At 39.1% G+C, this 126,671-nt stretch overlaps 1 protein-coding gene across 2 annotated transcripts; it reads right to left on the reverse strand.

The window, feature by feature from the left end:
• Positions 1–4,778: 4,778 nt before the first annotated feature.
• Positions 4,779–105,212, reverse strand: RSPO2 (R-spondin 2). 2 transcript variants are annotated; one of them, XM_014879368.2, is made up of 5 exons: positions 104,925–105,212; positions 50,055–50,243; positions 43,995–44,138; positions 43,092–43,280; positions 4,779–6,939 (listed from the first exon to the last, which is right to left on the reverse strand). In XM_014879368.2, exons 1-5 carry the CDS (start codon positions 105,016–105,018, stop codon positions 6,830–6,832), a joined length of 726 nt encoding a protein of 241 aa, XP_014734854.1. In that variant the 5' UTR covers positions 105,019–105,212; the 3' UTR covers positions 4,779–6,829. The 2 variants fall into 2 exon arrangements, with proteins under 2 accessions (XP_014734854.1, XP_088034403.1); XM_088178277.1 differs by having other exon boundaries at positions 6,687–6,939; positions 43,092–43,277.
• Between the last annotated feature and the right edge of the window lie 21,459 nt (positions 105,213–126,671).

A 126,671-nucleotide genomic window follows, 5' to 3' on the forward strand; every position in this document is an offset into this window, starting at 1 on the left:
GTGTGTATGTTAGGTGGAGCTATCCCCGTGCACCCGCAATGCTGAATAAAATAACACTGACTTTGTACTCTATCAAACTAGCTGGAGAGTTTATTTCTAAGGATCTAGATATCTTTAAGGTTCCTTCCAACCCAAACCATTTTATGATTCCATGATATTGCACTAAGGAAATGAAAATGGGTCTGCTCTGTGTTTCAAGTCCTATTCCAGATCTCAAAAAATCGATCCTAGGATTCAAGAGTTGAATAATGCCTTGGTGGTATAATAGTCCAGACTGAAATGCACAGATTTTCTTCATTGGTAGCAAAGAGTCCATGAGCCTTAAATTATCTTTATTTGCTCAAGAAACTTTCATCTATATTTTTATCTGTTATTTGCCATTTTAATAGGGCAAAGGTAATTTTATGATAAGGTTATTTGTGGCACAAAGTTCTGTTGCAGAGTTCAGTTCTCCATCTCCTCTGTCTACTCAGCACAACAATAGCAGCATTCTGCTTAAAATCACATTAATTTTTTTCAATTCTAGTATGGTAAAAAACCTCTACTTTTCTAAGAAGTGGATTTGGAGGCTTCCCAGAGAATATATCTGTTCTTTCTTCTTTCATCACACCTAAAAGAAAGAAGCTGACCAGGGAAATAAAAAGAATTAATATACTTATCTAGAATGAATGTGCTACCTACTTTCTCTCTCAAAATAACATCTGGATTTTCTTCAGAGTGCCTGGCTGTGTAACTTGGAAATACATACCAAAGCATATCCAATTCAGCTGCATATTGCAAAGCATCTGCAGCTTAGGGCCTGTGGGAATCTCTTGAATTATGGCAGACAGAGCATCAGGGAGCAGGAGGGGAGGGGAAGAAAGAGTAGGGTAAACCCTCAAATCCTTGTGCTGCACTGTTAGCATGAAAGAAAAAAATAAAACCAAAATTAGAGTAAAAATGAGGATATATTGCCTCATTAATTAATCAGCATAGCAGAACTGTAGTCACTTACATACAGAAGAAACACAATTTTGTTCATCTCATAGATCTTTAAAATGCTATCATTCAGCATTTACACATATTTATTACTAAGACTGAAAAATATTTATTCCACATCTTTCTTCATGTTGCCAAGTTTCCACAAGCTATCACCTTGTTTAAAATCAAATATACCTTTAGGGGATAAAGACCTTTTACCTTCCCTGCTAAGATCACTGACTGCCTTTATCAACAGTCCCAAGAGAATTGATTGAAAATTGTGATCTTAAAAAATCTCATTGAACTGGGATTAAACTGATTTGAATTTATAAATTCATTATGAACCAAAAGAAAGGGGCAGAAAACCCAATATCTAAACTATCTTAGTAGAGCAACAAACACAACATATTTTTCCATAAAAGCCTAAAAGAGAAGCTCTAACAAGTCAAACCAATAGTTTAATATTCTGTCTCCAACAGTGGCAATGGGCAATAGTGTAAGACCTGAACCATTATCTGCTGTCCATTCATCTCATAGTCCCTCAGCATCTGCAATCACTGGATCAGGGATGGTCATTACATTTACCTGTACACTTACTTATTCCTGTATTAGATTATAGCTGTGAGAGGTTACATACTTGCCTATTCCTCTCATCATCTGTTTATAGACCTTTAGTCCTTGAATTTCTCTCTAAGTCTCTCTAGAGAAAAAATATCTGACCACAAAATAAATTACTATGATCAGCCTTAGAGTTAGAAATCACATACCCTAGCCAAGACAATATGCAGACTAGAAGACATTTATGGTAGAAAAACTGTTCACTGCTGAAGCCAGGCTACAGCATAACAAGGAACGTGAGGCCAAAAGGAGAGCACCAAACTGTGTCAGAGAAATCCTGTGGCTGCACTCCATGTCCCTGAGACTTTTCATGTACCTACCAAAGACAATTAAATAAAAAATTGAAAAAATTCTGGAGCAAATATCAGGAACCCCGTTGCAGTTGTGGCCCTTAGCTTCTGTAGATGGCAACCAAGTCCACCCAGAAACAGAAATCAAACATAAAGTCTCACTGCAGCTTCTGACCAAAAAAATAAAAAAAAATTTAAAAAGAGGATTTCAGGGGAAAAAATTAAAACCAAGCAACTCCAACTAAATCCCCAAAACTTATTCTCATAAAGCCCCTTAAATTCTGAAGGGAAGCTAAGAAATAGTTGCAAGCCAAGACATATCTTCTAACTGCTATTGTTTGCTTTCATCAGCTGAATTTCCATTTTGAAAAGTCACAGGGACAGAACAAACCAGCCTCATTTTCAGTGTTTATTCATTTGTGGTCTATGAGCTGTTAGTTAGCTTCATCAGTATTGCCAATTAAAATCAAGTGTTACACGAATGTCACTGAAGACACAATTTGAAAACAAGGAGGCTGGGAACATTTTTGCAGCTGGCACAGCCACAGATAAAATACTGGCCCTTTAAGTATACAGCTTCACTGGGGTTTAAGACATATGTTTATTAAACATAAACAGAAGTAGTTTGCATTAAAAAAAAATCAGTTGAAGTCTGGAAGATTTTGGCAATGGACTAAAGGCTGGGCTCACTTCGGACACTCTCTCTAGTCATACTTTTCTTAAAGTTTTTCATTTCTGAGGGGAACTGCACTTCAAATACTGGGCTGCTCTTCTCCCAGATGTCCTGCAGATCAGGCTGCTCTAATACTTCCTAAAGTTAATGTCCTTTCCTCAGTCCTGGACAGAGGCTTCTCATAAAAGAAATGATGCCAGGTTCAGCACAGAGCTTTCGGTAAAGAACTAAACAAAAAGCTGACAGTGGTTTCTGGGTTACACTTTCAGAAGGGTACATTTTGTTCTTCTTGGTGTCAGTCCAAAATAACTTCAGTCTAGAGCTTACTGGAATTCATGCTGGCTTACACCATGGATGAGAAAGTGAACTGGTGTCAAAAGACAAATACATTTTGTTGGTGAAGAGAGAGAGTTTGAATTGAAAAAAACTCTCATACTCTCTGATAAGTGATAGCATCAGCCTTCAGTAACATCACCCATTTAAAAAAGGTATGGCACTAATGCCAGAAATATCTGGTTATCTTTATTCTATATTCTATTTCATCTGCATAACAAAGTTGAAACACTGAATTTGATTTAAATCTGTCTGGAAGTGATCTGTCTTCTCATTTTATAAGGTTTCAATCAGGATTTTAGCAATAATTTTGTTTTAAAAAGTTGATATGGCATTTAATTGATTTTTGGTTTGTTTTTAGCTAATATGGGTGAAAATCCACGTTTTTCTGCTTTGCAGTTTTCAGTAACTCATAATGATAAATGGAGACATGTCATGTGAGTTCTATAACTGTTTGCTATTCTTTTGCTGATATCTTTATATTGAGCATACAGGTGTAAAAGAACAATTTCCTTATACTGACATTTGTATTACCATAATGTGAAATGCAACATTGTTTTTTTCCCCCTGGAATAAACAAAGAGATATTTAACAATTATTTCTCACTAACAAAAGTAGCTGAGATGCAATAAAGACCACTCAGCCACAAAATAATTTCTCTAAAGATGCACCTGGGGTAGTTTTTTACTTTTTTTTCTTTTTCTGTTTGGTTTTCTTTGGTTTGGCTTGGTTTTGTTTTAATTAAGAGACAGATATTAGGAGGCCAGGATAAGCCAAGGCAAACTGAGAATAGAGAGATCTTAAATACACAGAGCAGTATGCAATTGTCTTTTCTGGGACGTGTGAATAAGATATAAAATAGTGTATGCTTGTTAAAAAGCACTTTCTACTCCTCATAGCAATGTAACAGCTTTTTAAAGCTAATGACTACAGCATATAAAGTTATTTGTCCTCCTAATTTTAAACTTTTGTAGTTTGAAATAAATTTCCAATAGTGAGTCATTAAACTAGGGCATAAAAGCCTTTTGAACACAAAAGTTCCACTGCTCTGAAATCTGCTGTTTGAAAGAAACAGATTCAAAAAGCAGTAACAGCTATGAAAGGAGGAAAAAGGCGGCAACTTGGTCAGTTGCTTACCAGGAAAGAACTAAGATCTTTGTAAATCCACTTCTGATGAAATTTAAAGGAAATAAGAGTCACAGTGGGCACAGGTTTTTTTACACTATCCAGCTTCGAAAACCTGATCTTCACTTTATCAAAAAATAGTATCCGAAAATAACTCTGAGGTAGCCCTGCTTCAAGCAAATATTTGGACTAGCTGATCTTTCAAGGTCATCAAATCATAGAATATCTCAAGATGGAAAAGACACATAAGGATCACTGAGTCCAGTTCCTGCTCCTCACAGGAGTACCTAAAAGTAAATCATATTACTAAGAGCATTGTCCAGACACTCCTCGAAGTCCTGACAGGCTTGGTGCCATGACCACTTCCCTGAAGATCCTGTGACCAAACACCCTCTCAGTGCAGAGCCTTTTCCCGATGTCCAAGGAACTCTCCTTTCCAACCTCCAGAGTGTGATCCTACAAAACCCCAGTGCTATGAACGTGCTTACAGGGTCCACCATGCCAAGGCAGGGTAGCTAGGACAAAGGAGGAACTACTCAGGGATAATTTTTTTTCATTTTATGCTCCCATGAAAACTCTAAATGAGAAGGTGACTGGAACAGGAGAAAACAATGTACATCTAATGCTCAGGGTCTTTTCAAACAAAACAGTTGTATGGAAAATCCTCACATTTTTTGCTCCAGTGGAAGAAAATCTGCATCCCCCACCTTCTGCAATTTTTTCTATGTGAATGAAATTCCAAAAGAATATGCTATTTGAATTAAAAAGGACCAAAAATATTTTACTCAGGAGCTTGTGACACCATTTTATTGTATTTTGTAGCATTCTTTCCATGACATGCCTAATACAATATTTGTAACCACTACTGAAAGGCTTGTATGAGGGCATTAACTGCACTTACAGCCAAATTTGATAACCAATAAGCAAACAGACAGCTACAGTTCTTATTGTCTTTTTCTTTTTTTTAAGTGAGCATTTTATGTCCAAAATAGCATCCCAGGATTAGAACAATCTTACTGTCTGTAACATTATTATGTTCTAGGTAAATATGAATATACAGTGAAAACCTCACAGTTGAGTGGAAGTCCACAAGCAGTTTGATGGAACATTCATACGTGTCTAACTACTGTACATTTTGGTAGTAACACTTGTCATAGCTAAATACAGATATATTTGTGCTTACAGATGCTTTATTTCCCTAGTTTATTTGAAAAGCCATATAACCCATAAAACTAAAACTGGTATTTGTGGGATTTTTCTCAAGTATACGTCAAAAAGAGGTTTGTGGAGGTCTGGGGTCTGTTTTGCTGTTTCATTTTTTTGTGTAGGTCGTATGCAAGTTTTAGGCTTAAAAGTGAAATAATTTCTCTTAAGTGACAGCTTAAACAACAGGCATTTTAGTGTAGGCTTTCCCTGTCAGGTATCCAAAAATCACCTTGAATGCTAGCCCAATAATTCTAGATTGCCAAATTATATATTCGGTGCCATTTTAATGTTCTACACAGAAAATTGTCTCCACCTCTCCCCTACAAAAAATATCCCAAAGCAAACAACAGCTGCAGAATGAATTTGTTAAGTTTCTACAGATAATTGGAAATACTGGGGAATACTTTTGAACGGTTGACCTCACATGACTTTTTTTTTTGTTTCTCCCTTATTCAGGGAGAAAAATTACTTGCTTTCTTGTCTGACTGCATCAGGACTAACTGAAATAAAACACTGCATTACATTGGAAAAAAACAAAACAAAACAAAACAAAAAACAAAACAAAAACAAACAAACAAAAAACCCAAACAAATTACACATACAGTCTTAGATACCAAGAACTTTACAGGTAATTTCTCTCCTGACACTCAAAACTTTTATCATCATCGTGCCCCATCTTAATAGACATTAAACTTCTTTTTCTGAGACAAAATACGTGGGAGCTGAGACAGAAGTACTGAATAGAAGAAAGAATTAGTGGATTACTAGTCTGGGAAGTTCACTTCATAGCTGACACTCCATTGTGAGGGTCAGTGCAAGGTAGTTCTGCAAATGAGTGTGCTTTGCAAATGAGAAAAAAATCCAGTTTGTAACTATTGAGGAACATGAGAAGATAGTTAAAACATAGCAAAAAGTAAACATTTAATGGATTATTTAAAGTATATTACTAGAACCAACAGGACATACCTTTAAACGTGTATAAAGTATTATACATAAAAATGCATAGATGTACAGTAAATATGTTCATTTAGATGCAGACAGAGTGGTATGTACACATGGAGTCTGTTGTGCTTCTTTGAGTCTAAGCAGTGAATCCTGCAGCACGTTGTCTTAAAGCAGTTTTATTACACAACTGTGTCCATGTAGCAGGTGTGAGAACAATGTACATTAACACTAAGTAGGTAAGTCATATCCATTTACTCTTGAAATGTACAAATATAGGAAACAAAGGCCATAAATGCAATTGTACCTACACCTCCAAGACTTCCTTTTTTTTTCTTATTTATTTAAATATGCACAAGTCCACCTACTGGTGCTGTGTAGGTTTCTTTCCTTGTCAATATGTTGACCAGGCACTCAGAACAATATCTCTGATGCACTTCAGGACCACTTCCACTGATCCAACAGAGTGCACTCCTGACCTTGAAGTCTTCAGGTCAAAAATGAGAGGAGAAAATAAAATAAAAAATATATAAATAAAACAAACAAGCTTGTGGGCTTTATTTTCACAAGTTATTTGCCACCAATACTGTCAAAGCAGCTGAACTGTAGTGCATCCATGGGCAGGAGCATATAGCAGCTTTTGTGCACTTTGCAAAAAAATACATTAAGGAAAATCAAGTCTTTATTGGCTTGTTTTATCTGTTGCTAAAAAGATGCTGTGCTGCTTCTGAGCCCTTTCCATCAAATTCTTTTTCTTCTTTTTTTTGTCCTTCGTTTTTGCTGGCCTTCTCCCTAAAAAAAAAAAAAGAAGGAAAAACAAATAATAGCAATGATTCAAGTAAAGAATCTAGAAGTGATAAAAAACTCCAACAGAAACAGCTCAGTGGTACAGAAATTATCAATAGGATCTGCAATGGGTCAATCATCAGTAAAAACAGAAGTTTTCAGTGTGTTACAAAAGGAAGCAGGATCCTCGACTTCCATCACTTGTCCACAGGCACAATTTTTCTGTTATGAGTAACCATGTTGATGCAGGTTTCATTTTTGGCAGGGTAAGTTACACGAGCCACATTATGCAAGTGCCCAAGGCCCAGAGCCAAATGAGTATGCAGACTCCTTACCCACTGGAAGCTGGATATACGCCTTAGACCCTTGTGTAAATTTGCTTGAGTGAGTAATCCTATTTAAGTCACGTCAAATACATCTGTGATTTCAATGAGAAATTTGACATTACAGCCCAAGAACTTGGTTGGATGCCATCCTACATGCTTTGGCAGAAACAGTGCCACCTCTGCGAAGAACTGTTGACATTTCTTACTGATACATTATGCCTAATTCTCCAAATATAAAACTGTGCAGAAACAAAAATTTAATGACATGTTTCTACTATTGGAAGTTTACTGAAAAATAAACAAAATTGGGAACTCAGGATCAATTCAGAAAAAAGTTTACATGCGTTTTGAATGAGAATTTTTTTCCCGTTTAGCTCTAATAATAAATCACTGCCCTTTGGTTATCTCATCTAAGATAGCATGGGCAGAAAAAATGTCAGATACAAAGGTCCTCATTGAGCAGTGCATTACCTTTTAAGTATATGCTTAAATCCTATCAAGTCTAGTAGGATTTAAGGAGACGACCAAATGTTGTCTGATGTGAGAATGGTCTGGATTTTCTTGGAAGTATCATAGACTAAATATGTGATCAATGGTAAAAAAAATAAGGTTATTAAACTCTAGAAGTACCAACTTAATAAACTTTCAGGAGTACTTAATGAACTTAAGAAGACAGTAAAAAGAAATTTGATTAGCAGATTACATAAAAATGTGAAAAAGCATTTCATCTACATTGTCAGTACATTATTAATTGGAAAAAAATATTTGCCAGTCTGGTTTTGTCTTTCTTCTGGATCGTTTCCTACTTTAAAAGGCCCAAACCAGTGCAAAGAGGTTTTCTCTATTTGATAATAATACTGAATAAATCTGATTATAAAATTATTAAAATTTATGATTCATTAAATATATGCATACTTCAGATTACACATTTGTAATACACTTTCTAGGCTACTATTCTCCAGGAATTATTGGAGTACTTGTATATAAAATAGGACATGAAGGTAATAAGCACATGAGTTTAGTCCATATTAAAAATCATAAGGGTCCTTGGAGTTTACTTCTGCTTCTCATTAAAGTCTGGCATTAAAGTTACTATGGCATTTTGCCATTTTTAAATCTAGTTAATCCTACACAATAAATCCTCAGTCCAACCAAGCATTAATCAAAGCAGCTTTTAAGTTAAAACTCTTTAGTAACATTGTGTCTAATGATGAGGCACTCCTAATGAGGTCACAGGGAAGGAACATTTGACACAAAGTGGCATTACAATAAGGTGGTTTGAATTATAGAAAATTCAATATAAATTTTTTTATTGAATTCTACTGGTTGGTATATTTTAAGGCATCAGAACTTGCATAAATGTATTGTTCAACACTGTATTCTAACTTATACTTTCAATATTCTAAATTTTTTTAACCCAAATCTTTGAAGGGCTTATTAAGGAGGAGTAGATGAGGGGAAATAATATAAGAAAAGCGACCAATTCTGCTGGTCAATTGATTCTCACAAGACCAGCAGAATCAACAGGAGTTTTACAGGAAATCTGCTACCCAGATTGCTCAGTGATCTTATCTTCTGGGGGTTTTGACTTAATAGGCCAAGCAGTGAAAGAAATATAAACTTCAGTCAGTGCCTCATGCTTCTCTATTACCTCCTCCAGAGAGCTAGATTAATTGCTTACTACAACTTTAAGGTAGAGAAAGTTGCTATGATTTTTCCTCTAAAAACTGTGAGTTGCACTGATGAATTGACACACAACACAGTTGGTATCTCTAAGCCTTAGAAAGTAGCTCCTGCAACACAAACATCAAATCATATTGCCAGCACACTCCCCACTTGATATCCTTAAGATAGAAATGAATGGAACTAGAGTTCATCACTTGATGTCACTGTGCAATAAGCACATTACAATGCTTCTGCTGCTCTGCAGCAATTGTCTCCATGCTTGCTTTTTTATTCCAAGGGACACCAAGGGCAAATTACCTTCTGCTATATGTGCTGTGGACTAACAACCCATGCAGAGGCAGCATCCCTGAGCCACTGATCAATGATAGTTTGCTTTTCTGTTAAGAGCACTTTGGCTGCTCACCATATCTCAAATTGCCCTGTTGTACAGATTACATTTCATTTTCAGGACAGTATTAAACCGTACAGAGAAAATCCAGATGATTTGGTGATGCTGAGTCCCAAATTCAAATTGTGTCATTTTAACCAGATAACTGAATATAAAAGGTATTTCTTGGGTAACCATCAGTTCCCATATTGTTAGTAGAATCCTAACAGAGATTAGAGATTAGCAAGAAAAAACTGATTATGAAGACCAGAGTTCAAACAAAGTATACTGCTGAAGTCCCCATGCATAAGAACTTTTATTAAATGCAGATTTAAATTACAGTGCTTATTTTATCAGCAGAAGCACAGTGAACAGAAATATCTTCTGAATATCTTGCTACAGACGTCTTTTGAAGAACATGATTTTTGTGATATGCAAAGTAGGTCCTCTGAGAGGATCTGTGAGCCAAGCTATCCCATTTCCCCCACTGGAGGGCAGTGGGACAAGGACAGCAAATGGAGCACACTGTCCCCTGGGGTTCGGATGGCAGCAGCTCCCTCTGCTTTGTGTCAGGTGTGGACAAGCCCCTTGCAGGTGTGCAAAACCCCCTCACCTTGCCACACTCACTTTCTGCTCCTTAGAGCTAGAGCCCTGATGCCAAGTTTGTCTCTCCATAGGAAGCAGCAGGGCTCTGCTATGCTTCACTCTGTTGTGCAGTTGGAAAGGAACGAATTTTTTTAGTAGCACTGTATTACAGTCCAGAATCTGCTGTGGCAGAAAAAGGGTAATTCCTGACTGAAGCAAATGAAGGGGGTGAGCAAAAGGACTCTGTCTCTTTAAATGGGTTTATCACCATCAAAACCAGGATATAACATTATTGTACAGAACAGAAAGTGACAACACAAGAGAACTGGAGAGGGATTTCTTAGAAGGAGAGGCATGATAGGGCAGGAAGAAATAGCTTTAAACTAAAGGAGGGTTAAGATTAGATATCTAGAAGAAATTCTTTACTGTGAGGGTGGTGAGGCACTGGAACATGCTGCCCAGAGAAGTTGTGCCTGCCCCACCCCTGGATGTGTTCAAGGCCAAGGATGGATGAGGCTTTGAGCAACCCAGTCTAGTGGAAGGTGTCCCTGCCCATGGCAGGGGGTTTGGAAGTAGATGATCTTTAAGGTCCCTTCCAACCCAAACAATTCTGTGGTTATATGAATATCTGAGATATTAAGTCTGATCCAATTACCTTATAGACCCCTTATAAACCAGGAGCAGTATCCAACCAAGCAAACAATCCATTGCAACTGCCTAGGATCCATAGTCAGCACTGACCTTTTAAAGTGACATTGCATCCTTCCTAGTGGAAGGATGCTCATCTGCTTCTCATCTGGCAGATAGCAATGCACCTTGTTTCTGCTTTCCAGGTTATAAGTCTCTAGATCAGGCCTCATCTTCAATCTTTGTTTTATGACTGCTGTCTTTATTTTTTTTTAAGACTTTGATACTAGCAGCAAGGGGAGCAAATACAAAATTCATGCAAAGAGTAGGATATCTAAGCACTGTTCAGGTTATTGTATTCTTATCTTTATTTTGACTATGTTTTCTCTTGCATACTAACTAGCTAATTAGCTTTTCCTAGGAAAGTATTTTTTATCTCTGACTGTCTAAAAACAGGCTCCTCAATTTCTGTTATCAAAATCAGCTCTGAACATGATTTACATAAATTGCTTAATTCTCTATAAAGTCTCCATATGTATACAGTGAAATGTCTAGGGCCTAAGAAAGATGTGAAATGTAGCTGAATTCTGTGTTCAACTACCTACCAAAAAAAGCCTTGAAAGCCCAATCTATCATTCTATATCTCACATTTCTGCACAGGTTATTTTTGTAGAAGCAATATTGGTAAAGCCATTAATTTAAACTTTTTATTCCAATTTTTAAAAATTCAGTTTTGCAGTTTGCTTTATAAATTACCAATGAGTAAGTCTTTATTTTCTAAGTAACTTATCCCAATGGGTGGTGTCTTTACAGTGTTATTCATTAAACTTTTGTTTTGACCACTTAAATCTGGTAGGTAGCTGGGCAACTAATATGCTATGCAATGAAATATTACCATTAGCTAACCATGTACCACATCTTTTAATGGCAACATATAGGTAATGGTCCAATAACATACAGGTTATAAAGCAATTATAACATGAATTCCTGAAAAAAACATTATTTATGTTCATATACCCAGCAGCTGTTTGTACAGGAAAAAGAACAGCTACGAAAACAAACAAACAAACAAACAAACAAAAAACAAAACAAAACCAAAAAAAAACTTAAGTTGGATCTTGCTGGGTTGTTTTTCTTCATTTTATGTGGCTTTTGTACCATTTTATCAGTATTCCTCCTGCAACTTATGCACTTGTTCTCAGTTTTCTAGTTTGTCTCATACACCAGGCTGAAAGACGCTTGAAAATATTGCATATTCCTTCTGGATGAACCCACCTGGTCAGTTGGGGATACACACTACCTGGCTCAGAAGGAACCTTTATCAGCTTCTGAGAGCTGCAAAGGCAGCTTTCTCCAGACAGAATTTGGGCAGCAGATTCCTAACACCCAGGGCAGTCCTCTCCAGAGTTAAAAGGCAGCTAATGTATTCACAGGGGCTCCCAGCCACATTTCTCGAGATCCTTGACTCAGCCAGACAGCACCAGTTCTGTGTCTGCACTGTCCTTCATTTGGGGTATAAACACTGCTGCAGTTCCTGCTGTCCTGACAAATCCTGCCCATTGGGAGTTTCAGCAGAGAAGGTACAGGACTACAGCCACATGAGGGCAGCAAATTTAAAACATTTAGTCAAAGAGAAAAACAAAACAGCCATCCACAGTTTTATTTCACAGTGTAATTTCAGTAGTCTTACGTGCAAATCATCATATTAGAGCTATCAGAATGCTTAATACTCCCTTATGTAAACATTTTTCTCTTCTTCCGATAATTACTGAGTGATGGGATTTACACGTGTGTGCCTGTTTCCTTTCTCTAGATTTTCATACACAGAACTTTCACTGCTAGCAGCGAAGGCACAACAGAGTCCTAAGATAACAGCAGACCCTGCTAAATACACTTTTTAATCTTTTCTTCCCTTTCACCTATCCTTTTAGGAGCTAAATGCTTCATGTTTGTACATCATGCTCCCACAGACCTCATGTGTGGCAGCATTTCATCCATGTGGGAAACTAGAAAAGTTATTATCAAGTCATATCACTGAAGGATGGCAACATCAGGGAACTAATGACAGCAGTGGAAAGATGATAGACACTCGATGATTAACCAGTCAATGAGATGAACTCAAGAGAAAGATGGCAGGTCACAGAATCATAGAATAGAAGCATTAAGGTTGGAAAGATCATCTAAGATCACCAAGTCCTACCATCAATAAAGCACCACATGGTGATGTTTGCCACTAAACCCTGCCACAATCATAGAATCACAGAATCATTTAGGTTAGAAAAGACCTTTAAGATTGAGTCCAATCCATCACCAGCTTGTCAACTAGACCATGGAATTAAGTGCCATGTCCAGTCTTTTCTTAAACACTTCCAGGAACAGTGACTCCACCACCTCCCTGGTTTAACAACCCCTTCTGTGAATAAATTCTTTCTGATGTCCAGCCTGAACCTTCCCTGGCACAGCTTGAGGCGATGTCTTCTAATCCCATCATTTGCTGTCTGGGAGAAGAGCTCAACCCCTACCTGGCTACAGCCTCCTTTCTGAGAGTTGCAGAGAGCAATAACATCTCCCTTGATCCTCCCCTTCTCCAGGGGAGACGCCCCCAGCTGCCTCAGCCATTCCTCAGGTCAGGTTCTGGAGGAGCCCCCTCTGCCAGGACACTGGCCATGCACAGACCCACAAATGCCTCATCACTTACTTTGCATTAGCACCACACATCAAGCTACAGATAAACATGGACTGCAAAAAATCCAAAAACCAAGCAAACAAAGAATTCAGTCCAGAAATTATTCCCCAGAAATAATTTATTTCCCAGGGCTCTCAGTTAAAAATTCTGGATACTGAAACTGCCAGAGAAATGCACAAATTGTTAAGAAATCTTATAAACACACACTCAGTGGAAAAAAAATATTCCTCACTGCTACAGACTCATCCTCCTCCTAAAACATGATTTACAAACCAACACTGACAAGTGGCCCACAAGAAGGGGACATACAAAGCTTTAATAACTTTGCAAACTAAAGCCCATGGGCATCTCTACCAGTCACCCACTACTGAATTCGTGACAGTTTTCCTAAACTGTTTGCAGTTGTGGATTTTTTTTAATGCCACAACATTTAGGCTGAAATTGGCTGTGATCAATATGTGCTTTAGGAGGAATATGATTTGGACCAAACCAACCAACGTAAAATACCTTTTTGGACAAGGAGTGAAAGACTTTTGGTCTTGGATGGTGACACTGGAAAATAAATAAGGCTGAGGAGATGCAACAGAAAGGGTCAAGTGTCAGAAACCACTTCCTCATTTTCCTGGGTCAATGTTGTCATTTGATAAAGTCTTGTGAACACATATTTGCCTCTGAAGACACCAGAAGGGATGGAATAATCACACAGAGTGCATCAGCTGCCCACAATACCTTTTCAAATCCCTGAAGACCAGAATGTGTAAAAGTGGGTTAATAAACATTAGCAAAGCACTGAAACATGGTAACAATGGATATCACAAAAAGTAAGGAATTCTTTAATCATTCTTTCTTCATATGCAAGTATTAAATCATTTTTAAAAATAAACTTATTATTACTGAATAAGAATAGAAAAAACCCATACCATAATTTTATCCATCATCACAACAGATAAAAATAAGAAGCAAATATATTCCCAGCCTAATAAAATTAATAATAGGCTAAGAAGTGGAATTCACTTATGCAAACACAGATTTTGATGTTTTGCGTGCATTCTTGTCTATTTGATGTCAGCTTTCCTGATGAAATAAGAAAAAATTGTCTTGAGTAAAATAAATCTTGCAATTTCCACACAAACCATTACAAAAGCACTCAGTGCAAAGCTGATATGAGTAATATCTTACTCAGTTTCTGACATCCAGAATCCTGAAAGTTTATTTTCAACTTAATAATGTCACAACTTTAGGTAAATTATTACATCTATCCCAACCACCACTTAGTGTTGTGTATACTTGATGTTTGCATCAGCTACTGAGATGAAAGCTAATTTGAAAGATTCAAAGACTAATTCTTCAACTAAAAGAAATATCAAAATATCTCAAGTTCCTCCATATAAATCCTGATAGGTTTTTGTTTTGACATATCTATTAAGAAATTAAAGGTATTCCTACTTAGGACAAGAATAAGCTAAGTAAGGTATTCTTTTCCCCAAAAAATATCCATCTATTTTTCATCTGGATACAAATCAACTAAGCAATACTATAATCTGATGTTCTTTCCTTCTAGACAATGTAGTGTCATTAGACATTGTGATCTGTTTAAGAAATACTGATTCCTGCACAAAGAATGGAATTGTCATGTCACATGTCATTTAGTATTTTTTTCCCTCAACTTTAGGGCAAATTAACTGGAAAAAGAGTCATCTTACACAGCTGAAATGCAATGCATTTCCCACAGTGCCGTTTTCCAGCATATACAGTAGGTGGCAGTGAGATATGAACTAAAAACTGGCTTGCACTTCCAACATTTCCAGGAATATTATTTTTTATTTGTAGAAGTACATGTTCATGAAAGAATATGGAAAGCGAAAGACTAAAAATTCACAAACATTCTCAGAGAAGAATGCAAGAGTAAGCACTGGGGAAGGGGAAAACCAGCAAAATCAAGGGGACATGGAAACTCAATAAAACTCTCATAGGAGTCCCATGTTTAACTGAATACACAGATACTCAAATGTTGGGTCCCACTGTCCTCTCAGTCACAGTTGTGGCAAAACAGGTGAGTCTCTAGTGCAACCCAAATGCTTGTCTAATGTAAATTTAGCTCAGAATTAAAACAATATGAATATCAATTGCATGCAGGGTACTCACTATTCTTATCTTAATCAACAGCATGTCAGATCAGATACTTTGCAAGCAGAGCCAAGCACAATATTTACAGTGAAAGGTTTGGGCTTGTTTGTTTTCCTTCCTTTTACAGAGAAATATAAAGCAAATTTCAAAATAATAATAAAAAATTATACACTGTCAAGAGTATGCATACACATGTAAATGTATTTTAACTCTACGGGCAAGAGTTATAGCTAAAATCTAACTGGCTTGACCTTCTCTAGGTTTGACTGGATACGAATCTGACTTTAAACTCCCCCTGCTCATTATTTATTTTTCTTCCTGTTTCCAAGTGAATTTAATTAATTTTATTTTTATCACATCATATTGGGAATAAAAAATGAATTCTATTGAAAAAACATTTATTTGTGGCACCCCCAAGGTTTAATTTTATACTGGAAATTGCATTTTATTCAATTAAGGGTTTTTTACAGAGAGGAAGATTATATTAAGAAGCTAATATTTTTAGGGATATATTTTCTTCTGTGAAATACTATTTAATCATGAAGAGTTAGTCCTTTTTTAATTCCCTTCAAGGATTCAGGTCAAAAATTGAGGAATAAATTTGTTCCAGGATCTTTTTATTTTATTTTCTTCCTTTTTTATAACTGAAACAGCTCAAAATATCCCTCATGTCTCTCTTTAAGCACTGCATAGTAAATCCTATAGGTGTTCAGGAAGAAAAGAGGCTAAATTAAACACCTAACAACAAACCAAAGTACAGCCCAGCAGGAAGACTCCTTCTAAATAACTGAAAGTGAACACGAATGTATCATTTCTTACATGATGTAAAATTATTGTCTCGTTCTTCTCCTGTAGTGAAGAGTGTACCAGGTGAACTGCTGCCCCTGCACTGCTCACTGACACTCACTGGATTTTGGGGTCAAGAGAACCTTTAGTGAGATCTCTTACATAAACATGAGAAATTAAACATTAGTTTCATATGCTGTTGAGACTACTAACTTGTTGAAGAAATTTGTCCAATCTAAATGTGAAGATAAGAGGAGGTGGAAGGCCCAATACTTTGGTAATTGGTCCACCAGTTAATCATTCCACCACTAGAACTTTCCAATTCCTAACTTGAATTTTATTATGCAGGTATTTTTTCTCATTATTCCTTTCTGGCCTAGATCAGACTGTAAATAAATACTTGTTCATCATCTGAGAAGTTAAACATATGTCAGATTTTGTGCATCTTTCTTTAAAGTTTATTTTGTGGTCCTTGTATAATTATTTTTTACTTGTACCTGCAGTTTCCAACTGAACTGTTTAGTTTTCCAAAATCTTCTGTAAAATACAAGTCTTGAAATTGATTTCTTTTGCTTCTTCCTTATTACTAAAGTTATACAGAAAGGAGTTGCATTTGAAAATTTTCTGTATATATTGTAGTGGACTCAAATTATTCCTTTTGAGGAAAATTCTTTTTTGGATGCCATTCTGAATCCTGCAGGTATGTTTTCCTAGTTCTGTAACTCTGATTCTCCAGAATAACTTCACATTTAACTACATGAAAAGTAATTGTGACTGCTTTACAAAGTAACCTACATTTTTCTTTGGATCTACTCTACAGCATATTATAGGGTGTACTCTATAGTATAGTTTACCACTATCCTCAGATTATTTCTTTTTCTAAAAGATGTTTATATAATCTGACTAAATCAATAAATAATGCTTACAGATACATCTAGAAGCCATCACCACTTTTTTCTAGACATCCAGACAGCAAATGCTTTGATTTTATTTTGTGATAAAGATAAAGAAAATTCAATAGGTCTGTTAATGTCCTGAGTCTGAACACATTCAAGTATGGTAGGCAGACCTGGACATGACTCCTGTGATGCTTCTGTTAGCTTGATTTCTACGGCTGCAAATATTAATCCAAAAGGAACAAACTTTGCAGAAGCTTTCCATATATGACTGTACAGGCTTAGTCTCACAAAAAGAAATTCTACTTTTAAAGTAATCATGTTTGGTTAAACTCTTCTGATGGTATGACAAAGCCAAACAAAGAAAACCAAAACAACCTGGGCTGGACTTAACCATATGCCTGTATACCTTTCACATCAGAAGCTGCAATAAGAAAAATGCCATCTCCCAGGGTGGTGCCACAGAGCCCGAGTCTGTTATTTATCTTCACTATTGATATGTATGTCTAGGAAAATCCATTAGAAACTTTACTTGAGTGTATTTTCAGAATGAAACCGTATTACTACAATTACAGGGAATGTCCCTTTTCTGAATTCAGCTGCAGCTGCTGGAGACACTTTTGTTTGAGCTGTTCCTCAGTGCCCACCAACCTAGCAACTACTACTCACAGCTTTGCAGGCAGAAGAAGCCGTAATAAAGTTGTCAGCCCATGGAAGCAAAGTGCAGTGCCTGCAGAAAGGCTCAGCTCCACCTGTGCTGCTGGAGGCTGGATGGACAGCTGTGCACGTGTGTGTCCCTTCTCTGGACAGCTGTGTACACCCATGTCCCTTCTCCTGACAGCTGTGCACATGTGTGTCCTTTCTCTGGACAGCTGTGCACTCCCACGTCCCTTCCTCTGGCACAGCTGCAGAAACGTCGGCAGCAGGGCAGAGCTGGCCTCGTGTGCAGCAATCAGCCAGAATTGAACAGAGGCTTATCTGAACATTTTATCACAAAACTGAAATAAGCCCATGACAATAAATTTATCCACAGGAGCTATTCACATTCTTTAATATGCTAAATAGCGAATATGTATTTCAACCCTAAGTGCACCAGTGTTTAAACACATTATACTTAAAAACATGTATTTTTTTACATTCAGCACTGACCTGAAGAACACAAGTAAAAAGATGTTTTGTTTTTTTTCCCCTTCCAGAGGTAAGAGACTGATTTTCTTGTGGAATCAATGAATGGTCTGCAGCATCTCTGTTACAGCACCTTAGTGCTGTAGATGCTCTCAACACCACAGCAGGCTGCCTTTCCCCTGGGATTCCCCTCATGTACACAGCAGCTGGAGACACACTTGACATTACGTGGTATAAGAAACACTATAACACAGTGCCCAATAATACATGTGGAGTGCACAAATAGGTTCTCTTAATCTGAGATATATCTGCAAGAAAGACAGTACTATAACCTCTACCATCAGTTTAAACAACACGTCAAAACTGAATTGAAAAACTCAAGTTTTTCTTGCATAAAACATTTTAAAATATATAGTCACTGAAAATTCAAGTGAAAGTTGAAGGAAAATGTGTAGATACTTTCTTAAGAAAAAAGGAAAAAGAATACATGAAATAAACACAGCATCCAGCTTAAAGGCTACTTGCCATAAAAGGCTTTTCCTGACTGGAAGTTACAGTACAGATGTGCTTAAAAAACAGATGTACATCAAAGACTGTTGATTAGAAGCACAGAGAGAAGTAATTATCAGTTTCAGTTTTTTTAAAAAAGAAATTCTTTATTCTAATACCAATAAAACCCCAGTATGTACAGAATGATTCTATGGGTTTAATTAAGCATATGAAAAATATAAATGCATTTGCTCTTACAGCTCCACATCATCAGATTCTTATGGCTGCTTTGGGTGAGCTTCTATTTTATGTGAGATCTTGCCTTTATTATTTTGTGACAGTATTAGCTTAAAGACTGAAACTGTTCAAGATTTTTTTTTTTTCTTAGAAATGCCTGATGCTAATAATTTTTTGTGCACTGGAGGTACTTCCACCAGTATATATTGAGGCTGGCAGTCAGAGACTGGAATACAGTAGAGCAGCACAAACTACAACGCTTGCTAAACTGGTGGCCAGCTGCAAGTGCTACACCTTTAAAAAAATTAGTAATCTGGTGTGGTGGGTGGCATCCCTGCCCATTGCATGAGGGTTGGAACTGGAGGGTCATTAAGGTACCTCCCAATCCAAACCACTTATGAAAATAAACAGAGCCAGAGCATAGATTTGAACACTGTCCTGAAACACTAGCAGGTTTCCTGGCATGTTTCTTGTGCCGATTGTCTTCCAAGAATGCTACTTTCCTGTTTGTCTGTTCTTTGCAAAAGATTAAGAGATGATGAAACATTTACCTGCACCCTTGAGACTTCACTAACTTCAAATTTACAGCTGTTTTTCAAGCTGAACAATTTTTACAGATTAGATGCATGAGTGATGGAATGCCTGGACTGGAATACATGGTCATAAAAACCAGACATGCAAGTTGTGGTTTAACCCAACAGGCAGCTAAACACTGCACAGCCATTTGCTCATTCCTCTTCAATGGGCTGGGGGAGGAGAACTGGAAAAGAGATAACATTCATGGGTTGTGATAAAAACAATTTCATAGGACAGAAAAGGAAGGGAAAATAACAGTAGCAACACCACCACCCATGATGATGATAGAACAGAGAAAACAAGTGATGCACAGTGCAATTGCCCAGCCAGTCCCTGAGAAGTAGCTGCTAGCCTCCAGCCAATTCCTCCCGGTTTTGTTGTTCAGCATGATGCCATATGGTCTGGAATATCCCTTTGTTCAGATGGGATCAGCTGTCCTGGCTGTGTCCCTTCCCAGCTTTTTGTATCCCCTCCAACTCCTTGCTGGCAGGGGCATGAGAAGCTGAGGAGTCCTTGCCTTAGTGTAAGCGCTATTCAGCAACAACCAACACCTAAGTGTGCTATCAACATCATTCTTATCCTAAATCTGAGCACTCTACCAGCTACTAGGAAGAAAATTAACACAAATGTATGACTTTGGCTACATACTTGGACTGGCTGATATTGTTTTAAATGCTGGAAGGAACTATTAATTTGGACTAAACTCAGCTAAGTGATTATCAGCTTCTCACATTGAGGTATGACTGATCTCTACCAAATGCTAATTGTTTCATCATGTCAGCAAATACTCATTTCTTGGCCAGCACATTCATCACAATCTATTCCATATGTTGATTTAAATTGTCCTGTGAGATGAATAGTGGATGACAACTGGATCATTTAGGGTGTAACATACTTATCAAATCTCAATTGTTTATTTTCTCTACTGGGGCAATTAAACCACTATTACAGCCAGCTTCCTTCTCTCTAACTCAGACTGGAAGCATTTTCATCTTCTCATTTACCAACTTCACAAAAATCCTTTCAAAATCCTGTCTGAATTTATTCTCCTTCCAGTTATGCATAATATCTCCTAGTTTCCTTCTGTGTAGCCAAATAATTACTTACTCCCCAATTTTTCCACATATACAGGCTTTGAACATGTGATTTGTGTTGTTGCTCATTTCTGTGTAAGTAAACTTTGGGTAATAGCTCTTTCCTCAAACCTGATTTCAACAGGAAATGTAAAGTACTAAAACACAGTTGAAAAGAAATGTTTGTACTACATTTTTCACTGGTTTGTCTGTCAATTACAGGCAATTTAAATCTGCACAATTATTTGCATTATTAGTTAGATATTGCCAGTGTTGAAGCTTGTCTCTTAGAACTATGGAAACATTCTAGGTAAGAGTGACAGTGCAGATTAACTCTCATACCTCCATGATGAACATTCACAAATTGCATTAATCATTATTCATATGTAATTAACTAAACCAAAAAATCCTGCCACCTGCAATAAAAGCATGACATCTAGAAAAAAAAGTTTTAAAATGTACATTAGAAAGTAATATAAACATCATACCTCAAGTTACAGAGTTATTTGTATATTTAGATTTTCATTGATATACAGTTAGCTTTTCAAAGGAAAATATCTTAGATATTTGAATATTTCTAGAATATTGAAAATATTTGACCATTTTAAACTATAGAGCTGCCCAACTGACAAAACACACGGTAACATTTAAGAGCGATTAGTAAGGTAAGAGCAACAAATAAGTTATTCATTGTCAGGAAATGTGTCTATTTAGATTAAGTGATCATAATATCATTTCTTTCCAACAAATACAATTCTCTTATCTGTAAACAATACATTATTTTGAAATACCTCTGATTTTATAAATTAGTTCTGATTTTATAAATTAGATGACTGATTTAAATTTGAATATCTGGATAAATATACAACTGACATTTTTGTGAATCAAGACTTCCCAAGCCAAGTCTCAACTGTGAGGGATTTTTTATGATTAAGTACGAATTCCTGGAAAACATGGTTTATCATAGAAAAATTGGCAAAACTTTCATAGTATTTGCCCTAACAGGCGCCACTGTAATGGGCTGCAGATCTATGAATAGGCCAAGTACAGAAGCTAAAACTAACACTGAACAATACAATATGCTACTAAGTGGGAAGACAGAGTTTTCTTTTTTTAAATTATAATAGATGGGATAGATTTCATCCATAATTTACATAATGAACAACTTAACTAGCCTGATCTCATCATTTCTCAAAAACATTGTTTTGATAAATGATTCTCTTCTGAAATTTCATCTGGCAATGAAATTTTGGTCATCTTTGAAGAACTGATTTATTCTCTTCTTATGTGAAAGAATTACTACTTGGAAACATAATTGAGCTTTCAAACAGCAGACCAGATATAAGTTACTATGGATAGCAGAATTTTGCTCATTCCATCCTGGCCATGTCTTGAACAATCACTGAAACTCAAATTTCACAAATCCTTAAAAGCCTATGTGCATAATGTTATGGGCTGCAAGAGTCAGCTGGTGGCATCAGAATACAAAAACATGAAAGTGGCTGCTCTGGGTCAACCAAGGAGCCACCAAAACCACTACTGCAGCAGTAGCCTAAAACTAACATGTCTATAATAGTATAAAAGCAGGACAAAAAAATGTACTCCCTTTCACAAGAAGCTTCTCCAAGGCCCATGAGGCCTGGCATGTCCATGGCCATATGGAGGCACTCACTGCAGAAGGGCTTGGAAACAGATTTCTGCTGGAGAACATTTGTCCTGGTCAAACCCTTGTAATTGAAAGCCTCAGCCTGTCCTTCTGCCATTCTGGAACTTTTTGCCAATTCATGATGCTAATCCTGCAGATCAGGCTAGGACCATGTAACTATGAGATTCTGACTTAAAATTTTTCAGCTGAAAATAGATCAGGACAAGCTTTTTTGCACAAAAGGGACAGCTGACTTTACGTGAAACTGGAAAGTATGAAATCTAGGCTTATTTAAAAAGCACAAGACATGGATTGAACCTGCAAGTCTCTCATGTATTGCCTGAGACACTAGAGCTCCAAAACAAAAAGGGAAAATGTGAACTGCTGCATGAGATTACACTATAGGGAGTAAAAGGAAGAGTGTAGGTACAGCTCACCATAACAGAGTTTTCACTCTAAAATCAGGATATTTATTGTCTTATGCCCTGTACACCAGGTCCATTCCTGACATGAGAGGTCATGAATCTACTACTTTTGCAATACCAACCTATAGCATCATGTAGCCATCAAGATGATGCCACTTAAAACTAGTAGCTCCATATTGCCTCATACAAAAATGTGTGCATCACTCCATCTCTAATTTAAATGCCTTACAAATCAGGCACATAGTGCCTGCATTTTGGTTATCTGAAGTTTACTACTATAAAAAAGAATTGTATTTTTTGCATATGGCTTTCAAGTACCACAGTTTGGAAAGGCTGGCCCAGGATGGTAGTTATGAAACATGAAAGCATGTGGAGACATTAACTTCTGATAAAATGAATGTTTGACTCCTGTTATAAGATGACTACATCAGACAACACACTGAAGTAAGACTTCTATCACCTTTGGGAAAGAAAACAGAAAATTATTTTCACTGTGATTAAATGGGGTCAGAAAAGAGAAAGGCATCTGGTAATATTCTGTTCTGAGGCAAGCTTATTCAGGCAACTATTGTGCTAATTCAAATGGTAACAGTTTGTTGCAGATGTGCAGTGGAATATAAAGCAGCCAAATCCTCTGGGCTTTTTGAAGTAAGAAGATATTAGTATGTTTAATAACCATTATAAAAGAGAATTTTAAGAAGAGCACCCCTTGCTTCAATCACCAACACTGAAAATGTTCAGGTATAAATGTTATTTTGAGGAGATTAAGACATAGGTCAACTCAGAAATCAAAGTCCAAGTGGCTATGGGATTTCAGGCTTCTGCATTGACATTTCAAGGCAGACAGAATCTTTTTAGGTTCTAGTCACTTATTATATTGATTTTAATTATTAGGGTAGCAGAGAGACAGAGTGACTATAAAATAGGGGAATTATTTTAGGATAGTAAGGAAGAGACACAAATGGTGCTAATGTCTCAGTTGTAAGAAAAGAGCATCCACAGTATAGCAAAGAACTACATTCTACTTTCAGCTACATCAATAAACTGCAGATATTTTCCAGACATTGTATATCTCACATAAGTTCTCACTAATTTTTTTCCACGGTGCTCCACAAGTTTCAGAAATTTTCTCTACAATCGCCTTCAATGTTCCAGTGAGGTATACAGCTTCCCATCAGTCATATAGTCATACAAATTGCCTTTTCCCAGTAAAGCAACAGACTAAAAATCTCAGGTGGACCAAAATGTCAGGTTCTCTAAATTACATAGCACAAAAGCGCATGTTACATCACTTTTTTAAACTAATAATGGAAAACCATGTAATTAACAAAAAAGCCATGAACTTTTTACCTCTGGCAATATGCTTGCTTCTTAAGGTAGCTAATATAACAATTTTGATTAATTTACCATCACTTCAAATTTGAAGTCAAACTATGCATAGGAGAGAATGGTTGAAGTTGGAAAGGACTTCAAGCTTAAAAAGAGAGGTCATCTGGTCCAACATCTCCTGCTCAAGCAGGACCTTGCAGAGCTATTTGCCCCAGATTATTTTTAAATGGCTTTGGACCATCTCCAAGATGGAAGACTCCACAACTTCTTTGAGCAACTTGTGCCAGCAGTTGGTTGCCTCACAGTGAAAAAGTGAAAAAGTTTTCTGATATTCAGAAGGAACCTCCTGTGTTTCAGTTCATGCCCATTGCCTTGTTTCCACTCTCCAGGTATTTAAACACATTAGTAAAATCCTCCTGAGTCCTCTCTCTAGGCTGAACAGCTTTGCCTCTCTAGACTCAGCTCTTCCTCACTTACAGCAGAGACACTCCAGTCCCTTCAACCATCTTCACTTAACCCTTCACTGAACTGTCTCCAGTATGTCTCTCCTGCACTGGGGAGCCCAGGGGTGGACACACTACTCCAGCTGTGGCCTCACCACATCTCATGTTTGTGACCTCTCCCTCATCCCATTGGCAACTCTTCTAATACAGCAAAGGACACTATTAACCTTCTAGGCTGTAAAGGCTGTAATGGCACATTGCTGGCTCGAACATATAAATATATTGAGATTTCTTATTCAAAGGTTAGATAAATATATTCCATTCACTTAGATTACCTATTAAATACAAAGTGGTATCACCACCAAACATCAAAATTATTGGGCAGACAGATAATAATTATCACTCTAGATTAATTACATCAATTAATTTCTTTTAAACAGGTTTAAAAAGCTTGCAAAATTGAAAGAGTGAATTATAACATTAATGAGTAAAAAGAAAAGACATACATAGTAGAACCCTCTGTTTATTGGAGAAAAGTAAAGTACAAGCATAGGAAGAAGAATAAACCAGGGAAGTGAGGAGGAATATGGCTATACAGAGAAAAATGTGTCAAAAACTGAAGGAAGAAGAAAGCATGCAGGGATTCAGAAATAGTTTTGGAAAGTCATAAAAGCCTGGTAGTCACTAGACACAACCAATGCCATGACAGAAGAAATGTTGACATGTTGACATTTTGGTGAATTTATCTTAAGTGATGCTTTTTGTAATTATTCACCAAATAAAAAAATTAATAATTTAATATAATGTTTTTAAAATTAAATATTGTAATTATTTTATGGAGGGCAGAAACTCACATCATTATGCATGCCTGCTAAGCTCAGCAATTTCAAAAATGAAGGTTTTGGTGAAGCTCAACAATTTCATGAATACTTGAAATTATGACTTTCAATATGCACTGTGGTGGCACCTGTGTAAGAGTGGATCAATGTTTCTACAAGTAACCTGAGTGGAGAGACACTCCATCAAACAAAAATATCAAATCTCGTCTCAGTACAGAACTGAAAAAATACACATGATTTGAATGGAATATTATGAAATACTATGAATTTTCTTTTTCCTCAAGGGACTTAAGAAAACATATCAAGTTTTTTTGTGGTTATGTTAGAGAGCTAAATTTTAAACAAAATACTCAGAAGTAGAAATGTCCCAACAAAAATGCACAGTATGAGCAACAGCTATGTCTCCTCTCCAAATTGCATTATTCCATTGAAAATCATTTATTTTAGTAACCAAGAACTGGAGTTCTAGGGTTATTAAGTAGCCACATCTTGACATTTAGAAAAATAGCTCTATATCAAGTATCACAATTATACACAGTACAATAGCAGCATATTCACACAAAACAAAACACAATCCATTAACCACAATTTTAATATTTTCATATACTTCTGCAATTTCTACTTTTAGCCAGTACTGGAAGCTCCAAAATCCTGGAAGAAAGTTTGTTCTTATGGCATGATTTGAGTGATTTTACATTCCTTTTTAATGGTAAGATAAATTAATTCATGACCAAGACTTTTTTGCAATGATATAGAAAGCTAAATATTCTTGAGGTCATGGCTAGGATTCTAGGGCTATGGGTTAATATCCAGGCTGTATTCAAAGACATACTGAGCTACCATTTTACCAAACTAGTATGTAACTCACAGGTAGCTACAACACAAAAATCTCTACCCTTCTATTCCATCCCTTGATTTAAGCCTTGCAAAAATAGGGTATTAAATACTTGAAAATAAATTGTGTATATTTTCACTGATATCAAGCAATTCCAAGAATAGTGCAACAACATTTTTAGTGCCAAACTCTTTCAAGCTCCCATTTCTAAACCAGTCAGGGAGGGCTCTCTGTGGAGTGTTCAGCACATCTGACCACTAAGTTATTTGTCTCGTTTGGGCTGATATGTGTAACTGTAAGATAATCAGAAGTATTTCATAAATTAGGACACTGCTTCTGAGGAAAACAAGAGAAATGATTTTATGGGACTATTTTATAATCTAGCATTTTATAATCCTGAAGTTTAGTGTGGAGACTACAAGAATATCCCAGCACACCCTGCAATACCATTTCTCTGGGCAGAAAAGGGTAACTTTATGATGAACATTTTCCCAAGCCCCTTAGGGATTTAGAACAGTGAGTCCATCTAGAAGTCAGTGAGGCATTTTAATAAAAGCTGAAGGAAACTTTGAACACACTCATCCCTCTGAAATAATACTCTTCAGTAGCAAATGTTCAAAAGTGCTCAGCACTCCGTAGGGCATGATAATAACAAAACTGTTATGGAACAAATATTTGAAAGCCTGAACAACAGCAGCTGTGTATTAAAAGAAACACCAATAGTGAAAGATTAAAATTATTCTAGCTGCAAGCATCTTCTGGAGTTAGGAAATACCGGCAAGCCTGGAAGCACACAAACACTTTTGGTTCTGTGCATGTACACATACATTGTAGTATTAATATTATATCTAAACAGATGACTATTGTCCCAGTCTTTCTAATATGGGGGTGTTAGCTTTTTGGGATAACACAGTAAACCTGAGGTATAAATTAAAAACATTATATATCTCAAACTTAATCAGAAAAAATCTAAGTACACACAAAATCTAAGTTCCTGTATCTTAGCTAAATGAGTTGAGTGGCAGAAAAATAAAAACAGAATAATAAATGTGGGTTCTGGTGGTACAGTCACTCAGACAAAAATTTTTCTACATTTCTACATTTTAACATTATGTACACAATTAGGTACTAGTATTTTTCCATCAAAATAAAGCTAGACTGTAATAAACATCTGATTTTTATCGTTATTTTTATAAATTTGGCAGAAAAACACTCCAAAACTTCCAAACTCGGCAAAGTACCTCTTGCATTTATCTTCAGAAGTGTAATACCACCATAAAGTACAATTTAGCTCCTTTTTAATGGGAAAATATGTTTGCTAGCAAAGATGAGATTATGGAGCTGGTCTAATATTAACTTTTGTCAGGCATAAACAAGTTTCTCTGAGTTACTACTGACTTATATGGCTAATGGCAGTAACTGTTATCACTTCATTTTCTGTAAAATGGCTTAGGCTGGAAACTCCCACACTTCACCCTTGTGACAACCCATGACTGTTAAACAATCAGCAAATGCTTGCTTTGTGAATCTCATACCTGAGGTAGCATGGTGCCAACACTACCCTTCAACAGCCCTTTAAAATGAGCTTTTTTGATTTTAACTTATGCTTAGCTGAACACCATATTCATGTGAACACTGCTGTAATAGGACAACTTCAATCAATTCAGCTTTGAAGACCACAAGTAGCACATTTTAAAATAAAGCTATGTTTTACTAGCAAATATAAATATAACTGAAGACTGAAGTATTTTTATCTGAAGCAGGAAATTGCTGTGCTTAATACAGGATTTGGAAAGTCTGACTGTATCACAACTGGGTTTAATGCAATCTCTTTTTGGACACACAATTATACCTATTCAAGACAAATGAAACTGCTGACAGGAACCAAGGAAGTAAATTAACAGCTATTATTTTGTTCAGTCACAATGCATTGCATTAGCTCATTTTTTAGAGCTTAATAGAGAATATGAATTTCTAATCTTCTCAAATTAGCATGCCAGATAGTGCACTGAAGTGTTCCTTCACTAATAACACTTGATTTTTTGCTGCTGACTAGGTTTTACATAAATACCATGTAAACCAAATGTTTTCACACAGAAATACATCAGAGTTTTCTCATGAATACCTAAGTGAGAAAGTGTTTTAGCAAAAAACTCTAAACCAGCACGTCTAAACATGTTTCCTTTAGGGTTGGATGTCAGGTAAATGTTTGACAACCACATGGAGTCAAAAATCATAAGCCAGTTGCAAATAAAATTTAAAACCACTGGATTTTAATGGAATAATTAATTTCCTTTTCATTTAATTTCTGGTGTTGAAACATTCAAAGTGTCCATTTTGTCTAACTTTTGCCTTCAGCTATAAAGACTGGAAAAAGCTAAAACATTAAAAGTGTTATTATGTGGTGGTTCCAGCAGCTGAGCTTTAAGAAATCAGGAAATTGGTGACAAAAATTACACAAGAAAGCAATACAGGGAACTACCCTTAATGTCCTCATTACTCTTTTATTCTCTAAGTAGTTTTAGGAAGCAATAAGGTAAAACCTTTTTATAACAATTCCTGCAAGTGATACATGGTAACTTTCACAGTTCAAAGAGTTCTGCTGAAGGAAGTTCCTTCATCTTCCTCATGGATTTCAGGGCATTTGTACCTTTCCTTTGGCAGCTGAAGCATTGCCACACTGACAGCACTGGAGTCTCTTTGGAGTCTCCCAAAGAAAAGGGCTTTTCCAAAATCAGTCATTTTTGGTTGAGGCAGAAGAAAAAAGTTTGCACATGACACTGTTCTCAGAAGACCTCGTCTAATCTTTTGCCTGTTATTCTCTTAGAACAAGACAATTTTAAAAATTGCTATAAGTGGTACAAAAGGTAAGCACACCAATTCAATTGCTATTGAGCTGACATGAAGCCTCTAACAATTCGAGAGAATTTACACAGTAACTGTCCAAATCGATGAAATTTTGGTTCACATAGAAAAATAAAACTCCTATCAATAGATTCGTGCCCTTTTTTAATAGCCCTGAAAGATGATACAGAGATGCTGACTTGACCAACTGTCTAAAAAAGAATAATAATTTTTAAGTGGTTGTTTTGAAGCATGTTGCTCCCAGCTTTGAAGTGCACACACTGATGCAGAAAGTTATAACTCCAAGTCCAGAAACACTATTTAAACTCTTATTCTATACTCCGTTGAGGAAAATGTATCACTTTTTTGTGGGTTTTTTATTATTTCTTCTAGGACAACCTTCGCTGAATTAGAGAGAGGTTCTAAAATTTCTCAATGAAGTGAGAGGAGTTTAGTTATATTTTGGCTTCTATTTTACATTCACTTTTAAGTTCTGAGATCCCATTACTTCATGGAACAGGTAATAATTACAAAACAGATAGATTTGTTTCTCATTTAAACCAACCAAGCAATTAAACTTTGCTGGCTTTGATGGTACTTTTGATTTTTGGCAATAACCACCAAGAAGTTCAAGCTCATCAATGCTATGAGAGATTAATAGCAACTCATCTATAAAACACGACCAACCTATTCCACATAAGCATCTCACCCAAAGAACTAGAAGGTGAATGCTTTATAAGCTTGAGTCATAGTTTGAGATATTGTAAACCTATGGCACTGTAATAAAGGGGAGAAAGAAGGGAGAAAGTTCCCCTCCAAAAAAAAAGAATTTATTTTATCTCTCTAAAAAAAAATTCAGATGTTTGGAAGAAAACTAAGAGAAAAGTAAAATATTTTTATTTCACAACATACTCCACCCAAAAAAACATTATTCTGGAAGAGCATATGAATAAACTTTTTTTTAGAACTTGAAATTTGAAGAACAATTACTTATTTAATTAAAAAAACTCCAGTTGAAAGAACTGTTCAGCATGTTATAAGACTTCTCTCAAAACACTATGCTGTTTTTTGGGTCATCGTTATTTCTGAGTCCTGCAGAAATAATAAATCCTCTTCTCTTTTCCCTTGCCACAGCTGCAAGAAAAAAAACTGGACCTTATCTCCCAGGATTTTTCCATTTATATGTCATGGGCTCATGATCCACTGGCGTCCCCTGTTCTTAAAAGAGGAATTATTGCAGCCTACGTTCAAGCTGGCACTGGATTGCAGACACGATTAACAAAGTCTGGTGGCAGAGTAATCATGTGCTGAGTGCTGGGAATTACAGCTGATAGCATCTATTCATCCCACAGAGAACATATATAGAGTCATTTTCAGTGACTATGAAAAACTGATTCTGACCTTACATCAAATGTCAGTAGTTTGTATTATCACACTGACACAATCTGTAATGATCTTGAAACAACTTCCTTTTTCTTCACACTCACCTCCCTTCATTTTGCCACAGTACTTTCTTTTAGCTAGAAGCCTCCCACCAGTTATTCCAGTTGCCTGACCAGAGCAATGACCTGAGGCTTGACACACTCGCTCAGATATTTTTCATCTGTCAAGTTTTTATGGCCCAGAAATTTTTTTCAGCCATCAGTTATCAAATATAAAGTCTTTTTTCCTGTTGTAAATACAGTCAAAGAGTTCTACTCATATATCACTCTTAATGCAATATGGCAGAGTTGTAAACTGATTTTTAGTGCCTATCCCCTGCACAATGTTTTGCAATGCTTAAAATTATCTTCCATATTTGATCAAATTGTGGTTTTTCTTTTCAAACCCTAACAGAAGTTTTTCTTCTTCTTCAGATGTTATAAGGAACAGATGGTAAATGAGGAGGTAACAAAATAATCTGATCCATAAATTCAGAGAAAAATAAAAAGCCAGAATTTAACCATCTTTTTGGTAGTTTATAACTAACTTTGTTTTAGAAACCCTTTAAATATTTGTCATGTCAAGTAGCAGATAAATTCAGCAACTTTGTCAGTATTGAAGAAACTATAGTATTATAGATGCAATCTAGCTTCAGGGCAGCTATGCTAGATGTGATCAAAGCTGCTTGGCACTTGCCTCTAGTCAACAGCTAAGGTTTCATTGTGCAACTTTAAAAGCAATGAATTAAAAGAGTTTGACAGTTTTTATAGTATTCTTTCTACAGTGCTGAACTTTTTGTATAAGTACAGTTGGCAAGCCATTCAAAATGTCCACATTTGTATCTGACAGAGAAGCAGAATAATTTAAGAGCTGGCTGACATTTCCATCAGGAGTTACTCTAACAAGTGCCATGGTGTTAACATGGGATATTGATGTCATTGGAAATCCCTGTGGTCTTTATGTTCTATGATAGCTCAAGCAGCTATGTTGGAGTTGCAAGGTCATGCCCCTTGTTTAAACTTAAAGTTTTTAATAAATCTGACATGAGGTAAAGCATCTGCATTGGTGTCCTACTGCTGCTGCTCTGCAACTAAACACCTCTGACTTGGTACCAGGTTTGCAGAAGTCATCACACTTATATATATGATCAGCTAAGAATGCCAAGGAATGCTCACAGGAAACAAATAAAAGGCTTAAAATGAACAAATATATGAACAGCCAAGCAAATATAGTTGTGTAAGTAGAATACTCTTAAAACATGATCTAAAAACTTGCTATTGTGTCTGCAATATTTCTGCAGAGTAAATAGATGTGCACAACATACTATTGAAGTGTCAAACTTGAAGGTACTCTGTAAGGCTGTGTAACCTCAGCCTCATTTGAACCCAAATAACCTTCTACCTGGTTCACACTTTATAAAGAAACACAAACTGATAGACTCTCACATTAAATGGCAAAGATGATGTAAGATACTCACTCAGTGGAGGACACTTTAAAATAGACTTTTGGGGCCCCTTCAAAATCTAAACAGTGGTAGTTTAGACACACAAAGTAAATATGTTTAAGATAGAGGATTTATTGCACAAAAGGGCCCTGCATTGTGTCCATCATAATTAATACTGCTTCTGTGTTTTGTTGTGAGTCTCTCTGTAATAATTAGAGAGGAATAAATCCCACAAGAGAATGAATCTCCCAAGTTAGCGTTCTTAATCTATGCACCCCTAGGGCAAATCACAGTTCTCCATCCCCAACACAGTACCTCATGACCTGAAAACATTATATCTGCACAGCACCATGCCAGATCTAATAAATCGTGTATCTCAGCAGGGACCATTAACTCCTGCACAGCATTATGCTGACACTTTTAAACTCTCTGTTTCTTGAGCTACTTCGTGCAACATTGGCTTAGGAGTCTCTGAACTACACATCACTGTAGAACTGCACACTCTTTGTCTGATTTTAAAAGGCATGGGAAACCATTCAGTAAATCAGCATGTGTGAGTAGGCTTTACCTTCTCCCATTGGCTAACAAAGCATTAATTAGGAACCATATGTCTGTACCTCCACGATTTTTTTCTGCCTAAAGAACCAAAGAGGGAGAAGCATTCACTCTATTTCTCAGATTCTTTCCTCTCTCCTTCTCTTTCCTGGATTCTTTGCCCTCCATATCTGTGTTCTCTGGCTGTAGGATAAGAAGTGAACAACTTCTGCTGAATTTAGCCTGGAGCTGGGAGGCTCCTATCTTAGACTACCCTAGATATCAAGCAAGCAGGCCACAGAGCATTCAAAATGATTCTCCAGAATAACAAAGCGACTATCAAGGGTAGAGACGAGACATCACAATCACAATTACAACAGTGTAATGAATTTCTATCTTGACAGTCAAGCAGCTGCCATTAGCTTGTGCACACTGCTGGCCTACTGAGGTGGTAGGGTGGTCTATACTTAGATCATTTGCATTGGCACTGGACAAGGAGTACTGCACCTGAAGGTCACAAGTGATCAGTGACACGATCAGTGACACCAAGACTGGAGGAAACCTGGGATGCTGTGATCATGCACTGGTGGAGTTTGTAGTCCTGAGAACTATGGGCCAGGCAAAGAGCAAAGTTGGGACCCTGAATTTTAGGAAAGCAGAATTCCAGCTGGTCAAGGAATTGGTCAATAAGACCCCCTGGTACTATTTCTATTAGTCAATAGAAACCCCTGGTTTCCCCCCAGGAAACTGCCCTCAGGAATAAGGGGGTAGAAAAGAACTGGTAGAACTTTAAGGATGCTTTCCATAGACCACAGGAGCTTACAATTCCCAGGTGTAAGAAATCAGGAAAGGAAGGCAAGAGAGTGACATGGCTGAGTTAAGACCTACTGGTCAAACTAAAGGCCAAGAAGGAAATGCACAGGCAATGGAAGCAGGGCCAGGTATTCTGGGAAGAATATAGGCATTCTGCCTGGTTATGTGGAGATGCAGTCAGGATGGCCAAGGCACAGCTGGACTTAAACTTGGCAAGGCACACGAAGAATAACAGGAAGGGTTTCTACAGGTGCATCAGCCAGTAAAAGAAGGTGTAACCCCTGATGAGCAAAACTGACAAAACTGGTAACAACAGATGAGGATAACATTGAGGTGCTCAACAACTTTCTTGCTTCAGTCTTCATCAGCAACCTCTCTTCCCACACCACTTGAGTAAATGGACTGGAAGACAGGAGGAGCAAAATCCATCCTGCTGTAAGAAATCAGGTTCATGATTGCCCAAAGATGTAGCTGATGTAGTTGCCAAGTCCCTCTCCATGACGTTTGTAAAATCATGGCAGTCAGGTGAAATACCAGGTGATTGAAAAACGGGAAACACTATACCCACTTTGTAAAAGTGCAGGAGACAGAACCCTGGGAAATACAGACCTGTCAGTTTTGTGCCTGAGGATACCATGGAACAGCCAGGATGTGGCCCTTGTACCAATGCTATGAATACAAATATTATCTCTATAGGCTAATAGGTTTATTACTTAAAAAGAGACTTCTGTGCAAAGAAAGCCTTATTGAACCTTTAAAAACAGAGAAAGGCTGATTGCTCTCTAGTCATGCCACACCTGAAGCAGATGGCTCTCCAGATCTGCAATACCCAGGCTTGTGGTTTGGCAGAGGATATGCACAGATCTGTGGCTAACTGATTGATCCTAAGGGAGGAACATATAATCTCAGGCAGGTGAACGTTTTCTGGTTTCTCTGCTGTGGCTGAAATAGCTGACACTATAATGTATAAAAATAGCTCTTTGGTCAAGAATTAGAAATGAGTATGTATATGGCTTTTCCTCCTACAAGAGGATTGTGGTTTCAGAATGAGCAAGAGACAAAAACCAACAGGAGTTACTTCACAAGGGTATGCACAATAAAATCCATCAAGTACCTTTTATGGACAAATTCAATCTGTGCACTTGGATCAGCCACAGCTCTTTTCAGTATTTGTATTTCCATGTGGATTAGCAGCTGGCTCTCCTTCAGTATTTTTAAACAACTCTGAATTGTATAATTGCCATGGGACCTTTCTAACTCATACTCTGGTAATTTACGAGGATTTACACTCTGGTACACTCAGTTATTCATTAAAAACAGATAACTCCCATAGGAGACACTGCATCACTCAATACTCATGCTACTTCTGAAATATGGTGTACTTAAAGAAACACATATGTTAAAAGCACTTACCTGGTATAAGATATATTAATTGCAATAAATAAATAAATAAATTGTGCATATTACCTTTTAATGATTGGGAAAACTATGTTAATGTCTTCCCAAGAAAATCGTTCCTATTACTTTAATTTAAAAAAAGGATTGAAGGATAATTTCTATTCAGAAGGAAGGGAAAAATGCACTTGAATTGGCTTTTCTGCGCTGCTATTAATTCCCTCAAAAGACTTAAAAAATAAGTTGAAAATATATCCTGCCAATATGATAAAATAATATATAAATTTCCATAGGCTGAATCATCCTGATAAAGTATATAGAGTTAAAACCTTGTGCTCAGTATATATAGTACATTACAAGATACACTTTGGGCAGCGGTACTGAAGAGGAAAACTAAAGCAGAAATCAAATTACAACAATGCTTTCTACAGAAGTGTTTTGCTAATGTCATGATAGGTACCCTCTACAGATCACTTTAGACAGATTTAATTTCTAGTTTATGCATTTTTAAATTCTGCTTCATTTAAAGAGGCTGAAGTCCCTTAAAAGCTTTAAAATGTAATCCATCAGTTAAAAAAGCAAACCAAAGCCACACTTCACTACAACAGCACTCCAAGGAAGTTTAGGGTAGTTATGTCCATCTAAGCTAAGTTACAGGTTTCACCATAAGTAATGCATTATTGCAGCACATTCACACAAACCCACAAATTTTAATAATTGTAATTGTAACCCATAAGAATATTTATCCAGACAAAAACAGCAAAAAAGTTTTATAGGAGCACAGTGACATAGTAACAAGCTGCCTCAACTCCCATGCAAGAATCACCATCCCATTTTCAAGGAAAATACAAACCCAAACACTGAACAGTTACCTAAATTACCTAAATCTCAGAAGGGCTCTTTTCAATAGTGTTGATATCTTTTCAGAGCACTTAATTTTTTAACTGCTTACTTTAACTGACCTGATTCCAAACATGTAGAAAAAGGAGAAGGATCAGTCAGCAGCTATATCTTGTTCACAGAGCTTTAAGAGCCACCTCAACTTTCAAGCAATGTGATGTAATCTAGTAGCAGCAAAGAGGAGGCATTCCTTCAAAATCTGCCAGTTGGTCCTTGATGGATAGCACTTGGTTCAGAATTGAACATGACTGCTATTCAAACTGACGTTCAAGTTTATGTGGCTTATAAAAAATATTTCTAACTACTTTTCAAATATGTGTCCAATTGGATTGCATTTTCTCTTTGGAAAATAACTAAGGAATGGATTGCGCCCAACAATATAAAGGAAAAATAACAGCAGTAGTTTAAAAGTCAAAGTAAGTTTATACTTGAACTAATTTGAATGAATGTGAATCAAATGCATGCATAATACAGTTATTTGTTCTCTTAGCCCCCCCCAAAAGCATATAAAGTAACAATGTAATTTTTTGTTTCTAAGAAATATTATAGAAAACATGATGCTTTAATACAGAAAAGAAAAATCAGAGTATCTTGCTTCATTTGAGTTACTTTATAGTATCCTATCACCTGAGAGGTGCATTGCCTAACTTTTACTGGTAAATCTAAGAAGCATCAGGTACAGAAGTGCCCCAATACAGGCACATGCATGCATGTATATCTAACAGTCAAGGAATTCAAATGTCATGAAAACATAACTACAAATTTGCTGTGCATTTCTATATTTTCCACTTTGAAACAAATACAAACGATAATTTGTCAATCATCATCTCAGAAATAAGCATATAAAGAAAAACAGGACTAAGACCAAAAAAGGAGACTATCTAATGTCTGAGGACTGTGAGAATAACAGCTAATCCTAGTTTTCTCACAATTGACCTGATTTAAGCAGGAGGCTAGATTAAATGACATTCTGTGTTCCTTTCCAACCTGAAAATACTTCTGATTTGATTTTCACTTTTTTTTTATTGTTACCAAACAGATGAAAACACTTCTGCTCGTCTTAGAAGCTGGCACAAATTTAATTGATTATTGATGATATAACTATAGCTCCTGCCTATGTGCCTTAATTAAAATACATAGTCTAGTTGCAGGCACCCCCACTGAAATGAGCAATATTATGTGTTTCATTTTCTTCAGGGTCTAGATTTCCTTTACAATTAGTTTTCACTGGCCGCAGTCCCTTCTGAATATGATCAGCTAAAGGGTAGAAAAAGACCCATATTTTACTACTTGCAGCACAACATTCTCAGTACAAAGTAGATATTGACAATCCAGACAAGCAGAATCTGCAGCTGACAGAGGTCTGTTTCCTGAACAAATGTACTAACAAGCATGCCAGGCTCTGATGGTTCAGCCACACTGTAAACCAGTTCTTGTTTCCTGGAAAGCCTCCAAAATACATCAGACTATTTTGTCCTTTCTTGCTCCCACTTACTAGGTCCTTCACAAAATGTGCCGAATGGCCATCAACTAAAACACTCACAAAAATATTTCTCATTACTATTGCTTTCCCACCCTGCACTGTGCAATTAAGTGTTTTGGTGGAGTTTACTTCTTGTAAACTGATGCTGAAACAGGTTTTCCTTCTCTGCTTTAAAAGCTTGAGTCACGATTTGTAAACAAAAAATGATGGGTTATATTTTCAGACAAGCTAAGGACAACTGTTCTTGGCCAGAGTGGCATGAAAAAACACATCAAGGAGGAAAACCTGTTTGGTGACACCAGGATTCTAGCAGAGCCAGTACTCAGTCGAGCTACACTTAATGCAGCTTCTACCTGTCTGGTGAGTGCAAACGCGGGCAGATTTGGTCCATTGCAACTGCAAAATTCACAGAGAGCTGCAGTAGGGAATGACAATATAATTGTTGTATATTCTATGTACTACAGTCTTGTTTAAAATACTAATAAGTCTTGTAAATCCTAGTTTTAGTTTTACAGTGATAAATAATATTCCAATGTCTTAAAGAACCATGCAATACTAACAAAGTACAATCTGCTTGTAAATCTTGTCATCTTTCTCTAAACCACTATCGTTTCTGATTGCTACCATCTCCGGTCAGATCATGCCTCAATCTGTAAGATAATATTTTCTAAGTGGGATCATTTTCTTTTAAGTCTAACTTGACCCATATATTTATATCATGACTTAAACAGTGACAGAATGAAATCTTCAATTTACTAAAAATGTCAAAAAAATCAGACTTTTATTTAAGATGTGAAAAGTCACAGCAACTCCAAAACACAGTATTATGGCTGCATTTCTATAGTTCTGCTGGTCTTTCATTGTTTTTCTAGACTGCCATAGTGTATTAACTATAATAGAGGTACATTGTACTATGGATCTTTTAGATTTTTTAGATTTTTTAGATCCTATGCATGATTTTGAAGTGTGCAGCATTCAGCCAAATACAACTAAGTGAACAGGTCAAATAATAACAAATAAATCAAGAAATCAGCACTTTGAACTAAGCTTTTATCCTGGTTAAGGCTAAACTTGGAAATGCATGAAACAACGGTTAGCAGTATATTCAAAACATGACACATACTTTGCATACAATTTAAACTAGAATAAAATTGGCCAAATGGAGATATTTGAGCACTATAGCAACCACAGTAAAGATTTGGCTTGCTCCTATTCCCTACAAAAACTCATTCCAGCTTTTCTCTAATTCAGAGTAGAAGTCATCAGAAATTTTGCAAAACTCTAACAGGAAGTACACTGTTCTTTCAGCATATACACACAGCAGGTTCTCCATTTAGACAGAATTATTCAGACTGGTCTCCAGTCCAAACATTCTTAGTAGGATTGAGACCATTCAGACTAGATTGTTCAAGAGTTTGTCAAGTCAGGTCTTAGAAACTTCCAAGGATGGTGCCTACACAGTCTACTGGACCAGTCCAGCCAAATGCTTGACAGTCCTCATGGAGGAGGCAACAATTCTTGCTGTTCCTGTTCAGCTATCTGTTCTTGTGGCAACATAGGAGATAGAAAATATGGTGGTTATGTTTTCTGAGACACACCAAGAGAATGCCCTAGCCTTAACTCAAAGGGCAGATGGTGTTTGTAGGTATTTGGCAATGAGACAGAGTACAAGTGCAATGTATAAATTAAGGTCTCAGAAAAGTTGCAACTCTGTCAACATTGGTACTACAATGTAGATGTATCAAAGAGCTCAAAAGAATGTGATCAACTGCCTGATCACAAAGATCATTCGCTGAGTTCTGGTGTTATATTTATTTTAACTGTTTTTTATTTCACACTTCAGAGGAAAAGATTCATTGTAGCTGAAAAGAACCTCATGAAATTCAACAATGTGCAAAGTCCTGCATCTGGAAAGGAAGTACTCCCTGAAAAAGTATGGGCTGGATATCGACTGTCTGGGGAACAGCTCTTCTGGGAAGGTCCTGGTGAAACTTGAGCTAAATGTGTGCCAACTTTGTGCCACAGCAGCAGCGATTACTTCCTTCAATCTGCCGACCTGTTTAAGCAGTGTGACAGCAGATTATAGGAAGTGATCATCCCCCTTTGTGTGACATTCATCAAACCATATCTAGAATCCATATGCAGCTTTGGATCCTGCAGTTCAAGAAAAGAAAAATACTGATAGAGTTTGGCACAGCATCACCAACATGGTCAGAAGCTGAAGTGTTTATCCTGTGAAGAGAGACTGGTTTTGTTGAGCCTGGAAAACAGAAGGCTTTGGTGACCTAGAAGGACTTGGGGATGCTGGTGGATGACAGGCTGGACATGGGCCAGCAATGTGCACTTGCAGAAGTATTAGTTCAGCATAGAGTGATATTCAAGTTTCAGACAGCTCAAAGAACTGCAGTCTGATGAGCACTGAAATAGCAGAGGGCTGCTTTGCTTGCTTCTGTAACACTTACTATGAAAAATTAAATCAACTTGCAGGTTCCTGGAGAGCACAAACAAAAGAGGACAAATTCCTGAGGTAAACATGAGAAACATACAAATAAGATGTACAAATAAATATTTATAGTAAATATATGGGAAAATGCGAGGAGAGTAAGATTTATCAGTCTATTGTACATTTCTAATTGCTGATTTCCCCATCGGTTTTTTAAATTTAGTTTTCTGTCTTTTTGAACTAAAGAGGAGAAAACTCCTTATCAGGAAGACAGCAGCATGGGTAGAAGGTAGCCTGAACAATCCAAGTCCCCTTTGTCTCCTCTCCAAGCCTCCTAAGTCTAACCTCTCAAAGTAGAATTCACATTACTGTCAAGCCACAGGGTAACTTACGTAACATCAACAGATACAGAAATGTGACATTTCCATACAGTAATAACAGTTAAATCAATAACCACTGAAACTAAGAAAATATCTATAAGTAATAAATATGAAATCAATGTTATTCTTATATTGCTGGCTTCAGTAGGAAAGAAGTTAAAAAAATCTCTCACTTGTATTCCAGATTGTATCTCTACAACTGTTCAGATAGTGAGTAAGTTATAAATAATTAATCAAAAACTGGAGCTGGTTATCATCTAAAAATATGAAACTGAAATAGTTAGTAGGAAAACAGAAAATAACTCTCCTTCTACTGCAAATGCATAAAAATCTGTTTTGGAAATTTCCCTGTAGTGTGGACCATAAATAGTAACTTTAATATATACAGAAGTAGAAAGCACATGACAAAAGCACTTTATTTGACCCTATTTTACCAAAAATATCCTGACTTCCTGTGCTCAGCTTAATCCATCACAATCTTCAATCATCTTAGCTGTATAATCCAATACTTATTCTCCACATTTGTTTGAGTTTATGCACTGAGAATATTAGGATGAAAGGATTTTTTAATAGCCTCTCAACTGACATTTACAGGGGATTATGGTTCTTCAGTCTCCCAGAAGCACTAACCTTACAATATTTTGCTCTTATTTCCTCAGTTTAAAAGTTCAGTTACAAAATTCCTAACATTAGGAAACCATCATAATTTTAAAAACACATAATCTCTTCCGTAGCAGCCAGAACCTGTAACCTGTGTCTGTGCCTCCCACTATGTCACTGTGATCAAACAGGCAATAAAACATTTTGGGTGTCTAATGGGGCAACCTGCTAACTGAAAGATGATAAAGGAACAGGGTCTTAGACCAACCCTGTGTGTAGCATAAATTAAAACATACTACAAAGCAGGAGTTGTATACAGAGAAGCCTCTGTGGTTTCCTCACCTGCAGAGATAACCAGGTCTGGGGAAGACTTACCCATGGCACTTAAAATGTCACTAGCACTCTCTCAGGAGCTTCTTAGGTGAGAGAAAGGAGTTTTTACCCTGGGAGATGTTTTCTATAATGGCACAGAAGTAGTTTTAAACACTGTACTCAGTGTGGAGAATTCAAACCTGCAATTTATTTTTATCTCTGAAAAGAGATGCAGGGAATTCCACACCATGGGAGGACAGGACTGTAATCTCTAGGATTTACTAGAGCCCATGAAAGAGTACTATAAGTACTACACTAAATTTGTATTTGCAGCAACAATTTTCCTGATATGTGGTGGAAAAAAAGCAAAGATTTGATCAGAGATCTTAATATAGAGACAATATGGACACAAGGCAATAAATCTCCTCACTCTTAGGAAAGCCACTGCCTTTGAAAACAAAAAACTGAGATATAAATCTTTAAGTAGTGATCTGAATTGCTGGACAAGAGAATTTGAGACAACTTAAGAGAATATGACATAAAAAGATATGAATGTTTGACAGCTCCAAACTAATATAGTAACATGAGCATGATACAGCATCCTTGAATAATATGGCTCACTTAAGAACACTTCTCTAACTATTTACAACAATTTGAATAATTTGTATCCTAACTAAATTATCAAGACTAAACCCACATTTCTCCTTGCTAAGAGATTAAATAGAAGCTAGAGGCTGTATCCATAAAATACCTCTGTTTATACACACTGAGTACATAAATGACTAAATCTGTACCACATGAACTTGAATTGAAAAAATTCTGCAATTTTCTCAAATTTTCTACTGCAAGCTAAACTACCTGCATTAGAAGGCAAATGAAAAGAAAGAAAGAAAAGAAACACTGATTGGAGACTTAGTAGAACTTGACATGGGCCCCTTTTATTTCCTTTCATTTTAGCAGTAAAACATATCCTCAGCTGATCTGATTACTAACCCCATTTGGGCTTCAGAGACTGTTAGGAGTAACTGGATCACTCAGCAGGCTGCAAACACTAGTAAGTGTTGCTACCTTGATGTAGTGGCAGCTAATTAACATTCAAAGATATCATGATACATCTACCATGGCAGTCCAAATCAGTCTTCATTTTTACCTATTCTTCTTTCCTATAGAGATGCTCATTTTGTAGGTTCCATCCTCCAGTGCCTTTGAGAAGTTTATTTAGGTTTATTTAGATTAACTGTGCTGTATGATGCACCCCCATGTGACTATGCCCTAGGTGTGCATCCATGTGTGTATGAATACAGGGAGTGGGACAGGGAAGCAAAGTACATCATAGACTGTCAACCTGGATAACGGAGAATCAACTTTATATACCCTTCCAGACTGTCTTGCAGTCCTAGAGACAAAAATGATGCTTACAGAGATTTAACCCATATCCATAAGATAAAACTCTATGTATAACATACATAGAAGAATGATCAAGCCAAGACAGACATCTTCAACAATCCCAGAATACAAAGCAACTTATTTAAGTACCTTTTCTAAAGCTGTTTCAGGTTTATCTTATTCATTATTTTAAGGCTTTCCTCAGGATTCTTCAACCCTTTATTTCTTTTTTTATTTGTCTGATTTCACAGTTGACCCAGTTGGACTAAAGGTCTCTCGAGGTCCATTCTTTATTTAATCCTGTGATTCCAAAAGGAATGGCATCTTTATCACCTGCTGATCACCCACCTCTCCTACAAATTTTGAAACCTGTTTAAGTGGTCAGGATACATACCTGATAAGTTAAACTTTTCAACTTAAAAGATAAAAACTCTCTACCAGTGAAGTGTCAGTTCGGAGCCTAAAAACCAAGCCCAAATTTGAAACCCTATTTCCTTTTTCACATCAGCATTGCTACTTAAGTCTTGCAACACTATGATAAAGAAATTTGATTTTATTTATTAGGGCAATTGCCATAGGCATTTTCATGCTGAAAATCTTGATATCTATCACTGTTCTGCTTGTATGATATCTATCATAGTTTGGCCTCACTCTACAATATTCAAAAGAAAGAATATGTTTCAGAAAATAGTTCCAGCTAACAATGTCATGTGTCATTAACTTCTTTTAATTTAAATACCCATTACATCAACACTTTGTGTGTCACCTGCAGAGAGGTTTAGAATCATAATCTTTCTTGCCATGTACAGAACAAGTTGTTCTTCCACCATCATTATCATTTCTGTGCTGAAGCTCAAACTGCAACCTGTTATGGTTCTTCCATGAGGCTCCTCTTTGAAACACCCTCAGTACCAGCAGGAAAAACACACTTTCACAGTCTGCTGAAGGACTGATTACTCCCATGCTGAGTGCTTCCCTGGAGTCTCACTATACAGACTAGGACTGATGCAGTATTGCTGCTTTTCAGCCTTGGCTGACAGAACAGAGATAGAATTTGGCCTTCAGCTCATAAAGATTTTTCTGGCATGGGCTACACTTACCTCCTGGACAATGCCTCATGGCCATTTTACACCGTCTGGATTCTGCAATGGTTGGACATGGTATTGTGTCTTTTGCTGGCTTCTTCACAATTTGTCTTGTTCTTGTTTCCAGGCCCCACTTAAATCCACATGTTTTGTTATTTCTGCTGCAAGTTCCCCACTCACTCCATTGACCCACTTCACAGCCTTCTGATAAAGTAGAAGAAAACACAAGTGAGTAATTCTTCTGGTTTTGGGGTTTTTTTTATTTTTATTTTTTTATTGGAATAGACTGTACACTGTTAGAAAGCAGCACTTGACAGTTTTACTATTAGCAGGTAAAAGCTAGAAACAAAATTAAAATCTCTTACCGAACCTGAATCTTTTAGCCAGCATCAATCCAAACAAAAAAAATCAGACCATCGAACAGTATATTTGATATGTTATGACGGTCCCAAATATTGGAAAAACCTTCCTAAAATAATGAGATTTACTTCTTTTCTCTATCTAATATATAGATCCTATTTGATTGTCATCTGGGTTTAAAAACTTCAGAAGTTCACATTTCCATCATGAAAATCAAACAATACTCCTGAAAGAAAGAGTTTTTTCTGATTCAAGTCCTGAAATCTTACAAATTTTGAGTTGTAAATCTTCAAACAATTCTGAGTTGCAAATCTTCATACAAGGTGATTTTACAGTTAAGAACGTTCTGATGCAAAACAGAGTTGCATTCCCAATGAAGCAGTATTTTAAAGTTTCAAAAAATTTAGTAGAATTATCAGTAAAGAAATCAATAATAATTCATTGCGGAATATTTCCTGATAAGAAATACTAAGCATCATCATAAAGTAGTGCCATATTTGAATATGTCCACCTGGCAAAAGAGCTACTTCAGCAGCACTGCTGTGCTAGAAGACTCACCCACACATTCCATAAGCTCTTCCAAGGCTGCAAATCCAGCGGGACATCCTCGGAAGCAGCGGCCTCTGTGCGAGTAAAAGCCAGTTTTGCATTTGGTACAAAAGTCTCTGCTAAAGCAGGAGTCGCAGTTTTCTATTCTGCATCCTAAATCAAAAGCATCATAAGGAACAATGAGACAGCAAAGTTAGGGTAAGACTAGAATGAAGTGACATAGAAAGCAATAAAATAACAAAGCCAGAAATGCTATAATACTGTCATCCTGAAATTCATAGATGAAATTAGAGGTAACTGTGTTTACCACATTTTCCTCTGTGTCCTTTTAATCCTATTTTTTTAAACCAAACTGTAGATAAAACCCCTAGTTTAATTATGTTTGAGTTAATGACATATTTTTTGGAGGAAAAATGTTTAGTATAAATTATTTTCATGTGTAAGTAATTTCGATGAAACTGAGATGCAATAAATTATTTTGGGAAGTATGCATGTGTTGTACGTATTGTCTTCAGTTTATAATTTATTACTGAAAGCAGGATACTTTTTTTTCCTGTGAGTTTACCCAATAAATAGCTGAGTAGATGCTTTCATGTAGTTTATCTGATGCCCATGTCTACACGTATGCATGTGCAAAAAGCCTCAATTTTTCTGAATTTAACTCCTCTCTATTATTGAGGCACTTAATCCACAAAAAGTAACCATTCTTAAATGACTAGGAGACATCCACCATAACCAATAGATTAAAAAAAAAACAACCAAAACCCCCAAAAAAACCAAACCAAAAAACTATTTCCTTTCTGAAATACTGTATTTCTCTGAAAATTTATTAGGAATATGACCTGCAATAGATGACAGACTCAGGTGTAGGCTTTTCAGAAATATCCTATTCTATATTAAAACATGTCAACTTGGAAATGAACTAGCTATCAATGATCATATGTCTACCATACATACCTACAAAAAATACAAGGGCAAAATAGATCAAAGATTAAAAAGGATAAGCTGTTATATTTGGAACAGTAATGATCTTTTTATAATTAATTTTTAAAAATTCTAATCCTTCAGCTAACAAAATTAAATAAACTACACTAACTGTATCCACTGTTCAAACATCTGAAGCCACAGCAAGAAGCATTTTTTATTCATGTCATGCAACAATATAATAATAATTTTGGTCATTCTCTCACTCAATTATTCTTCATTCTTTTATAATGGAAAAGAAAAAGCACAAACCATAAGGTCACTATTCTGAAATAGCAATTAGTTAATATCTCAAATCAACACTTCAAATTTAGCCAATCTTTATGCAACAGATTTTAATATTTATTCTTGATCTTCAGCAGGCCGAAACAGGGCATCCCACAATACTGAAACAGTGTGTGAGTGTGAGTGTGTAACATTCTTTGTTAGCAATTAGGGAAATATGTGTTTTTTTAGATCAGATTTCTCGCCACGTTGGACAACAAATAAGGCATATTGAATGAAATAAAAAATGTATATTTCAAGTGGTGGTGACCTTTGCTTGGTTAAAAGGAATGTGAGCATCAGTTTGAAGCCTTGCCCTGACAAAGATAACCTCTGCTGCCTCTATTTAGACACAATCACGCACAACCTGAATGCTACCAACTCCTGCATCCAGCATTTTTCAAAGGGGTTTTTAAAACTCGAGTTCATATAAGCAGCACAAGTTAGCTTCTTGTTCGCACTTCAATTTACAGGAAATTCCTTAGAATAATAATTTCTTTTCCACAAGGGTTGAACTAGTCCCTAAAGAACAGGATCCTGGTCAACATCTACATAATGACCCTGCAAAATCACTTTCCGAGATTAATGAATTGCAAGGCAAAACCAACTACGTGAACTGCTCTGGAGATACTTAATTGCTAATCTGGTTTTTTTACACTCAAGGAGTACTGCAAGTATTTTTTTATATGCAATGATTGAGTCAAACATCCTATCTGTTTAAATATTCAGAAAAAACATTTGCCTCTTGCCCACCCACCTGAGACACTTGAAAAGACATCAAGGTTTTTACAAATCATGTAGTCCCAATGATAAGATGGAGAACAGAACATTAAAAGAAAAATCAGCATCTTGCAACCATCCCTCACATCCAAGTGACACAACATTTTTTAAACAACATTTTACCTATTGTTTTCAAAAAACATGTTGAGAGTAACACAATAAAAGCTTTGCTCTGTGTGTGGAAGAGGGACTGAAGGAAAAACTTTCAACAGAAGTTACCCTTTGATATGATACAGTCACGTTTGGCAGGTGGAAGCCAGCCTCACTTTACACTGAGGATTCCCTCCATAAAACTATTATTATTTAATGTAAGTGCTTATGTGAATAACCCATATTTAAACATTAAATGAACTAATAAATCCTGTTTCAGTTTTGATTGTACTTCAAAACTCTCATTTAGTTAATATTTTCTGCTTTACCTGCAATGCCAGTTTCCTTTTGTACCATAGCAGAGTCCTTGAGATAATTATCTTTTAGAAGCTTTAGTAGGTGAAGTTTGGGTGGAGTGAAGGTTGGATGAAGGTTGGGTGGAGATTTCCACCAAGACAGTTTGTTTTCATTTTTTCCTATGAAAATAAACTACTCCAAACATGAAAGACCTATTATTTAATCTGTATCAGATGCAATTTAGGGGAAAATACTGGAATTTTACAATATTAGGTATTTTAGTATTAGTATTTTACAATATTAGGAATACTGTAAGAATTCTGAAATTAAAATCTTAATTCATCAGAGTAATATTCATCATAATGCTTAGGGTTATGGAGTGCTAATCATAATAATAATTTAACTGCAGCTGAAGATAAACTAGGAGTGACAACAATCTGACTCTTCTACAATTTCTCCAGTCCCCAGACTGTCCCCATGGCCACGAGATTCACTCCTTCCAACTCCTGCTCCCATCCCTCTGCTGCTCACCAGAACTGCATTGGTGCTACAGGTCTAACTTCACACTGCCAGCCCAAAGTGTCCACTGGCTCTGCCCTGATCTATCATTGACCAGCAACACCTTCTGTGCTAATTCTCTCCAGAATTTTTTGGTAATTGAACCTACTGAGTGCTACAATTGCAATTGCAACAGTCTCAAAGGGTCATACACTCTACTGTACTGCATCAGTATAGTTCAAGCAACACCATATTAATGAAATCTTGCTATTTTGTAACACTGTTAAAAAATTCATTACATTCATTAATGCATTGAATTAATTACACGTTTAATAAATGCTCAATTTGTTTAAATGTTTCTCTTTATCTTGTTTTTACTGAAGGTGAATGGAAGGGGAAATTACAATGTTGGGCCCACCTAACAAATAAGTAGTCCACCAACACTGAAGTGAGCTGTACTTTCTAATCTCAGAGTGGTTTCTCTTCCTAAAATTAGAAAGGTTACTGTGGCCATGGACTAAGTTGAAAGGTTCAAGATAGGCTTGATCCATTAATCAGTCCAACCACCAAACTGACAGGTTTCATCTTACTCTTTAAATTCAGTTCTGTTTTTTCCTCATGAGATTCTCTCTTGTTGGAGAAGTTCAGTTAAAAGTCATTAATTATTAAAAATGTATTGGAAAATTAACAAAGTGTAGCTTGTCTCTTGGGCATTCTTCTACAGAAGAGATTCAACACTTTCCAAGTACATGTCCAAAAGGACTGCATTCTCATACTGCAGTGTTCAAGGTGGAATCATATCCAGCAGGAAACTCTACATTGATTTCTAGAGACAAGCAGTCTCAGATTTCATGATTCACTGTTACTAGAAAAATAGTCTAGAACCACTTGGCAAATTCTAGGCACACATACTGCTTACATGTAGAAAAGAAAATTTGTCTTGAAATCAAAAATTTCCATTATTTTAGAGCTGCTGCACTTGGCTGTGGTATTTATTGTGTTACATTTGGCCCTGACCATGTTTAGATTTTAAAACCAAAACAAAATTTTTCATAAAAATATGTTATATAGCTTCTCTAACAAAAATGGGAAAGTGTTCCAGTAAAAAAATGTTTAAAATCTTTTGTGCCTATGAAGACATTATTAGAGCAGAAATTATTTCAGTTTATGTAATTCAAGTCCTATAACTCCCATACGGATTTTAATATTGCCAAAATTTTTATTATTTTTAGCTGAGATAATACTATCTGAGCAATGGAATCTGTAAGCATACCTAAGAAGGGCAAGTATGAAGAAACCTATTCAATTTTTTGGATGTCTGTTTCAACTCAACTTCAATCAACAAAATATCTGTGTATCCACAATGCTTCATATGTGCAAACCAAGATCATCAAGAAAAAAAAAAGAGAAGTGATGTGTAAATACACCAGTTAGCAGTTACACTAACATAAAAATATACAATACAAAAATCATCACAGGGGAACCAGGACTGGTCCATAAATGCAAGTGTATCATTATTCTCACAGGAGGAGACTGTCAAAGGATGAGGCTGAGATAAACATAAAGTGCTCAACATACATGCTGCTATGGGTTAGATACAACTTGCATTTTGTATTTTCAAAATCAATCCTGTAATTCAGGGGAAAAGGCCACTTTCCATAAGTGGTAAATCAAACAAACAAACAAAAAACCATTAAATTCACTCTCTACCTTCTGCAATTAACTTTTCTATTTTTTTTTCTTTTCAAGAAAGTAAAGAATACAGTGAATACAGCCTCCTTTGCCTTTCTTACAAGCACAGTATATGCTAATACAAATAAATTAATCTATTTCCTAAACCTACAAATATATTCAAAAACCTTTTTACATGGGGAAGTATTTACAGCCCAGTTTTGGAAGGTTTCAAATAGAGAAGTTGTTGAATTCACAAATGTGTTATAGAAATTAAGGCCAAGATTGTAAATTACTTTACAGAATGGATGCAGAAACCATATACTGTCTCATTTAATTTTTTATCAAAACTTAACCACCTGGTACAGATTAGGCAGCACTCTGCAATATTACACAGCAGTTGGGAATATTATATCCATGGAGCCCACGCAGGGAATGGGGAGAAAGAGGTGGGATAGCTTGGGACAGGTCCAAGCATGGCCATAAGTGCTCCTCATCCAGGCCAGACTGCCACTGAGTGACCTCATGTGAGTCCCAAGATTATGTGTGATGTGAAAACCAGCACAGCTTTCTCACAGCTCCGTGCTCCCAATGACAGGGCACAGCATTAGGGGAAAGGTGCCACACATTTAACAGACACTTGATTATTGCAGGAAACAAAGAAAAGCTATTTCTCACTTCAGGTTCTTATGTCAGGTGACCTGATTCTGGTTACACTATGACAAAAACATTCTCCCCCGAAATAGGAATTAGAGGTAACAGCAATGATTAATAATCCATATGAGTAATACTCCACGTATGAGCATATGGAAAAATCGATACGAATCAGCACAACTGCCAAGCAGAGGTGAAATAATGTGAGATACCAGAGCACTCGTAGATTTTAACAGTTAGGCACAAACATGCAAACAGGGAATCTTGTTGCACATTAGCAGGTTGTAAATTTCCAAATAAAATGTTTCACTAAAAGTGAAAGGTTGTTTGTTTGTTTTTAATAGTACATCTGTTTTATTAAATTAGCAACACTTACATATTAAAGCATGTCTGGTGTGAGGTGTCTGGTCACCTGAAATTTGTGTGGGAACAAAAAATATTACAAAAAACCCACCTGTATATCAGTGTTTATACTGACTGGTACCTACATATTAAATTCATTCTGAACCCTTTTTATTTTCATAGAGTGGGAATTTGTTTCCTAAAACTAGGAGTATCTGAGTGAATCATATATTTATTCCCTAAATTACCCTTCTAATTAAACTCAAAATAATAACAACAAAAAAATAGGTCAATTCATCAACTAGTTAATCTGCTGAATGTTATATATCTCAGAATGGGCTGGGACCTTCTTTAGCACAGAAGTTTAAAGATGATCTTGAGACATCTGTGAAAATACAACTCAGTTTCACAACATATCATCTTAAAAACTGAGAATGAATTATGGCCTTCAGACAAAAATGAGTGTAAGGGTTCAAAAAAACCACTCACTTGAGCATCTGTTCATGTCTGGCGTTCGAAGGCCGTAGTACCCCGACGGGCAGGAATGCAAGCACTCCCCGTACTGCCTCATCCCTTCTCTTCGCAGGAAGAAGAACAACTTGTGTTGGCATCTGATGCACCCATTATCCTTTGAACAAGATAAGCAACCTTTGCAAATTGGATTTGGTCCATAGTTAGCTGCAAAATAAGAAGATAAATTACACTTTAAGATCATTTGAGAAGTATTTTGGCTAGAGGTTCTCTATCCTCTGAAGTGCATGACTACAAAAAGTTTTAAAAGGAGGATTCTGGAAGTGCACTCACTTTCAGACATTTGTGCTGGCACTGAATAAAAAGAAATGCAATCTCTACATTTTTAATTATATGTAGGGCAGTTTAATGATTTTATACACTAAAAATACAGGCACAGGCAAGCAGAGACCAAGCTTTATAAAATTCACAGTATAAAGTAAAATAAAAACGCAATGCTGGAATCTAGTTTGAAGCTGGGGACATAAGCACACAACAGCAACAAAATAGAAGAACTTCAGCACTCTTATATATGCACATGGAATTATGTGCCCATGGAAATTGAGCAACATCACTAATGCAATTTCTGAATTGTGAAGTGAGCAATATTGAGTACAGAAGCCTCTGCAGAACAGGTACAGCACTAGCAATGTGTGCTGTCCCCTCACTCTCAGGATCCTAGAACAGCTGTCTTCTTGCAGACTCTTCTTGATCTGAGTACCAAGACAAGTTTTTCAAAAAAAAGAGAAGCAGTTTTAAGAGCCTTCTTCTACAATTTTTTACCCAAAATAGGCAGAAAACCATATGCCATTACCAAAGGAGCACATTTAATGCAGGTTACCATTTTAGGTCCCAGCTGCTGTGCATTCAAGACTATGCTCTGATTTTGTTGGATTATGTTCTTTTTTTCTTTTAAATTACTTGGCTGATAACTGCAACACAAACTCCAGCCACATCACTCTTTGTTCTTACAAGCTTTTATTATTCTGCCTTTCTGCAAAGTTGCACAACACTCCTCTGTCCCCATGGGCTGTCCAGTCCTTCTCAGGTGCTGGGTCAGCACAGTAGGTTAGCAGAGAGAGGATGACTCAAGACATTCCTGAAACCATCATAACTTCATAGGTCTGTTTTAAATATTAAATTGGCTACAGGACTTCACAGAAATTTGCCAGTTCAAACCTGGTTTACTGAAAACAAAAGAAAAGTATTACGCAGCAAAGGAAAATGTCTTTGGGGTCTCAAGAGGTTTTTAATAGAGGCCACCCAGGGAGCAGCTCACCAAAAGGGCCCATGTTTAATTGTTATATTTTTAAATATTTAAAATTATTCATACCCTTATGTAGTGATCTGGTACTTTTACCTTGTATGGCTGGATAACTGAGGTTGTTCAACTGATGACTTCATCAGCAGAGTCAGGAACAAAAACAAGGAAAAGCCCACCACCCTCTGGAACCAGTAGCTGATAGGCTTTACTCTCACCTTCACACATCTGCACACCACATTCCAATTCCCTCTCTGCTCCCATCCCCCACACAGGACTCACTAAGTTCAGCATGACAGCATTCAACTCTGATCTTGCACAAATAATCCTAGTGGGTGGCAGGCAGGACAACAAGCAAAGCAATCTGGTGTGAAACAGCTCAGGCAGTGGGACACTTTCTGAGTGTTGGAGTCCTCTGGTACCAGTCTCACTAGGTGAGATCTTGATGGGAAAAGAATGCTTGCCCTTCTTGGTATATGTATGATTCTTCAGCACTCTGTTAACCCTTTCGTAATGAGACACCCTAAGAGACCAACTGCTTTACATTCCTAAAACAGCTGCCATCTCCTGTTTCCTAAAAGTCTTGAGATATAACTTTTCCTACACTTCATCTTGTAACTATTTTTATTCCCAACCCACTTCTTCAAAGACATACAAGAAGACAAACAAACAAGTGATGAACTAGGCATGGATGCATCTCTCCTCTTACTGTTGGCAGGGATTGCCTTACTGTAACCACATCAAATAATATGTGACCATGTACTCCAAAGCAATTGTTGCTTAACACATGGTGGGCAACCCTGTAGACTTCTGACTTCTCTTTTAGTCTCCTTGGATGTCACTCTCAGTAAATCTTCACCTCCAGCTTATTAAAGGTTCTTCAGAGAAGTCTGTATTATAATAAAAGAATTAAAAGGAAAAAACCAAAAGCAAGAATGCAAAATGCCTAAACTTCTTCACTACTCAAGAGTGTTTTTTGGAGTTCAAAACAGCTGAGATCATGTATATGATTTTGACTTAGGGCCAGGCCAATTACTGAGCAGCATGAATATTGCTACAGGCTACTATATACATATCCATCTATATATATACACAGAGATATTTATATGGTACAGATATATGCTATACATATGGATATAGCTAAAGAGAACAAAACAGCAGACCTGCTAGCAGCAGACAGAGGAAAATTGTCTCAAAGGGACAAAACGATCTTTCCACAGGAGTTAGCAGGGCTCACTAAAAGAGCTTTAAAGAGACTTTTAGGGAGAAAAGGATAAAACAAGGCTCACTGAAGTCTGAGAGCAATATGCCAATGCCTGAGGGACAGGGTGTTAGCAAGGTCTGTCAGTCTGCTGTCTCAGTGGAGGTAGGGGTAACTTTGGTTCTCTAGAGCTTAGTGATGGTGAGGGTTGGATAGGGTTGAGTGTTTGTGAGTAAGAATTGGGGGAAAGCCAACAAGGCAGGTATCATGACAGGAGTCTGTGACAGAAACCCTCCCCAACCAGGAGAAAGGGGCAGATAAAATATTCTTTTAGCTGGGAGAAGTCTAACAATTACCTTTGTTTTCGTGGGGAGCTTTAACATACCAGATGTCTGTTCAAAACACAGAATAGCAAAGAGGAAAGAGCCTAGGAGATTCCTGGAACATGGAGGCACGTAACTTCCTGACAGGATTGGTGAGGGAGCAAACTAGTAAAGGTAACTGCTGGACCTGTTGTCTGGGAATGGAGAAAGTCTTGTGAGGGGTGTGGTAGTTGGAGGTCACTATACTCATCTTAGGCATAGTGATCACCAAATGGTAAGTTTTTGGTTCTTGGTGAAGTAAGGAAGGGGGTCACCAAAAACTTTACCTTGGGGCAATAGAGTCCAAGAAGGCTAAAAAGTCTTCAAGAGGGAAATCCTAAAGACATAGGAGCAGGCTGCTGCCACATGCCAAAAGACAATCCAGGAGGAAAGAAGACTAGCTGAACAGAGAGTTTTGGCAGGAACTCAGGAAAAAAAGCAGAGTTTATAACCTTTGGAAGAAAGGGCAGACTATTCAGGAAGACTCCAAGGATATCATGAGGTTATACAGAGAAAAAATTACAAGGGCCAAAGTCCAATAAGAACTTCATCTGCTAATTCCATAAATAACAGTAATAATATTTCTATAAATACATTAGCATCAGCAGTAGAGCTAAGGAGAATCTCCATTCCTTATGGAATGTGGGGGCAAACAGTGACAAAGGATAAGGCTGAGGTACTTTTTTCTTCAGTCTGTAATGGTAATAAGTCCAGTCTTTTTCTGGTACCCAGCCCCCTGAGCTGAAAGACAGAGCAGAAGGACACCTTCATGAGCCATGGGGAAATGGTCAGCAACCATTAGACCCATCCAACTTTATATGGATGAAATCCACACAAGGATACTGAGGGAGCTAGTGGAAGGTCATTCACTGGTCAGCCAGGGAGATTCCAGCTGACTGGAGGTTGGCCAATGTGACACCCATCCAGAAGGGGAGTCAGAAGGAGGATAAGGGAACTACAGGCCCATCAGTCTGACCTCAGTGCTGGGGAAGGTCATGGAGAAAATCACCTTAAGTGCCACCATGCAGCATGCACAGGACAAGCATGTTATCAGGCCCAGCCAGCACGATATGAAAGGCAGGTCCTGCCTGCCTGACCTCATCTTCCTCTATGACAAGGTGATCCACATAATAGATGAAGGAAAGGCTCTGGATGTTTCTACACGGACTTTAGTAACCCCTTAGTTACCATTTCTCACAGCATTGTCCTGGAGAAACTGGCTGCTCATGGCTTGGATGGCTGTACTCTTCGTTCAGTAAAACACCAGGCTGGAATGACTGGGCTTAGAGAGTGGTGGTAAACAGAGCTAGCAGCTGGTCACCAGTCCAGGGCTGAGTACTGGGGCCAGTCCTGTTTAATGTCTTTATGAGTGATCCAGACACAGGGATTGAGGGTACCCCCTGTCAGTTCACAGGTGACATAAGTTGCACAGGAGCGTTGAACTGCTGGACAGTAGGAAGACTCTGCAGAGGAATCTGGACAGGCTGGATCTACAGATCAAGGCTGAAAGTATAAGTTTCAGTAAGGTCAAGTGCTGAGTCCTGCACTTGGGTCACAGGTACAACCCCATGCAATGCTAAAGGCTGTGGAAAGAGTGGCTGGAAAGTTGCCCAGTGGCTGAACATGAGCCAGCGTGTGCCCAGGTGGCCAACAAGGCCAGTGGCATCCTGGCCTGTATCAGCAATTGGGTGGTCAGCAGGACCAGGGCAAAGATTGTCCTCCTGTGCTGGGCACTGGTGAGGTCACAGCTCAAAACTTGAGTTGGGGTTTAGGCCCCTTATTACAAGAAAGGCACCGAGGTGCTGTAGCATGTCCAGAGAAGGGCTGTGCTGCTGGTGAAGGGTCTGGAGCACAGCTCCTGTGAGAAACTGCTGAGGGAGCTGGGGTTGTTTATAGTAGAGAAAAAGAGGGTCAGGGAGGACATCATCCTCTACGAATACGTGAAAGAAAGTTCTAGCAAGGTAGAGTTCAGTCTTTTTTCCCAAGTAACAAGCTGTGCAATGAGAGAGAACGGCTTCAAGTTGTGCCAGGGAGGTTTAGATTGGATATTAGGAAATCTTTTTTTCCATGGAAAGGGTTGCAAAGACTTGGAAAGGGCTCCCCAGGGAAGTGGTTGAATCACCATCTCTGGAGTTATTAAAAAAATGTGTAGATGTGGTGGTTAGGAACATGGTTTAGTGGTGGACTTGGCAGTGCTGGGTTAACGACTCTATTCAAAGATCCTAAAGGCTTTTCCAACTAAATTCTATGATCTCGTGAAGCAAGAATTAGGCTCTGGAGCAGTTACATATCAGGCCTCCATGTAGGTTTGTTTGCCATCTTCTCTCATGGATCTCCATGAAAATTCTGACTTCTTGGCCACAAAATATGTCTGAGTTTGACTCTACTGTCCAGCTTGCCTTTATTACTGCCACATGTTACTCTTCCCAAGCACCTTTTCTGTCTATTTCTGGTGAGATGTCTTTATTGATAACCCTTTCTTTCTGCAGGTAAATTTAATTATGCTGACTCCTCTGGGCTTCAGCTGCATAGAAAAGGAGCTAACAGCATAAAATGACCTTCTGTTATCCTATGCTATTATTTGTTCAGGCACATCTTTCACAGCTCAAGGCCAACTCAAGATATATTAAAGAGTTCAGTGATATATTAATTCTGTAAATCATATTGGTTTCCCAAACCATTACATCTGGACACCCCTCCTTCTTCATCTCCTGAGAAGCCATAAAAAATGTTATTTTATTTCTATAGTTACAGTTTTTTACCTTCTTATAAGAATGCTGTGAGATTCAAAACCTGTAAACTGCTCAGATATTTATCGTTACTTAAATGAACAGTTATTTAACTCTCACATTGAATTTGGACAGTGTTCAAAATCATCACTTAGTTAATGGTCACATATTGATGAATTTCCCTGTTAGTCTCCTAGCTTTTTTCTTTCTTTAGCACATTAAGAAATTAAAAATCATTGAAGAATTATAATGGTAAGGGGAAGATAATATGATTTCTATGTTGCATTACAAAGAGCAAACTTTGTGAAAAAATTGAAAACTTCCCACTCTGTTGCTTAGGCATTAAACTGAATAATTTCTGGGTAATTTGCATATAGTAAATTACTGTAAAGTGTATACCACTGAATTGACCTTCTTCCACATTGTTGTTGCTTGTTTTCTTTTCAGAGCTTCATGCTTTCCATTATTTCAATTTCTTCCACAGCCAAGGAAAATTGTGATATGGTCTACTAACTTGGACAATGAACAGATACATTAACAAATCAAATACCATAGCACTGGTCTTGGGGTCACGTAAGGATGCCATCTTGAAGATATCCACTTAACTGTGCCTCTTTTGGCCCTATATACATAGGCCATAATTAAATCCTACAAAATCCTCCCTGCCTCAAATTCTTCCCTTCCCATCTCAGTTTCTTAAGACAGTAAATGGGATGTATTGTTATCACATACAGCTTTTTCAGCTCGTATATATATAATTACTCTTTGAAGAGGAAGGAAATGCCTCCAACTTCAACAGAAACATCTGTACACTTCCTTTTTAATTTCTTCATAACTTATTTTTTCCCGTTGATATTTGTTTGCAAGAAAAAATAACAAGCTTATAAGACACGGTCTATCACATTCCAGATTATTGATTGCATCACATGCAATGTAAAACGTCATGCTACTCATCCTTATTTCAACCCTGCCTGGAACACCATCAACACAGCCTGTGTGCCAGGCAGGCAGGTCTCCTCCAGCCAAATCCCTCATGGAGACTTGCTCCTTCCACAAGGCCCACAAATGTTAACCAGCGTCAGAGTGCTGCTGTCATCACATCACAAAACAGAAAATGCACACATGCTGTAAGTTAGCACCATCCTCTGGCTCTCAAAGCACATGATTGCCCTGGTTCTCTATTAAGACTGTAAGATCTTTGCAGCAGGAGTAACATCTTGTACAGCCACATAAGTATGTGCACAGGTGTGAACACTGCATATAAACACAAGTACACACCTTAATACAGGTAGTGCATTTTCTATTCCTTCTGCTACAAGTATAGTCCAGAGCACCTCTGTAGTTAAAGAAAAAGCATTTACAGATTTGATTCCCCATGTAATGCCTTTATTTTAAATCTGATATTAAATTTGCCAAGTTTCAAAAGGTTACTTGAGAACACAGATTAAAACCCAAATACTGAATGAAACACTTCTGAACCGTAAGGGTGTTCAAAGTTTCATGGTTTGGATCCATATCAAGTAAAAACAAATGTCAGCTAATTACTTTAACTCTTGTCTAGATCAAATATATTTAAGCCACATTGCTGAAGCAGTTTTAAGTGAGTTGTTATGATTATTTGAAATCACAAGAGAATCAAAATGAGTCTAGCCTGTTCCCCACAAGAATACAAATTGTTCTGTAAGCAAGAGAACTTAGAGCTCTGATTTTCTGTGATCTTACTGTCCTGTAGCCCATACAACTGCTTCCAATTTGTGTCTTTCTTGTATACCCATCTGTTGGGTGTCACAAAGCTCTTTTGAACGTGGTGCTTCAGCTCACCACAAGAACCTGGTATTTGTACACACTGAAATAGACAAATGAATCCAAAATCAGTTGGAGAAAGAGGAGATCCTGGCAGAGAAACAACTGCCTGTCATTCCCTAAACAACATTTCTTTAGAGATCCAGACTAACATGCTCACTATGTCCCTAATATCACTTGCTATCTGATTGCTGTGTCTCTCTTTGGCAGCCTTTGGTCTTTTGAGCTCTCTCAAGTCAGAAACTGAACTTGCTGATAAAACGGCCAGCTTAATGACACTCTCACCCTAACTGGGATTGCAGCCACAGGAATGCTGGGGACTGGATTTTACTACAGATCTAGCAGAAATGTCTCCAAGACACTTACCACTGTAAACATGAGATGTGCAGATGGGACCCACTTATTGAGTGAGACCCACTATATGCTGCACTTATTGCAAAATAGTCGATTTCATAACCCTGAATTCAATTAATGCTTTGAAGATATCCCATACATATCTCAATAAAATACACTTGTGCTTGGCTTATGTTTTCAGGAGCACCAGGGAATTGAACAAAAAATACAGCTTTATAGATAAACCAATACTACACAGTATACCAAGGCACTAAGATTGTAACACTGCAAGTTCACTACAATTGAAAAACATCTGACTGGCTGTGAAGAGAAGCTCGCCAAGAAAAATACCTACGTGTCATTAGAACTTTGTAAAAGCAAATGTTTCAGGCAGAAAGCTTCAATTAAAAAAAATTAAAACAATAGTTTGTTTCTAGAAATTATCTTTAAGAGAATTTAAAAATTCAAGGTCAAAGAGGATTTTTATGAACAATTAGGCCAATGGCCTGTACAAAGAAGCCACAGAACTTTTGCTTTACTGAAACATATCATTTAAGAAACCATTCAATCTTAATTTTTAAATTGTCAGTGGGAAGGAAACCACCACAACCTTTGTTAAGATATCATAGGGGCTAATCACTCACACTGTTGAAAATGTGCAGTGGAATTTTCAAGGACCAGCCACTGGAACTTTTTATATCTTTGCCTGCCAGTTTGTTAACAGTTTTTCAACTTTTTTTTTTTTTTTTCCCCCAATGCAGACCCTCTGATCAGGTCAAGTCCTAGCTTTCTCATGGGTAAGATAAACAGAGAAAGATTCCAGAATGTCTCACCACAAGGCAAAGTATTCAGTCTTTTGATCAATCCTTTACAATTTTATCAACAGGCTTATGGATACTCAAAAAAAGCTCAGCATTGGAAAAGCAGCTATACCCATACAAAATAAAGAAGTGATATAACTTCTCTATTTTTCCTAGATTTTACTTTCCTGAAACATTAATGTGTTATGTAAATTTTTTTGATCACAAAGATACCATTTCCCATGTACCATGTTGCTCTGGGTAGGACGTAGTCATTTTCTTTTTATACATGAGTTCACCTCATGTTCCTTCTCAGGGCACCAGGCTTCACCACTCAGGATCATTTTCTCTAAAGTTTTCCACAACTGAGAAAACACACATTTCCCAGTCTTCCTCTGAAGACAGATTAATTGTAGGGAAGCATTTCACTTCAATGAGTTTGGTATAAATCTCATCAAATTTTGCTTGTAAGCGAGCAATTTTGCCTGGTTATTTATTATTCCTTCACTTCCTTTGGAGGTCTTCATTATATTTTTAATATCACAATTGTATGCTTAAACTACTCTCACTTATCAGCTCATTTCATTACCTCATTAATGATATAATGTCCTTCTGGTTATTTGAGTGTAAGCTTCCAAGAAACTTGTCTTCATTCCATCTGTACTCACAGGAGAGAGGCATTTTATTCCACTTCCAAATCAAAACAATTTACTGTTGTTACACAGCTATCCATCTGAATACTTTCAGAATTTTCTGTATGGTTTTCCCCACCATCATGACATGGAGAATCACTATGAGGATCCATTTGATATTATTCTCCTTCAGCACCCTGGAAAGTCTCAAGAAATCACCTACATGTTGAGATATTTTGCATGATTTACTGACTAGGCATTTAGCACCATTGCATGCTGACTACCAAGTTCAGAACTCTACTTTACTAATAAAATCACATGTATATTGGTTTCAGGATGCTTGATTACCTAGATGTTTTGAGAACATTACTGATTTTCTTTCCAACTAACAGAGGTATCCCAGCCATCTTTCTTCATTTGACCATCTGGAGCTTTTAAAGGTATCTCTCATAGTTCACTTTCTGGATACCTATTGTCATCTGGAAACATTTAACTCTTCCTGTCCTCTTCTGTTCACTGTTCAGTCTACCAATCCTCACTTGCCTTAATTCTACTGAATTCTTTTTCCTTCTTCTACTTGGGATGTGAATTCTCCTCCACAATTTCTCTCTGTTTAGTTCCTAGACATTTCCTCTTCCCCTGAAAATGGAGCAGTCTGGTTGCTCAGATCTCTTGCATTTCCCCAGTGTTTCTCCCTAATGATACTTGTCTTTCCAGTATGGAAATCCAGAGCTGTCACCAATTTACATTTTATCCATGGGAAGTTCATTCTATCTACAAGATGGAAAAAAAATACAGAACATCTGTTGCAGGTCACAAACATGACCCCATCACCTGCCTTCCTGCAAAACAACTACAGAAATAGACAGAGAGAGCAAAGTGTCATACTCCCTCTGTTGCAATGTCCTAGGAAATGTTAGCTTTTATTGATATTTTCTATTCACAGATTCACCAGTTTCATTCTAGGTCTTCCTGTTGTCACTGAAAGTCAACACACACACTTGAAACACTGGTGATAAAAGGTCCAGGTACCACAACCATAGAGTATACTCAGAGAACAAAAAAAAAAAGATATAATAAAATAAACTTTTAAAAGCCCTGCTCCATTGTGTTCAGGCAAACAGGACAGTTAAAGAGCCTGTCCACAAACAAACAAACAAACAAACAAACCACCAAGCTTTACCAACCACCTGGTTCACCAGTAACACTCACAGGTCATTTCTTTTGAAGGCTAGCTCCCCATCCATTCCCCACCAACTACTCATTTTGGTATTCAAAAGTCTTACATGATGCATATTCATGTGTTTATTGACAATCCCATTTCTGAGTTTTAATTTATAGGCCAATCCATTTCAGACACAGTAAGAAATTGCATTATTCCAACAAACGAACCAGCCACTTCTTTTAATCAACTGAAGTTGCTGATTTGTAAAGTGGCTGCTTCAGTTTTCATCACACTGAGAAGAGTCCTTCCAAGATGACTTCTGTTGCATCTCCTTATGAGTTGATAGACTGATGCTTTTTTAGAAACCCTATAGATCTAACAGTAGTGAAACACAGACAATTGCATACTATTTGCATAGCTCTGGGCAGTTTTGTCTAATCCAAATCTCAAAAGTCTTTTTCTTACCTGGCATCTTCAGTCTCTGTAAAAATATTCATGACACAAACTTTGCATAAAGTCCCATTGGGTTCTAGGATACTTCATAATCCCCAGATAATGTGATGAAATGTCAGTAGCTTCTTGTATAGGAATCTCAAGAAATTCTAATTATAAAACTCACAAGCACTTTTAACATACAGTACCTTTGAAGGATAATTTGTCTCTCAAATGCTGTTATTTAGATTTTACATCAATTACACTCCCCTGTTTTTACATGTCTATAGAGTAAAATGTAGAAATCCCCCTTAAAAAGAAGCTGCTGCTCTTTCTCAAACCCCAGAAATTCAGACAGGGAGGAAGAGCACCACAACCATTGACTTTGACCACAGCGCAGATTATTTATAGCTGATGAAGACTGCACAAATCAAGTGATGGGACAGAGGCCAGACAGCCAGTCTGCTCTACCCCTCAGATCTACCCCAATGATCAGCTCTTTCTGAAATGCCCTTCATGCAATAATGGGGTTCTTCTGTCATAGTGGAAAGAGGGCAGGGGGTAAAATATGTGGAAACTGAGAAGTTACATTCACATCCTAACATAAGTTGTAATGCTATGGAAATTACAGGGTAAAATACAGCTGCTGCTCCCTGGCTGGAATGCTCCACAACGACTCCCCAGACACATGATCTGCAACCAAGAGGGATGGAAGGGAGGGTGGAGCACAGTGGAGACACCACAGCCAGGCTCTGTAGAAATCCTTGCAGGGAGGGGAATTCGATGGCACTTGAAGATGATAAACTACACAGCACCTGTCAGCCAAGGGAGATAGGAGAAGATGTCCAGCTCCTGAGTCAGCAAGTGTGGTGAAATTGCTCTCCTCAGATGAACTCAGTTCATTGTAACCTAATTTTAATATTAATCTCCATCCAAAGCTACCAGACTCCAAGACATGACCACCCCTCACCAAACATGTGCTCTCTATTTTTTTGGACTGTATTTTTAAGAGCAAAGCAAGATAATTTTATACTGCTCAGTAACAAAGGTATGTATGACTGGAGCCACTCAAGCTCCACCTAGACATAAAGAAATAGTAAGTGAGTTGAGAATGGGGAAACGTTAGGGAAGACTCCGTCGTAACTGCTGGGACCAGTCTGAACCTTTTCCCCCCACAGTGACACTTGTTGGTTAAGAACCATACTCTATGCACACTGAATACTTTTACTGGGCATTAGCAATGCTGCTTTGAATACATTTTTGCAGCCAGATACTATCACTTGCAATCCACAAACCTTAATCTGTCACAATTTTATATTAATGAAGAGTGTTATTCTGTGAACTGTTAGTGTGAATACTTCAGGGCACAAGCAGTCACGGGCAGCAGGTAACACACAAAGTGGGAAGAGCCACTGAGGGCTCTCCTTTTTGCTTTGGGGTGTGTCCCTGCCTAAGTCAGCCAAACCAGCCTCTGATCCAGGACTGTTCAGTGAAGGGTCCCTGTAATGGGACACTGACAGACTGGTTGGGCACAAGGCTCTCAGCTTTCCTGGGACACTGACAGACAAATGAAATAGTAAGGGTCGAGGAAATCTCCCCACACTAAGGGTTGAGGAAATCTCTTTCCAGGGGAAAGCAGGCTGGTTTCAATGAAGGGACAGCTACAGGTCCCTTCCATCAGGCCACCACGCAGTAACTCAGGAGTCAGCCCTGCTGCAGACAGGGTGTGTCTCACCAGGAGCACGTCTGCTGAAGAACCTGGCTGCTCAGACAGGGAGCCTGCATGGACCTGACCTTAAACCATCGACAGCAGAAATTGTGGGTTTTCAAAACCAATTGCTGTGTTCTCCCAGACAGGTTTTTGAAAAATCACATTCCTCAGCTGAGGCTTTATCTCTTTTTCACTTACAACTACTATGTCTTACCCGTATCTGAGGCACAGGAACTCCTTCTAGGCTTTGCATGTGGAAAGAGATATGCAGGGAAGACAGTACATGAAAATCACCATATTCCTCAGCTTATTTCAAATGGGTGTTTTATTTGCTTTCCATTGAAAATAAATTTCATTGGGAAGCATGAGCAGATGCTCAAACCGAGGCTAGTAGTTACATTTCTAATGCAGAAAAATAGTCATGCCACTTCTGGAAGCTAGAAGCTAGACTTACTATACCTCAGACCAACTCTTTATCTATAGTGCTAGTGTGAAAGCTGCAAAGTGAAACAAAAGTTAAAACAACAAACACCCCTTTACTCTTCTCTCATAACACCATGCCAGTGGGGAGGCCTGGCCAGTGGAGTCCCCAAGGCAGATTTTTTTCACCTCTCAGATGGTTACAAGTCACTTGGACACCATTCTCAAGACTTTTCCACTTCAGATTCCCATGCTATAGTCATTCAAAAATGCAGAGGCTGTGGCAGCCTATTCCTTAATTACAAAATTGCAGAGAAATGCGTTTTCCCCATGTACATGTTCTGTGCCACTACTTGATAACACATTCAACACAAATTTCATCCAGCATACTGCTGGTGTAAATCAACATCTGGGACACAAATCCTATTGGAACAAAGTCCCAGGCATTTTTAAAAATTCACTTTTTCCAAGACTTTTAATATCTAGAATATTTCAGCTAGCTGCTGTGAATAAGATTCATCTGAGCATGCAGGTGAATAAACAGAGATTTAATTTTTCTCCTTTGATGGTGGGTTTACTTTGTCTTCCATTGTAAGTCATAACTTTTCCAAGCACTGAAAACTGCAGGGATCCAATGTGGAGGCCTTCCAACAAAAACACAGTTCCAAATCCAGATCCACCCAAACCACAGAAGATAAAACATTATTGGCAGCACTGAAGCTATAGATGTGAAGATCCAGAACACTCTGCTTAAGATGTAAAGTACAATTATATACAAGAAGACTTTATCTTTTAGTGAAAATTTCCAAAAAAAAAAAGGTAAAAAAGTCTGAGGAATAGAAAAAAAATGTAGTTAAAGAAGCAGTTTAAGCAAAGTCTTTCTTTTCAGTTTCCAGAAGATGAAATGAAAAAAGTTTTAAAGTCATAGATACCAAATCTGGACACATACAGAAATTCCAGCAGAAATAAATAGAAGCAAAGACTAAGTAGTTATTTACATTGTTATGTTAAGTACCAGTAAACTAATGACCACACCTTAACTATTGATACTGTCACGTTTTATTGCTCAACACAACCGGCACATAAAGGAAATAAAGGAAATGACAAAGGAAACAAATAAATGCTTGATTACAATTGTAAATCTGTAACAGTGAAGAACATGCCTTAGTTCTCCAGATCATACAGCGGTGAACACACTATTTAGTGCTTCATAAATACCAAACATCTGAAATAGTGACCAGCATGTAAATGGAGGTTTCGCTTTTTTGCATTTTTAAGAACACTATTAAATGGAAAGGTACAAAAAGTGGTAGCCTCCAGGAATGAAAAAATTCAAGGTTTAGATAGCTGTGAATAATCTGGAAGATTTAATGTCCTTAGATAGGAGTAGCAAAGTAGGGAACTTTAAAATATATGTAAGGTTATATTCACAGTATCAGAAGCTGTGGTTACTCCAAGAGTTACTCAGTTTGAGTAAGTCCAGGACTCCAAGCAGTGTCCCAACACTCCTGAACAGTTCAACAAAGGCACAGCCATTTCAAGCCCCAAATAGATAAAACCCAATTAACCTGTTCTGCCATTACACCTGACCCTGCTTCAAGCAGGATATTGCTAAGGGAAGTCTAAAATCTGCCAGAGAGGCCATCACTTCCACAGAACTCACCCTGTGGTCCTATAACCTGCATGTGAAGTATCAGATTTCAGTTCATGCCTGAGGAAGGAGGCAGCTTGAACTACATGATGGGAAACACACTTTGATGGAGGAGGAATAGATAACAAAGCACATGAGGATATGCAGAATTTTCTGCATAGCCAGGTATGTTCCTTTACACAGGAATTCCCATGAAGAGAGAAAACAACTATCAATGAATGAAATAAAACCAAAGCATTTTAGAAATGTGTTGCAACTGCAAATAAGGTAATTAAAAGGGTATCTTCACAGGTGGAAGTACCCATTCCCACACAAAGTGAGTCATCTTAAGAGAAAAAAATTGCTTACCAGACGAAAAGACCTATAGGTACCAATGCAGCTCAGCTCAAATGACATGAAATTCAAGACAGAGAAAGATAATATCCATTACTGCCCAATAACCTGCTAACAATTCCCCACAGAGATACCTCTTGAAAAGAGACACATTAGTTTATAAATTACACATAGTCTCAGTCTTCAAGGCCCAGCCAATATCCTTGAAAGGTTACCAACTCTAACATGCAACCAGCAGATACAGCTTTCCAAGAATGAAGGAAAATTATTTTTCTTCCACTGGATGACCAGAGGAAGACTGACCATAATGAGGGGGAAATAATATGCTAGATCAAAACTCATGTGTAATTCATATATGTCTCCAGCATACTCCGAGTCAAGTTATCAGATTACATACAGAAATGAATTTCTTTTCTGTCAGACTTGCAGCATGTGGCATGGTTTACTAGCTGGGACTATCTGGGCAATTTTCATTTAGTTAATTCTCACTTTTCTGAGGACCAGAAGTGGTTTGTGGCTCCTTGGTCACTGCTGTAGTCTCTGACACATAGTTTGGTAACCTTTGAATTGGAGTGCTTTGTGCCAGTTTGAATCTTTAGTCTGTGTACATCTGAGTAAAAGGTAATAATACTTGTCGATGTATTTTAGTAACAGTCCTTCCTGGTCGTAACAAAACAGATTTTGATACGCTAAATAAATCACTTTATTTTTTATTCCCTTTTATTACAAAGGCTGTACCTCTGAGAGGAGGAACTAACTAGCTCAGTGAGCCCTCAGTTTAGGATAAGACACGCCTATGTTCAACCAATAATTTGGGCAAAGCTGGTTTTTTTTACTTGAGTGAATAACTTTAGCCTTTTTTATTCTTTCCTCATCCTAAAAAGTGAGATAATAGAACTTCACTATCTCTGACTGGAAAGAGGGTCAGAGGCTTAAAGTAAGAAGTTACATGGGCTTATATTTCATTTTCAAAAGAGAGAGAGAAGAGTTCAATCTATTTAAAACAGAACAATTTCATTTCTGGAGCATTTCATAAGAGAGAAATGAATCCTCCAAAGTTCTCCTATCAGTTCTCAAAACATTTTATTCTAGAGATCACCAGATATAAAAATTACATAAGCCATTGAAAAAATCAGCTATTGAAAAATGCAGAAAAATTTTCCAATGAGGCACTGAAAACCTGGCAGCTAAATAGATATTCAAACAGGTTTTTTTTCAAGATTGCTGTACATGAACAGACTCCAAACATTTCAACTAAGACAGCAGCAGTCAGGAATGCTCTAGTTGTAAGTGTCCTGGTACAGTTTTCTGAATGATAAATGTTTGTTGGTAGTTTTCCAGAACAATAGGATAGTGTAGTGCAGCCTTGGTTCCACTACGGTCTTTAACTCAACCTGCTCTTGATTACAATTCCCATTGCAAGACATTTTGACTCAAAGTAATTAACTGGAAGAAAGAAAAATTCTCTTCCCAGTGAAAGTGGATGATATGCAGTTTCTGTAAAGATAGGCAAAAACTGTCTCAAGAAAGCCTGTGGAAAGCCCAAATGTTACACCGAGTAAAGAAAATCCTAGCCACACTGTTATTTAACAAGAGAAGCCTAAAAATTTATAGTACTAATCATGCTCTCCTATTTATTTGTCCAAAGTCCCATATTAAGACCTAAAAAAAAAAAAAAAAAAGTTCTTCATTCACAAAACTATGTTATTTAAAAAAAAAAAAGGCCTTCATGGGGGTACGTCTGGGCTCTAAAAAGTCTAAATGACTGAGAACAAATTTATTTCATTGCATGTGAAATGAAATCTTGTGTCCTGGGAAGGAGAGTTCACTCAAAGGACCCTTAATAAACCTGTTTTCTTCACAGTTATTTCATAAGAAGAAAGCAATATATTTAAATTCATTTCATGCTTTGTAGCTCAGACTTAGTTGATCTTTTAGTTTCTAAGATTTTTAGGGGGTATTTGTAACACATAAAGCTGCAGCTGAGAATCATAAGGACATTTTCATCTCTACCACTAGAGGCATATTTTTAGGAAGTCATAACACAATTTTTGCCTCTGCAAAAATATCATTAAATACATTTATATTCAAATATCAATTTGAACACTTTAAATGAAATCTCAAGATACATAATCTCTATAGTATTGGAGTTTTGTTTGTTTGTTTGCTTCTGTTATTTTTCTGACATTGTGAAGCATACAGAAAACAAGCTATTCTAACCTCAAGTATATTTTTTAAAAATTGAATAAATTATGCAGCTCGAATATTCTTCAAAGTACAGTTCCTCTCCAAAACATAACTGCTAAACCAAGAACATGGTGCTCCACAGCTGAGTCTCAAGGACTTGCCAGAAGAGTTTGCTCAAGTTATGAGCATGTGTGTGCATCTCTGTACATGCACACATATACACATGCGTTTATACTCCCAGCCAAAACCAGCCTACAAAACAACCAATTAAACAATGTCATAAAAAGACTTTGCATTTCCCTCAAAAGTTTTGTACTCGCTATGCTTTCTTTTAAACTACTTTAAAAACATGGCCTTCATAATTAAAAGATGTAAGTAAAAGCAGAATATAGGCTGCAATTTTATTTCATTGTTCTTTAAAGGTACAGGATTTTTTTGTCACAATGTTGACTTTGCAAAGCCAGCCAGACAACCACCTTTTAATGCTGTGGAGCTAGAATGACAGAGATGCAATACAATACAATACAGAATGCAATACAGTCCCATAGAAGATCTTATCTTATAAAAGATTTTTTTATATTTACAAGGTTATATTATCTATTTTTTTTTATTTTGAAATCATCATGTCTCAACATAGCACTATTCACTGTTACCTGAAACTCATTTTCCACAGATTACAATAATTAAGACAGATACAGCATAACCCTAAACATGAGGCAACTCCCAGTTTTCATGTCCTCTTATGCCTAACAAGTAACATCACTATCTCCTTATAGTCAGGGTCTTGGGACAAGATTCAATGGTCCAGCTCACTGAGATCAAGCATCTGGCACCTGCTCCACAAAGGGACAAGGATGGAAGCATCCAGCCCTGTACAAGCAGCAGCTGCCAGTGCCTCCACATGGAGCTGTGAGCTGCCCAGCCTGCACCACTGCCTCCACACTGTGCATTACAGGCAGCCACTCGTGAGAAATTTGTGATTACAGTCAACCCTTTACCTGCCTCCAGCTACTACCTCTTTCCACCTGAGCAGGAGCATTTGGCCCATGTGAATCTGACCCTGAATTTGGGGCAAACCAACCTCCAGGTTAACTTTGGGGCTGTTTACCTTTTCAAAAAACTTACCTTACATTTGCCTGAACAAAAAACAAAACAGAAGTATCTGATCATGATAAAGTAGACTACTTAGAATTACCATGGCAAATGCAGGAGAGATAATCATGTGTGATTATCAGAGTAAAATATTTCATTGCAGCCAGAGGAGAAAACTGGATCTTGAAAACAGCTTCCCCTCTCTGCAAGTTTTCTGTAGGGATTATTTGATGAGCAGGGCAGTCAGGTCAGACCAGGATTCTGGCCAAAACATATCAAATTTCCTGAAAAGAGGGAATGAAAGGGGATATATATATATATATATACACAGACATTAATATATATAAATAATGGCACCTTACTATGCCCATTCTCTCCTTCTCCACTTCTCATATATACATATTACCAATCCCCATGGAGCTATTAAACTCAGTGTACAGCCCCTTAAAATTACTGTAACCATCTGATTTTTATAACTTCCCACTCCAGGCTTTCATTAACCCCAGACTCACTTGATGCCAAGTCTTCCTTCCTGGAGCACCAAGTCTATGTGTGGAGTCCAGCTGGCGAGTCAGGGAGAAGTTGTAAATTGGAAGAATGTGCTGGAGCTACTTAAAGTTGTGGTGAACCAAAGGAAAAGGACCAATTGCATAAAAGATTTAGGAAATGGATAGAAGGTGTTAAAATATCTATCAAGAATTTTATTTGTGAAATGACATCCAGAGCACAAGAAAACCTAACACTAAAACAAACCAAAATCATCCACCCAGACATGCTTCTGCACAGTGACCCATAAAAGCAGACCCTGAACAGTCAGCATACACCTATCATCATACCTTTCCTGACTTCTAGAGATGCAGCACCAACAGAAAACAGCAAATTTCCCCATCTTGTTGATGTGCCTCTTATTTCAAAAGCTGCTAGACTTAATTGCTTTTCAGCAACAACTTCATATGGTATGCCTTGGCTGGGAACATATTTTTATAGCCAGTTATAGCTCCCTATCTCCAAATGGAAACACTGACAGGTTTCTAATTCCAAAAATATTATCAGGAAGCATAACAACATGAGTCTGCTTTAAAACATAACCTGTGACCTGGAAAGCCATTCTTAACACTTTGTGTTTCAACATTTTGTGTGCGTTTCCAGGGTTGGTTAAATGTAAAAATTAGAAACTGAAAAAGAATCTCAGGTGCCAAAAGAACAGTTTTACCTCACTCTCCACTATGGACCTCATTGAATGGCTGCCTCTTTCATCTCTAAAGCTGGAGAGAAAAACAGAATTGTGGCATATACCTGTACAAAAACACAGTGCTATGATTAGCTCTGCATTGCCACAAGCACTGAAAAACATATTCATTTTACTTTAGCTTTTAAAAATTATTTATATATGGAAAAGACAGAAGGATGCATGAACAATTTCACAGAACCATTTGTGTTTGAAGGAGCATTCAAAGGTCATGTAATTCCAACCCCCTGCAATAAACAAGGACATCTACGACTAGAGCAGGTTCCTCAGAGCCCTGTTCAATCTGAATGTTTCCAGGGATGGGGCATCCACAACCTCTCTGGGAAACTGTTCCAGTATTTCACAACCCTCATTGTAAAAAACTTCTTCCTTGTATCTAGTCTGAATCTACCTTCTATTATCGCTTGCCCTATCACAAACATCATTCTTATGTTGGGGCATGCAGCACTCTAGGTGGGATCTTAGCAGAGCAGAGTAGAGGGGCAGAAACCCCTTCCTTGCTGGCCATGCTGCTTTTGATGCAGCCCAGAACACATTTTGCTTTCTGGGCTGCAAGTGCACACTGCTGGGTCATGACCAGCCTCTCATCCAGCAGCACCTCCAAGTCCTTCTGGGCAAGGCTGCTCTCAATCTGTTCATCCCCAGCCTGGATTGATACTGGGGGTTGCCTCCATCCAGGTGCAGCACCAGCACCTGGCCTTGCTGAACTTCATGAGGCTCCATGGGTCCATGTCTCAAGTTTGTCCAGGTCCATATGGATGGCACCTCTTCCCTCAGGCACTTCATCCACACTGCTCAGCTTGGTGTCTTCCACAAACTTGCTGAAAGTGCACTTGGTCCCACTATGTCAATATTGAAAGTATTGAACAGTACTGGGCCCAGTGTGGGCCCCTGATGGACACCACTTGCCACCACTCTCCATTAGGACATTAAGTTGTGGACTACACATCCTGCTCACAGCACTGTAGTAGTTTATCTATGGACAGATCTAACTAGATTCTGAAGAGGTTGCCTCAAAACCAAACTATCTCACATGCAAAATTATCTGTTTACACAAACTCACACAAAATGTTCTGGTTATTCTAACTCACTCACAAAATAAACTTTAATGCTTGAGACGTGAACTCTGCCCCATTAAAATTCAAATAAAATCACCACAAATGCTTGACTCAGCAAACAACAATTAAACTGCCAACTCAAAAATTATTAAGCAGAGACTTGATTAGAAAAATAATATAAAGGAGAAGAGAATTTTATATGTCACACTATCCTACACCACTATTGTGATGACTTTCTAAACAAAGTTTTCTAAGGTATTCTGTTCCCTAACTGCAAAACTCTTCAGCTGAATCTATCTAATACTGCAAAACCCTGTGATACAAATCCAGTCATTCTCATTTGCAGGAATGTTGAGGAAATATTATTCCACTTTACAGATCTTTCTGTTTCAAAATCAGTCTTCATTCCTGTGCAAGATAATATAGGAATAAATAATTCAAAGATAATCCAGGTTTTGATGCTGCCCATCTGACAAGAGCACTGCACCAAGAGCAGGAACACAGGCGCTTGGGAACTGGCATCACAGGGCTTCCCAGGCACTTCCCTTCCAGCATGTTTAAGGCTAAGGGGAAGCCCACACGGCTCAGCACCAGGACACAGCAGTCTGCTCTCCCCACAGTGCCTGGGAAGCCAGTGGAGAAAGCAGCCAAAATCCTGACAGCCCTGGAACGTGGTGGTAAAGTGAGAGCTCCAGCGCACAGGAGCCGCCGCAATCACCACTCCAAGCTCCAGCCTCCACAGCATCTTTCCCGACTAAAAAATATTGCCCCAGGGAAGCCCATCAGACTAAGAGGGATTTATATGCCAGTGGTTTCTGCAGCGATTCCAAGATGGTCTAGACTGAGTTGTATGTAATGACCTGCTGACTGACAATACTTAAGTACACCCACATTTATTTGTCGACTAACAATCCCCCAGCTATTGTGATCAGTAGTAGCAGTGTCTCCCTGACTCTCTGGAAGCAGACAGGCTACAATAGAGTGCAAACACATACACAGTGCATATTTTAGAACCAGCTTACTTCTTAACCATACTCATTAAATTTTACTTTGTTCTACACCTCTCTTTCTCAGTTGACAATAAAAGATATAGAATTAAGGAATTCTGACTTACAATCAGAAAAAATTACAACTATTACTAGAAAAATCACCTTAGAGCTGAAATAGCACATTGGGAGACACAAATTAACTTACTTAGGACACACTTTACTGCTGAACTTACTGGAGTAAGACTAGAGAACATGTATTTTTCAATACATAGTCTACACAGAAGTTCACATGTAACTAACATCTCCTTTGAAAAGCTGCCTGAACTTTGTTTTCCTTAAGAAAACAGAGCCTTAATTATAGCTTCCTCCAACTGTAACACTCTTAGCTCTTAAATCCTTAGTTTTATTGCCAGTAATTAAAAAGTGTATGGTTGCTGTCCATGGGATTGCAACAAAATATAAGAACTTTGTCAAGAAAATTAAGTACTTTGGTATTGCCAAATTACCATTTCTCTCTCCCCTTCATCTTCCCCCACTCTATCTTGCTGACCTAATTTTGGAACATAACACCTATCATGCTTGGCTTTGTTCCAGAAAAATGAACTTGAAGTCATAATTTAGCATTTATGATGCCTTTTCAAAAAATATTTGGCAAATGAATCCCAGTCAGATTCCTTTCCACAAGAGTTTGCTTTGAGCACACATGGCTTTAGACACCAGTAAAACAACTTATACCAAGAATCAGAGTAATATACCGAAATCTTCTGCAAAAGTAAATGCACTTTCTTTATGTAAGTGATAAAACATATTACTAAAATTAGTGGGCAGTTTTTTGAGTGCAGGCTAGAAGCATTATATAGTTAAAAAACCTTATTAAGTAGAAGAGTGGCCACACGTATCACAGAAAACATACCTTAACAATCTTCTGTTCATGTTAGTCAAGAAAATGACATATGCTTTGCACCCAAAAATGGTTAAAAAATACATGAAAATGCACAGCAAAGCAATACTGTAGACTCTGCAATGTTATATCACTTATTAAACAAAATCCTTGAACTAGAAATTGCATTACAGCCACTAATACCTCAGGAAGCTGCGGTTTGCTGCTTGGAATGCTTCATTCATGTATTATTTTTAGGAATGTAGACATCTAAATAAATTTTTGTAGGGACACAAGGTTATCTAAGGGTGAAACTTAGTTTATCATTTTCAAAAACATGAGAGAAAAGGAATAGAGAACAATAAGTGAGACTGGGACAGTCTTTTTGAAGAATATTGTGATTAGGAGAGAAAGAAAAGCTTGTCATAACTCTCTCAGTCCAAGTTGTGGTCTTAGAAATCTGCACTACCACGAGGTTTAGAAGGAGTTTCAGATAAAGAGATGATCTTTTCAATGCCACTTCTTTTCAAGAATGGATTTCTTCCCCAAAAATAGCTGGTTAAGAACCAATAAATGCCTTTGCTGGTAATGAGCAAGCTGAAGAGTTTTTCTGGTTTTATTCAGCTGATTACTTTTCATTTCTACTTAAAAATCAGTATGATCTTTCTCATAGCTTTGTTCCTGCTCATGGCATAGGTACTGCTAAAGTCTGCTGCAGAGACAAACAGCTGTAAAGGCTTCAACTGGCCCATCAGAAACCTCTATGTTTCAGCATCCACTTATACTTTTCCTCATAAAGGAAAGTTCCAGACAAATGCTGTCTAACCAGGTTCTTCTTGCAGCCCCTGCACAACCACCCAGCAAAGCATGGATCTGTGTAGAACAACCTGCATTCTCTAATTTGATGCACAGAGAATTATCTCAGTTAGGAAGAAAGACATTCAGGCATTTACATGTCCAAATATCCAATTAAATGGGTTCTGTGGCAGAGAAACAGGTCACATCAACTTTTTACCCCACAGGGCCATAAGCTTGGCTGATCTGAGGGCACATGGGAACATCAAGGGTATTCAGAAGGAGTTTCAACGAGTAGGTAGGGAGGTGGGCATGCAACAATTTTAAAGGTGGAGAAAGCGTATGGGGAGGTATAGACAAAAAAATATTCAAGAATGAAAATTACTCCACCACATTCACACAATTTTCCTGCTATTCCACCTTGAATATATCGCAAGCAACCTTACTCCAGGCCAGGATGCATTTGACTTGAGATCTTTACTTCAGTTCTCTACTATATGAGATGTATATTAACAAAGGAGAAGCAGAAATTCAGTAACAAGGAAGCCCAGGTTACAGTTCAACAAAGAAGTTTTGTATGCTGCAGATAGGTTCCCTATCTTTAGTCCTACTGGACAATAAAATGGCAATTAAATTTGTGTAGTAAGATGCTTAAAACTATTCTTACTGCCTTCTTTTATATTCCACCCCCATGGTGTTTATGCTTGGCTCCGCAGTCCAGCTTTGGTTGATGGAGAGGTTGTGGGTTGTGCATCTAAACTCTGTACTGAACCAGTAGAACATCTACCATCATTCAGCTGATTTAGTCATTTAAATAATAGGAATTTTATATACTTTGGGGATTGCCTTTCTGCTGTTTGCATTTTAGAAACTGTGCCATTCCCACCCCCATCAATCCTGCTGTGTACAGGAAGTCACACTCATTTTCTATCAGTGGGATTTTATGCTTGTGTGTGTCTGTGTGCCTGTGTCTGTATCCAATGTTAAACCACATCCTCAGGCTTCAAGGAAAGGTTCTTGAAGAAAGTGGTGTGCAGAGGAGTGGATGTAGACCAAAATTCTCATGCAAAAAGGAAGATAAAATAAACGCTAAGGTAAAACCAGTAAAGGGGTTTGTTAACAGCCTGTTTCATAGTGCTGGTTGACTTCAGGTCCAACCTATCCCAGTTCAGATGGACAGCTGACAATGCATTCTTCATACTATGAAAGCCCTCTCAATGCTTTTAGAGGTGCTTCAAATTTTGTCAGCTATATTCTCTGGCAGTCTGCAGTTCTGTGCTTACCTCCTAAATGTCAGCTGCCATTTCTGCATGACGTTGGGACAGACTAGCTAGTAAGATCCAGCTGGAAGTTAACAAGCTGAATCTGGCTCATTGCCTTTTCCTTGGAGGAGGCAAACCAGCCAGCTGCCTCTCACACAGCTGGGCTGGGAGCATCTGCCACCCCGCAATGTCACAGCCTTGGAGAAACCTGAGCACTGCAGCTTTCTCAAGTGGAAGAAGGGAGTCAGCAGAACTACCAGTTGCTATTTATCAGAGGGGCTATGAGGAGAGAAGCAGAAGAACTTGGCCTCCAACTCAGGTTGCCCTGAGCTTCTGATGCTGCTGTCTCCCAACAAGAAATCCAAACTAGTTCATATGCTCAGTGGTTAAGACCAGACCACCTTAGACTAAATAAAAACTTGACCGTGAGACCTCCCATGGTAGTATGTTACCTGTAAAGTCCTCAAGGAAAAATTCATTGGAATCAGATCAAAAAGGATGAAATTATTAACTGATGATGCAAAACCTCAAACCTTCCCTCTTGCTTTGCAATAGCAAAAGGATAGATGACACTTCATACTGCTCAGAGATATTTTGAATGTTTTTCATCCCTTTGGAGTCTCACAGTGACACTCGGCTGGAAAGGCAGGGAGTTGCCAGGCTGTCTGAGGCACAGAAAGTGTTATTGGAGTCCTCCTGGGCAGCTGCAGTATTTCTGCTCATTCATCAGCTTTTCCTCAAAGGCTTCTGCAGCTCAGGAGATCTCCAAAATGCTCTTTTCAGCATAAACTGCTCCACCAGCAGAAATTAAAAGGTTATGATGAAGTGGGATTTAGAATAGGAAAAAAGAAGTTAGATATCCTGAACATATGTGAAAACATCACTTTTGATAAAGAGGATTGATCAACCAATTTATTTCTTTTTTTAACCAATCTCCACCTGCAATACAAGAGAATGCAAGGAAAAGTACCTGACCTTAGAAACAGGTATTAATACAAATTTCAGAAAACAACGCCCAGAAAGGAAAGCTATACATAGACACAGACTCAATCTCTGTGGCTGAACAGGTCCTCTATTGGTAGCAGAGACAAACTCTTCTAGGAAAGGCGAGACCATGACTCAGTGTGACTAAAGAGAAAAAAAGGCAGACAACCCCAATCGACATGGACTCCTACTGCAGTACCCCAAATCACTTCATTCTCAAATAGAGAAGACAATTAAATAAAACCACATTTAGTCAAACAAGGAGAGAGTTAAATATACTGTTTTTGTTACAAAGTAGTTTGGAGAGTCTAAAAGCAGTTACTATATCAGTTTAGTCTTTGAACTGTTTAAACAAAGGATTAGTCTCATCTCCTTTTGGCTGCTGCTCTTGCAGAGCAGCAATCTCAAAGTATCATGTATCAAAATAAACAAACAAAAACGCATCCAAAAGTGAAAAAGCTCATCCAAATGTATCTGAGTGTCTTTGGCAATATCAGGCACAAATAGGAGGGAGAACAGACTGGTTTTGGATAAACTGATACATAAACTTCTGTCTGTATCCAGAAAGTGCACAAATGGAAGATCCTGGCATACAGCTGGAGAAAAAAAAAAGTAGTTAATGTTTCTAAACCACAAAATAACATCTGCTTACATATGTGGTGCAGTTTTAAGTATGTTCCTGTGAGAGCTCCCATCTTTACATAATTATTGTGCAGAGCTTTTGCACAGATTAAGAACAGCAACTTTCTGAAGAAAGCACCATGATGGAGAGATAAGGCTGAATTCTGCTCAGCTCCACTGGTAGCTGGAGGAATTCGCTACCAACTTAATCCACCTCGCCAAGCAATTTCATGAAAACAGTTCCAACATGGTCAAAATGGAAAGTGTACTGACACTCCTTACTTCCAGTGGTCTTGAAACCAGCCTTGTTTGACTGTATATTTAAAATCAGTTATGTCTGTCCACATTTGAATTTGTTTGGAAACATGAGTAGGGAAAGCAACTTTCAAACTTATAGCAGAGTTTAGGCAATATATCACACATCCCAGAGATCTATTCTTTCACTTGTCATCACACAGCAGGTACCTGTTCCCTCCTTGACACTTGAAGTGGCACAGCTGAATACCCTAACCCTTCCCTAGCTGCACTGAGTGATATTTACTAACAATTGCTAACAGGAATAATAGGTGTTTGAAGAATTAATTAATCTAATGATGTGTAAGAAGTTGCCGCTCTAAAAATCTTACCTTAATGTGCAGGTGCACACAAGTCTAATATGTTCACCTGCATGTGACCAGTAACTTTACCACAAGCAAAATTACACACTTATATGGAATCAGATCATTAAATGGGAATGCTCAGTTTTCCACTCAAATGCCATTGGAAATCCCTATTTTTTGTAGTAGAGACGGGGAAAAAAATCCTAACACTCGAGAAACTAAATTAAAATTCCTCATAGAAATAAAAATTAATTTGCTGAACATATTTTCAATAAATCTTTCAAACCCGTGAAACACGAGTCGTACCAACTCTCAAAGAACTTTGAAAAAGCAGTTTACAAACTCCCTTTGATCAACACTGGAGACATAAAACCCACCTACAAGGTCAGCTGTAGAGAACATCAAGAAATACAGGGGCCACACAGAAGCACTTGCCTACACAGACAAAACAAATACAACACATATAAGATTTCAACACATTTTCAACTCCTTTTAGAGTTGGCAGAAAAATACTTGTTCCCTTGAGTCTCATTGAAACTATAAACTTTACCAGGGTCTCAGCTTTGAGTCTGTTGAAATAACTGTGTTTTCCATGGTGTATTTTGTGTTGACTACAAATGTTGGAAAAAAATACATATGCTCTTTCCTTTTTTTTTTTTTCCTTTTTCCTCTCTGCTGTCCAAGTCAGTAGGTGAACATATGGGACTACGCAGAGAACAAACCATCACACACTGTGGAAACTCTAAAACAAACACACCATAATGTAAGTATTAGAGATAAAGAACAGTGACTACAATCAAAATAAAAATATAGGAGTTGAACAGAAGGTAGAAGTCAGTCAGGCACAAATGCCAGAAGCAAAACAATTTAAGAGCCAATCCATTGCCCCAGCCATCTACCAAAAAAAAGCCCAGGGTGGTAACTATGTAGAGTCAGACAGGAAACAGAGGGAAAAAAATAACCTATTTACACATACAGAATACTATGGAGAGGTTAATACTGCTGTGCAAAATTAGAAGCTTAGCAGAACGTCTTTCTAGGCAACCCAGAAATTTAACTTACTATGGCAAGATGCTCCATGAACAGTACAGCTGAATAATTTGAAACTTTTATGTTGCTTTAATAGAATTGGAGACAAGCAGTTTTCTTTATTTGTTTAGGTATTTTCATCAGCTCATTAGTTGAACTGATTAGATAGTTATAAGAAGAAGGATGTCACTCACAGAAATATGTTAGCTTTGTGCACTTCAAGGCTTGCTGGATTTATTGATTCCAACTTTTGTGAAGGTAAAGATTAGGAATGAAGAGCAGGACAGGACCTGTGTATGTTGCACAATGTAAAATACGTGTTTAAGTTTACTCTTAAAAGTGCTTTTCTACCATAATCCTTTATTATAATGGAATGATACTTCCAAAAAATCACTGAAATTAAATTTCAGTCTTTAGACTCCATCAAAACTTTCTAGACGAGAGCCCACCCATGAGGATCTCAAGCTTTGACAAAGGTATTTATTTTCAGAAATTCACAATTCAAAATTTTGTGTTGCTCTACAATATTAAAACAAATGTTCCAATTACTAAAGTTTGTAAGGTGATTTAATTTCCAGCACAGAGATCCTGGATCATTCTCAAGTCACAAATACAGCCTAGTAACAATATCTAGTGAGCTGGAGATGGAATTCACCCCACCTAACTTCAGCAGCTAAAACCTTAAGGATTCTTTCTTAGATTAGTCCTTTGGGATAAGACAAGCTACCCTTGGAGACATTTGTCATGTTCCACTGACTAGAGGGGAACCTAAAAGCTAAAGGAGATGAGAATCCCTGCTGAGCTGCCCATTTTGTCTCACTGACTAATGGCTAAGTCAGACAGAACCTAACCTTCAGATGGCTACAGTTAAATGAAAAAGGTCCCTCTCTAAACTTTAATCGAAGCCAGTGTTGTACTCTGCTGTCATGCAAGGATGTTACACTTCAGGGGCAGGAGGAGACACTTGCCAATAGCCCCTGTTAATAAGGCAGCAGCTCCAAAAATACCTCATTTACATAAATATCTAACAGAAGAAATTGAGAAGCTGCAGTGGATTACTATTACTATTATTATTATTATTATTATTATTATTTATTATTATTTCTCAAGGGGTTTTAAAATATCTTTTTCCTGTACATTCGGCTGGGAACTATCACTGATCAGCACATGAGTTCATAACATCGCCCTGAAGTTGCCTCAAAGACCCCTTTTATTGCAGTTTATTAATTACCTTTAAAACTCCTTAACCATGTAAGAAAATTACTTTGGGCTTAAATTTCAGTACAATTACCTTTCAGTGGTTGAATTTCCAGCTTTGAGATTTAAGGGGATTTTCTGGAGTTTAATGCTTTTCTGTACATATGTGCCCTTAGCATTACTGTACTGTTACGCTATAGGAAATGAGGGACTTGTACTTAGAGAACACCAGCTTCTTGTTAAATTCAATCAGCAGACAAACAACTGTGCCTTTGTCACAGAAGCCCAAGTTCAAATGCATAAGGATCAGATAATGAAGAAAAAAATAATCTTGTATGACACAATATGCTTTCACTTTATTTAAGAAGTGAATGCACAAGTATCTAAATCAGATGCTCTGGAACCAAAGCAGTTTAAATGAGTGTATTTTATAGCCTAAAATATGCTTAAGCAGTTGCATGTTATAACAGCATATACCACATTAAAATTAAGTTAAAATCAGATTCTTTCTGTAGTCTTAAATACAAAAGAGAAGAAAACAAAACTAAACACAAATAAATGGCCTTAAGCTCCAGAAATAGTTTTCAAATTTAAGGAAGAGGGGTTAAAATAATCAGAATTATTTTCCAGAAACAAATTACCATCTCAACATCCTTGTCTTTTATGTTCTGAATATATAACAGGAAGTAGGAATTGTCAGAGGTATGTTCAACTATGCCTAAATTATAGCTATAAAGCCAGCTAGCCTAGTTGTTAGAGAACTTCTAGTTAGAACCTACTCAGATTACATGCAGATAATAAAAAGAATTAAGCTAGGAAGCTGAAGGGGTTTTTTGCCCAAGTTATTTAAACATGAATCCAATTACTGAAGTTTCATGGAGCAGCTGTCTCACTCCGTTCAGTTTTCCCTAAAACAAAGATGATATGGTTGTATGGCAGTGCTGAACAATCCTGAATTAATGTGGGCAAAAGAAATCTCTGCAACAACATTCTGCTGTGGGAGGGGGTGTGGAAGAATCCCTTTTAACATAATAAAAATGATGATGATATAATGAATAATTATTATGGGATTTTATAGCTGGAAGGCATGGTAGTTATTTCAAAGCCATTTGTAACCAACAGCCTTATAAAAAGCTAGAATGTATTACATATGTGCAGAAGGTAATTGCGAGCATGTATTCAATCCCAACATCTGAAATAACTAATGGATTATGTTTGTTACTACAGTAACTACTGCTTGATGAAAAAAGTGAACTTACGAATAACTACATTAATTAATAATCAGCCCTTTTTGGAAGGACAAATGATGACTTATAAATAAGCTTCCATGAGAAGAGACTACTCCTGTCCTCTCTGATAGCTATATCATTCCCTTCCAGCAGCAAACTCTTTTTTTTTTGTGAAATGCAGAACCTCCAAAGGTATTGCCAACACTTAAGATGTGGGAGAATGGGATCCTAAATATACAGGTCCTGGATTTCTGTGATAAATAAAAGAGCAAGAAATGGCATTTCTCTCTTAAAAAAAAATAAAAAAATAAAAAATAAAATAAAATAAAATAAAATAAAATAAAATAAAATAAAATAAAATAAAATAAAATAAAATAAAATAAAATGAAAAACAGATGAAGCAATATCTAAGTCAGTTTGTATAACAGCCTTGAAATGCATGGGGCTACTTCACAGACCAAGAAACCAAGAAGACCTGTTCATTTTTTTTTCCTTTTTCCTCACTTTAGAGAAATATCATCAATTCCAGTAAGTTTTGGGGAAACTGTTTTACTTCATTATCACAAGACAATACTGTGATTTCTCTCAAGAAGTGGCTCATATGCCTTTTCTGTCTCTCCAGGAGTTAAAAATGGACCCCCACTGCTGTTATTCCCATGCAGCAAAAGAACATTTAGTTTGGTAAGTGATCTCCCTGTCCTGAGCTCTGCCTGTGAGCTTTATCATCTCATTTCCCCCACGCTGTTTTGCTGATGAGGATGCTGGGCACACATCTGACCTCCAGCCAAGGTCAGCCCACCATGCTCAGACACATGCAGCCATCCTGAGATGAAGTGTGAGTATCTGTGTGGACTATGGAAGTGGGAAATGCATCTGAACATGGGGCATGCTTTGAAAAGAAGAATGAAATGCTCTGAATATGACTTTGAGAGGGTCAACTATGTATAGTAAAACAGTTCCTTTCAAAGTCAGTCTACTTTGGGGTTTTTTTTAAAGTTTAACATTTCATGGAATTGATAATTCAATATGAAAGAGATTTTGAATGAAATTATTTTTATATTTACTAGTTCTTCAAAAGAATCTTGAAAAAGACAATTATTATATGCTTGTTTTGTAAAATTTTTAATTTTGATACCTTAACCAAACACAGCAAGAACTTCAACAGTATGCAGTAACTCCCTTGTATGTGCTCACACACTTACAAATATACAATACTCTGAAAAGCACAAATTTTAATTTAAAAGCAGATTATTAGCTTCCTGTCTACACCCTTCTAATAGAGCCATGGCCTTTGTTTTCTACCAAAGCATGCTTATCTCATTAGTGTACACCTATGTGAACACCCAAAAATCCTGCAACCAAATTCCACAGGCAGTTCCTGCCAGCCCCCTAGAAGATATGTTGGTACGACTGGGCAGTTTTGATCCACAGGGCAGCAGACGAGATAGGAGAAGCAGAATGTCCTGATGTGATGCGGGTGTGCACATTTCTCACCAGGGGGGCAAATGAAGGAGGGCAAATTGTTATAGTTTTTAACATGCTTCTCATGGGAATATTGATCAAGAACCCAGTAATCTGATTTTCAATATGAAAGAAGTGACTAGGCCAGGCAGCACACATGTACAGTCACTGGGTTTGGAAATATTCCTAAGCATAAACACAATTTTTTGAGGGAAGAGGGAAAGGAGATGCAGGTGATCCATCAACCATTTAAATAATGTGGCTCTAGGCTAGCTACCCATTAGTACCTTAGCTATTTATAACTTAGAATTTATAAATATCACTGTTTTATTAAAATGCTTAACCATGAAATGCCTTTTAAGAAATAGTTATTAACATTTCTATACCACGACTTATCACAAGAAGATTGCATTCTGTGTTGCTAGATACCTCTACTATCCTAATCTTTATTCTGAAAAAGCATAAACTAAATTATGCATTGAAATGATTGTTTTAAAATGCAAGAGATGTATTAGAAGTGCTGCTGCTTGTTCAAAATTATTTCTTCCTCATGAGCAAGGATATTGCATTTCAGTTTCCAGGAATTTAAAGGGACAATGCAGCCAACACTGATGCCTGTTCATTGTAGCAATATAAACTATATTCCTGTTAGTTTGAATCCATTAATGAATTAATCTTTGTCAGAAGAGTGTCTATAAAGGAGGTTCTTAAAAGACCCCAAGGACATTATAGCACTGATGGTTTACCATTATGTGGTATAACAAAGTTTTACTTAACCAGTTCTAAAAGCAGACATATGGAGTCCATTAAACCCTTCTCTTTTTTGTGGTGTAATTCTGAATGGCTGTATTATACTACTTATTTAAAATATGGATTGTAACTTCCACCAACAATTAATAAGAGTTCTACACAGTGCATGTAATTTATAAGATGCACAAACTTTGTCCATCAGCACCTAAAACTTAAACACTCTTGAGAACTGCATTTCAGTTAACTGTTAGAAATAGAAGATTAATATGATGAGATCTAGGTAACTTTGAAACTAATTAAGTCAGGGACACACAATTTAGTTGCTGTTAAAGTCAACAAATAGGTGCTTCTCCTGTAAATCCCCTGATACTTTGAATAGTTTTGGGTTTATCTTTTTTTTTTAATGTATACATTGTTGTCTTCTGTCACACATGCATAATCATTCTCCACCACAATATTCCCAAGTAAGGAATTTACATTTACTTCTTAAATAAACATTTTTAAAAAAGAATCTCACATATGAAACTAATCAACTCAACTGATTTCTCTTCCACAATAAAAACTCCCTTCTTCACTATTCCTTCCACTTGGTGCCATATTCTGCTGCCTTACATTAGCATTATCTTTTACCACCTTTTTTTCCTTATTTATACTCTTTAGGACTTCCTGATTAAAGTATTTAGGCCTTGATTTTGCACATGGTTCCTGAATTCAGTGGCATTCATCACAGACCTACAAAAAACCTTGCATTATATCTTAGTTCATGATAAGGGCTACAATAAAAAAACCCAAGAGGCAAGGAACAAAGTGCACAGTTAAGATTCAAGGGACTATGTTCTTGTAATGCACCCTACCCAAATAAAGAACAGCATGGAAGTAAAGTGTAAGAAATATTTAGAAAAATATAGCTGCACTGCAGTTGTATGCATATATATATATATGGACTGTCAATCAAAATGTATGTCAACCAAAATCACAGCAGGGGGTAACTAAAAAAGGTAAGCACAGGAAAACTTCCTTATCTTTGTTCATCCCTTTATTGCTGAGAAATGTAGTTAAAATGCTAAGATTTAGTAAATTGCTCAAGTAGTTAAGAAGGAATACTTTCAGTCATAAATGGAAGCAAAGGAACTCACTCCCCTGTTACTGACAACTACAAATTTTCGAGTCCATATGACCACCAAATTCAACTTAACATACGTTAAATACCAAGAAGTTTGAGCTTTTGCTACAAATTCTAAGAGAATCTGAAAGTCCACAAACAAAAAATCTCACACAGATGCTGGCCATTAGAAGTAGATACATTGAAGAAAACAGGAGGGAATAAAAGACCACACATTCCCGGCACTGGAACAGGTTTCCCAGAGAAGTTATGGGCGCCCCATCCCTGGAATCCTTCAAGACCAGGGTGGATGGAGCTCTGAGCAACTTGGTCTACTGAAAGGTGTCCCTGCCCATGGCAGGGAGTTAAACTAGATTATCTTTGAGGTCCCTTCCAATCCAAGCCATTCCATGATTCTATGATTTAAGACTGACTGTTCTCCTCACGTGCCAACCTGCAGCCTGTGAAGTGTTACAAGGCCACAAAGATGAGAATGTGCAAGGCTCTTTACTGGGCAGATCCACATCCCACTGAGCCCATCCATCATCTGCCCAAGATCAGGTGATCATATCCTGGAAGATGTTGGTGGTTAATACACATCAGCTTCTGTTAAACACTACAAACACAGCTAGACTTAGTTGAATGTAAGATTCTCAATTAAATGTTTAAACCATACTATCACCTGCAACTTCACAGCAACACGTTTGCAGCTTTTTTGTTCCTGTTTTGGCCTCATTGGCTTATCCTGAATGGGAAAGAGAAAGATCCTCTCCACATGAACTCAAGAAAATACTTTCCTTTGAAAACCAGCTCTTACACTTTATCTCCTTTCTCCAGTTATGAAACTATGGATACTTCATAGAGCAATCATATAACCAAGAATTAACAATCAAATATAACACACGGCAAATATTCTCAGATGAGTCACTGTACTCTCTACATTCTTGATTTGTTGGTTTCTTGGCTGAACAATCATCAGCTAATTACTGGTCTATCTATAGAACACCAAAATAGTTACATCTGCTCAGACACAGCCACGAAGTAAAGAAAAGATTTCTCATTTCATACTTGAGTTGAAATGAAAGTGTACATAATGATAGTTTTCAAGAGATCTCATTACAACTTTGCTTCAGCTGTTCCCATTTTTTGACACAAGTATGTCCTTTATGTTTTTGAGAGGACTGCACAGCTCCATTAACTAATGCCATAACCCTACCTTCAGGGTACTCTCCCGGCTCTTGTAATGCATTTGAGCAGATTTGGGTTCCTCAGTTCAGTATCTGGAAAATTCCAATAGATCAGGTAACATTACAAAAACAATCTTTCTACAGAACACTGGGCAAGACTTTTTTCATCTTTTTCATCCCACATACATAAAGTGAGCAAGGAATAATATCAAATGTAAGCATGGCTGTTTACTGGTCTTTTAGACATGAAAGCCTACCTGGTGGACAGGACAGAGCTGACCACCGTACAGCAGCCTGGGATTCATAGCAAAGATCTCTGCATCCAGGAAAGTTTCTGGAGTGTCCTTCACTGCATCAGCAAGCTGTTAAAATCATCATTGTATCAACACAGAAATGTATCTCTCCCTACTGACAGTCGCTCAAATGGCGAATTAGGAAAGAGTACTTGCCAAAAAGGCAACTGGCTGTTGTTCAAGGAAAACAATGCAACATGGACAACAGGCAGGCAAGTCTTGCTGCAACAGCAGCTTTTAAAAGTAGCAGGGGGAAAAAAAAAAAAAGAAAATTAAACTTTTTCTGAGGGCTCTCATCTTTTTTTAAGGAACTGTAAGAGGAATATCTGCTACTGTTACAGCTACAGGTAGGGCTGCTGGTGGATATTAAGTTTCCAATTATTTGTTACAACACAGCTGAGAGCAATTAGACAGTTTACACATGACTGGTAGGAGCCCAGCGCACATTATGTGGACCATCAGGTCCTGCAGCCTAAACACAATTCTTGATTTAATGGATAAATGAATTTTGCTAAACCACTTCAAATAGAGGAATGTTTTCTGAATCTGTGTGCAGGCTGTTAATATAGTCCTATGAAGTCTCATTCCAAAGGGATCACAGCACACTTTGTCAGATCCAATAAAAACTGCACCCCAAAATCCCATACCAATGAATTTGGTACTGTTTTCTGGGGCTGCTTCTAAGCTTCTAGACTGACGTCTTGTTTGGCAATTATTTTTCTTTTCACTGAATGATACTTTCTATGGCAGTTGTCTGCTTTTCATGAAAAAGGGTTTTTTATCCTATTTCTCTGCCAAACCTTGACCACCAATAGAAAGAACCATTTTGTTTTTCTCCACCAAGCATTGTTTTTCTATATTCCGTGCTGTGGAAGCATAGCATTCTTGGTCCTAAAGGAGAGGATAAAGAGAAGGACAAAATAAAGCTACAGATTCATTGTATCTCTTATTGCTCAATTTTGCCAGTGCCATGGAACTTGTCTGATTCTTACAAAAGCTGTTAATGAAAATCTGAAATTTCTGCTATACTGTCTTGTAAGAGAAAGGAAATAATATAGCAGCACACTAATGCAATACACTAATTTTGCTGCATTATTAAAACAGTAAATAATTGACTTATTTATTTGGTGATTTCAAAAGAATGTCTCTTCCATTTACAAAAGGACTGTTCTTTCACTTATGCAAATGTACTAAAAGTCTGTCTGGCTTGGAAGTCAACACACAGAAATGTCTTCAGGGCAAACTCCATCGAGCAGAAAGGGAAACTTTACCAAAAAAACATGATGACTTTTAGCATAAACAATACAAATCTCCACAGCACACAAGGGGTTTGATGTATTATGGGCAAAAGAACCTATTTCAGGAGAACAGGACCATTTATGGACTTCAAAACCTTTTGAAGCATCACAAATCACCATTGTAAACAGTTGTGTGAGAGGGCAGTCTGGTCCTGGGGCACCCAATAGAGAGATGCAAGTGGGGTCCAGCAAGGAGCTTGAGGCTCCTCAGTGTTGGAGTGGAGGCAGTGGCTGAGCTGAGCCCTTTCTGATCCTGCCCTGTGCCAGAGGAAGGGCCTGTCCATTGCACAGCAGAGCAAGTGCTGAGGACAGTTTGCCTCCTGGGGCAATCCAGTTTCACAGAGTGGGACTTCTGGAGGAGTGAACAAGCTCTTGAAAGCAGCTGTGAGGTGTGAGTCCAACCCCCACAGTTTGTGCACCATGTGGGAGCTTGAATTGATTCAATCTGCCAAAGATGATCTAAAAAGGGGTCCAAGCTCTCTTTGGCACCAAATGAAAAGTTTGTAAAGGTTGGTCAATGTTGGTCATGTTTCCAAGCTCTCCTGTTGAGGCCATGGCAGATGAGACAGAAAAAGGCTGGGGAGCTGCTGGACAATGGCTTACACAGGGACATCCAAGCCAGTGCAGAAATGTATACAGTTTAGCAACAGAAATGGAAGAATCACTAATACCAATGATAGCATGCATATTTCTTGTAGCCATTGTAAAGAATTGATACTGGATGCTCAGGGAAGCATTTGAGTCCCCATCCCTGCAGGTATTTAGAAAACATGTGGATGGAGTGTTTAGGGGTGTAGTTTAATTCTGGACAGGGCAGTGATGGATTAACAACTTCACTCACTGATCTTAGAGGCCTTTTCCAAGGCGAATGACTTCATGATTCAATTATATAATGACGACTCTTGATCAATATTCTTTCACATTTCTCAAGCAGAAGTCAATATCTTGACAATCCAAGAGGAAAATAGTGCATGGGAAAATTAAAACTGTTCAAAAGACTTTCAAAGCTTCCTTTCCATGTGCATGCTCCCCACAGATAAGTTACACACATTCCAGTGTAGAGGCCACTGTTTGGAGGCTGATTTTCCCCACTGAGCAACTCATTTACTGGCAGCTGAGACCATTACCATCACCTCCAAACTCCTCATAGTAGATGCTATGGTGTCATTGGGAATTCGTTCTTTCTCACCTTTTAAATGATCTGTGCAACTCTCAGATTAAATTTGGGAAGGAAAACACTAAAAGAACCCATACTAAAAGATCATGGTAAAATAGAACAGCTTGGATTTACTGCTTCATCGACTAGAATTATTTTTATTATTATTCCCAGTGTAAAAATGTAGCCCCTCTCATAACTGAGGGGTCTTCTTCTTCTGTAAGATTTACTGATGAATTCTTCACATATTCTTTAGTTTGTCTTGTTTCTTGCTTCGATGAAGAATACTGAGCTGAAGGTAATAAAGGTACTGGCTCTGTCTATTTAAGCTGTGTCCAGCCAGATGCAACAGGCATATAATATCAAACAGTTGAAATTTCTTAAGGTATTTTGCTCTTAACCCCAACACAAACTAATAGCAGATGAGCCTTGTCAACAATTTGCTAGTTGTTTAGTACACTCCAACTATCATGTTCTAGACTGCACACTACATATCTGGTTGGCATTAAAGTACGTAATGAAGAACATATTTGCATCCTGTATTTTTCCAATTTTAATCACTATATTACAGGCTTAACAGGCTTACAGTTCATGTCAGGACCCAAATTGTTCTAATAAAATATGAAGCATTTATCTACTGAGAGGCTGAAAAGAGCAAAGTTTTTTTATTGCCAAGTCTGAAACAATGCTAACTAGAGTGTGTGTTACTTAATCTCATTCATGCCCATAAGATTTTACATGCTAAGACGAAGCTGAGTAAATAAAATTCAGAAACTTGAAGGAAATCCCATTCTCTTATTTTTTTATTGAGCATTATTAACAAGCTTGGCTCAGTACTGGAAATAGCCTGTTTTCCAGCTCACTTCAGCTATATCTAAGGCATCTAAGGCTTCATTATAATCTTTATGTAAGACATGAAAACTACTGGGCAAATAAGCAAAGGAGAACAGTCCTACCAGAATCCAGGGAAAGTAGTGGATTAGCAAAGCTTCTTCACAAACACATTCAACTCTTACAATATTTCATCTGACACTTGTAAATCAATGGTGATATTCTCATTCCACCCAGGTCAAGATGCGATGAATAATTCATCTCCTAGGGCCAGAATTCTCCCTGTATCTTTGCCCTATGGAACTTACAGAGCAATTTAAGTAAATTGAGATGCTATGCTCTAAAGTCCAAGTATGAGATTCTGACCATTGTGTTGCTTCTAGTAGGAAAGCTTCCAAAAAACATGTTAGATAGAGGCACTAAAAGAAGAAAATATGTATTGCTAAGGAACAGATCTTCCAAGGTACAAATATGCGACAAAAGAAAAAAGGCATGTAGCAGAATGCAAACAAATTAAAATACTAGACAACAGAATTGAGTTTATTTCTCAGACGTGCAGCATCTTCACCATTCTAGAGCTGCTGCAAGACTATGCAAGGAGCAAATGTCCCATTTTTCAGAAAATGAAAGGTGAATGTAGAACATTTTCTGAAAAACTTCATCAAGGTCACATATATTGAGAATCAGGAAATGAAAGAATACTTTCTGTGCATATGAGAGAGTTCTTTATCACTGCATTCATTCTGCTCTAAATATCTAGCAAAATTGAACACAATCGTTGCAAAACTATAATTCATAGAACTCTTAAAAAACTCAAATTACTAGATTTAAAAACTTCCAAAATCCCTACAAAGTTATATTCCAAGACAAAAATAAACCAATGAAACCACTTTCAACATGGACATTTTTTTTGGATGTTGGGAGACAAGAAGGTGGTATTTCAAATAAATATGGAATGTTCAGCAAAATGCTTTGAGAAAAAGCTGGATTTTCAGGCAAACAAAAGATTTATAGACACTTGGACAAACAGTGAAGGAAGAATAAATGTTATTTATGCTGACATAGCTGCACACGGCTGAGAAGAGGAGCAGCAAAACCAGTTTAACTAGAAAGGGAAAGGTAGAAGAGCAGAATAGGTGTCTTTAGACGCAGTGGAGAAACACTGGATTGAAAAATTAGAACCCTGAAAATATGAAAGTTTGATTTAGTATTTGATAAGTATTGATTTAGAAAAAGATATATTAAAAAGGCAAATCAAACTGAATGTTTCCATGCTACAAAAACCCACACTTAGCTGCAAGACATCTCTCTAATTCAATCCAACGTCACTGAGCTTTACATCCTGCTTGTATTTGCCACATTCAAAACATCCACCAAATATTCTGTCATCCTCCCTGTTGTCAACTCCAGGCACCAGAGTCTGAGACTTCAAAGATGATGGACCAGACTTAGAAATCTTGAACTAGAACAGATGGAGCATACTTGCTTTTCAGATACATGTAGCTATCTCCACATTTCGCAGGAATACTATTAAAAATTAAATTAAATGTACTAGCTGCTGTATTTCAGATGCACTTGAATCACAGCAGGCTGGGTGTCATCCTGGAAAAATGATACTTAATGACTACAGGACTTCTTTTAAATTCCAATGAGAATTCACTCATAAAGAAGATAAAAATGTGTTACATTTACCTGTGTACTCTGAGTGCTGACCATTCAGTACATTTCAAGCTGAAATCAGAACTAGCATTTGTCAAGGGCCTATGGATTTTTTTTTCCATAATTCCATTGAAATGCAAATACAGTCTTAAAAACAGACAGATCATATGTTTCTAAAACACCAAAAGCTACTTGGCTGACATTACACAGATTATGTTTGCAATGTGAATAATGAGAGACTGGAGAATTAAAGAAAAGATAGTAGAAGCTCTGAAGAGGCAAAGACAAAAATTATATCTCCTTCTCTTATATTCTTAATACAAGAAATACACATTTCTTAATTTTGAGAATACCTTAATTTTTTAAAGCTCTGTTTCCAATTTCAGATAAGGTAAATTTAGTGAGGTGTTCAGCTTAGTAACTCTAACTGTGGGCCTCCTAAAGACATCTTAATTTCATAACCCGTTTCTCAGGTATCTGATAACATAGTTACTTCAGTTTGGAAGGAATTAGAACAAACTGGGGTTTTTTTCCACTAATACATAAATTCAAGTCAGTCTACTGGAAATACCTACCTGCAATTGAAGAGCTCCATTCTTTGTATCTGAAAGTTTAGATGTCAGGATAAAACCCATGTAAATACTTTCAGATACTTACCTAACAATGAAAACAGGCAGTAGTAGTTTCTGCACCCTGCAGAGCACTGATGTAGAGTCACAGAGATTTTGCTGTCTCAGTTCTGATAGACATGAGAGCACAGAAGTCTTCACATCAGATAGAGCCAGCACTTTCTAAAGCTCCTCATTGTCATGAATGCAATGCTCTCATGCTGGTATGTGCTCAGTAAATAAACTTGGAGGCAGGAAACTTCTTTATGTGCTTATTATCCTTCATAACAACCATATAAATGCCTAGAGATTAACACTCTAGGACCTGTTAGCCACGCATATCACTGATATAATTTAAACTGCACTGTGATAAAACACTACACTCTACTCCAGAGGTACTGGGGCACAGAAGGGAAAGAGACTTGCAGTGCCTGCTTAAGCTGCTCAATATTTATTTCAGAAAAACAGAGAAAAAAAACCTTGTAGACACACACGCAAAAATCCGTTATGGGGTGGTGAGGTAGAAGAATCTGGTTTTAAACATACTGACCAGCTCTGTTGGTAAGAGAACCAGGCACCTTGGATTCAAATTTCATGCTCTCACCACTAAACCACAATCCCTGCAGAGCATTTAAGTAAAGCTGTAAAATGGAACATCAAACAGCAAATGCAAAGCTCTAGGATGTACTTGAATATTATCAAGAGCATTCAACTAATCAGATTTCTTCTTAGCTAAACACACATAAACAAAAGAAAAATTATTGCACACAGTAGAATATCATGGGGATCTCTACATGATTACTGTAATGACAGTTTCTGTTACAAACGAAGAATGAATGACAAAAACAAGAAACAAACACAATAACAAGTAGTGATAACTATGTTTGTGGCTAAACAAAATGGTTAAATCTTAGTCAGAGTTTCATAATTTAGTGGTATGAGATGTAAATGCAAAAGAAGGTTAACTCTAAATAGTTCTAACATTAAATCATTGCAATATAAGTCTCTTGAGAGACATGCTATTCCTCCACAGCACTGCATTTCATTGTGTGCTTTTTCTCACTACGTATCCACCAGACTTAACTGTGACTTAAGGTATTTTTAAGATCAAGCTCAGAATGTCACATGCTATGCTGAACCCCTAAAATATAGAGTCATTTGCCATTTTGTGTAGAAAAGGAAACTTTGCAACAAAAATTTTACATGGAAATTTTTATATTGAGCAGAAGCATGCCTCGCTCCAGCAGCAGCCAATGCTTGAGAGGAAGGTATCAGAAACCTCTGGTTGGTAAAGGCAAATTCATCTCCCAGTTAAGAGTAGATATAAACTTGAGTATCACAGACTGGGAATAGAAACACAAGACTAAGTAATTCCTCTAAAACATAATCTTAATAAGAAAATTTGTCTTTTTTTATTGCTATCTAAAAGCATTACCTATTTTACCATTCAATAGTCAAACTTCAGATTTAGGAGGAATGGCTATAGGGGCCTGCTTTGGTGAATATCTGTTCTAGTTACATGATGTTGGCACAGTCAGTCATTTAACTTTCTTCAACTCCTATCCCAATGCTGTAGCAGACTTTAGCAAAAGGAGAACATCACTTGTGACTTGTTTTTTCAGATGTACTAAGCATCCCCAGTTGTCATTCTCTTCTATTTTATTTTGTAACCCCAGGACTCCATTTCCACAACTACAAGAGACATCCATCACTTCAGAGAAGTGCACAGGAAAGCATCCTGAGCACTCTAAAGCACTCTCGTGAAACAGAAGAACACATGATTTTCAAAGACATAATCACAGTAATCATGTTATTAAGAATAAGGTCACTGGGTTTTCTAACACCACATAAGCAGAAAGCAAATACCATGGTGGATGAAGTACCACTGCTACTAACTACTCCACTGGGTCTTCTCTAGGAATTTGAAATGTCAGTGCATGTATTTTTTTTTTTAAGCTGTCCACATCTATGGATATGAACTACACCTGTAGCTGCTTATCTGCTAGAGTGTATACACTGAGCTCCCAGCAAAGATAAAAGCAACAGAATGCAGATGAAAAAAATGTTGACTTTAGTAATTAGAAAAAGCCAGCTGCAGCTAATAAGGAGAAGGAATGTTAAACTGAGACCTTTCTATTTTCTTTTTTAAACTTACTACAGCTGAGACACAGAAGCCAAGTAAATCACTGGACTCTATGACCGCTGGTAGAGAACTGTGCACAGAAAAACTACTGTAGTTGATCTGCTAGGAGCACAAGCCCTAAATGGAGGTCTTCATTCAGGTCAAGCATTGGCAAATTCTAATCCTTCTCAGGTGATATTACATGTATGCGACCACATCAAGTTGATCTCTTCAAATATTTTCCTTCCTCTCCTCCTTAAGCCTTCCAGAGTGTGTTTAAGTACCACAGACTAATGTTATTTTACCCAATGAGCCTCATGCTACATCAGGCTCAATATGCAATAGTTTCACTTAGTGCCTGCTTAGAAAGCTATTAGAGAAAAGTCCTCTTCCAAAGCTGAAATAAACCCCCACATATTGATGCCATTGCTAATTACAATAACTGAAATAAAAGTTGAAAGCAGCAAGACTTTTTCCAGGAGTCTGATGAAAGAGTTAAAGTAATTAAAGAGTTCTCAAATATAGCATCAGCAAATTGGCAGCAATATCCCAGAGCAAGCACCATCTTAGGAATATCCACTACGCCTGAGACAGACCAACATCACCCCCAGGTTTACAACAAAATGAGGGAGATCAGAGTTAGGTCTAGTATCTTAATTATTACATCCACAGTGCACTCTTTGGCATCTGTAAATATTTACGAGAAGAAAAATGGGGGAGCAAGGAACTCATGGGATGCAAAATTAGCATGACAGAGAATCTTTTTATGACAACCTGTACTATGGCTAAATACCAAGAAGATGCTCTGGGTTGATTTTAGTACTACAACGACATTAAGGGGATTGCAACTGCACATGATTCTGTCACTTATCCTAAGGATTCCTAAAGGGAATGGACTGATTCCTCTCCACAGCTGGCTATTACTAAAAAGAAAATAGCAGGCTCAAGATAGGTACCCAGTACTTTTCCAAACCATCTTTCACAGAATGGCTGAAGTTGGAAGGAAGTTTCTGATGCTGAAAGGAACCATTTGGTCCGATTATCCTGTTCAAGTAGGGCCAGACAAATGCAGCTGTCAGGACACGTGGATAACTTTTGATTATCTCCAAGAGGTTACACAACCTCTCTGGACAACACATGCCAATCCTCAGTGACCTGCCCTGTAAAAAAGTCTTTCCTGATGTTCAGGGGTACCTCCCATGTTTCAGTTTGTGCTCTTGCTTCTTGTTCTGCCACTGAGCACCAGGGAAGAGCCTGGCCCTGACCTAATTCACCCTCCCTTTCAACTACATTGATGAGAACCCCTTTGTGCCCTCTCTGAGCTGAACAGTCCCAGCTCTTCAACCATTCATCACAGAAGAGACGCTCCAGTCCCTTAATGGTTTTTGCTGTCCTTTGTTGAACTCTCTCTAGTACTGGGGAGCCCAGAGAAGGACACAGCATTCAGCTGTGCTTCACCATTGCTGGCTAAAGGGGAATGATCACCTGCTGGTGATCCAGACCACCGTGAGCCTTCCCATGTGAGCAGCACGGGAGCATTGCTGGCTCTGGTTCAGCACAGCATCCACCGTGCCCCCAGGGCCCTTTCTGCCAAGCTGCTTTCCTGCTGATTGCCCCCCAGCTCAGAGTGCTGTGTGGGGTTGTTCTTTCCCAGCTGCAGGGCTTTGCATTTCTTGTTGAACTATATGGGGTTCCTTTTGATTTCTCCAGCTTATTGAGATCCCCTGGATTGGGGGTATTTTCCAGAATACTGCTGGCCCTAGATGCAAATAGCAAGGAACTTTTAGGGAAAAAAAAAAAAAGCATTCAGTATTATCCTCCTTTTGTACTCAAAGTTGAGCAAAACTCGATTCCCTTTAACACAATACACAAGTCTCTATATTGGGTTGCAGACACCATGCAAAAGAGATGGATAGAGACTTCTAGCGTGAATGCATAACAATTAGAGAAAAATTATCTTTCTTGCTCAAAGAGATACAGATGAGGCTGAAGACTAATCTGAAATGGAGGAAATAATTTTTTTCTGCAAGTACATGCCCTCAACACAGAGGGGCTACATAATCCAGTGAATATGGAGAATCAAAACTAGAGATCAGATACCCAACTTTGTCCCAAACCACTAATAAAAAGTGGTTTATGTCTCTTCTTCCTCTCCGTGGGTCAGTTTTGTTTACTGAACCCTCCAAAAGGAGTATATATATTTTTTTACTACTCCACATCTGTAGAGCACCAGAGACAGATGTTATGTAGAATTACAGGTTCTGTTCACTTAAATATAAGATTTTGCAGATTTGCTCCTCAGTTTCACACCACACATTTTACATCAAAGCAGGTCAGTTTTCTATTTATGCAAAAATCTATTAAAAAAACAAATAAACCGCCCCCCCCCAAAAAAGTCAAAAATTGGAGTCAAAGTAAGCTTTACAGAAAAAAAAATAATAAAAAAAGTTACTTTAAACACTACAAAAATTATTGGATATTCCTTTCATTCTAATTCCTAATTACAGCCATAAGCTTTTCCTAAAACTGAATTCCAAAACAACTTGGAAGGCTACAGAGGAAATTCAGCAGACTCTGAGACTAATAAAAGAATTATGATAAGCACTTGTAATTATGCAGTTTCATTATAGCTAAAAAGAGAAGCCATGACCCAGTGTCATCTCAGCATCAGCAAGGATGCTGCACTCCAGCATTCTGCAGTAGTGCTGTAAGAAATAGAGCTAAAAGCCAAAGCAACCATCTAGAAGCACCACTTCAATTAGATGATGACATTATTTATGTCCCTACTGCCATACTATTAACATTTCACACTGGAAAGCTGCTTAGCATTGACAGAAAAGAGGGATTTATTTTCTGTTATTTTCATTGACGTATATATATACAGGTAGAAAGACTAACAATGAAAGCAATCCATCTGACATCTTGAAGGTACCCTCTTACCAGGAAGGCAGAATTCCCAACACTGAACCATGTCAGGTAAAACCAAACAATGTATAATAATGATTGCACCCATGTACAATCAATATTTGCTGAACAACTTTAAAAAGACCAAGATAGATGCAGGCAGGCCAGGCATATTTTGCATGGACCAGGCAAGGAACTTAAGCTGAAGAATTGTCCTGCTACAGGACAGGAGTAGATCAGAACAGCAAAGGCACACAGCTACCCTACTCCAAAAGGTGCCTTGCCTCAGATGTCCCTCAGAATGTCAGTTTTCCTTCCACTAAACAAAATAAGGGAGAGAACACTGACCATTTTGGAGAAGATAGGAAACCAAATTTAGAGGTAAAATCACCTCCTGAGAATGTTCCTGGCGAAAATAGAACACGTAACCTGACACCAAGAGATAAATAAGCAAACTCTCTGTGAAGCACTCTTTAGGTTTAGGTTTCTTGCAAGAGCGAAGCATCTCAGATCATAGGCTAGTTGTATTTCACAATAATTGCTAAAAGCTTTAAGCAAACTAAAACCAGCAGCTGCTGTATTGTGCTGTGAACACAACCTAATGCACCTCGTGTGCATCACAGTGACTGTGCCAAGTTACAGTTACTCTTGCTGAGTCAAAACTGAATCCAAGCCCATCCCATTGTGAGTGTGCACTGTGTAAACTGAGATGTAAACCAGGTCTGAACTAGCTCATATGAAGGGCCAAAGAACATGTCTGCTATAGGAATGGAATCCAGGATAGATTTCTGGTTTCTGCTCTGGTAACCTTAGTTCAGAGGCTGTCATCTAAGCAGGGCCAACACTACAGGGCCCCACCTCAGCTCATCCATTTCAATATAGATAAAGCAAAAGATAATGGAACCTTAGTGCCCATTCAAAAGAGTGTCAGCCACATGCTTGACAGTGGAAACACTGTGTAAGTTGGAAAGTTTATAATAAAAACACATGGTACCTACTAAAATTTTTGGGTCATTCCAGAAAGAAGAAAGAGTGAATCAGTAACATCTATCTTTACTAAACAAAATTGCTGTTTCAGTTGTTTCCATCTTGCCCATAAAGTTTTAGTATAGTCAAAATGGGTGTTGTCAGTGCTGCTATACACGTGCAGATGAATCTGTGCATGCACAACAGCCATTTGTCTGATGTGGCTAGTCTGGGGTTTTTTTGGTATTCCAAAGGTGGCAACCATACGGCTGAGAAAACCATACATTACTGCAGAGTATATGTTTGTGTGCAACATATTTCAGCCATCATTTCAACTCAAAAAAGAAAATGTGCTTGGATCAGGAAGTTTATATTTCATGGCAGCACTGCAATTCTCTAACGCAAATACACTTGTCCCTTTGCAATGTAAAAGCAGTACAAGTATCTTCCAAGATAAAAAGGCACAAACACTGTCTTCATTGCTGCACATAGTCTACTTTGGAGTTAGCACTCATGCAACTGTCCAGTGATTAATAAAAACACCAAACTAAAAGCCAATATCACAAACAATACTTCTCTTCCATGTCCCTTCCTCCATCTCACTACATCTATGTTTGGGTCTAGTTTTCATCAAGACAGAGAAAATCTTGACAATTCTCACAAAAAATATAGACAAAAGTTTCTGCAAGGTAAATTTGAGACTCAGTCCCTAAACCATATGCTTTTGATTATTTTTAGATTTAAATCCTAGAGAGAAAAAAATATTTTTACAAACAGAATCACAGTAGAATTACTTTCATGATATTTTGGATCTGTGTTAACTATACATAAGATTTGCCATTATCCTCATCAAATAATACACATAACTCCACTGAAAGTGGGGGGGGAGGGATGTTTGGAACAAAATTACGCAACTGCACACCTCTTCTAAATTTTCTGTGTGTCTGTAATTGCTTACATTGCCTAAGTTAGCCTTATGACCATCCCATGGAATCAACAAAAGAAGGAAAGGAGACAACATTTCCTCATAAAAGGACAAAATCTTAGAGATACATCAAGCACTTGGCTCTACTGAAATTTGTACTTCAAAAATAAATACATAACAGATTAATTACTGAAACAAAGAACATGAAGGTTTTTTTGTACTTCTCACCGGATCTTAACAGATGGGATCTTAAAAATCACCCACTGATCACGAAATCAAGGTACCTCAAATGCTAACTACTTCTCTGCTTTCCCATAAAAATTAATCTCTTCCCCACACAATAGCTCTATTCCTTTTTTTATATCCTTTTGCATTTCACAGTTTGCACATTCAAGTCCACAAACGAGAAAATTTCAGAAAATTTAACTGCCAATCTTTTGTATGCTGCCTCTTAAAAAGAAATTTTAAGCTAAAATTTGAAATTAAGTAACAAGCGCTTGCATCAAAATAGGATAAGATTAAAGCAGAGCTATATAAGTTCACTGGAGTGTTTCATTCAAGGGTATTTAGGTAGATTGTCTCAAACACAAGGACAGGACAGTGATCTCTACACATCCAGAAGATGCTGGCAGCTGCTCCATGGACCACAGCTTGGCAGACAAAGGTCAGAAATACATGTAGCTGTTTGAAATCAAAGAGCTAAGACATAGAAACCCCAAGGTAAGGACATACAACTAAAGTCTCAAATCCTTTTAGGCTCAGAGGAAGAGCTACAGAGGAAAATATCGTTTAAATCCATCATTTCACAGGAGCTACACTTGTCATCTCTGTTCCATGTTCAGAACATGGGTTTCACACCAATTAAGAAGTTTGAAATAGTATTATGCATAAATACCAGTTTCTTGTAATTCCTCCATCCCACCCATCCCTCTCACTGCAGAAACTCCATTGGAAAGGTGACATTAGAGTGTTGGCAAACTTAGGCTTTCACTCTTGCCTCCCCTGTGCTTGACACTGTGTTGCATCACCCGCTGCCTTTGTGGGGCAGAGACCAACACCCTGATCCCTTTCAACCTCATTTCTCCTCAGAGTTTTGAAAAGTATTAGCGAAAATGGACAGGAACCAAATAGAGAGAGAATAAAATGACACAACTAGAATTCAAATCAGCCTCACAAGTGACCTTACTGCTCCCAGATATGCAAAGATCAACAAGTGCAGCACTAAAGTCTGATCAGTAAATGGTTTTCATGGATGGAGCTGCCTGGACAAAGACATGGTGTAGGCATGAAAGAGAGCTCTGCATCTGCCTTATGGTGCTCACAAGCAAGATCTAATTGACACTGTGACACCTCAGTTCCTAAGATGTATTAGTTAAAATCCAAGTATCAAAAAGTGGTATAAAGCCTATTCCACTCTCTACACCAAAAATCACTTGGGAACAGGTTTAAACCCACCACTACTGTCCCAAAATGTGATAGGTTTTCTCCTCTTGCACAAAATTACTTTGTAGCACTACACTGACACCAAAGCATTACATCTGCTAAACACGTACTACAAATACAATGAGTATACAAACCATGGCAGCACCTAATTTCAGTGTCTAAAGCAGGCCATGATGAAAGGATCAAGCTGTTACATTTGTGCATTATCAACAGCCAACACATATGAAGTCATGCTTTTCACTAAGAAAAGGATTAGCAAATACTTGGAGCCTAGACAAATACAGAAGGTTCTCCAACTGTGCCTGAACAAAACTTTGAGGTGAAAAGAAAGGGCATGCTTGAAGAATTGAATTTATTAAAAAATACCTGAAACTCAATCTCTAATACAGGAGAGAATAGAACTTTCAGGGACTGTATCTGTTAAGAGCCACACCAACATTTAATTTTAATATAGGTGGTGGATCCTTTCTCACTGGGGGTGGATTTCAGTTTAGTTCAGGGGCTAACACTGAAGACGTACAGTTGAACTACACCTCAATTACTGATAGAGGTAAGTAATCAAGTAATCTCATACTTATTTAGGGGTATGCTGTACCTGATCAAAGGCACCTACCATAGGATGAGTTAAATTGTACCTACAGTTTGATGGACTGCACCAATTAGCACTACATCAGTTATAAAAAAAATATAGACCTTCATGTTCCAGATAGTTACCTGTAGTCACATGAATCACATCCCAGAACTCAAAATCAAGGATGCATTTTTGGAAAGGATGTTATGGTGAGATATATGCTTTCAAGTTGGAAGTACAGTAAGCTGGGCAATATTTTCAGCCTGTGATGATCTGCACGTTTGACTAGACAATCCCTCTAGTTAGCTAAAGCTTTTGGTATTAAAAAATAGCTAGATGATCAGAAATGAAATGCAGATCTCCATGAGATAGTCAGAGTCTTGGCAGAAAGAGCAAGAGAAAGAAAAAACCCAACAAAGGAACAGCCCATTTTTAAAATTTCTTTATTCTCTGGATTTTGATAGAAAGTGGAAGAGGCGCTTGCTACCTTTTAAATAATTACATATTTTCCAAATTTTTAAAGGCAGCTTATGTAAACAACACTATGCTAACATACTTTAACAGTAATTATGCTGGCCTGTATATTGTAAATGACACATTGAATTGAGAAACTGCATTCTTGCTGTCATCACGATAATGTCCCTATATTAGTGTAAAAACTTACTTTCAGTATCTATCCTGTGTTTTGAGCTGCTTTAGTGAGAATCTTCAACCAAGCCTCATAAAATGTGTATCCCCTCCATCCCCCAAAAGGCAAAAATATACAATTAAGTTGACCAAGCATACAAATCTAAGCTCTTTATCATAGTGTAAATCTTACTGCAGTTTTTAACACAAAAGCATGCACACAGACTTCAAGGTCTGATCAGGCACACCCATGGAGTCCAGCATCCTTACCCCACGTGACCTATAATGGAACATAAAGGGATGGATACAGGCAAGGAAAAGCATACACACACCCCAACACTCTGCCAGAACATGCTCCCCATTTCTAGCTTCTCCAATAACAGATCTTGGGACACCCAAAGGTGTCAAATGCACAGGACCTGTCCCAAGGTATCCTGCCCAGAGTCTGGTTGCTAAAGAGATTCACATATGTACCAAGCCCAGAAGTATATATTTTAAATATTATAAGCAGCACTAAAAACCGACTTTGGGAAGCTGAGTCAAACACTTAAACTTAGATGCCTGTTTTGACATCTAATTGGTGGTGAATCCTGCTCTTGGTGTTTTGAGCATTCTCCTGCAAATATTCACAGTCCATTTGAGCACTGCTTATCCTCTGTAACACTGCATCATTAGCTAGTTCAGTATTCATTCACACAAATTTTGATTTCTGGCAATTTAAGAAGCTTCCTCAGACATAGCCAATAATATGTGTAAATAGCCAAAGGTTAAAAGTTTAAACTTTTCAATGTTTGCAGCGCTAGGCTATTCTAACTGCTGTTGTAACAATGTATGTATACAGAATGAATAGCAACTATCCTAAGTACAGGCCTGAGGAACAGAAACTACACTCCAACGCATTTCTCCTGGTCATGAGTGCCTGGAAAATAACCACTTGTGTTAGCATATCTCAGTTCTTTTACAGGTTCTGATACAACTGTTCAATGTCACACCTAAGGAAAAAAAAAGTATCTCAAAATAGAGCTTCCACATAGGATTTTAAGTCTTAACCCACAGATAAAAAGTTAACTCTCCTTCAAACATAAAACATGTTTCAACCTCAAAAAGAGGAGAATAGAATAGCTAATAATAGCTAAAATGTTTGGATAATGCTAGACAATTAAAAGTCATGTAGTATAACCTCTTTTGAGATAAATTACTCTTTAGGGGCTAGTACAGTCCTTGTAAAAGTAGATGTGGTATTTATTTCAGTCAAGTATTTCCAACATAGGTGATTTGAGCATTAAGGAAAAAGAAACTATCTTTCCCAAAGTCTGACCATACAATCCAGCTGAGATGGGTTCCAAGCTTATCCCAGGTTAGGAAAGCTAAATCACAATCTCCAATACCCAAGCAGGCTTTTCTTCTAGTTGAAAATCCATATAACAGCTTCCTATAATAACAACAGGTTTGTGGTCAAGATTCCCATCTTACATTAAGTTGATAAAGATTTAATTGACATAATTTGGAACCCAGTGACCATGTCCCTCCATAAATGCATATTCTTCAATAAATATTGTGCACAAAGCTATATTGAGGTCTGAGAAACATTTGGGAAATTTCCTGCCCCAGGTATTCCTCTTGTTTCCATCTGTGGGTATTTTACCATCACCACTGTCACTCATTCACTCATTGCCACAGGTATTCCACCTTGATGTGCCTCTAACAGAGTGTAAGCATCTAGGAGATAAGTATCCACCTTAGCTGTCATGACACTCCATGAATAGGAACTAAATGGAAAGACACGTATTTTACAGCCACAGGTTTGGAGTTCTTGGATATAAACAACTTCTGTTATAATTATGTAAATGCTTCCCATTCACATTTTTTTATCATTCTAACACTGGTCTTACCAACTGTAGAGAGCCTCTCTATAGACTCTTAAGTCTTCCCATCAATGCAGGCAATATGCTATCATATTGACTTTTTTCCCTTAGGTATTTTGTTAACATCTGTTTTTTGATGGTTGTTTCTAATGATCCCTATATTCTCTTCTGTCAAAACTTTTGCAGAATACCATCATGCCATCCAGTAAGCCAGCCTGAGATTCTTCATTTCTATGTACCCCCAGTTTGACTTGTGGAACTATTTGGAAAAGTTATTTTCATTATATCTCAAAGGGAAAACCACTGGTCCTCCATGCACCTTGTGAAATTCAGTGAAATGTTAAGACATGAAGCTGTCCATCTTATACTGACTGCTAAAGAGAAATCTGAAAAAGAAATAAAAATTTTCATTGAAGAAGGCTTACAAGAGAAAAAAAATCAAGTCATACAATTCAACAAGGAAAGATTAGGCTAAACCAGCCATGATGTTACACCACTGAGCTTTAAGCTATGTAACCCTTAAATAGGTTTTCAAATATCTTCTGTGGGGAAGGCAAAAGGGCTATAACTACCTGCTCAGGGCAGTGACTTCCAGAGGGAGAATTTGGTGGGGTGTTTTAAGAAAAGTAAGGTTCTGTTCTGAGCAACTATGCAAAGCAATATTCTAATGAGCTGAAAAAGTAACTAAGAGGAGCAGTGGAATAAGTAGAACCTGTTGATTGCTACATATTTATCAAAAAACTTTAGTGAAGTGACATTGACTAACAAAACACAAACCAATGCAAGGTAGGAAATACTTTGTAAACTCTACTTTATTATTCTGCTTCTACTGCAGTGTGGTAAACCTTGATTTGGGAAAGGGTTGCAAGCAGATGGTGAATGAAGAATCCTGGGAACCTCTCCTCAAATTTACTTAAGTCTTCTTTACTAGAGTATTCTACATCAGCAACAAATCCACACAAGCTCCAATACAGGCACATATAGTTAGAGTTTATTGTACATTTAGCTGCTTAAAAAAAAAAAAAAAGCAGCTACACATTATATTTGCCCATAATTCTAGACTAAATGCAATTGATTCCTACCACACAGGAGACTTAATCTATGCCAAAAATTGTATTTCATTAAGAAAACGATATTATGGAGCATCTGAGATCATGTAACAGACAAAATAGAATGCCAGAGAAATTTTAACTGCCAGTACCCCACAGTGACTGCCTGATTATTTGCAGATGGGATATGGAAAAATTGTGAAATTATTGGAATTTTGGGTCCTGTACGAAAGCATTACTTCAGACTGGATGTGTCATGGCAAATATCTATTATAATTTGAATACATTCTTAGATTGTCCTTTCCGTGCTTAGAAATGGCTATGCTTACTTCTTTAGACTTATTAACTGAAAAAGACTGCATTCTTCAAAGACCAAAACAAAACCCTTAGGTGATAGCACAAAACAGTGCCAGTAAGTCAACTGTCAATACTGATCGTATTTATCCAATAATTAAACTAAAAACTAATTTAAATCAATCTCTTTTGGAAAAGCCAACTGTTCAACAAGCACAACAATTGGTCTAGGATCAATCAGTGAACATGAGATCAATTAAAACCAGCTTAAGTTTTTGTAGGAGGACAATTCACACAACTTGAGTTAGATGTCTATTCATTTCAGTACTCCCACAATGCAGCCCTTAAGCTCTGTTGTAAAGCAGAAATACCACTATCACCCTCCGCTGTCTAGCCAGCACTCTAAGTAGTTCCACATTTAATTAAAGACACAGTATACCCTTTGTTAGCACAGATAGTCTGGTCACTTTAAAGGACTGCTATCGTTTTAGCCACACACACATAAATTAAACTCTGGAAACCATCTGTTGAAAAACCACCAAAACCAAACTGCCTCACAATTTTATTTGTACCTACTCTGAAGGTGATATATGCATGAAAGTGCAAACTATTTTCTTCTCACCGTTTTATTACTGCTTGTAGCAGTTTAACACTGGAGATGTTAAGTCCCTCCCCTTCCAAATAATACCACTAAAACTGCAATTCTTTCAGAAATGTGGATTTCTCAGCAGCTTGAGCCACCTGATTTTCAACTAACTTTAGAAATGAGAGGGGCATTCATGGCCGAGACGGTAACAGGAAAAGGGACAGAAAAATAATTCGGAATATGTGGATAATAAAAACGTTTTATAATAAGGTGAACAACCTCCCCACCACTCAAAAAAAAAAAAAAAAAAAAAGAAGTAAAAGAGAAACAGCCGAAGCCTCGGCCAGGCTGCCAGCCGGAAAGCGCTGCAGTAACCTCTCCGTCCACACGGGAGCTGTACTGGCACATTGCACCGCTCCGGCTCCCCAAGCTCCGGCATCCCGACACCAGCGTTTAGGGAAACCAATGAAGCCCCAACGCACCGTTTGTGTCTTTTCCTTAAAGGGATCTGCACGTTTCCAGCAAAGCTGACGGCACAGAACTCCACTGAGCGCTGGGCTCTCCCGGCGGCCCGGCCCCGCGGGAGCGGCACGGCGATGCCGGAGGATGGAAGGGGAGAAAAGCTGCCTCGAAACGTCTGCGGAAAGCAGCCTCAGAGTCCGTCCCATGGACACGCCACTCTTAACTGCGCGGGCTAACAGCGATCTCCCGTGAGCCGCTGGACGAGGAGCGACGGCGACATCAGCGATGTCCCCTGCCCGCCACGGCCCCTGCCGCGGGGGCAGCTCCCAGCGAGACCCCGGCCCCGCGGTGAGGACACGCCGTGGGGCCGGGGGCCGTGCCCCTACTGCTCGACGTTCGCGTCCCCGGCAGCCCCGGGCTCCGGCTGGTTCTTTCCCATCGGAGCTCACGCCCACGCCGCTCCTCCTGCTCCCGGTTCGACCTCGGCAGCAGGACGGCGGCGAGCAGCCCCGCGGAGCGGTCGCCACGCCGGCACGGCCCCGCGGCCCCGGGATCGCCCCCGCAGCCGCCCCACGTGCCGGCCCGGTGCCCGCGGAGCCGGAGCGGGGCTCACCTGCCCGAGAGCGGCCCTTCCTTCCCCGCTCCGCTCCCGCAGCTGCCCCGGGTGAGCAGCCAGCGACACTCACCTCTCTTGCTGCGTCTCCAGCGGCCAGGCTGGCAGTGGCCGTAATCCATGCAGTTCAGGATGATCAAGGCAAAGGAGAAGAGGCGAAACTGCATCCTGGGCCGCTGGGGTGGGCAGCCTCCTCCGGCGGCAGCGAGGGGCGGCGAGGCCAGCGGCGTGCGGGGCGAGGAGGGGCCGGCGGAGGGTCGCGGGGCAGCGGCTGCCGCTGGGGACCGCAGGAGTTTAAACGCCTCTTGCCGCCCCTCTCCGGCGCTGCGAACTCACCGCCCCTTCCAGCATCTCCGCTGCACTGCAGGGAGAGAGAGGTGAAAAGCTCGGACCCGGCTCTCCTGGTCTTCCCCTGCTCTGGCTCTCCCCAAAAAACAGACAGAGAAAAATCACAACCCGGGTTCGGGCAGGAGCGGGGCGGAGGAGCGGAGTCACCGAGAGCCCCGAGCCTGTCCCAGAGCAGCGGGCGAGCGCTGCCGCCGGCCCCCGCACGCCCCGGGACGGGCTGTCAGCCGGGGGACAGCGCTATTTATCCCGGCGCGGGGCGCTCCCCGCCCACACGCGCTCAGGTCGCGGCTCGGCGGGGCGAAGCCGTCCCCCCCCTACCTCCCGCGGCCGCCCCGTCCCGCCGCCGGGTCCCGAGCGCGGCTCCGGCTCCGCGCCGCGGGGCAGCCCCAGGCGGGCCGCCGGGCTCGGCGGGGCGGGCGGCGGGGGCTCCCGGGCACATGCAGGCGGTGTCCGCGCCGGGCCCCCGGCCGCCCGCCGCCGTCCGCTGCTTTTATGCGGCGGGGCCGTGCGGGCTCCGCGGGGATGCGCGGGGCCGCGGTACGTGGGTGGTGCCGGGCCCCGGCCCTCCCGCCGCCCAGCCCTGGCGCCGCCCGCCTCCGCCGGGCCCTAACGCCAGCCGGCCCCAGAGCCGCTGATGCTTTTGCCTGGAGGCTCTTCCTCCGCGGGCTTCTCCCTGTACCCGCAAAGCGACCTCGTCCTTTCTCTTTCTCTGCCCTGCTTAAAGCCTGGGGAAACCTAGTTCTCCTCACTTCTCGCCCTGTTCTTTCTTTTTTTTTTTTTTTTTTTTTTTTCCCTTTTCGTTTCTTCTTGATAATTATGTCTTTCAACCCTAGATTTAAGACCTTGATTGATTTATTCCCCCCACCCCTCCCCCGCTTTCCTTCTGGCTTCCTAAAGTCTGATCTCACACGCTTTAAAGTCTGTTCCTTGAAACACTTTCATTGTCTTGGCGAGATGGCTCTAGAAGTCCTGAAGTGTGACTTCAGTAAGTGACGTGTACTGGTTTCTAGCCACATCTCTACCTGGCAAAGGCATTGTAAAGCTAGTAAAATGGGAGTCCCAATGGTACAGATAAGGAAGGCTGAAACATGGGGGAAGCCAAGAGTTTCCAAGTGAATGCAGTTTTGGTACAGGAAGGTCTGTTAATTCCTCTTAACATCCACTACACTGACTCCGCAGTGCAATTTCTCTCTCTGCTGCTCACTCACAGCCTGTTCCCCAGCGCTGCGGCTCTGGCCAGACCGTGACTCTTTGCTTGTGGTGCTCGTCCCGTTGTGCCTGACCAGACGAGCCCCGTAGGACCCGGGACTCTATGGAGCAGGTGCAAAAGCTGGGAGGCAGCATGGATCTGGTACAGCTGGTGCAAGACAGGTCTAATAAACCCAGCTGGATCCAGGATAGTGGCTGGGTCTGTGCTGGGTGTTTCTGCTCCTCCTTCTTGCCCCCCTCCCCCCTAGACTCCACGCCAATAATTCTGGTGCTGAAATACCTGAGCTGCCTCGGGATGGAGCCAGCTAGGTTCTCACAAAAGCAGATGTACTCTTTTCACAGCAGAGCTGGCCATAGAAAGCATAACTGCATTCGTGTGGCACTGTGCCTGAGCTAATATATCGTGTTAGACCCAAGCTGGCTTTTCATCCATGGCCTGAACAATCTAACCACACATAAGTGAAGTCTGGCTGTATAATGTTTGCCATACTATCCTGAGACCTCAGAATTTTTGACTGCATTTACTGTATAATATTTCTCTGGAGCAGAAAAGTATCAGTATCATCAGTTTCCATACTGAAGACTGACTTACAAAGAGGGTAAATAACTTGCCTGAAATCAAAAGGGGTGTATGAGACTGACTTGAGCTTCCCAAGCTCTCAGATATTTCTGTAATCCCTATGCTGCTCTTCTTCATATTTTTCTAGTCTATAGTAGTAGCACTACACTAGTTTAATCACTAGCATAAAATACAAAGATTTTTTAAAGTCACAGTACATCCCTAATCCCTACTGCAAGTTTGCAAAAGACACCAAGCTGAGTGATGCAGCTTATCAGGGTTGAGGGTGGTCCCCAACAATTTTTTTTAGGGTTCTCAGATATTTAGGGTGAAAGTGGCAAAACAGAAGAAGAGCAGTACCACGACCATGGCTTAGCAACATAAAACACTTTAATAACAGTGAAAGTAAAAGTGGGACAAGGCCCAAAAATCCAAATACAGCAACCAAGGGGATAAGGTCTCTTTAGGAGCCAGTGGTCGAAGACAAGGATTAAGGGAGGTCCAGGGTTTAAACAGGGGTAGGAGAGGAGGTGGAGTTGAAATAGGGTCCAATGCGTACAGGGGAAAGTGGTGCAGAGGTGGGACGAGTGGAAGCAGGGTCCAATGGGATAGGTGTTGTGGAACAATGCACCGAGGGCCAATGGGAACACAAGGAAGGGAGAACATTCTGGATGTGGGAGTGGTGGTAATTGACTAATAAATTAGATATTAACATGGGCAATCCCATAACTCTTTGGGAACTTTTCTCGAGGGCCACCACAACTTAAACAAATGCTTTCCACGGTCTAGGCTTGGGATACAAGTCTTCTGCAGTGATGGTTGCCTGACCTGGTGTCCCAGTCAGGCTGACTCCCACAGCAGCTGACATACCTGAAGGATGAGATCCATCCAGAGGGACCTGGACAAGCTGAAGAAGTGGCCACATGGGAATCTCATAAGGCTTAACAAGACAAAGTGCAAGGTGCCGCACCTGGATTGGGGCAACTCCCAGCACCAATACAAGAGCAGCCCTGCCCAGAAGGACCTGGGGGTGCTGGCAGATAAGAGGCTGGACATGACCCAGCAATTTGTGCTTGCAGCCCTGTGTTGGTTTGAAAGTAAAACCAGTGCGAGACTCCAAGTCAGTAATACAATTTAATAGGAGAAAAGAGAAAAAAAATAAAATACATGCAATAATATAATAGAAACAACCACCAACACAGTCAGAAATACAACCTGACACCCTGTCAGTCCGGGTGTTGGTAGCAGTCCGTATAAATGGTGGCTGCAGTCCTCCTGGATGACAGATGTGGTTCTGTTGAAGCAGTGCTCCTGTAGAAGGTGCAGTTTTCCTCCGAAGATCCAGCAATGATGTGGAAAAAGGTCCGACTTTCCTCTGGGATCCAGTAGAAAGGTCTGCCCTCGGGTCCCAAACCCCAGTTTTTTATCTAGGTAGGAAAGGCTTGGCTCCTGCCCCTGGTTGGGGCATCTCCCAATGGGGTGATGTAATCTTATCAGTCACACAATAGGACTTAATGGCCCATTAACAGAATATATCTTCTGGAGGAGGGATGGGTTGTGAATAGATAACGATGATCATCCCCCCATCTTATCAGATGGCACATCAGCAGAGGATATCTCCCACAGAGATAAGGATCACCACCCCTCCCACATTTTAACAGATGGTGATAGAATACACATTTTTGCATTGTACCCCAGGACATAATCCACCCCTTATTCTATTACCATCTACATCACACCCAAACCAATACCCTCTTACAGATATATAATACAAAATGAAACCTTACATACAGTTCTCACTAAAAATTAGGTCTCTTTGTGGTACACAACGGGTTTCCCCATCTTTCTGCATTACCCACCAAGTGCAACCAGGTCCTTGAGCAAAAACAATCCCACGGATTGGTTTGCCTTTGCCTGTGGTGGGATTAATCCAAACAGTCTTTCCTAAAATACCTTTCATGTGTACCACTGGGACCTTGTCCCCATCCACTGTGTGTAGGGGTTCAGAGTGGGCAGGACCGGCTCGATTGATGGACCCTCGGGTGTTAACCATCCAGGTGGCTTTGGCCAAGTTCATTTCCCAATTTCTGAAGGTTCCACCACCAAGTGCTTTCAAAGTAGTCTTAAGGAGTCCATTACACCGTTCAACTTTCCCGGCAGCTGGCGCATGGTAAGGAATATGATATATCCATTCAATGCCATGTTCTTTGGCCCATGTGTTGATAAGGCCGTTCTTGAAATGGGTTCCGTTGTCTGATTCAATTCTCTCAGGGGTACCATGCCTCCAAAGGACTTGTTTTTCTAGGCCCAAGATGGTGTTCCGGGCAGTGGCATGAGGCACAGGGTAGGTCTCTAACCATCCTGTGGTTGCTTCCACCATGGTCAGTACGTAGCGTTTGCCCTGGCGGGTTTGGGGAAGGGTGATGTAGTCAATTTGCCAGGCTTCCCCATACCTGTACTTTGACCATCGTCCACCATACCACAGAGGCTTCACCCGCTTGGCCTGTTTGATTGCGGCACAGGTCTCGCAGTCGTGGATGACTTGTGAGATACTGTCCATGGTAAGGTCCACCCCTCGGTCACGGGCCCATCGGTACGTCGCATCTCTCCCCTGATGACCAGAGGCATCATGGGCCCAACGAGCTAGGAATGATTCTCCCTTGTGCTGCCAGTCTAGATCCACCTGTGATACTTTCACTTTGGCAGCTCGGTCCACCTGCTCGTTGTTGTGATGTTCTTCATTAGCCCGGCTTTTGGGTACATGTGCATCCACGTGTCGAACCTTTATGGTCAGTTTCTCTATTCGGGCAGCAATGTCCTGCCAAATCTCAGCTGCCCATATGGGTTTCCCTCTGCGTTGCCAGTTGGCCTTTTTCCAGCGATCCAGCCAACCCCACAGAGCATTAGCTACCATCCATGAGTCAGTGTAGAGATAGAGCCTTGGCCACTTCTCTCGTTCAGCAATATCCAAAGCCAACTGGATGGCTTTTAGCTCTGCGACCTGACTCGATCCACCTTGTCCCTCGGTAGCTTGTGCAACTTGTCGTGTGGGGCTCCATACTGCAGCTTTCCATTTCCGGTTAGTGCCTACAATTTGGCAGGAACCATCAGTGAAGAGGGCATATCGTCTTTCAGTCTCTGGTAGCTCATTATATGGTGGGGCTTCCTCAGCACGTGCCACTTGCTCCTCTTCTTCTTCAGAAGACAATCCAAAAGTCTCACCTTCAGGCCAGTTTGTAATTATTTCCAGAATCCCAGGGCGATTTGGATTCCCAATACGGGCGCGCTGAGTGATGAGGGCAATCCACTTGCTCCATGTGGTGTCAGTGGCGTGATGTGTGGAAGGCACCTTTCCCTTGAACATCCAGCCCAGCACTGGTAGTCGGGGTGCCAGGAGGAGTTGTGTTTCTGTGCCAATCACCTCTGAGGCAGCTTGAACTCCTTCATAGGCGGCCAAGATCTCCTTCTCTGTGGGAGTGTAGTTGGCTTCAGATCCTTTGTAGCTTCTGCTCCAGAACCCCAGTGGTCGACCCCGAGTCTCACCAGGCACCTTCTGCCACAGGCTCCAAGACAAACCATGGTTCCCGGCTGCAGAGTAGAGCACGTTCTTCACATCTGGTCCCGTCCTGACTGGGCCAAGGGCTACTGCATGAGCAATCTCCTGCTTGATCTGGGCGAAGGCTTGCTGCTGCTCAGGGCCCCAGTGGAAATCGTTCTTCTTGCGGGTAACCAGGTAAAGAGGGCTCACGATCTGACTGTACTCAGGAATGTGCATCCTCCAAAAGCCTATGGCACCTAGGAAGGCTTGTGTTTCCTTCTTGTTGGTAGGTGGAGACATAGCAGTGATCTTATTAATTACCTCTGTTGGGATCTGACGACGTCCATCTTGCCACTTGACTCCTAGAAACTGAATTTCCTGAGCTGGTCCCTTAACTTTACTTCGCTTAATGGCAAAACCAGCTTTCAGCAGAATTTGGATAATCTTCTCTCCTTTCTCGAAGACTTCCCCTGCTGTGCTGCCCCATACAATGATGTCATCGATATACTGTAGATGTTCGGGGGCCTCACCCTTCTCCAGTGCAGCCTGGATCAGCCCATGACAGATGGTGGGACTGTGCTTCCACCCCTGGGGCAGACGATTCCAGGTGTACTGCACGCCCCTCCAGGTGAAAGCAAACTGAGGCCTGCATTCTGCTGCCAGAGGAATGGAGAAAAATGCATTGGCGATATCGATAGTGGCATACCACTTTGCTGCCTTGGACTCCAGCTCGTACTGGAGTTCCAGCATGTCTGGCACAGCAGCGCTCAGCGGTGGAGTCACCTCATTCAATGCACGATAGTCTACGGTCAATCTCCATTCTTCTTCAGATTTACGCACAGGCCAGATGGGGCTGTTGAAGGGTGAGTGGGTTTTGCTGACCACCCCTTGGCTCTCCAGTTTACGGATCATTTCATGGATGGGAATCACTGAGTCTCTGTCAGTACGGTATTGCCGGCGGTGTACTGTTGTTCTGGCGATTGGTACCTGTTGCCCTTCAACTCTCAGTAGTCCCACAGCAGAGGGGTCATCTGCAAGACCAGGCAAGGTGCTCAGTTTTCTAATGCCGTCTGTCTCTACAGCAGCTATCCCGAAAGCCCAGCGATATCCTTTTGGGTCTTTGAAGTATCCATTTCTAAGATAGTCTATGCCAAGGATGCATGGGGCCTCTGGGCCAGTCACGATGGGGTGTTTCTGCCACCTGTTCCCAGTTAAACTCACTTCGGCCTCCACTACAGTCAGCTGCTGGGATCCTCCTGTTACCCCAGAAATAGAGATGGATTCTTCTCCTACATACTTTGATGGCATCAGAGTACACTGGGCGCCGGTGTCAACCAAAGCCTTATGTTTTTGTGGGTCGGATGTGCCAGGCCATCGGATCCACACAGTCCAATAGATCCGATTATCCCTCTCCTCTACCTGGCTAGAGGCAGGGCTCCTCTATTCCTGATCCTGGTACACGTTGCTCTCTCCCTGTAAATAGGTTCTTGAGGTTCCTTCAAGAGGATCAGTCATATCATCATTCTGATACTGTCTGGAGTTCTGTACACGAGAGACTGGAGCAGCATTGACTCTAGATGAACTTCTTGGGGTAGGTGTCCCTCTTTTCAGCTCACGTACCCGGGCTGCTAAGGAGGAGGTGGGTTTTCCATCCCACTTCCTCATGTCTTCTCCATGCTCCTGAAGGAAAAACCAGAGGTTACCTCGTGGAGTGTGTCCTCTCTCCCTGCCTGAGGAACGCCGGCTCCTAATGGCAGAAACTCTTGTTGGTTCAGGAGAGATCTGGTAGTTGTTTTCCTTAAGTTCTTTTTTTAGTTTCTGATGGCCCTCTTCAATCAGGCTTCGGACTTGCTCCACCAGCCGTGTTTCCACGGATGAGACATGGGTACGAAATGGGGCTGTGACAGTGTCCTCATAAATCCTTAGTTTATTGGCCAAGACGCCTACCATGTCCTCACCTTCCCTCCACTGCAGCGTTGCCAGGTAACGGGAATACATCTCTGGTCCAAGTCGTGCAAATCTCAACCACATCTGTGACGTGCACCGGACACAGTCTGGGCTCTTAGGAAATCTCTCATCTTCTGAGAAAATGATCTCCAGCACGGCCAATTCCCTCAGGCATCGGATACCTTGTTCTATTGTGCTCCATTTTCCTTGGTGCACCTGAAGATCTTCTTTACAAAGGTATCTGTCCTTCACACTTGTCAGCAGTCGCCGCCAGAGGCTGAGAGTTTCTTGGGTTCTCCCAATCCCCTGGTCAATGACCACATCCCGGGACAGAGATCCCAGTTGCCTGGCCTCACATCCATCCAGAATGGTGTCATTGGCTGCAGCGTCCCAGATGCGGAGCAGCCAGGTCAAGATGGACTCATTTGTCTGGCGGGTGAATTCCCTCCGCAGGTCACGCAGCTCACCCAGGGATAGAGAGCGAGTGATGATTTCTGGCTCTGTCACTTCTGCTGGGTGCGAAGGTCCTGCCACGTCCTCGTCAGTCACTATGCGAACTGATTTGCTCTTTGATTTCTTCTTCTGAACGGGCGCAACTGCTACTGGTCTAGGCTGTTCTGGCTCAGTGATGGTTTGTGTGGAGATGCTGATGGTGCTTCTGTCTTTTTTCTCCTCTGTGGCAGACTGCATAGACACGGACACTGTTGCTTTGCTTTTGGCTTTTTCCTCCTCTGTGGCAGTCTGCGTAGACACGGACACTGTTGCTTTGCTTTTGGCTTTTTCCTCCTTTGTGGCAGTCTGCATAGACACGGGCACTGTTGCTTTTTGTTTGGTTCTTCTCCTCTTTGTGACATTCTGTGCAGTCGTGGACGAAGTTGATTTGTTTCTTTTTTCCTCTTCCTCAAGAATACGCATCAATACGCCATGTAGTGTTCTGTTTCTAAGCATGTTGTAGGCTGTAAAGGCTGTGCAGAGGAGACAAAGCAGAACTAACAACAATATTATGCTGTCCTTAGCATCCAGTGGGAACTCAACATTTCCAAAAACTACTGTATCAGGCCGGAAAGATTGGAAAAAATCATCCTTTACCCCTCCCCCCAAGGGCTGGGTGTGATTGTTAAAACCCCGGATGTAGCAACCTAGACTAGGACAAGCAAACAAAGTCGAGTATATATTCCGGATTATGTTCATTGCCTCAGAGGTTATCATGCAGTAGACATAATAGGCCAGTAAAGCAATTTTTATACCATATCCTGGTCTACACAGGAGCATTACAGCTGGCAGATAGTTCCCCATGTGTGGAAAAATATAGAGAGCAAGATATAAAACCCATGTAAGCATGTTGAGAATCATGGTGAAAACAAAATTGTAATACTGACTTTCCTCAGTACCCTTCGTGCCCCACGTTGGGCGCCAATTAATGTGTTGGTTTGAAAGTAAAACCAGTGCGAGACTCCAAGTCAGTAATACAATTTAATAGGAGAAAAGAGAAAAAAAATAAAATACATGCAATAATATAATAGAAACAACCACCAACACAGTCAGAAATACAACCTGACACCCTGTCAGTCCGGGTGTTGGTAGCAGTCCGTATAAATGGTGGCTGCAGTCCTCCTGGATGACAGATGTGGTTCTGTTGAAGCAGTGCTCCTGTAGAAGGTGCAGTTTTCCTCCGAAGATCCAGCAATGATGTGGAAAAAGGTCCGACTTTCCTCTGGGATCCAGTAGAAAGGTCTGCCCTCGGGTCCCAAACCCCAGTTTTTTATCTAGGTAGGAAAGGCTTGGCTCCTGCCCCTGGTTGGGGCATCTCCCAATGGGGTGATGTAATCTTATCAGTCACACAATAGGACTTAATGGCCCATTAACAGAATATATCTTCTGGAGGAGGGATGGGTTGTGAATAGATAACGATGATCATCCCCCCATCTTATCAGATGGCACATCAGCAGAGGATATCTCCCACAGAGATAAGGATCACCACCCCTCCCACATTTTAACAGATGGTGATAGAATACACATTTTTGCATTGTACCCCAGGACAAGCCCAGAAAGCCAAACGTATCCTGGGCTGCATCAAAAGCAGTGTGGGCAGCAGGTGGACAGAAGCAATTCTGTCCCTCTACTCTGCTCTAGTGAGAATACACCTAGAATGCTGTGGGGTCCCCAGCACAGGCAGCACATTGATCTGTTGGAGTGAGTCCAGAGGAGGTCACTAAGATGATTAGAGGGATGGAACATTTTTCAGGAAAGCCTGAGAGAATTTGAATTATTCGGTCTGGAATAGAGAAGGCTTTGGGCTGACCTAATTGCAGCCTTCCACTACCTGAAGGGAGCCTACAAAGAAAGAGAAGAGGTTGTAGTGACACAGGAGGATGTCTCCAAACTGAAAGAGAGTAGTTCTGTATTAGCTGTTAGGAAGACATTTTTTACTGTGAGTGTGGTGAGACACTGGCACAGATTGTCCAAAGAAACTGTGGCTGCCCCATCCCTGGAAATGCTCGAGACCTGGTTGGATGGAGCTCTGAGTAACCTGGTCTAGTGGAAGGTGTCCCTGCTCATGGCAGGAAAGTTAGAACTAAATGCTCTTTAGTGTCCCCTCCAATCCAAGCCATTTTATGATTCCATGATGTGAGTATTTTCTGAAGCAAAATATTTATTTACTGTAACTGTCATTATGGGGTTACAGTGTGTGAGATTCCATTGTGCTATGCAGAGTACCTTTCAGTGTTATCATAATCTGAGAATTACAAAGATGTAACCTGTCAACTAATTAACACAGATCTAAGAACTCGGTCAGGGTCAGTCTAGCTCAGTGTCAGTGGCATCCAAGCAGGTTTGGAGTGAATGCTAGGGAAAGAATGCAAAAAAAGGCATGTATATATGTGGTTTATGGTCTTTATTTTCCCCAATCTGCTTACACAGCGAAACTTTTCTGTAAAACTTGTTACAATTGAGGCCATAATTTATTTCAGTCAAGTGTGCTTACTGTCAACTGGAGATCTCCAAGATGTGTAGTCCCTGTATCCACTCTAATTTCATGTGACGTGTTGTGTACTCTCGACAGCTAAAAGTGAGATTTTTTGCACTAGCACTAACTTTAGTGCATGTGCTTGTGATTTTCTGATGCAGAAATAAGTGTACCAGCACCCTAGAGATCCTCCCAAGCTTTAATGCCAGGGAAAGAGATCAAACTACAAGAAGGGGAAATCAAACAAAGGTGTTAACTACACTTTTATGAGGGCTCCGGGAACTAATCTCCTTTACTGTTTCATGTCTACAAACCCATAATTATGCAGCTTTGACTCTACAACAATCTAGAGTCTTGGAGTCCTTTTTGCAGTGATACCAGGATCTCTCCACTAACACAGCTCCACTTCTGGAAGTGTCTGAAATAAAAGTATGAAAGGACATCCTTACAGGTGTCCTGCTGGTACTGAAGATGACTGACATCTCTCAAAGTGTGGTGTCAGTGGTCTGGAAGCCAAACCAGATTCTGCAGAGCCCAGAATATTTTACAGTCAGAGGGGAAAAAGCTCCAAGAGTTTAAAATGCAGAAGAAGGAAAAGTACTGGGATGAGTTCAATAGGCCATGGTAGACTTTGTCTCTGCAGCTTCACTTCAATTAATAGAGAGGAATTGACTGCAGGTGTGGCACCTTGTGTGTACTGTGGCTCTAATGAACACTGCACTCATTCTAAGGTGGGCTTTGTCACAGTGAGGAACTGGGAAAATTATCTGAGCATGTTCAATTAACATAGTCATAGTAAGAATGCTCTAGTCAAGGCCCAAGTAGATGATGTGGCAATGATTGAAATACCAGATGATGACAGTCTGGGCAACAGCTTTAGCAATAGGGATAGCTAAGAACGGGTGTGTTCTACATAGATTATTGAAAAGTCTCAGCAGCCAAATTAATGTATTTGAATACTGCTGAGATGATTCATTACACACTGTTCAGAAATCATATTATTTTCTAGAACTAAATTTCAGTTCATAGAAAATTAATTTTTATGTGTTGTGCTCCACAGAGGTTTCACTGACTGTAAAAGATCTTACCTTCTACATTTCAGCTGTATTAAAGCCAAAGCACTCCTGCTTTTGCAATATAAAGCAATCGTAATTGAATCTTTCCATTCTTTATTGGGCTCCATAGGATTTGATCTGTAAGTATCCTAACTTTATCATCTTAAAATTAACAACTCCAAGGTTGACTTTAAAAGAAATTTCTCCATATTCTCATTACTAGGCAACTCATTGCTACATGAAAGTCATGATCTTTCCTAAGACAGAATCTCAGAAATAACATGTAAGTCTTAGCAGCCTTATGTTGCCAGTAAAGATATATCTTTATTTTCAGTGGAAGAAATGAATGGATCTGACAAGCTTTATATCTAACCTTCAAAGAGAAATATATTTATGTAAAACCCAGCTTCAAACTTTTTATTTCTAAGTCAAGTTTTACCTTCTTTAAATTCTTAAAATACACTTAATACATTAGTTCTTCAAAATGTCATCTGAAATGATAATAATAATAATGGAATACTGCACCCATTTTGGGGTGTCCCTCAACCAGAGCAAGACTACTAGAGAGCCGCAATGTTCAGGGTCTGGAGCACTAGTCCTGCGAAGGAAAGCTGAAGAAGCTGGGCTTGTTCACCCTGAAGGAGAGGATTTAGAGGAGAACCAAACAGTTCCTTTCCACACCTATGAGGGGGTTACTGAGCAGGAAGTGCCAGGATCCTTATGGAGGTGCTGGACAGAAGAACGGGAGACAGTGGTCATGTACTGAAACAGGAGAGATTTGTGCTGGGGACAAGAGAAAATCATTTTCCCTCTGAGGATGAGTAAGAACTGGAAGGGTTTGCCCAGAGAAGTTGCAGAATCTTCCTCCTACAACAAGGCCTTAAGCAGCCTGGTCTGGCCTCTGCTGCTTTTACTTGCTTTTAGCAAGGGGTTGCACCCAGGACCCTCCAAAGTCCCTGCCAATCTTCGTGATCTGTCAATCCTAAAAAAACCATGAGCTCCCAAAACAGGCTGAGAGGACTGCCCTGCATGCCTCTGGACCCGTGCCACTTCCATTCAAACCCTGGGGAGATCAAAAGATTGTCATCCTTCTGACTCTTCTCGTTCTCTGAAACATGATCAAACTCCTCCATTTTTACCTCCTTGTGCAGGCTTTGCTCTTGCAGAGCTTCCAACAGCGTCCATGAGCATTTTGCCTAAAGAACAAATTCATCCATTCATCAAAGTTGTATGTTTTTATTAAGGGCTCAGAGAAGAAAAGATAGGGGAAAAGGGATAACATCTCTAAAATAACTTCTATAGATCTCAAATGTAATTTTCAGTTCTTTCTGAAAAAAAAAAAGAAAAGAAAAGAAAAAGAAAGACAAGAAAGAAACACAGATCATAGTAAGAAAAATATGTTCTAGATGTTGTGTATCCTTCTTTCCCAGTTTTGACTGGCACCAGACTACCAGCTCCTGCCTGCCATCTTTGAACACCATGTTTCTCTTGGAGTGTGCAAGAGCCAATGTCCTCCTGTGTGGATACTGCATTCTGAAGGTGAGAGTTCAAATTCCAGCCTGGCAGCTGCAGAAAATCCACTTCTTTTGGAGAATGGTGATTTTAGTTTGCCAGCACATAGATCAGAAAATTATTGAAAAATTAATGTATACCAAAGTTCAGGCTTTCTGTTTTGCAATGATTTTCATGGCACTACAGCTACAGAGGAGGTTTGCTACACATACATATGGGTTTAAATTTGCTCTAATATGGCCTAAACAAATGGCTTCACAAGGACCTGAAATGCAAAGATTAAAAAGGTGAGCTGGTATTTGCATAGTTTTTTAATAAAGATTTTATATCGTGTGGCCCAAGCTTTATGCAATCACTGCTTTATCTCTTATACACATAGAAACCCATCCCTCTCCCCACAAAATATTCTAGAGTAACTGAGTTTGGAAGGGACTATGGAAGATCATCTCTTGCTCAAAGCAGAGCCAACTTCAAAGTTAGGTCAGGTTACTGAGAGCTTTATCGAGTTGAGATTTGAAAAAGTTCGAGGCTGAAGATTTCAAAGGTTCTCTGGGTGACTTCTAGTGCTTGTCCATCCACAAAGTGAAAATTTTTGCCATATCTCCAGAGAAAACTTTTCTCATTGCAAGTTGTAATCATTGCCCTTTTGCTTTTCTCTGCAAACCCCCATTGTCTTATACACTTCCTTTTATACCTGAATATATATATGTTTGTAGATACATATTTGCATATTGAATTATATAGATAATAAAGATGTATAAAATTATATATATATTTATGATATATTCTATTTTAAATGTATGTTTACTTTTTATTTCTACTTTGCTTTTCCTCTGCTTCCTTATCATCTATGCATCAAATGGAGAAAATATTTAAAATATTTCTTAAAAACCATCCTTGAGACTATCCCAATCATCTTGAAATGTCTAGTTTGTTTTCCCACTGTTTCTGTTGGTTGCAGAAGGAAAGGGAGCAAAGATGCTTGTGCACCTGTAAACACAGAACTGTTACCACAATGAGGAATGACAATCAAAAGTGGCTCTCAAAATTAGAAAAGTGATATGATAGAAACTTCTTTATTGAAATGTCAGAATTCGTGGATTATTTTTTTGTAACACAAGCATTGTTCAGCATGGATATATGTTGTATTCAACATCTTTTCTCAATAACCTTCTAATTTAGTTACTGGTTTCGGAGATGTCTTCCAAGTACAATTTAGAGATATTTACTATTTAATGTTAATAAAGGCTAAGTGTTAAATGTTGTGATGTTAAGTTTTCTCCAACATATCTATTTAGCAATAATGTGATTGCAATATTTGTTGGAATATACAAGAAGTCTCTCTGCCAAATGATAATAAAGAAGGGAGTTTAAAAAGAATTTTGGACTGTTGAGAATTCTTAGATAAAATCCTGAATTTGTGCAGTTAATCTACACCAAGTTTCAAAAGTAAAATTGTCTCCAGTAATAAAAAAGCATATGTTCAAGACAGTTTTATAATCTGCAGAATATTATACTTTTCCACTGTCACATCATTGCTTACTCCTTGTCTTATATATTGAACAAACATCTCAGGAAAACAAATTAAAAGAGAGCTCATGAGCCTTCTCTCTGAAACACCGTTACCTCCTTTAGCTCAGCTCAGGAGAGAGCCTGGATCAGTAGGTGATCCCATACTGGAGGAGTAAAAAGTGACAAGAATAGGAAAGGGGAGCATGATCTCAGTGCACTTGGGATGCCAGCCCCCGACGTGACCTAAGTACAGAAAGGAAGAGTCTTGGTGAAAGGACAACAAAAGAGCTTACATTCAGTTTTGTCAGAGGAATTATACAGATATAACTGAAGACATATTTTTAAAATGTGAGAGATACAAAATACAGCTCCTAATTTTCAAAAAGTGCAATAAACCACAGTAGAATATTGTTTGAGCTTTATACCCTGCCAGTCATGATGGGAGCTGAATGTCAGCTTTTACTTTATTGTGAGTTTTGGAGAAGTGTATCATATCTATCTTCTGGAACCAAAATTAGACTAATTTCTGTCCTTACAATAAAATAGAGATAAACCATAAAGGGAAAAAAGTGAAAACGTAAGGTCATCATTCTTCAGAACAATTCTTCAAAGTAAAATTAAATTAGAGAATAGGGCAGAGAAACTGTGATGGCTGCCATTTCAACAGTACCCCAGGGGCTGAGAAACTGCTGGAGCCAAAAGCATGAACCACAGTACATAAGTGGTTGTAGCCTGTAACCATGCCTATCTTCTGATCATCAGCAGAAACCCCATAAATCATGCTCCTTAGGGACTGAAAGGCTTAAATAAGTATTAAAGGGCTCAGTCATGCACTGGCAGAATAATACATATGATAATCTAGAAGATTTAATTTCTAATTTATTTTGGACTTTTTTTCCTGTCCACTGAGCCCTTTAAAGCAGAGGAGTATGTGAGGCTATGCCAAATGCAGATATTTCACTTTCCTTTCCCTGAACTCAATACTGAATTTTTTATCATCACTTTGAGGGATATTTTCAGATCAGCTGGACCTCTGTGTTGATTTTCATTATTTAATGTCAAATTTTTTCCTTGGGAAAAATATAAAGTTTGGATTTTTTTTAACTAGCATGAAAATTAACAAAGGGAATATTACAAACCGCATGGTTCAGTCTAAAAACAGCTACTGATCATCTTCAATACCCTCATGACAGTCCCAAACCTTCCTTTACCCCAGTGCTGGTTTGGCACACATCTGGCAGCTGAATATTTTCTGACTGACAGCTGACTTGGTGAATACAACTAATAATATCTCTGGGCTCAAGTCCACTCCCTGCTGTTTCGTACTTCTGAGGAACAGCATCTTGCACAGTAAGCAATTGTTGAAGTATCAAAATGTACATTTTATCTGCCCCTCATGAGGGACGCAGAGAGATGTGGCTGGGGAAAACTTCAGGCAAGGGATTTTTAAAAGGGAATTTGTATTGTGCTATTGCTGGCCCCTTACAATGTATCGCCTTCAAAACTTAAGATGCTTTATAAATATCAGGGAAAGATAAGGTACCTTGTCTCTTACCCCTTATATATATGGGATAGAAATCAGGGGCTAAATCCCCGAAGAATGTATTTGAATAGTCTGCAACTAAATTTTACCTGAATTGCTGCAACTAAATCCAAAATAGAAATAACCAATAATAATTTAAAAAAAACCCAACCAAACAAACAAAAAAAAACAACCCAAAACAAAACAAATCTTGGCTTGCTTCTCAGATGGAGGTTTTAAACTACATAACACCATTTGGCTCGATTTCAAAGATCCTGGAGGCTTTGCTTCTACCTCAAACTGGCAAATGTGGAAGGCTGAGACCCTGTCCAGCAAACACATTCTCAAACCTTAATTACAAAACAAACATGAAATGTGTATCACTATTTTCAGTCTCTGTCCCTAGCCCTGCCAGTGTGGTTTATCAGATGCATTCTGAGAAAATCCACTTCTTGAACTCTGTCAGGCTGGTGCTGTGACCACTTCCCCGGGGCTGTTCCAGTGTCCAGCCACCTTCTGATATCACCTCTTTTTGGTATCCAATCTAAACCTCCCCTGACACAGCTTCAGGCCATTCCCTCGGGTCCTGTCACTGCTCACCACAGAGCAGGGATCAGTGCCTGCCCCTCCTCTTCCCCTCATGAGGAAGCTGTAACTGCAGTGATGTCTCTCTTCAGTCTCCTCCAGGCTGAACAGACCAAGTGACCTCAGCTTCTCCTCATAGAGCTTCCCCTCAAAGCATCTTTGTTGCCCTCCTTTGGATGCTCTCTAATAGTTTTCTGTCTGTCTTTTCTTGTGGCACCCAAAGCTGCCCCAGTGCAGAGCAGGACAGTCCTCTCCCTTGCCTGGCTGGCCATGCTGTGCCTGATGCCCCAGGGTTGGCCCTCCTGGCTGCCAGGGCATTGCTGACTCTATCCAACTTTTCATGGACCAAGACCCCTTTTCATGGACCAGATCCCTTTCCATGGCACTGCTCTCCAGCATCTCATTCCCCAGTCTGTACCTGCATCCTGAGTTGTTGCATCCCAGGAGCAGAATCCAGCACTGTCCCTTGTTGAAATACATGTGGTTGGTGATTGCCCAGTTCTATAATTTGTCAAGATCTCTCTGGAGGGACTCCCTGCCTTCATGGGACTCAACAGCTCATCTCAGTTTTACATTATCTGAGAATTTGCTCAGTATCCCTTCCAGTCCCAAGTCATTTATGAAGATATTGCAGAGCACAGGGCTGAGGATGGACCTCTGCAGAACCCTACTAGTGACAGGTCTCCAGTCTGATGTCACCTCATTCACTGTAACCCTTTGTGCCCAACTCATGAGCCAGTTGTTCACCCATCACATGATGTGTTTATCCAGCTGCATGGAACAGTATCAAAGAGACACATGACCTTATGAGGTAATTTTAAAAAGAAAATTATGGATTTGGGTCTGTTCTTTGACAAAATGTTAGTAGGTAAGGGCACATGGTGACCATATTTTTCAACCCTCCTCACTGATTTAAGCAGTATGTTCCTTAGGATGGGTCTTTGGAGAGGTGCAGGAGCACTGCTGCTTCCCAAATATCTTGGATCAGGACATCACTTACAAGCAACTGTAACCCAGCTCCCCTAACAGTTTCCCAAGTAGCTCCATGTGATGCCGTGGACATGTGTCAGCTTTTGAGCATTTGTGATGGGAGGAGAGGTGTCTGGATCACTGGCTTACAGCCACCTATGGTTTCATGACTTTTAAAAAAATGCCCTTCACAAGTCAAGGATGAGAGCATGATCAAAATGTGGCCCAGCACTAGCAGTGTTTGCTGAGCCTCATTCAGATGCCTCAGACTGAGGTGTCTTCTCATCCAAGTTAAAGGCAACCCATGCCAAGATGCTTTGTATTGGTATTTGCTTCATTTGATACACTGATACAGCCAAGTACCTGCTTGCTGGGTCAACTGAGGAGGCTGTGGTTCTGTGAAAGGCTGTGTGAATATCACTTTGTTACATGTAACGCTACAGATTTTTTGAGACATGCTTGATGCTTCAACTCTGACCATCTGCAAGTAGAGGGCAGAAAAGTAAGGCAGGGAATACCACATAAAACCAGTCAAGCTAGGCAAGTTTTTTCCATGCTCTTCTTTTTTGTAATAAGAAATTACTGCCATGAAGGTGCATGCATTTGAATTCTCGAATTTCAATTCTCCCTGTGCTTGGATGTGATCTACTTGGAGCAAAAAGCTGGGCACAGAAGATGTCCAAGACCAGGATGATAGGACCACAGCATATAGTTTTGTGAGGGAACTGTCCTGCTAACTTTTTAACCAAAATGACCACTGCCTGCTTGGAGGAGGTCTGGAGAAATGTAAACGGCCTTATCCATGGAGGGGACAGGAGCAGCTGCCAAGACAAAGGAAACCACAGCTCACAACTGTAAAATCAGCCATTATTAAAAGGCAATATGGAAAGAGGGGAGAAGTTTTGAAGAGTTTATGTAAGCTTATGGGAGGGAAGGTAGCAAATCATGCTAACCAGTGGCAGGAGCCACAATAGAGAAGCATGACACTCTTGGCAAGACTTAGAGCAGATTTTTCCATTCCACTGATGTTTGTCTCACTCTCTCTAGTCATATATCATTCTTACATTAACGTTTGCTCCTGAAAAATGCTTTGCTCTGAAAAAACCCTTTGGTCCCGTAAAATGCAAACTACCTTTAAATGAAAATGATTCCTCCAGGACCCCTTCCATTCATGTTTATGCTCAGGGTATGACTCAGATGTTCACAACAGAAGTAAAACACTACTTCATCTTCAGAGGACCGTCAAACCAAGCTTTTGTTCAGACCTGCATCAGAACTCAGCCCTGTCCTGTCCTCTGCCAGATCCTGGCCACAATCATATTGAAATTGCTGGGAGAAATTTATTTTGGACATTTCCAACTATTGTTCTTGTGTGTACGATTTGTACTTAGGGGACACCTTGGAGCCATGTCATGCCAGCCTTGGAGAATGCATTCCCAGCCATTTCTGGGGCCTGACGTTAGCTCTGGCACAGCTGCATTGCCACGTTATAGTTTTGTATTAAATCTGGGCACATTGCAGTGTTTGGTACTGTCACATTTCCATTCAGTGGTCTCAGGTATGAGGAAATTCTCACAGAGTGGAAGGATGGCTGAGGTTGGAATAGACTTCTGAAAGTCACCTGTTCCAACCTCCTGCTCATGTAGCAACAGCTGTTTGCTCAGATATGTCCAAGGAACACCTTGGGCAACCTGTGTTCGATCATATTCGAGTAAAAAAGTTTGATCTGTGCCAGTGTTTGATCATACTCAGAGTAAAAAAAGTGGGGGGTGGGGTCGGGGGGGGGGGTTCTTCCGATTTAATTACGTTTTTTAGCTTTGTGGTCACTGTCTCTCAACTTGTCACCAGACAACACTGGGAAGATTGGCTTGCTCTTTTTCATCCCGTCCCACCAGGCATTTATTTATACATATGAATAAGATTCCCCTGAGCCTTCTCTTTTCCAGACTGGAAGCCCCAGCTTTCTCAGACTCTTCTCCCAAATGAGATGCTCTAGTCCCCATTTGCTGGGCTCACTTCACAAGTCTATGCCTCTCTTAAACTGGGAAAATGAGTGGTGGGTTTTCTGAGCTGGCACAGAAAGACTAAGTGAAATAAACACTTTTTTTGAAGTGTCAGGTCTGAGACAGCTTAAGAACCCCGAGGACAAAAGATCTGGACCTGGTTGCGGACAGCCTAATGAAGCTGATAAACTGTCATGACCATATAATCCCTGATCCAGCAGAACAGAGGCCATAAAAATTATATTACAAATATTATTTTAACATCTAACCTGATAGTGTTGTTTACACTGGGTGAGAGATTTGGCTGAGGTAGCTGCAGCATATTTAATTAAATGCCAAATTGTAAACAACTGTTTTTTCATTTGACTTTGCAACACACACAACATAATAATTTTCATTATTTTCTTTTTCATTCTTTGAGCAAGATACTCTGTAAGTGGAGAGTTTTTCATAAAAGCAAGTAATACATTAATAGAGAAAAGACATCATAGTAGATAATGAAAAACATTTAACATTTTTAATAAAAAAAAATGTTAAAAACCCAAACTATATACTTCATGCATGTCCAGTGTGAGACTGTGGACAAAAAATCCTGCAATATTTTGCAACTTGTTCAAACAAGCAGTAGAAGAAAGCCACCCTTTGAATCAACCACTTGAAGTTAGCAATTAGCATAGTTAATGATTGCTGTCGCAGATATCTCTTATCTCTCAGATATCACTAGCTGATACCTCAGTTAAAATAAATCCACTTTGTTACTTTGTTTACACTTCTGGAGAGTTCTCATTATACCAAAGCCTTTCCATAAACTGCATCAGATTGTATACAAGGTATAAAAAGCATTTTTGTTGGGGTTGCTTGACTCCCAAACAATAGATTGCTTCTTTTTTTAGATATAGCTGGTTTACTTCAAAAAAAGCACTTAAACATTGATCATAAGGGAACAATTACCAAACCTGCTGGGGCAGACCTGATCCAAAAATCATTTAGGAATTGCAAAACCAGAAAAGCCCCCTAGTGCCCTGTGAAAGGTGAGATGTTGAGGTTCAAATCCTTGTTCTAAAATCAGGAAAAAGAGGGACATAAGCCTGGTTCTAAATGTCCTGGGCATGCACTCAGGCTATACAGCTGACAAACCCCTCTTCATCTTCTTTGTTTGTCTCCTGATAGGACAGGTCTCAGGGAATGCTGACCAGGTAGGACGGACTCTAGGAAAAGGAACACAACTTCAGCTCCTGCAAAGTTCAGCCTGCGTGTATGAAATTGGGCATTTAGCCATATGGGGAATTCAGAAGTCTCAAGAGTTAGATTGCAGCTGTAGAATGCATAGCAGGTTTAAGTTTTGGATGTAGGCACCTGAAAATGAGAACATTTTCAATCACTAGTTCAGCCTGTGGTATGATGACAGATGGGGTAATGGTTTTCTAAGACATTCTCCACAAATTGTATTCCCACTACCTGGCTGAAGAAAGGTGGTTGGATACTGTATTCTTATGCATTTCTGCTCATGAAACTAACATAACCTTTTCTGCAAACTAACACATCTCTTCCTTCTGGTTTCCTTATCGGTAACTATTGTTGAAACAAAAAATTATAAAATTCTCTCTCCATTCTCTCAGCTTTAGAAGATTTGAGTAAAGATTGCAGGAAACCTGTCACAGACTTGATGCCAGACATAAAAGTATAGATAGCTACCCTGCTCACCTGAAAGCAAGACAATTTTGGGAACACACAGTGTGCCTAGGGCAACGCTGCTGCAGGAATAGAGCACATCCTTGCTTTCTGATATTTACAGGGAAATCCCAAGATTGCTGTAGTTTAAGGGATTTTTAACACACAGATTTAGCCTGTCCTGCAAGTGAAACTCCAAGGGTAAGCCAGCAGGCAGGTGCTAGCAGAGCAGCAGTGTTTTGGGATTCATCATGGGCTGTGCACATCTGCTGAGAACACCCAGGCTTTCCTGGGATTCTTCATCTGCACCAAGTCCTGCAGCACAGCATCCTCATTGCTACTAATATCCTTATGAAGTAGCCTGAGGCTATTTACTAAAACTTTCAGGGGCAGATTAGAAAGAATGTAAAGAATAGGCTTAA

This window comes from Sturnus vulgaris, chromosome 1 (assembly GCF_052056855.1).
Source record: "Sturnus vulgaris isolate bStuVul1 chromosome 1, bStuVul1.hap1, whole genome shotgun sequence".
NCBI classification, from domain to species: domain Eukaryota; kingdom Metazoa; phylum Chordata; class Aves; order Passeriformes; family Sturnidae; genus Sturnus; species Sturnus vulgaris.

Excerpts from the sequence above, each read along its gene's own strand:
- RSPO2 (XM_014879368.2), bottom strand. The coding sequence starts at position 105,018 with ATGCAGTTTCGCCTCTTCTCCTTTGCCTTGATCATCCTGAACTGCATG. Across the intron at positions 44,139-50,054 it reads AGACATGAACAGATGCTCAA|GATGCAGAATAGAAAACTGC; the intron begins GTGAGTGGTTTT and ends CTTTTGATTTAG. Across the intron at positions 43,281-43,994 it reads AGAGCTTATGGAATGTGTGG|AAGGCTGTGAAGTGGGTCAA; the intron begins GTGAGTCTTCTA and ends CTACTTTATCAG.